General features: G+C 39.2%; 6 protein-coding genes across 8 annotated transcripts; 2 read left to right on the top strand and 4 right to left on the bottom strand.

Annotated features, from left to right (window-relative positions):
• Positions 1 to 1,725: 1,725 nt before the first annotated feature.
• hsd17b12b (hydroxysteroid (17-beta) dehydrogenase 12b) lies at positions 1,726 to 17,748 on the bottom strand. Its single transcript, XM_029459893.1, has 12 exons — positions 17,698 to 17,748; positions 17,382 to 17,561; positions 12,561 to 12,607; positions 11,355 to 11,430; positions 10,463 to 10,570; positions 10,129 to 10,193; positions 9,162 to 9,206; positions 8,272 to 8,306; positions 6,874 to 6,955; positions 5,748 to 5,813; positions 4,955 to 5,104; positions 1,726 to 3,136 (listed from the first exon to the last, which is right to left on the bottom strand). Exons 2-12 carry the CDS (start codon positions 17,557 to 17,559, stop codon positions 3,029 to 3,031), a joined length of 960 nt encoding a protein of 319 aa, XP_029315753.1. The 5' UTR covers positions 17,560 to 17,561; positions 17,698 to 17,748; the 3' UTR covers positions 1,726 to 3,028.
• A 14,195-nt stretch (positions 17,749 to 31,943) lies between these two features.
• ttc17 (tetratricopeptide repeat domain 17) lies at positions 31,944 to 49,497 on the bottom strand. Its single transcript, XM_029458463.1, has 25 exons — positions 49,249 to 49,497; positions 48,514 to 48,603; positions 48,042 to 48,211; positions 47,772 to 47,883; positions 46,293 to 46,424; positions 45,800 to 45,909; positions 45,546 to 45,693; positions 44,543 to 44,682; positions 43,820 to 43,980; positions 43,226 to 43,338; positions 42,903 to 43,055; positions 42,434 to 42,549; positions 42,082 to 42,238; positions 41,801 to 41,872; positions 40,166 to 40,390; positions 39,021 to 39,240; positions 36,921 to 37,040; positions 35,732 to 36,021; positions 35,449 to 35,602; positions 35,217 to 35,337; positions 34,402 to 34,561; positions 34,066 to 34,149; positions 33,303 to 33,422; positions 33,053 to 33,196; positions 31,944 to 32,886 (listed from the first exon to the last, which is right to left on the bottom strand). The coding sequence occupies exons 1-25, from the start codon at positions 49,417 to 49,419 to the stop codon at positions 32,755 to 32,757; spliced, it is 3,615 nt and encodes a 1,204-aa protein (XP_029314323.1). The 5' UTR covers positions 49,420 to 49,497; the 3' UTR covers positions 31,944 to 32,754.
• On the top strand, positions 49,406 to 57,690 carry traf6 (TNF receptor-associated factor 6). Of its 3 annotated transcripts, none has more exons than XM_029458490.1 (8): positions 49,406 to 49,586; positions 51,223 to 51,804; positions 52,147 to 52,297; positions 52,784 to 52,942; positions 53,074 to 53,145; positions 53,943 to 54,020; positions 54,139 to 54,459; positions 55,281 to 57,690. In XM_029458490.1, the coding sequence occupies exons 2-8, from the start codon at positions 51,476 to 51,478 to the stop codon at positions 55,884 to 55,886; spliced, it is 1,716 nt and encodes a 571-aa protein (XP_029314350.1). In that variant the 5' UTR covers positions 49,406 to 49,586; positions 51,223 to 51,475; the 3' UTR covers positions 55,887 to 57,690. The 3 variants fall into 3 exon arrangements, with proteins under 3 accessions (XP_029314350.1, XP_029314339.1, XP_029314360.1); XM_029458479.1 differs by having other exon boundaries at positions 49,407 to 49,586; positions 51,476 to 51,804; XM_029458500.1 differs by lacking the exon at positions 49,406 to 49,586 and adding an exon at positions 49,638 to 49,685 and having other exon boundaries at positions 51,476 to 51,804.
• A 366-nt stretch (positions 57,691 to 58,056) lies between these two features.
• trpm5 (transient receptor potential cation channel, subfamily M, member 5) lies at positions 58,057 to 79,584 on the bottom strand. Its single transcript, XM_029462531.1, has 26 exons — positions 79,558 to 79,584; positions 77,971 to 78,038; positions 75,901 to 76,057; positions 75,607 to 75,787; positions 74,850 to 75,025; positions 74,536 to 74,713; positions 71,889 to 71,953; positions 71,301 to 71,486; positions 70,871 to 70,970; positions 70,578 to 70,696; positions 69,484 to 69,831; positions 68,353 to 68,496; positions 66,017 to 66,140; positions 65,665 to 65,810; positions 64,741 to 64,853; positions 64,548 to 64,646; positions 63,515 to 63,773; positions 60,730 to 60,848; positions 60,417 to 60,549; positions 60,149 to 60,323; positions 59,784 to 59,952; positions 59,488 to 59,666; positions 59,137 to 59,269; positions 58,691 to 58,763; positions 58,462 to 58,552; positions 58,057 to 58,327 (listed from the first exon to the last, which is right to left on the bottom strand). Exons 1-26 carry the CDS (start codon positions 79,582 to 79,584, stop codon positions 58,182 to 58,184), a joined length of 3,708 nt encoding a protein of 1,235 aa, XP_029318391.1. The 3' UTR covers positions 58,057 to 58,181.
• Positions 79,585 to 80,980: 1,396 nt separating this feature from the next.
• Positions 80,981 to 81,913, top strand: cdkn1ca (cyclin dependent kinase inhibitor 1Ca). The gene is made up of 2 exons (XM_029427187.1): positions 80,981 to 81,472; positions 81,590 to 81,913. Exons 1-2 carry the CDS (start codon positions 81,049 to 81,051, stop codon positions 81,688 to 81,690), a joined length of 525 nt encoding a protein of 174 aa, XP_029283047.1. The 5' UTR covers positions 80,981 to 81,048; the 3' UTR covers positions 81,691 to 81,913.
• A 7,985-nt stretch (positions 81,914 to 89,898) lies between these two features.
• On the bottom strand, positions 89,899 to 124,265 carry kcnq1.1 (potassium voltage-gated channel, KQT-like subfamily, member 1.1). Its single transcript, XM_029426131.1, has 17 exons — positions 123,744 to 124,265; positions 116,488 to 116,578; positions 111,130 to 111,256; positions 110,625 to 110,703; positions 109,505 to 109,601; positions 104,834 to 104,974; positions 102,768 to 102,878; positions 101,524 to 101,619; positions 101,264 to 101,380; positions 99,231 to 99,369; positions 96,132 to 96,188; positions 94,587 to 94,716; positions 92,144 to 92,219; positions 91,399 to 91,493; positions 91,216 to 91,262; positions 91,053 to 91,114; positions 89,899 to 90,286 (listed from the first exon to the last, which is right to left on the bottom strand). Exons 1-17 carry the CDS (start codon positions 124,100 to 124,102, stop codon positions 90,032 to 90,034), a joined length of 2,079 nt encoding a protein of 692 aa, XP_029281991.1. The 5' UTR covers positions 124,103 to 124,265; the 3' UTR covers positions 89,899 to 90,031.
• Positions 124,266 to 144,179: the final 19,914 nt, after the last annotated feature.

Here is a 144,179-nt window from a genome sequence, read left to right on the forward strand (position 1 = left end):
GGTTTCTTGTGGAGTACAGTTTGTGCTATTTAGCTCAAAAAAGTGTATCAATAGTGCCACCACATGGAAAGGCCTGAAAGATTCTAATGGCTTTCTGTAAGCCAACATTGCCCCCTTTAATAACCCAGCTTCTAGTGCGAGGCAACATTACAAGCAATGTTAATATAAAACTAGATTTATAAAGTGTGTTTAGGTTTACATCAAATTCATTCTTTCATAAAAGAGAAGACAAACCACCAAATAAAAGTTAGAACATCAGCTTTATTTTCATATATTAAATATTAGCAGCAGGCAATATGAAAATTAAAATAAAGAAATGTGATTGTTGAAAAAATAATCACAACTTTTTATACGGCAAAGCATATTTACTTTGAAAATATAGATCATGTAAAACGCTGCTCTTTTGCCAGCTCGTTTGACGCTCTTGGAAGCCCTCCATCACAGTTCATTACTATCTTGACTCTTCCACTGCCATATATGGAGTACACCACTTTTACTGAAATGTCACCACCAACACAGGTCAGCACAGTCTGCATCCGTAATACTGTGGACATCTGTTGGTCTCCAGACTGGGAAGCCAAATAGGTCAAACATGTCACGATCATGCTCAAAACGTCCTCTGGAGGAGCTCATCGGGTGCTCCTCCTCAGGCTCTCCACGGTCTGCAGGAAAGACCGCAGGGCTTGGTCCTCCTCCAGGGTGGAGCAGTCCTCCTCCTCCTCCTCGATGATGCCACACTGCACACAGCGGAGGCGGGGCTCACGTTGTCCAGCCCTGCAGACACAAGCTGTGTCCAGAGACTGGGGGAATTCCTCCATCACCAAATACAGCAGATGGGCAGGGAGCGTGTCCATGCTGGTCGCCATGGTGAACGGTGGCCCAAACGTGAGGATGATGAGCAGTAGACGGTGAAGCTCTAGAGTAGAGGCGACGTAGGATTTAAAGCCTTTTTGTTAAAAGATTCTGGTGTATCTGATGAGCAGTCTCCACAAGTTTTGATAAAGATGATGCAAAAAAAAAATCACATAAAATATAATATTCAATCAGTCAGAGCTTTTCTTTATGCAGTCCTGAAGGTTCTGCTTGATGTAAGATCCTGTTTTGCTCTTCGCTCTGAAACTCTGCTGTGAAATCACAGAGTGTGTGTGAGTCTGAGCGAGCCGTGGACTCTGAGCACCACCGAGCTCCTCTTTTTATACATCTCTGCAACCCACTCCTTTCTTCCTTTGGGCATCCCTCCACACACACAGCTCCTCTCCCCCCTCCTACATTCGCAGCGATGACACATTTCCGCAGCTTCCATACCAGAGCACCGGAATAATCTCCCAGAAACTGTTGGCATGGGAACCGGACCGTGATGTTTCAGAGGAGGGAAGAGGCACGACGTGAAAAAGCAACACATTTTATATGGCTTGTGAAGATGACGAATAACCGTAGAACCACTCAGGGAAATTAAATGAGCTGATTAATGCTGGCATGTTTTACTATGCGGAGTTTGTGGGCTTGTTACAGTTAACGTTTGGGTGTGATGGTATCTGACAGAGATGCCCCTTGGCTAACAAACAATGTAAACTTTTTACATGCAATATCTGACTCCAAACTCATTCATATTTTATCTAATTAAAAAGCCCAATGAGAAACGTATTTATTCAGGCATGCTCTAAATCTTACAGCCGTGTGACAAGAAAGGTGAAACTGAGAACAAGAGGTCAGAACAGACTGAAGTTATTTGAATTGCTGTTTATTGATGGATTGAAGAAGAAAACATGCAATGTGTTTTTTACATGTTTGATCTGCTTTCGCCCCAAACATCATGCAGGTAATAGGAATACGCCTAATACACAATCCTTGAGAAAAGCTCTTAGAACTGAAGTTGGTCCCCTTCTGCTGCACCGAGAGTTAATATGAGTGAAATGTCAAGAACAAAGTTTCCATGGGGATTAATATAGTATAAATTAGAGCGGATATCTGAGCAAAGACAAGTTTCAACATACATGTAGCTTTCAAAAAGAGAAAGTCAAAGAAATGCATCATAGATTTCGCTCACTGGTTTGTCTCATCTCTACTTTTGGTTTAGTTTAACATTTTAGATGCTACTCTCAAGATGTATAGATCCAGATTAATGTAGATTTAGCACATTTATCGTCACACACACACACACACACACCAACTCATTATACAAGTGGATTTTTCAGAGGATTTTCAGACATTTTAGGTTAAGTTACACCTAGCAGTAACACCAGTTGTAAGAAGTGTTTTCGAAAATTAATTTAGTTTGTAAACAGAAACACATTATAATATTCGACTAAAACTTCTCCCTCTGTGCTTGTTATTCATCTACAGAGCCTCCTCTTAATTCATTCTAATCAATACCGTCGAGAAAATCTTAAAGGTGAAAAAAGCAAACGAGATCTTTAATGATTTTCAGTTGGTGCAGAAGAAGAAATGTAAATCTGAGTGCTTTGAAACTTCTGATATAAAATGGAAAAATTATCCCAAAGACTGAAGAATTAAGGAAGCTATTAATGTCCCACAAAAACCCATTTCCACTTTTAAATCTTAATAACCCATTGTTTAAGTGCTCTAGAAAGTAGGTAAGTACCCCCTCCAGTGTAAAACTAAAGGCTTAAAGCTCGCCCACATAGCTAAAGGCTGGTCCACACACACTCGCAGGAGGCCCAAACATACACACAAATATACAGAGGCCTCCAACCTCAGACGCATCCAAATTATTCCCTCATCATCTAGGCTTAATTTTCGCTTTTAGTTTCCACGTTAGTGTTCCACTCATTAAAGCTGATCACTCGATGGAGAGCACCACTTTGTTCAAAAGAAATTTGTTTGAATAGAATACATGTAACGGCGGCTGTGTGCCTGCCTCACATCATCAATGACTGGGAGTATCAGAGGGAGGGAAACTGGGATAGTGCCCAGAAACTGTCACGTCTTCTCTTCTTGGTCCATGATGGTAGTTGGACGAGTCGTTACCACAGCTGGTCCCCTCTGTCTGCTGCCGCCGCCGATACATCTAGCCCTGCTTCTGCTTCTTAAGGTAACGAGCGCGCTGGGACAAACCCATCCCCATCACGTGGCTGTTGAGGATCTTGGCAGGGAGCAGAGCTGTAGTCACCCAACCCTACAGAGGGAAATGACATGGTCAGCTGGTGGCCTTTACAAATAACAGATTAGCATTCATTAATCATTTCCAACCTACTGGAGCAACAACTGCAGCGAGCAAAGGAACATTCAGGAAACGGTGCCGTTTTGATGCCGAAAATGTGACATAGGCATAGCTGCAACATCTTGAATATAGATCAACTAACTTCTATTTCTGAATTGTTTAAAAACCTTATTTCTCTGATGTTATCAAGACAATCCTCATTGTTACTTGTAAAATATGGCAAATGTATCATGCTGGATAAATTCACCAAATTAGCATCTAACTTGTTTATATTGTGTATATAAGCCGTTTAAATCACAGAAACTAAATATTTTCTGCTTTAGTCATAATGTCAGTTAACTTCAGTATGGCAGTTGACGACAGTCGACTTTGTTCTGAAGAAACCCCTACTGTTATTAATCCCCTTTTTAAGAAGGTAGAAGTCTTTTGAAGCATTATAAAAGGTTGTTTCATTGACTTACCATGTTCAATTAATTACCGATACAAATCTCCTATAAAATGAATTATTTTAATTTCTCATGCTGCTAATTTAAAACTGAAATGTGTTATTCTGCTTAATTTAGACATCACTATAGTTCAGTGGATATGATAAGGGTTAATGAATTATGGATATGGTTGAAAATGATACACTTTGTAAACGCCCTTCACTTCCATTTCCATTTACTAGCATCATTATTATTATTGGTTTTCAACATGACTCCTTAACACTGCCACCATAAAATGTATACACAACATGTGAACGGTTTCAGATTGCAGCCTTACAGCAGTCTAAATGACATACTGGTGAATTGTGGATTATTACTGGGAGGCGGGTAGAGCTGTGCTGCACAATTGAAGTGAGAGGGATTATCAGATAATCAGTGCAGACACTGGTCGTCTGCATCTTGTGGTTTAGTGAAATATAAAGACCGGTGACAGGGAAGATCTGTGCTGAGTTCACGTTATCTGCACAATACCCAGTGAGTGCACAGGATCAACAAAGGATGGATATATTCACCACGTGTATACTGTAGCGGATGGTGTGGTTACTTATATGTATAATCAAAAAAACATGATCGTTGATATTCCGACAACATCGTTCAACAGTGTCCAACGCAACGTGGAGGAAGTGGAAGGATAGCAAATGGCTGCGTCTCTCTGAATGCGCTAAACGTGTGTTTACGTACAATTTCTGATGCTCGTGTTTCTACACAGTCATTTCAGTGCAGACCATATTGCAAGGTATTGAAGCATCGCACTCCATTATTTCAGAGAATATTTATATTGTGATAGAAGCTTGAGCAACTTCATGCCGATTATATAAATGGACAACAATATGCGGAGGAACATTTGGCCTGCAGTGTGATTTTAAGTTCCAACTGGCAGTCTCCTCAGATCTTGAGTCATTCTGAGTGGTGAGTTTAGTGTACACGCAACTAAACAGTGAAGGTCCTCAGTTAGTCTCCAATGCCAGGCTTCACGATGGCTAGTTACTGCAAATAAGAAGCCTGAATTGTATAAGGAACTGTATTTGTTTGTCAAGAAACGGTTAATCAAATCCTTGCTCTTTGGCCGCCTGAAATGAGTTTCACCGAGTTCTACAGAGAGACAGTTTGGCTACTGGTGCATACAATAGATTGTGGTTCCTTTCTAATTATTTCAGTGACTGATTGGCGAATATTGCCTGCTGAAAATCAAGATGAAGCCCCAAGTAAAGATCTGAAAAAATTAAATGCATGGCGTGTCTCGTCATCAGACGCGTTCTTCTTTACTACATTACATACACAGACTTACCATAATGGCATGGGGCAGGTAGCCATTGGTCTGAGTCTGTAGACCAACAGTGTTGAGCTCGGCTGAAACGTAGCGCTCTGGACTGGGCTTGTCCAGCGTAGCTCGTCGGATTTTACTCAGCTTGGTTGCAACAAAAAATGGCAGAACACTCTGGGGGGAGGGGGGGGGGGGGGAGGAGGAAATCACATAAATAAACAATGCGCCTGGTTTCATAGCTTAGTACAGTATCGACAGTGTTAAGACCACACTTCTTTTCCTTAAAAGAAAAAGGGAACTTAAAAGGGAACATGCTAATTGTCAGGTTCATACATGTATTTAGTTTTTTCTACGAGAACATGCGGCACCTTTCGAAAAAACACATTCTTTTTCTCATGCCGTCTGAATATGGCTGTTTTCACTCTCTGTGTGAAACGCTCTGTTTTAGCGATCGTGTCTTTAAGCCCCCCCATCACGTAAAAGCCCAGTCAGCTCTGGTTGGCGGTAAAATATGTTGCGCCTTTGCAAAGGTAGATTGGGGGGGGGGGGCGTATATTCTAATGAGCCTGCATGTGACATAGGAAGAGGACCCAATTCTAAATATCTTGTTGCTCGTTTTCTAACTGAGGCAGCCCACAAAGAACCGACTGGGTTGTCCCATGTCACAGTTTGGGAGTGGGTAGATGCATGTGCATTTCCTAATATGTCCCCTTTAAGGATTTTCCTTCAAATTGCATTTTTAACTCCCATTATGAACCACCAACATTATGAAAAGCATGTAGGCTTATAGCAGAGGAAGTAAGGTTGGTTCATTTACCTGGATGATGATGCCTTTGCTCTTGTATTCAGCTTGCAGTCCTCTGGAAAAGAAGTCCACAAATGCCTAAACAAGATAAAAGGCAGGTCATTTAATCCAAAGCTACACATGCAGTAAGAAGATGCCACCAAATATTAAAAAAAACAACAACATGGGATTTTGATGGGAAATACTGAAGTGCTCGGTCACAGCAGGGGACAGAGGTGTGAACTGTTGCTGAACTCAAGATAAGAAGACCATCCGTCTCTCCTGTAAGCCACCATTTGTGCAAACAAGGAAGAACTGACCCAAACTAGTTCTTTGCTTTGAATTGAGTATAAATACCCCCTGGGGGAGGATTCACTCCTCTGAGCAGCACACGCGTGCGAGTTTGAACATATTTTTGTATGTATAGCTCTGCTCCTTCTTGCAAGAATATTGATTAAAACTCTTATTTGATTTGGATCCTGAATTATATATAATATAATGTTATGTTTCCAAACATATTTCAACTGTCTAAAGAATAAGAACATACTCAATACCAAAGCGTTCATGTGCAATGTGCTTTCACACTGTTAATTGTAGGTGTAATGAGCTGAGACGATCATTAAATTGAGCGTTAAACTAAAGATTCACCTTAGATGAATTTTAGATGAACTGTTATAAACCTGTGTTGCAGATTGCAGGATTTAGTGGATAAACATGACCCAGTATTAAGACACCGGCAAAATGAATCATCCGAAAGTGTGAACAGCAGGCTGTTTTTAAGCTAACAAACACACATGAGACCGTTATAAACCATTATGACGCCATATGCTCCTATAAACATTTTTAATTGGTGCACTACCTCGGGACCTGAGGTAGTCACAGACTTATTTATGCTCAACAATTAAAACAGCAAATATGAAAAAGCACGATCCCTCTCTTCATCCCTGTGTCTAAATAAAAGCTGAACTAACATCCGTAGATACGTTTTGCCTCAAAGTGTGTTGGTGGATTAGAGAGACTCGTTCACAACATGAGAATAAAGATGGATTCCTCCTCATGGACCGCACGATGTAGACCGTTAATGATGCTGGGACGCGTCTATTGATAACACGCCAGTTAATACTTAAAGAAAAGGTCATAAAGCATGTACTGCAATTACCTTGGAGGCAGAGTAGACGGTAAGCAGAGGAACAGGGTACATCCCACTGGCAGACGAGATGTTGAGAATGGCCCCCTTCCTCCTGGAAACACGAATATAAGCAGAGGCTCTTTTGCTCACAACATGGCACCAGGTGTGTGCTTGCAAGCTGAAGTAAAACTGCTCTTGTTGTACATCAAAGAAGAGCTGCTAGATATTGATCAAAGATACTGTAACATTAATACCTTAATGTTAACAATGGGATATTTCCTGCTGCAGCCTGTGGTGAGTTCATACAATATTTAATACAACCTAGAGGTGGATGATATTTAGAGAAATACATCCTTTTGTATGTGTACCACGATGGCCGAGCAAGTGAAGGCTTTCAGACTTCATTTCACTCAACTACAACAAACAATATCAGAAAATGGTATAAATCGGCTGTAGTGCAGACGTTAAGATGTAGCCTTTATAGATGTTCTATCACACAACAATACCCAAAGTTACAGACATTATAATTCCCATAAAGTACTAATCCTGTAAATGAAAACTATTGTACAGAGCTATTGCAAAAACAAACAATTTCAAATATACAGTAACATTAAATGTTCATGCGCACATATTTCAGTGTAGATGTTTTAGGTGCAATATGTTGGTTCAAAGCTTTGCAAGTTTTAGATTCATTTACTAAACTAGTCCGTTAACTATCTCCAGATGCTTTATGTGCTGCTGTGACTGGCGATAAGGTTTCAATCAATGTCACAATACTTGTTTTGTTTTTTTGAAAAACAATGTGGAAAAGGCTAATTGTAGACAATAAATAATCAAAATGATTGACATTTGGGAAATTACCCCGTACACCACCAACGTTTTGTTATTACACTTCAGTTTTTGTTCTGATGAAGGACCCGAGATTTACTGTAACGTGTTGGTTATAGAGTTTTAAAAGGTGCTTCTAGGCAGATTTCTTAAACTTTGGACAGAGGTCGAAAACTCAAGGAAAACTTCCTCTATATAGAACGCGTTGTTCTTACCGTGAAGTCGTTCTATATACGACAAGACTTTTTCCCTTCTCCATGCAACTTGGAAGTAGGTGAAGTTGTGGAATTAAACTCAAACTCAAGCTTAACTTTACACAGAGCCAGGCTAACGCTTTCGCCATTTCCAGTCTTTGTGCTAAGCTAAGCGTCTGTAACTTCATATTTAACAGACAGATATGAGAGCAGTGTCAGAATTGTAAAAACATGACTTGGAGTGACTTCAAATGACTTGGAGTCATTGATTTACACAACGCAACTTTGTGAAACAATATGATGACATGATCACAACACCATTTCAACTCAAAGCCCTGTGTGCTGCTTCATTGTGCCATTTGTGCTGGTGTTAATTACTCAAGATAAACAGACATCACAAACTCACCTCTCCACCATTTGAGGTAAAACAAGACGTGTCATCTGGAAAAACAATGAAAAGGGAAAGAGAGCGCAAGAGAGAGAGAGAGAGAGCACAAGAGAGAGAGAGAGCGCAAGAGAGAGAGAGAGAGAGAGAGAGAGAGAGAGAGAGAGAGAGAGAGAGACAAGTGTGAGAAAAAAAGGTGAACGCATTAGACAGACAGAAAATAGTCTATTAATGTGTGTGGGTTGTGCATACACATTTGTAAACATGGGCGTGTGTGTGTGGGTTTTGTGTAGAGAGGTGGTTGGGGAAGGAAGATAAGAAGAGAAAGGGGATGATAATGATAGCAGAGGGAACAGTTGAAAGAAATATTGATGACATAAATTAGGTGTAAAGAGAGTGGGTGGACTTTAGCTGTTGCTCTGGGAACTGCTCAACAGAAGAGGGACGGAAGTGACTTACTATGCTTTATGTCATTGTGTGTGTGTGTGTGTGTGTGTGTGTGTGTGTGTGTGTGTGTGTGTGTGTGTGTGTGTGTGTGTTTTCATTAGTCTGTGGGACTACCCTGACAGCGGATCTCAAACTATTCCAACCATTTGAATCCACATGGACAAATTCAATAACTCCAAAGGAAACCCAGACGTCAAACTGAGACATACAACAAACATTTAAAAGTCAATATTCACAGAGTCCATGCTGTGCAGCCTGAACCACTTACTTTAGATAAACTCAGCTCTTTAAGGGAAAAAAAACACTACATAGACACTGCCAAAAGGCGGCCATAGTAAATATTAACTTGAAGGGGAAATACTTTTAAGTTTGATTTGTTTCCTCTTTGACATTAAAATGTCCTTTTTTTGTTCAATTAAAAATGCCTCCATGCCACATTAACGTTTTAAATGAATAACACTCACCTGGCACACTGACGTTATGTTAATGTTGACCATGGTGTCGATGAACTGAAACAAGAAGAACAGGAGCGTTGCTTTAACTTGGGTACTGTGCTTGTGCAAAAACATACACATGTTCAGAAATGGAGACAATTGTATGCGTTTAACTATCAACTGCAGGTATTAAAGAAGTTATCTTGTGATTTGTTAAAGCACAAGATGGTAGAAACTATTTGATGAAATGTCAAAGGCCGTTAAAATCGTCACTATGAAACTTCTGAAAGTGGAAATAGCATAATCATCATCTTATAAAGGAGACGTTTAACTCTCTGTGTAGCTGCTGTAACATACGTGGTGGCTAATGTTAGCAAACTGCAGGTAGAGGTTGCTGTGGAATAAATATGACTCTTCTCTACTTATGCTGCTGGTACACTACGCTTTTGTAGATAGATAGATAGATAGATACTTTATTAATCCCGAGGGAAATTTAGGATGCATGTCAGGTGTTTGCCACCTGTGGCCACCTTTCCGCAAAAATAACATAGGCTTGCTTTATGCATGCAAGATAGTATAATTACAATAGGTTATAGATAACAAATTCATTTTCCAGCTCAAATGAAGGTAAATCATTTGATCAGGTCTTAATAAGATGGCCACATTTATGCAGTTTCATTTAGTCTGAAGGTTCTATCGGCACATCAGGGCCCTTTTGTCTGCTCGACGTGAGGCAGAAAACTGATGTGAGTTTAAAAAATGTAAATTATAACTGTCCATAGAGCGAACTGGATCCAGTCTGTAGTGGAGCTAGATTAATTAAAGTTGATTAAAATAAGATTTGTAGAAAAGACAAAATGATATAAATGATATATTATGGGATGTGCTCTTATTACCACTTCTATTCCTTCCAACATTGTATTCTTCATATTCCTGTATGATATAATCATCTACACATTCATGACAAATATAACAATATAATAAACCTTCAACTTACAGTGTCGAGATCGGGGACGTTGAGGAAGAATTCAGGGTAAGAATAAGATATTCCAACATTGTTCACTGTGACATAAAAGAAACGGGACATAACGTTAACAAACTGATGGATGAAAAGAAGATTGTAATGTGGAGTTCACAGTGTTATTCCTCTTTCCCATCTTAGGAGGGCAGCAAAGGGCTGAAGAAGCCAGGATAAAATGATCCTTTATGATTACATTAAAAGCTTGTGGATTGTACAGCGGTCCTGATATATGTCGCTCTGCATTTAGATTTCATTTGCCAACACATATGACCAAATGTATGAAAAGTGACGTGGTCTGCTGCAGTCTTACCCAATACTCCAATCTGCAGTCCTGCAAGTCCAGCTTCAATCTTCGAATAGATATCTACAGCGCTGAAGTCTGCTGCGATCGTCTTGGTCTCCACGCCACATTTGCCCGCTGAGGGCACAAAGCATTTTAATTTTGCATATATTAGAAGCGCCGATATCAGAAATCAGCGCTCGAGTGAGCGCTGATTTCTGATATCGGCGCTTAATGCCTTAAAACGAGTGTTTTAAGGCATTTATGAACGAACCTATTGCTAACAAATAGTCACTTGAAAAAGGAAGACCAGAGCAGAGGCGGGAAAAACATAATGAAACCCTGAAATAATCCTTCTTCATCAATGGGGATATCCCTCCCTTAAGAGGAAGCTTTCATTTAATTGGACAGATTCACTTTCAGCTTCAGTAGGAGGCTTTACTGCCTCATAGCCAAAAGCACAAGAGTCCAGTTGAGTCTCCACTCAATAAAGGATCACTAATGAAAAACACGCAATTCAATGTAATAGCATTTAGTCTTAGTCATTTAGCCCTATTGGACTATAACATGTGCAATATGGATGTAACATTTTAAGGTTCAGAATAAATGAGGCTGAATATCAGCGCGGGTCATTAAGACTAAACTCCACTCAAGCGGCTGTCTTACTTAACATGTGAACTATATTAGTCCTGTGCCTTCGTACTGTGGATTTCCCTCGACCGTAAAATGTGGGATTAGTTTGAGTGATGGAATAAATAAGAGCAATATAGCGCTACATACTGTAGTTCACTGTGATTCATGTGTTTGCCATCTACAGAAATCTTTACTTTGCATTAATTTTCCAAGTCTGGCAACATTTCTGTCTGCATACATTGCATGTTTAAATTATTATCTTCTTTCTTTTTTTCTTCATAGAACTCACAGATCGCCTTGGATACGTCATCCAGCTTCTCCTGAGAGCGGCTGATCAGCACGATATTAAAGCCTCTGCGGGCAAGCTGCAAACAGAAAGAAACACGTCAACAAAAAGGCGCCATGTACCATTTTAATACTCTGTTTTTAGATAATAGAGTGAAAGCAACATTAAGCAAAAAGGTGTGTTTATGGAATAATTAATCAATCAAAATATTTATAATAATTTGTCACTGTAATCCTAATTTTAGATTTCTACCTTTAATTTCTGTTTTAAACACCAAAGAAGTTTTTTTTTTTTTTAGTCTGAAGATTTCGGTTTTGCCTGTAAACTGTGCTTTTCAAGTTTGTGTATTCAGATCCAGATTATTCATGCCTTCAGAAGGAGGTAAGATGGTAAATGGACTGCATTCATAAAGCTCTTTTCCAATCTTTTGCGAGCACTCAAAGCGCTTTACAACACGTGTCAGCATTCATCCATTCACACACATTCATAAAGAGTTAGAGGTTATCATACAAGGTGCACATCAGCTCGTCAGTAGGGATAACCATTCACACACACACAAACACACACACACACACACACACCGTTGGCCATCGGGAGCAATTTGGGCTTCAGTATCTTGCCCAAGGACACTTCGACATGCTGACCGAAGGGGCGGGGGATCAAACCGCAGACCCTCCGACCGCTAGGCGACCGCTGGGCGACCACGCCTCCTCCTGAGCCAAAGGAGCCACAGCCGCCCAGTGGCTGGATCTTCAGCTTCTGACCAGCGTCTTTAGAAATCACTTCAAACACAGTTGGCTAGACAACCTCATCAATCGGCTACCGGTCAGTTCCCGCTCAGGGAGACTCGCTCACCCAGCAACCAAAAGGTTTGCGTTAGGCATGAATGTAAAAAGCAAAAACTTGCGACGCAGTTTACATAAGCATAAATGTTCAGTCTCAAGTAAACGACCTGGAAACACCAACATTCAAAACGTTTGCAGAACTAGGATTCCATCAACAAAACTATTTTCAAAACAAACCCACAAAACCAACGTCACTTTACAAAACTCTATATTCTGGAGCATTCCATGATTTATTTAATATTCCGAATGCGTTTGACAGAGACTGAAAGAAACTCCACTCAACTGCCTCCCCCTCTTGTTTCACTGTGGCCCTCTGTTGTTTAGGTTAGGAGTCTGAAATGTTCCAGAGTCTGGGGAATCTTACCTCCTCCGCGTACGCTTTCCCGATCCCATCTGTGGCTCCTGTCACAACTAAAAGGGAAAAAAATGACAGATAAAGACTGAATTAGCACGACAAAGATCGTATATAATATATAAATATATAATAATGTGCAACTTTAATAAGGCAAGATATGCTCATCCATAGTCAATAGAACATTCACAGTACAAGAACAAGGTATAGATTTCTTTCCATGAGCATAAAAATGGGGCTCAATTGGCTGGTTCATTAAAACTGAGAAAAAGAAGTGACGCTGTCTTTGTATATTTAATACTCCTACATTCATTCACAACTATCCATCGGGATGGTTCCACGTGACAGGAGGAAGAATGAATAAAGATATAAATCAGATGAAAAAAGGACCACAAACACAGCAAACCGTTTGAGAGGCAACACACTGAATATACTGACGTTATTGAACAATAGATATTGTTTAGAACTGGAAAGTAAAAACCCTCTGGTGCGACCAAAAGTACGTTGACACCCAAACATTACATCCATATGTAAGTGTTAGACTATATGATCATATTCCATTCATTTTGCTGCTATAACAGCCTCCACTCTTCCAGGAAGAGAGACTCATTAAGATTGTAGACATATTTGAACAGTGCACAAACAGCTCAGTAAGCACCATATATGAACAGACAAAGAGCGCCACCTCCAGGAATGTTAGCGCCACAGAAATCCGATGATAAAGATGTCAGAGTTATGGACCGTTTGACAGCTAAGTGCACGCTGGAAAGTGCAGTGGGAAAAATACAAATGATGGCCGAGCACAAAGAAGCTTTAGAAAAATTAAATGAATTGACTTTCAAGGGTAAAGGGCTGAATGTTAGTGTAGAAGGATGTACTGCAGGATGGAGGAACACAGAGAGCAGCCAAGGTGAATAAGGAGGAGAGAGAAAGAAAGAAAGAAAGAAAGAAAGAAAGAAAGAAAGAGAGAGAAAGAAAGAAAGAAAGAAAGAAAGAAAGAAAGAAAGAAAGAAAGAGAGAGAGAGAGAGAGAGTCTCTGTCATCAGTGGCAGTCGAGCGAACGGATGCCCTGGAACTGCCTGGCATAAACAGCAGCGGGCTATTTTTAGCAATTCCCATCTTCAGAAGGAACTATTCATCACACCTCTGGCTAAATATAACAAAAAGTGGAAGGGAGTGGGAAAGAGCGTCATGGCGTTACAATATGTCCCTGTATAACCTGTAAAGCCCGGCTCAAAGAGCATCTTATCCCATTTATATATAAACTTACATACTGTTCTGCATGTTATGTTTTAGGTGTACCTGTGTGTAATTATTGTTCGGTTCGTATTTGATGGTGTTTGGTGACATTTTTGGAATTGTGGTTCGGACTTACTTATGAGAGTGAAGTGTACTTAAGGAATATTGTGTGTTTCGGTCAAACCAAATCCGCCTGGCTGTTTGTACTGAGCAGCACATTAAATGCTACACACAAGGTGCAGCAACATAAGTGCAGTCAAAGTCACAGTCAACGAAAGATTAGAACACTATTGGAAAAAATAACTTTACGATGTTATGGTTATATATGGTGTGCTGCCAGACTCAGTAAAATGTACTTATTGTTTTATACTAAAGCTTCATCCATTGTGTTTTTAAATGTTTTTATGTAAAAAAGGAAACACATGCTTCATTTGAAAGAATGCAGGTTTAAGGCACTTCCGCTGCCGCTTGCTGTTGCCGCAATGTCTAATATAAATGTATCTGCAGAGAAGTTTATTTTTGGCAAATATTTTGTTCTTTTGACAATACTATTAATTCCTTGTCTTACTCATCTGTCTATCTACCCTTCGCTGTACCCATATTCCCTTTGTGCGATCTTCCTAAGTACAGATGATGCCGAGGAGCCAAGCATCTTCTAGGGCTGCAGCGGAGACAAACAGAAGTGAGTGGGGGAGGAAGGAGGAGAGAAAATGACAAACACGAACATGGGGGATCCTGGGGGCAACTAAAAATAGCACAGAGAAGAGGAGGGGAGAATGATGGAGAGTCTGCAGGCACAGTGATGAGGGAAACATAGGCTGGGTTATTTTTAGTTGTTTTAAGAATGAACTGTGTTGCAGTTGGAACAGAGAAGAAAAAAAGCTTTTGCAGCTGAGGGCATGTTCCCTTCAGTCAAATAACAACAGAGTCTATTTTAGGAACTGCTGTTTTCTGCAAATGTAGGTTGGACTGACTAGGTGTTCTGATGATGGTGCTACTATGTGTCTGCATGTGGGTGTTGGGTTTGATAGCCAGCATCTTTTTATTGTTGAACATAACTGAACAAAAAAATCATCTTCTGCAACTAAAATATAAGCCAGAGTCCTGCACCGTCTCCAGACTTTCTTTCCACTAGAGGCGACGAGTATTTCATGCAGAAATATTTGTTGGAGGACATGTTTAGTTCATTCTAGTAATAACTGCAATCTATGTGTGACACATACAAGTGACGCAGTTTATTAAACAGTACTATATAAATGGAGGAACGTGGCACTAAATCCTCACAGGTTTTGCATGCGTACACTTTATATTTCTAATACATGTTAGCTTTAAAATGGATTGCAAATTAACAGCTGATGTGGACATAGGATGTCATTACACTGGCATGATTGTGACTAATAAACAAATAGCTGTGACTTTCTACATTATCTTGTTTTACGAACTTAAATAAGGATCCTGCGTCTCATTTATGAATGGCTCTGGCCCTGTTACATAATCATGCCGTCCTTTACAATCAAGTCCACTTCGCTAAGACAAAGTTTGTGAATGAAAGCAGCATCCGAGGCTAACGGGCTCGTTTGCCTCATCGGATATTCTGAATTATTTTGCATGTGTAATCGAAAAGAAAAAAACCCAGTCTGACGCGTTCCCATTTTTAGCTGCACACCAAAAGATCAAAGGCAGCACACATCCTCAAAACATTTTGGTTTCTTTGGCAGACTGATGTGACTGTGCAGGCTGAATAAGTCTGCTCAGATGTTTTAAACACTGAGTGTAAAAAGATAAGTATACACACATAAAGTGATTTAAGATTGAGAACTATACACTGCAAATGCCTAAAAGATTTATCCAAAAACAGACTATTAACAAGCGTTTTATTCTTCATCTTGTGATTTCTACTGACCATGGAGGATGCAATGTAATACAAGTGTCTTAGTGTATCTTGAAAAGCGCTATATAATTAAATGTATTAGTATAACATGTATCTAAAAATACTCTTTGCAAACTACTGTATGATTACATTAATAATTATTCAGAAAACATACATGTGGTCTAACAGCTTTTTGTATTGTGACGTGAACCTTGAACACAAAACATTACGACATTAAAGCAATCCCAGCAGTCTGCTCAAACTCCAAGGTTCAGCCAGCGAGCTGGCTGGACAGATGGACAGTATTCAGTCTGATTTGATAATCCTCTCGAGCCATGATCCCATGACAAGATTTACTACCGTTTACACCAGATGACAAAAGGCTGATCATCCTGCCCATTCTCTATTTCTTGTGACAAGAACCACAGACTAACACTGACTGCAGTCTGCGGTTGCTGGGACAAAGACGCCATAGTGTGTAACAAATGTGTGCTGGAACAATATCAGAGGACTGCAGAGACTTCACAATCACCAGTGTTCAACAGTCAGGGTAAACTGGATGATGCAAGTTGTGACACAGTGCAACAGCACAGTACTGTACAACTGTATTCCCATGTGCCCAAAGACTATAAGTTGAATAACAAAGATAGCACACATATGCAGTGTACGAATATATTTCATATGGAAGATATTAAATAAACACAATGTTAGCATGTTTTTCAAAAATCCTGACAATTCAAATGTCTTATTGTTAGTTACCTGCACAAACATTGTCCGTAGCAGATTTAACAATCAGAACACATACTGTGGTTTTGCTTATCATACTAAATATAGTCTTTTAGTAAATAGGTTAAAGAAAATGTGTCAGCTTGTGAAATACATTCTGTGGCCACATTAGTAGGTACGCATGCACAATCCAATGCAACAACTGTGTCATAAAATCTACTTTTATAAAGTTTATAATGTTCCGTTTTTGTTGTTGGAAATGTGTAAATTCAAATATGTTTATTTTTTTGAGGTCATAGTTAAAAGGTGTTTTTTTTTTTACAGGACTACATTATAAAAGAGCCAAAAAGCTTTGCTGGTGCATCCTAGATCATGGAATTAAAAAACTTAAAAGTGAAATGCTACATTTAAAGGCGATTTAACACAAAGCTGTTGCTACAAATAATTAAACACTAAGTCAAAGTAATATTACCAAATTCAACTTGAGGCATGTTTTAGGTTGTTAAAAGGTTGCATTTATTTTATTGTATTTTTGCAGTTTTGGATTCCTGTTTAGAGAAAGAACGGCTGGTTAATACAACAAGTCAGAGACATTTACAGAGACTTTATTTTCTTCAAGTTCAAGTTAATGGAAAGTAACCTTCATTCACATTTAGGCAAAAATGTAAATGAAGGACTTTTACTTTACTTGTACAGTATTCCTACACTGTGGTATTACTACTTTTATTTAAGTATATTATCTAAATAGCCTAATCTTCCACCTCTGCTCATCATGGGAACCACCAGGAATCAAACCAATGAATCCTGGACCAAAACGCAATTTGTTATGAATACTAATACAAAATAAAATGACGAAGAAGAAATGGACTGACTCTAATAATAACTAGCAATTTCTGCCCAATATGATATTTAATATGTATTGTTATCAGTACCCTCTTTGTTATTGCTTGTACTGTTTAAACATTTTTTTTTTTTTAAATGACATGAACCCTTCTCACCTGCCCATCTCCCCAGTGTGGTGGGTGACACAAGCCGTCCGTTGCCCAGCACCCACACCCTGATCCCGGACAGCAGCCGGTACACGGAGCACACAGACAGCCAGGCCGCGGTCAGAGCACCGAGCCAAAACAGCGGCGTCTCCACGAGCCGTAACACTGCTTCTCCACTGAAGGACATACCTGCACAACACACTCCTATGTCTGTATTATCTGGTAATAGTAACGCCCAAATGTATAATATCTGTATTAATGTAATATGCAGTGCTCTAAGTGCAAATGCATGCGTCCTAACAAGGGATTGGGACTTGTTGCTTACTTCCGCGTTGGACGCTTCCGCATTCGCGCTTGCCTGTCTGTGATTGGCCCCTTTTCTTCTTCTTTTTTAGATTTTAATAACGATTGAAAAGTATATGAGCTTCACTACCACCTAGTGTTATAGCACAGTCCTCCATGTCATCAGTCCCGTATTTTGTAAAAATAAAATATAATAAAAAATATAATATGGTATGGCATTTTCTGAGCTATGTTGTTTTATCATCTATGCTTTTCTTACCACTTTTGTCTTCAAGCTCAATATTTATCTAATAGGCCTAGCTGTGTTTTGTTTATGATAAAATAAAATAAAAACTGCAATACAATAATAACGATAATATCTTGTTTGACAGTTATCCAGTTTCACACTGCAAGGTTTTACAATAAGGTTTAAATACTTATTATTTTTCAGCAGGTTGAAATACCTACAAAAAATCCTATATGAAATTCTAGCTTTATCAGAATCAGTACTCTATTATTGTATATCATTGTATCTCTAAACCTAAAACTCAGTGCCCTGTCTGATTTATTCATACGTGTTATTGGTCTTATGGAAATACTGTATAAATACTGAAATGTGGTAAGGCTTTTGTTTTAGCAATCATGAGCATGAAATATATTTACAGTCACGTGAGAAATCCATTAATCCATTAACACTACAAACTCATGGCATGTACACACCATATTCACCCTCAGAACTATTTTGAGTGTATTTCAACAAAGGGGCCCCAATATGAGTCTACATTGTAAAACCACAATACAGACTCATGCAGGGTCTTTCTTGACAAATGTGTGTTTGCAGTTATAGTTTTCCCAACAACAGATATGATAGATGCTTAGCCTTGAATGCATCTGTTTTTTTCTTTCTTTTTTTCTTGCATTCACAAGACATCACTGAATCTACCTTACAGACACACATAGAGTACACAATTCAGCCAAGTAGAGCAGACAGCAGCGGTCCATAATGTGAGAGCGAGCGTTACATAAGAGCATTGCATCTAAAAATAGAAATGCAGCAATGGTAAACAGGAGTCTAAACTGTTGGCTCTAAGCTTTCAAAGGAACCTGAATGAAATTTAGATTAAAGCGCCATCTCGGACATAAATGGACCAGCTGCTCATCATAACCATGTGAGCCTAACAGGCAAGTACAGCGGGCCTGATGTCCATGTGTGTGTGAGTGTGAATGAGGTGAAGGAAGACAGAGTTAGAGCTGTTGCATTGATGAATCATCAAGAGAAGAGTTGATTGTGGCTTTGAGAAAATGTATTAAAAAACAATTGAATAATATATATGCATATATAAATATATTAAAAGTATATGAAGATATTTTAATCACACAACATGGTGCTCTACGGTTAGATATTCAGCACCACATATTGATGGACAGCTCCGTATCATTGTTTTTATTTGTTATTTTTGAGAATGGACCTTGTTAGACGTAAAGTTTTAACATTGTGTTATTGGACAAAACACACACACACACACATACAAAAAGAAGACCACATTCATACAGCAATTGTTACAAATAAAATACGTTTTAAATTATGTTCTTTGTGGAATGTACAAGACAATACACATTTTATTCTGTATCTTCTTTACCTCTGTCAGATTCACAAGCTTTTATTCATGTTTTCTTGATGTGTTATTTTACAGCGAAACGTCGCATAGGTACACACTGATTACATTTATTTTTTAACATGACACTTCAAATGCTGTAGTGTTATTTACTAAAACTACATGTGCAAAAGCAATAAGGACACATGATTAAAGCTTTTAAACTGCTTTTATTATGAAGCTGCTGTATACAAATGGTATAAAGGATTATTAGTATTGAAACATACAATTTTTAAAAAACAAAACACACACACAGTTAACAGCATACAATTAAATTGTAAATATATTCTAAGAAAATGTGGTGAATGTACAGTAAACATATTCAGTCTTTTTTTTCATTTTAAATCTATTTATTTAAGTTGTTCACATATTCCAATTGACATATTATTATTTGAACAAATAAAATAAATATGACAACATAAGACAGACTGACATAAAATGTAAAGTTTTAATAAAAAAAATGTTTTTAAATATAGGGAGACAAGACAGCACACATTAAGAAAGGTGTAAGAAAACTACAAACAGAGGTGGACGAAGTACGCAGATCTTTTACTTGAGCAAAAGTAGTAATACCACACTGTAGAAATACTCTGTTGCAAAGTAAAAGTCCTGCATTCAAAATTGTATTTAAGTAAAAGTACAAAAGTATCAGCATCAAAATGGACTTAAAGTACAAAAGTAAAAGTAGTTATTCTGCACGGCCCATTACAGAATAATATTATACAACATTATTGAATGATATATATTGATGCATTGCAGTGTTCATCACTTTATTGTTGCAGCCAAAATATGTTAATATGTGCAATGCCAGGTAGCTTGTGAATTTCTCCCAGGGATCAATAAAGTGTATCTTAACCTATAATATACATGATATTTGTTGATTATATTTTGTACGAATAATCTGAATCTTCAAAGTAACATATGTTATGAAATGAATGCAGTGAAGATAAAAGTCCAATATTTATCTCTGAATTGTAGTGGAGTAGAAGTATAAAGTAGCAGGAAATGGAATAACTCAAGTAAAGCACAAGTACCTCAAAATTGTACAGAACTTGAGTAAATGTACAAACAGTAGGATCAACCGGTTTCTATATAATGCTTAATGATTTTAACATTTCTAATACAAATGCAGAACATGTGTGTCTGTGTCTTGTGGGTGATCATATATATTGAACAGTCTGCAGGCTTCTGTAAATGTTTGTACACAGGGACACGAGCATCTTATTTCATGTCAGACTGTATTTTACTAATAATTGTAAAGACTTTCTTTCTGTTGCTCGTTCTCTCTTTTACACACAAAAAAACATCTGCAAAAGTAATACCACAACATGGACATGCATTAACTCCGTATATACATTGCTCTATGTGTCTTGCCTTTTAAATAAAGTAAATGTTTAAATGCGCTCATTGTCGTAGCTAAACAGTGATACTATTGTCACAGCAGAACATTTTTTTTAAAAGGACCTAAGAGATGGCATATCCTAATACATTTAGACATGTCTGCGTAATGTTTCTTTGTTGTTTAATGTAAAGTGTTTGCCCACTTACAGCATATTACAAGCTGTAGGGTTGGTTAACACTCACACATAAAACCCACCTTCCGATTTACAGGACACGGAACAAATATGTATAGAAAAACACACACACTCAACTTTTTGAATTGTATTGTTCAAATACTTTTTTTATCTGTTTCTGTCTTTTCAAGACGTAATTGTCGTCATCCTCAAACTTCACAAAACAAAGAACTATAGTACAGAAACAGACTGTCTGGACCAGTGTCGGTATTTTGTGTAATTGTTATTAATTCTCCTTTAAGCAGGTGAGCTGATTAAAAAGATGGCCTGGAGGGGAATTGCAGGGAGAGGGAAATTTAAACAGATTCTCAATCTCCTGAAACAGGAGCTCCCTACTCTGTGAGCTGCCGGACTGCTCCACTGGAGCTCAGAGGGGTTTGCTTATTGTTAATGGGCGTACGGGACATCCTAGGACCCAGGGGTCTCCTGTATGAAGTGACTCTTAATAAAATCTTTCACAATGCCCATTTAAACAGGCCAGTCTTTCATGCCAGATTACCAAAAAGGACATTTGTAAAACCGAAAGAAAAGCTTAAATATTCACAAGAAAGTTTTATTTATCACCACAGGTATTCTGTGTGTCTGTGACCAAACAGCTGATCTTAACATGGTAGTTTAAGTTAGTTAAGTTGCTGCCACTTGAAATGTTTGCACAGTGAAATATCATGAATGTTTGATAGTCAACAAAATGTTGTGTTGTGACACATTTTGTTAGTTATAATCCTGAACAGGAACAAATTAAATGTCTTTAATGGCTGGTAATTATTGTGATCTGGGCTTAATCTTAGCTTGCAATGATAAGTAAATGCCCTTTTTTTTAATAACAGATAAAACTGCTAAACGAGTCAGTCTACTATAGTGAAATCTTTAGAAGAAGAAGAAGATCTTAGGGGGGGGGGACAACACGTAAATTAAATGCACACCAGCTGCATGAGCATGTTTACAACAGTTGTTGCCGATGATTAAAAACTATCCTTTGCTTCTCTTTTACAGTTTTCCCACTCACTCTGTGGACTGCACTTGCTGACCTCGCTGGGGTTTGGTCACTGCTGACGTCTCCTAGTGTGTGTGATGCGTAGACAACTTGTGAGTTCAAAAGGCACAAACAAACAAACAAAAATACAGATAATGTGAGAAAGCAGAAGCAAATATTTCATCATAGGACAGAGAACAGCTCCTTACTGAGAAGAAAAGACAGATGTGACATTGTATCATTGGTACATGGAGAGTGTAATGTGAAAATGTACCACAAGAAGCAGAAGACAACACTCAAATCATTATGAACATCCATATAATGTATGCTGTGAATGTATAGAAAGGGAATTCTTGTACTTTCCAACTTGCATTTTGTTGACTACAGGTTCACAAAAGAATAAACGAGAAATAGAGAGGTGTATATGAATAAGTGAAATATTTGGATTGCAAGACGTAAGTGCGCCTCAGGTTTCTGCAGTGGTACAATTATTCTTTGTATATCATTGTCTATATAACAACTACTCAGAGGACTCAAAACCAAATAATCCTGATTTAAAGTATATTTAAGAAATGATCTGTTTAATCTGTTTAAGGAACTGCTTTGAACATAATGCCTTAATAAATATTTCTTTAGTTAATAATAAAAGCAAATCCCCACATCTTCTCCCTGAAACAGGAGACATATAAAAATCAAAACAACACACTGCTAAAATAAAAAACTTCCACTAAAGAATATGTCTGAATTTTCATCTGCTCGTAAACAACAAAAAAGCTGCATTTTTGATGATCTGATGATCAGATAAGAAGGCGTTACATGTCCAGAAAACAAATATGATGTCATTCTAAAACAGCATAATCCATCAATCACACCTTTTGTTTATTATAACAATGCATACATGTATATAGTGTTATGAACAATCCTCCACATATGTTGCTCTTTCAAACATATTTATTTATAACACAATAGAAATCAACATTGTGCATAATTAGGCACATCACAAGCATGACACCAAACAATCCAAGGTCTGCTGCATGAGGTTGGAGGTGGTGTAGTGTGTGTAGAGGTGCAAGACAACACTTCTTATTTCTGTATTTTCCCTTTTTGACCTGTGGCCTCACTCACTTCTGCATGTAATGCAACTGGAGATAATAACTATTTAAATCCATTTAAATGTACCATGCTATTACAATTGAGCACTCTGTGTGTGTTGGAAGCATGGGTCACTTTGTGGGTCCAGCCCTCAGTCTGTCTTGACAGCAGCAGTGTGACTTCTCAGTCCCAACAACATGAGCGACGTTCATTATCCTCCACAAATGCTTTTTGGGGTAAGGGCTTCCCAGATTCATGTATGCACAGCAAGCCCAGACCGCAAAAAGATTCGTGACGGACAATTGCTCCAGCTCCCAAAAAGAAATCCACATCCACTCCAGTCCTCGGGGGTCTTCATCCTCAAAGTGTTTCCAGATAATAATAAAAAACACCTTGTGCATGAGGGCGTTTGTGCACAATCGGCTCGGTTATTTTGTTTATAATCCGCTACCAAAAGGTGAACCCACTGGATTGGCATTGCTTTGCAACAACACGCAGCCTTGTTATTAAAAAGAGCGGCGATGAGGAGAGGCGGCATCTCATTGCCGTCATAGACTTTAACACGCAGCAGAGGGATGGCCGCGCTTTCATTGGACAGGGCGACTCGTCATCTACCAATAGCGATGCAAAAGGAAAAGAGCACCTAAGCAGGAGGCCAAAGCACCTGACAGCTTCATTACTCCCCCCCACAACATTCACTATGGACACCAGTGCGACATTAAGCCAAACAATAACCAATAAAAATACAACATCGTGATATTTTGCGCGGTTTCCTATGTGTGCATTATTTGTACACTGAGGGGGGAAAACACTAGTTGAAAACGATCAGCGCCTCCAGTTTCATTAATAGTAAAGTTCCCTTTATTTGCAAAGGGTTAATTTGGCTCCAAACCTCCAGCTGCCGAAACAGGGGCCCCACCCTCGCTCCGTTTTCATTGGGCCGTCCAGCCTTTCATTCGTGGACGCGTCTCCCAGCCGGTCACGATTCCCCCCATCTGTCTCAGACGCACCGGAGCCAGACGCCACTGACGCAGCACGCGCCTTACTCACTTTTAGCAGTCACGACTCGAGACTCATTGTGCACAAAAGGGGAGAAAGAAACTGCAAAACAAGGATTGGATCGTAAAGGTAGCAAGCTGCTCTTGGGATTCTCGCCCTTCAGCTTCTGCATGAAAAGAAACCCAAAACCTGAGGCTTTGCACATTTAAAATAGCAAAAAAAATGAAAGAGTAAGCATCGACAACGAGATATCCTAACAGCCTAAAGCATTTCGGGTGAAACCTGGTGCATGAAACTTATCAGAAATGCCCATAGTGGTATTGTAAGGACACTCCGTGTAAAAGAGCACAGCCAGTATTAAAGCATTCAGCACCACAGCCAGAGGACAGCTCCCCACTCACTCTAAAAATCATCAAAATAATCCAGAAATCTCTTTTAATGGTCGAACAGAGTGCATCCTGAGCGGACAACAAGAGGATAATAATGATGTGATCAAATACATTAAACGGACAGAAGACATATCCACCCTTTTTAATCAGAACTGAGGGTGATTCCCGTGTAGCTGCAAACACAGAATGGTTAGATATCCCTTCAAGCATGATGCAAAAAATAGCAGAAATCCACACAGAACACCCATGCAAAAACACTTCCCGCCTCAGTCAAATATGTCCTATGACCCTATGTTGTGTGAATAAAAAGCATACATACAGCAGAGCCTTGAGGGGAAAAAAGAAACAGGTGCAGCTAGAGAAAGATTCAAACAACTCACCATTGTAACAGCGGAGCCTCCTGTAAAATCACGAAAAGTGCCACAAACAAAAGCCAGTTTCTCCATAAAATATGCTCTGGCTTTTCGCTTCTTCAAACTGTGCACACACTGTACTCTTGAATAGTGTGCCTTTTATAGGAGTGATGCCCCCTATCTATTTCTGGATCACGATCCAACCCCGTTTCTATTTTTAGCTCGCGCGTGATGAAAAAAGAAAAGCTCGCAGAGGTTCCTTGGAGGAATTTCGAGCGTGCAACGTTTGAGAGCTGGCGCGAGCTCCCGCGTTTCTCCTTCCCTGCACTATACATGCGGGTGCATGGTAGCATCTCCCTAATAGTGATGCTGTGGAAAACCCGCACGCCCGGATTTCAACCGAATCAAGGACATTCACAGAAATTGGCTTTTAATGAATTTAAAATTTTCTGCAGAAAGCACGGTGGCTACTGGTAGTGGTACCCCTTCACGCGCTCACATAGGAGCGCGAGCACAGCCGCCCCCACCCTATCAAATAAAATAAAAATGTGACTAAAATAATCACACAAAGCTATAACCCTGTGGCTCAATAGCATGTGATATTATTTGTATTATTATTAATTAGACATATTATTATTTACGCGGCCTGCTTTATATTTAACCCCAAAAGAAATGGAGGAATACTTCCTTCTCCTGGGGGCTGCGTCAGTCACTATTGACGTCAGGTGGAGAATCTCCTACTTTGAAGGTGGAAGCAGGAGCCTCCGTTGTGTGTACGGTGGCTAAAAACCAGCAACGGTCCAATGAAACACCCGCTGAAAATGAAAAATAGCAGAGGATAGGCTAAAGAAGGTGCAGCCCCCTCTTCCTTCAAACTGGAAAGGCCATTGTTTGCTGGCTCTAGTCAAACCTCTCTTTCATGTCATTGGAAGCAAATTAGTAGTGAGTAAATTATGAGCTCCATTGTCCATCATGAGACAACATCAAATGTCACATAAAGGCGTTTATTTGATGCTTTTCCTCATACATCAGGTGTTTTTTATAATCTGTAAAGGTGGTTAAAATGACGTCCGGGTTTGGTTTACCCTCCAGCAGAGCCAGAAGTGGCCCTCAGTGTGATGATGCAGAGCTACACACAAAAAGGTGGAAGGCTCATTACATTACAGGCTGCTGCTGCTGCTGCCGCGCGGGCTCAGTCCTGCAGACTCCCCCTGCACAGGGCAGAATGCTGAAACGCGTAGTAACGGAGCGGCGCTTGGCCGACCGATGATGCTATTTTTAACTCCCATACTCAACATGCCTGGCGCTGCGGGTTTCTCTGCTCAGGGTAGCCTACTACTGTACGGAGAGGCAAAACATAAACACAGGGACAGTTTCCAGGCTGATTTTGGTTTCCCACAACAAGAAAACAATCATCCTCGTCTTCTTCTTTCTTTATCAATGTGTCTCTTTAAGAATGAGACAGTGTCTCATTCATTAAAGCGGCAACCTGTATGATTTATATTGCACTACATTTACAGATGTGTTTTATTTTGATGTTTTATGAAGTATTGTAGTAACAATTGATGCATGATGACAGGAATTATTATTTATATTTTATAAATGCAAATATAATTGATCTTTAAAATGAATAGCCTATTTCTAATACATTATACATATACATCACACATATCATGCACACCAGTGAACCTTGGTGTGGTGTGACAAACTACGAGGGTGTGTGATCATAGAGGGGTGACATCAGACACTCAGAGGTCTTCCATGTGAATACATGAAGTTATTGTTACCTTGCAGCTCCTTCACACGGTTGATAATGCTGGTTTATAGACAAGGAATTGAGGCGATGGTTGCAAAAAAACAAGGTCAACTGAATATGACTTATCCTTACAGATTTCAACCCCAAAAAAAGAGCAACATTGTTCCATGTGTAAATTAACAATGGTGCACACTGCACAGATATTTTTGAATGAAAACCAAAGGCGTATTCTGAAGCAGTCATGAAAGAGACAAAAAGGAGAAGAAACAGAGAAGGCTGAGGAGCTAGACTCGAGGTGTGGACAACACACATGACTCTGAATTTAATGGTTTCAGAGTTATTCAAACAAAACAGAAAAAAATACATGCTATGTAAAGACCCTGTCACACATATCCGTATGACAGAAACGTACGCCTGTCCAAATACGTCCAACCTTTCATCAGATCGGAAAAGTGACGTATACAGATACGCATGTCTAACCTATTGATAGCGCATCACTTACTTATACAAAATGTATCAGACGAATACCCAACAAATGCATAAGATATACAAAAATATGGCGTATACAAAATATCGGCAACACGCTGGTGTACGTAGATATAAGGTAAGGTATAAGTAGTATTCGTTAAGAGCTCACTGTGTTACGCTGGGGTGCGTTGTTGAACACTGATGTTTTGAGCATGTTCAAAATTACCGGACGTAGCCGACGTGTGCTTCATAAGATATGCAGATGTTACGTTACGTTAGACATACGTGAATACGGAATACGTACGTGAATACTTACCTACGTAAATACAGTACGTGAATACCTACCTACGTAAATATAGTACGTAAACATAGTACGTGAATACGTTAGATATAGGCTACGCCGGCTGACGGTGAACCCTACAGCCAATGTATTGATAACGAGTGGATACCCTATTCCTAACCTATGTTAAGATGATCACTGACGACGGAGTAACTTATTAAACGTGTTTCTACAGTACAGCTAGCGTTCAGCTAGCGTTTTGGGAGCTTATTGGGGTTTGAATATAGTATATAGGGTCCCTGTGAGTAGCTCATCCTCCCTTCTTCACAGCACGTCTTGATGAATACATCAACCCATCATCCGAGAGCATGGAGGATGCTGAGAGGCTGCGACAAGAGTACATTCTAGCCGTTCTCCATCATCAGCATGACGTGAACCAGATGGCACTTTTCCAGCTCTGTTGGCCAGGCGCTCTGAAACGTTTTAAATAAGTAAGTGATACGCTATCAATAGGTTTGACATACGTATAATAATTTGTTATGTATTTGTTATGTATACGTCAGCTACAACACCGCTGTAGAAAAGTTGGATGTATTTGGACTCTGACACATTTTGAGCTACTTTTCATATACGCTGGCATGTTTCTGCCATACGGAGCTGTGTGACAGGGCCGTGTGTCTGGCCGTGTTCGGCGTAACGTCTGCGTCCTTCCAAACGATCACAACTTACCCTTAATTTATTTCAAGGTATTGCCGATATTTCGTATACGCCGGCATACGTTTCTGTCATACGGATATGTGTGACAGGGCCTTAAGATGTGCTCTGTAAATAAATATAAAAAATATGATTTTGATCTGATTGTTTTTTCTTTTTTACCTTGTCATCCATCTGTACTGTACGAACAGGTCTGAAACTTCAGAGCTGCAGTACAGCAACATGCTAAGGAGAGTGTGATGGTGTTTCTGAGGAGCTGTCCATGGTACTAAAGCAACAGTGACACTTTCAACACAGTCAGGAGTGAGTTCAGACTAAAGATTTGAAGGTTTCAAGGCATAAGATGGAGACAGCTGTTCTGTAGCTACCCTATGTAAAACACAGAGTAACGTACAGTAATCAACTAAAGAGCCGAACGGATTACGGCTGCAGGAAAAGTAAAAACTAAAGAAGGTGGGGAGATAAGAAGGGACTTTGGTGTTAATGGCAGTAGAAACTATTGTCCCCACAGGGCCAATACATTTTTATTACACTGAACTGGAAATAAATGGCCAGTAAATCCTTTGTGGATACAGCCTAGCAGAAGATAAATTGCTCCTATATGAATGTCCAGTGAACTAGTGCAGTATTTAGTTGAATTCTAGAGAAAACATAAAGGGCAAATGGTGGAGAAAATATATTTTTTCTGCCTCACTAGTATTGTACTTCATGGTATGGACTTTGAGATGTTCAGTTGAATGTTCTTGAATGTTAGGACAGACTATACTGTCTGACTCAGGTATTTAAAAAATGTGTTGTTCTATACTCACACTAAATAACTTACAAGCGCAATTATATTGTAAATGCTGATTATGTTGAAAATCTAATTCACAAAGAAAAAATATTTTTTAATATTTATACATAAAATGAGAACTTAAATGTAGGCCTACTTAACATGCTGAAAAAAACTACTGCAAGTTTATATAATACATATGTTCTATTGATTAGGTATGTTATATTCTGCCTATAATGCGTGATTATATTCTATTTTCTTTGTATTTGTTGAAGCAATACACTTAGAATTTCTTCTGATATCTAGAAAATATTACACATCCTGTCTCAAATCAGGTCTAGTATTAATTTTGCTGCAGCAGCTGAGAAGTCACTGTCCAACATGAGAAGATAATGCAATAATACATGCTAATGTTTTTATGTCTAAACCACAAACGAGAGACATTGAAAGAAACTGACGTGCTTTCCTTGTGTGTTGAAATCTTGCTCCACTCTTAGTCTCTGTGCCTTTAAAATAGTCATCTCCTTTCATGTCCATGTAGGCAATTCACTATCATTATGTAATATCTTGCAGCAACATCCATTCAGTGTTACTATATTTAGCCGTGTTAAGCCAAATATATCTACACACTGCGAGGTGCAATAACAAATTTCAACATGGAGAAAGTTTTGCATCGGAACAAATGAGAACCTCAAAACATAACCCACTTGTTCCAATCTTCCTCAACCCTAGAGGACTTTTCAGCATCGTTTTCAGCAGCAAGTTTGACTGGCACATAAATAGATAGCTGCAAAAATGACCCGTCCAGGGTGTTGCATAAAAATAGATTATTTAACTATTGCTAACACGCAACTGATAAATATAAACGTGCCAGATAAGCGCCACACTGTATTAATAAGGAAATCTGCTTTACCAGTCATGTCACTCAACTACAGCAGTGCATTATATGGACACCATAAGTTAAACAAATGTGGATAGGACTAGTTTGTGAAGATGACAATGTTTACTTTAATATCAAACATGGATGAGCATACTTTACTTCCAATGTATATATGCATAAATGTATGTAAGTGCATGCAAGTTTGTGACATTAATGCAATAATAAAATGTGCTGCCTCAGCTGCAGCAGTCTTAACAAAGGACTCCCAGTGCGTATACTATCACTCTGAAATCACTCAATGGGTACAGAGCACCGCACACACACACACACACACACACATTCAATGCAGTGTCTCTATGGTGTGCCAACTCACATGCCTATTACATAACAGGGCTCCTACTCCCAGGCCTAACGCCCCTGACAAATCCATGCACGCTTTGCTGCACATGAGCTATTTATATACTGCACCCAAGACAGGGCTGGTCAAAAATACCACTCCAGTCAATTATTCATTGAGAAACATTCCAAAACAGAGCGGGGAGTGGGTTCGGCTGCACAGGAATAGACCAACGGGCTATAATAAATAACGTCCATTAGCAATGCAGCAGCCCGTTTGTCCTCAGAGGTACCCAATCGGGAGAAGAAGGGCGGGAAACGAGAAGCTGCAAATTTGCCCTCTCATGTGCTTGTATTTATAGGAGTCTGTGCATACATTTCAGCACCTCTGCAACCATCTTGTTCCTTTACAGGATTCTAAAAATAGCAGGCTGCACTGTGCTTGTGCCATTTTTAGGTATTGCAATTTAAAAGGCAAAAAAAAAAAGTGCTGTTTCACAAGGATACTATGTGGGTGCACTTCTTTGTGGACACAATGTTCCTTCTTTGTTCTCAGATGCACCGCGCTGCATCTGCAACATCAGAATCAAATAAACAGCTTTGAACTGCCGGGTTTTAATTAATTTCTCCTGTATTATTATCCTATATATAAAACAGGGTTATCGTTGCCAAACTACAAAGCTTCTTAGGTTTCTAATTATCACTCATTTGATTGTGACTTCAACTGCAGATGGCAAAATAGCTGCTTGATTAAAACTTGAGGTTAAAAAAGCAGATATAAATCTTAAGGTCCGAAAATAAAAAGACACTGAAAACTTCACTTTATGATTGTGTTGCTGCCATTTTAAAATCTTGTCACTGAACCACATGTGTTTATGTGTGATATAATTCAACATGTTGTGGTTTGCCTTTATTAAACATGAAATCTATTTTGAGCTTGTAAATAGTTCATTCACATCTACTAGGAAGTGCAAGCAAATTGTATTTCACACCTTCAAGTCAAACTTCTCAGGTTTCTCAAATATATTTTTGTTTAGGCTAGGGAGTAAGTCTTTATTAAGCAGTTTCAATCATTTAACAATATACCATTTTTTCTATAAACTGCCATCACAATTGCTTGATTGCTTTAGTAATATGCACTCAAAGTTCCCCCTCAATGCAGTGCAACCTGAAGTGTTTAAGATCTGTTCTACTTTTTATATACAATATTCATTTCAACAAATTGTTGTTGTGTCTATCAATACAATACGCATCACTTCTTGTGAAGGTTCATTAACTACCAGTGTATAGCAGGTAGTTGGGGACTGGTGTAAAGTAGAAAATGTATTCACTCAATTGTTATAAATAGCATTTGTGAGGATCAGTGCAGACAAAGCTGGACTGAAGATGCTCATCAATCTCTGAACTGATGTCAATAGGCCAGCGTTGTGTGAAAGTGAGACAGCAATGAATACATCGGACTCATAACATTTCAACACATTCATCTGATCAGTTATAACCAAGATAAACTGATTTTCAATGTACAATCCAGTGACCTAATCTTGCTGTATTTTACAGTAAAATGATTATACTATAGAAAATACAGGTCTATTTCAGTACAAAGTGTAAACCCTATAATCTCTGATTAAATAACAAAGTGGCATAACTTTTGGACATTTGAATCATGGCCAAGTCATTAGAGTGCTAATGGCGTGGCTGTTTGCTGCCATTACAATATGCACAATTCTACAACCTATGTGGACAGTTTTGTTTTTGATAACAAAATGAACTTTTAAACCGATACAGAATGCATTCTGGGCTACCATACAGAACGGGAGATTGTAGGAGTTGATAGGAGTGCTAAAAGGTCGGACAGTGCCACCATTAGGCCGGTTTTAGAATGTTAACTAGAAAAAGGTTGCAGTTCATGACAGCAGTTTTCGATGAAGGATTAGTGTGTGGCTGTAAAGTGTTAGTGAAATGCTATAATGTTAGTTTAATTGAGGCTTTATGGAGTCCAAAAGAGAAGGACATTTATTTCCCAGAGACAAAGAATTGACGCAGAGAAATGAACTAATAAAATCCACACACTGCCTTTAATACTGTACATTAAATACAGATTCCACTTTTTTTCTTTTATTATAGATGGTCAATGGCAAATCCTTTTTTCTGCCTTATGATTTCCATAAGTTAGGAAGCAAATGTATTAGCATAGTTCAGTTTTTCTCTTTTGTATTTAAATTACCTTGGAGCAAAATCAAAGTTTGTAGGTCCCATATAAATAGGAATGATAAAGAAAATAAGTGCAAAAAAAACGGAGAATTCCCATCCATTTTCTGAAACGGATATATTGAGGGTATATATTGTTCAAATCAAACTCCTTTAACCTCTGAGATTAGAGGCACATTCCATACCATCTCAACAAAGACTGTAATATCTTTTCATTTGAAATTCCCAATGAAGTTACATTTAAACATGGAGCCATCTCCATATGTTATTATCCCTTAGAACCACCTCCTCGTACCAAAATGCCTTCAACAATGACACTTGCACTTTTCTTCCAATTAGCACAGGTTGAAATAAAAACATTGCAGTCTGACAATCATAACTTCTTGATTGTTAGCCAACAAGAGGTCCTGCAATTATAAGTCGTGGGGCAAAATTATCTACAGTTGTACTGTGTGACGTTTCAGACCTGATTCTTTGGGGAGTTCTACCGGATATGACTATTGATACCTCACCTTTAACTAAATTTAAGTTTCTTACACTTGTATTTTGTGCTACTTATGTGTGGTCTTCAGATGAGTGCGTGTCTGTGTGTATGTGAGTGTTCTTTATCATGACTGTGGGTTACTCCTGTGATCCAACTGGTTCAGGGCTTCAGGGCTGACGGCGTTCCCTCTTGGTGAGCAGGTAACACTGAATGGTTCTAAGTCGATCTTTGGCAGGGGCGAACTCTGGCTGCAGCTTCAAAGTGGACTCGTACCAGCGCATAGCTTTCTCAAACTCCTCCTGTCGCCAAGAAAACACAAGAAGCACGTCACCATGAGGACACATGCATCACTGCTTCAGAAATGCCTTGACTATCGGTTGCAGTGGTTAAACTTAAAGAGCTGAGCAGTGGTTCATGTAAGCAAACAAATCATACGGTAACAGAACATTTGACTGAAGCCATTACCATCGCTATGTAGACGTTGGCGAGGGTAAAGTGATTCACAACAAAGTGTGGGGCAATTTCTACGGCCATGCGGGCGACTGTAAGAGCGTCCTCCCATAGCCGAGCGTTCTGGAAGATGTTGGCCAGGCTTATAAGGGGCACATCCTGGTTCACGATTCAGAAGGAAAATAAAGAATATAGATTATTTTCATGTTTAAAACAATTGTTGTAATAATAAGTACGTGTTGAGAACAGTTGATATCCAACTTGCCTTCATGTGATGGGGGGCGTAGTTGAGGGCCTGACGCAGGCAGTCGATGGCTCTCTTGCCTTGACCTTTCACCCTCCAGTACAGCGCAGCCATGCTGGATAACACCCATGATGTCTGATTCTGCAGTCAGGGTGATGAATGTACAATTATAAATCTGCAGTAATTAGTTGAGTGTGTAAGTATGGTGTTACAATGGCTGGAAGTTAGAGCTAAATTATGCACAGCAATGACACTTTCTTAAATAATTGCACCTTTTTTTTTTTGTTCACAACCACAATTTACAGCGTCATTGCACAAATAATATACTCCCTTATATTTCAGAAAATCTACTTTCATTTCTAGTCTTTTCTGAAAAACTTATATTCAGAAAATCCGAATAGTTAGACAAATGTAGCTAAAAGAACCAAATTAGTTTCAGTACAAAGTTTCACAATGGAGTTTGTCAGGATCCGTTTTGGAGGAAAGCGCATAGAGTATTCTGAATAGCTGTAGCAGAGCTTTAAAGAGTTGGCTAATGAGCAAGTGTTTATGCAACTCAATATGTTTTTACACCGCACACAATGTAAAGTACATGATTTTTCCAACATTAGTAACTGAATAGTAGTTAACTATATCAGGGTACTGGGTATTGTAGAAAGGAAGGAAAAACACAGGGAAAACAAAGTATCTGTCATCAGTCCTTTGTGGTTTTACGCTCAGATATTCATGATGTCATAACACGAGTTATTTCAATACAAATGCTAAGAGATGTGAGAGGTTTTACCTTCTCCAGTACTTTAGCAATGCGTGTTCCCACCTGCTCAAAGGACTGAGGGGAGAACTTATCTTTGCCGAGGTTCTGCAGGACCTAGGGGTTAGCACAAGAAGAGACACGTGGAGCATCATCTACACTTGTTGCATGTTCTTCAACCAGCGATTGTCTTGGTTGTTTAGCTTCAGATGTTGAACGTTTTACATCCTACCTATTGATTTGTTTTTCGTACAACCCAGCACAAGTTGTTTGAACTTGTCACATAAGTTTGCACAACACCATCGGAATACCTCCATAATGAGAGAAGAGTATGCATGTTAACTCTTATAATGTATGAACTCAGCCTACCTCGCGCAGTTGGCTCTCTCCGGTGTAGTGGATGGCGGCACGATTGGCCACCCCTGCCAGGTGGTCGAGGGTGTGCATACTGGCAGCGAGATTGGCGTTGCATAAAGGTTCAGCAGCTGGCTCCTGGAGCGGAGTGGCAAAGTCTATATGCTCTGTGATGCTGAGGAAAAAAGAGACAGAAAAGGGAAAATCAAACATAAAACAAAAAACTTTATTTACTGAATTTTGGCAGTTGATACGCTGTGATCCAAGATCAGCAATGTTTGCTTTCTCTGCTTTATTTTCCTGTCCCAGTTTTTTCCTGTCCTAAATACTTAACAGGTGTTTCCTTAAAATAGGCCTGTCATGGTATCAGATTACAAGATTATCGGGGCCAAAAGAAGTTTAAAAACTAAAATATATATATATTCATAGGAAATAAATAAAATACATAATGCTATGTAGGGAGGTGGAGAGTGAGTCTGTGACCATACTGTACAAAAGCGGGATTTAAGAGGCACTGGATTATTTAAACAATATTATCATGTGTGGATTATTAACATGATATCAATACTTTATTTTTTCAATATCACGGTTATCGTCGATACCGGTATATTGCAACGACCCTAACTTAAAACACTCTTCACAGGTATTTTAAAAGCTTTGTGGATATTATTTTTCCAGTTGTTGTGTGAGCATAAAGGGGACACATTGAAGCTGTAACTTACAAAACTAACAGTGTGCACATGGTCAGCGTTTCAGTGCCAATCAAATTCACAGTTATATAACATAAGATGAAAACGTGACCATGGTCAGGAGGACAGTAAGAGTCTTACTCAATGTTCTTGGCAGAAACAGCCAACCAGGTGCTAGCTACAGTGGTAAGGTCTACCCTTCGTGTCCGCTGGCACTCCTCTGGCCCTGGCCAGCCAAGACTTGTGTAGTCCCTCCAGCGGCCTGCACAAAAACACAAAAAGACATCTCTCTCAGTTGGGTGAAGTCCAGCACATCAGTGCTTTTTCTGTGTTCATGACGTTAAAAAAAAACAATAGCCTGTGTATGTGGTACCTGAAGGGCCAGGTGATGGGATAGTTGGCCCACTTATCTCCAAGACAGAATGTCCTCCAGGTAGTGACTCCCCGCTCAGGCCGTCATCAGAGCTGGCAACACTCTCTGCCCCATCCACCTTAGCCTTTCTTACTCGCTTTACCTGGAAGGTGATCTGATGAACAATATTCATATTCAATTATACACAATTCAGTCAAACCATTCCCCCATATCTCACACACTTTGGTGATTATAACTCAAAACATAATTATATGTTGTGAAAAGGATGGGCATGTACACTTACCCACTCAGCTCCCTCGTCATCCTCACAGTTCCCGAAGCAGGGCCCACCACCGGCACGGGCACCCATGACACGGTCATTCTTTAGCACCCGGATACCTCGCAGGTCCCCTCGTTTGCCTCCAACATCCAGTGCTCCCTCAAAGGCTCCCATCAGATCCTCCTTCAGCTGCCACTCCTCCTCCCCTTCTACTCCACCAAATGGGGTGGCCATTTTAGCTGTCCCTGAGGCAGACGGAGAACCCTGCTGCTGTCCAGCTGCTTCGCCTGACCCATTGCTGTCCAAGATAACCTCTGAACAGAGAGGGGTAACAGGTATGAACAGAGAATAAATAAGAGTGCTGTTGAGCTACAGGAGCACTTAGAAAACGGTTTGACACAAACACTTTTCATAGTCGGATAAATGAAACATTTTCAGGGCAGCAAATTAAGCCAACTGACATCTTGTTTCTGTCAACACAAAAACAATTATTTCATAACAGGACATCATTGACTGAATGAAGTTCATTCAACTCCAGAAAACAGAGATGCCCATTTACCAGAGGTTTTCAAAGTGGGAGGCCTCCCAGAGTCAGATTTAACTAATTAATGCCTTTGAACAGACATGTTTTATGCATTTGGTGTAGTCAGCAATATTAGGCTATCTTTGTTCAATTGTTGAGTGTCTATGGCAGGGGTGCCCACAGTATTTGGCTTGTGAGCTACTTTTAAAATGACCAGGTCACAGTGATCTACCTGTATTAAAAAAATGCTGGGGGGGTGCTGGTGCGTAGTTCACTCCTGCCCTTTCCTCCGCTCTGTCTCTGACTGTAGGTGTGTGTGTGTGTGTGTGTGTGTGTGTGGGAGCGAAACAGAGCGGAGGAGGGAATGTGAATGCGCAAGGCAAGAAAATAACAAAAAAACCTTGAATTTCAGTGGGTGCGGAAATATATACATTTAGTTTTAGCGGTGCGCTACACTCGCGATCAACCTTTTGGCACCCCTGGTCTATGGGATCAAATAATAAGCATCCACAAATTTAGGGAAACTAAGCAAGTAAACTAACTTTTTCCAAGCCGTGTCATATGGGAATCCCAGTCTCAGCCTTTGAAAACCCCTGCCTAATATCAAATAGTGACCATGCTTGTGGAGTTGATTAAAACAAATAAGCCTGTTTCTTCTTCACTGAAAGTGTCATTAAATCACATTCTTACTCTCAAAGAGCAAGGAGTCCTCCATGGCAGACATGGCTGGTGCATCCTGCTTCTCTTCGCTGCCCTCCCATTCCTCCAACTGTATAGAGAGGTCCTTCTCAGCCATGCAGGCAGCTCCCTCTGGATCAACACAAGTTAAGTTTAGGCACACTTAGTATCCAAACCTTACTATGACAGTAGATCTGCAGCAGAAACACATTAGCACGCACTTAAACAAACTCATTTATAAATCAAATTGATAAAAAAATTATTGATTAAAAGACAGGTGACAAACAACGATGTTATATATATTGTCTGTATATTCATAGACATTTTAGTAATGCACATTTTGTGCATCAGTAAATTTGGAATAAAATGAATATTCTGCGACATGAACAGTTAGCCCACTCTCCATTTGGGAATGTATGTTATCATAATGTAATTACAGACAAGTTTTGGATATTTAATTTGAATGAAATAATAACCTTCAACTTTTTGAGCATAAATATGACTCTTATTACTACTATGTCACTGACCGATATAGTTTAAACCAAAGCCAAATCATGAAAGCTTTTGCACTAGCTCTTCCTTGGGAACAATTCTCTCCTGGACAGAAAGTGATATATTTCATATTCCGAGACACAGCAACTGCGTATGTTTTTTTGGAACAAACAAATCAGTCCCTTCAGCTTCTCTCCCTCTACACTCTGCTGACTCCATTCACTGTCTCAATTTACTCTAGCAAAGATTTCTTTCAACTTGGAAACTCCGGCTATTGCCAGAAGACATTAAATCTGTGAACTTCATTACTGGATGTCACAATCTTATATGAACCATTCGAGACCCGTTTAAAAAGCTCAATAGGGGCAAGGGATACAATGGATAGCTAGTTCGGAAAACCTAGTAGGACTTTGTTTCAGTCTGGACACATCTTTTACAAGGGATAGTAATGTTGCAAACATGCTCTTCATTAACCCTCCTAACACTGGAGTATGTGAGAATGTTGTTATTGTTGCAGCCCTGTAAGACTCTCTCTGTTGCACTGGTATGTTCTTCTGTTGGTTGTTAGCTTGTCTACAACCAAGAATCTATGGATGATGATAAATTATTTCCATTAGTTTGACAGTAATAATGCCCCTAACAGGATCAAATGTGGCAGAAACGGCAACAACCATAACAAATGTAACATGAGAAAGGTCGGTGTATTTTCTTTGTATATTTAAACCTTTGCCCTGACCTGAGGTGGGTGTGTGTGTTTTATAAGTGCTTGTGTGACCTCATGTACTCAGCGTGCTTTAAGGGAGCAATATTTAGCTTTAGAAAGTAAAATATAGACCCTTCTAAATTTGGCATCAGCTATTTTTTGCGTTCTAAATTATTGAGTGGCAAAATTTCTCCACTTCAAAGCACTTTTCTCTTCACTCCCACTGATATGAATAAAGAAAAAAGGTGCAGTCTCTATTCACATCAGAAGCACAACATACTACTTTCTCACAGCTACTCTTGCAGCTTTAGGGACAACATTGGGGGTGAAGGGAGAAGGAGGGGTCCGATTTTAAGATTACAAAGTGCAAAACCTGTCCGGGCCCACACATGAGTGCATTTTGAGCCCATGGCTAAATTTCTTTTTACCAACTATTTTTTGTAATCAGAACAATAAAATAGGCTCATCAGTCATCTTCATTAAACAGTATTAATATTTTTTAGTAATGTCTTAAACCTACATGATAGTATATACAACTTTAGAGTTGAAGTAATAGGTTGTCAAAGCAATCAGAACATGGGGTACATTATACATTAACTGTTTGCAATATGTGAATTTGTTATTTACCTTTATGAAATTAAGGCAATAATTGGTGTGCCTGGTCAGTTACACACCTATGTTCACGCTACGGCTGTTCATGATAATTAAGCTAATGATGATAATCACTGCTCTGTCCTTGAATGTTTGTTAAATATGTCAGGATTTACTAACAAAAGAGTTTTGCGTTGAGAAGCTTCCAAATGCTTGAGCTTCTCTTGTTCAGCTTAATGATTCATTAAGTGTCCATTATAAGTATTTTTTTTTTAATTTTAATTGAGAGGGAGTAACATAAGTCTATGTGTGTACGAGTCACTTACCTGAGCAGGGCAGTCGATGGGAAAGATTGTAAAGGAAGGGGTAGAACTGCAGACAACGCAGCAGCGGTAGGCTGGTGCGACATTGTTCACAGCCAGCAAAGGATATGGAGGAAGAGGAGGAGGAAAGGGCCGTCACCAGGATGTGGCGAAACAAGGCCAGAGAACCTGTCACATTGCCCTGGGCCAACTGCACGCTCACCAGGCTGATAAGTGTGTGGGGCTGAGGAAGGAAGGAGAACATGGGAACATTAGCTGATGTGTAACATACGTTAAAACTAACAATCACTGTACACTGAAAACAGTTATATATGAGAAATATATGAGAAAAAAAGATCAGTCTTTCAGCTTCTATTTCCAGGTATTTACATCTAGATCTGATAAACAACTTAGAAGATAGCACCTTTTATTTGAACCCACCTATTTTTCAAGTGAGCAAAAGTATAGGAACATGTGACTGACAGGTGTTTTTCGTTGCCCAGGTGTGTCCTGTACATTGATTATTCAAACAATAAATAGCACTGACTGTCTACTCAGTTTCAGCTTTTGCCTGTGCAGACTGCATTTATAGTTTTAAAGGTGTAACCAACATGAAGACCAGAGAGCTGTCTATGGGAGAAAAGCAAGACATTTTGAAACCGAGAGAAGATGGAAAATCAATCGGAGCCATTGGACAAACATTGGCCATAGCCAGTACAACCATTTTAAATGTCCCCATATTGTGCTTTAGGTTCTCTTTTGGGTTGAAATGTGGAGAATCTGCAGTCAGCAAAGTTTGGGAATGATGTTGCTTTCAAATGTTGCTCAACTGGTATTCAGGGCAGAGTATCTGTTGTGACAACTTGTATTGCAGGTAAAGATTTTGGACAATTTATTTGCTGTGATTCTTTAATTCTCTCAAATACTTTGTTCCACTCATAAAAAAACAATAAACATACATAACTTTGTACAGTCCAAAACAAATTATCCAGCAATTTAGTTTTATTAATATTCAAGCCAATAATGCCCTCCTTACTCCCTATGCAGTATTCATCTCATATTCCTGTTAAATTGTCCTCCCACCTATGAGATCCAACTTTAATGTGGATCTCTGCGGGAAACTCTAAGGGGGGTAAAAACCAGCAGGTTATGTACCGATGTGCCTTTACCTCTGATGCATTGAGAGCCAATGCTTCCTCCAGCAGTGTTTGTGCGTGGGTGGTCAAGCCATGGTGTAGCAGCAGGTTAGCAGCGTTGGTGAGGGACACGTGGTGGTGGGAAAGCGGGGCTGAGCTCAACACTTGGCGCAAGCACTGCAAGGCTTGGCTGCCATTGCCTTTGGCCCGCCAGAATAGAGCTGCCTCATTGTGGACCAGCCAGCGGGGTAGAGTGGCCTATGTATGCAAAGAAATTTCGATTAGCTCTGAAAAGGAATTAGTTAAGATTGGTTCAGACTACAACATATCAACCCCAGTTTGAGCGGAGGAGTGAATGTGCAAAGCAACGCTGTAAACACTGAAACATGCACATAAATTAGATAAATAACATAAGCGTTTACTTTATTTAATAGAAGAGCACCTGATCAATGTGAAAAGTGAGTTGTGAATATAAAAAAATCCAAAATCCAAAATATAAAGTTTTCCTTGAATTTCAGGGGGTTCCGATGGGGGGGGGTGCAGCACCCCTCCAAGACAATGGTAGGGGAAACACTGAGCTCCATATGCGGAAATAGATGAACATTTGTTTTTGACAATTTATATTGACTTTTTTCTGACACCTAGGTTGGCAGAATTTGCAAAGATTAAATGTTGTGTTTTGAGTCATACGGAGGGCCCTCGCCACTCTCCACAGACCTCGGTAACACTGGCGGTAGCTGAACAATATTCATTTGCACATACGCCCCACATTACAACGATACAAAGCCAGTACTTGGATAAAGTACGTGGTGAAATATAAGTTCTGTGCCTGACTCTCAGCCATGTTCCGTATCTGTTTTATAATTTGTTTATTGGATGACATTTGAAGTGGCAGAAACAAGAAAACCCCCCGCACCACCTCGCTTCGTCCTCACAGCTGCCAGGAGGCTATTTTGCCGAGTGTATAGCTGTCGGCATCCCCAGGAAACGGTGTAGCTTCAGTTAGCAGTTAGCGCGAGTTCAGCCACAGCACCAGGGAACTACAAACTCCCTGTTGCTGCCGTTACACAGGTCCAGCAGCCCGCTGTGACTGCTGGCGCTGGGGCTTGTTCTGGCTGAGCTCAAGTCTCTTCAGCCGCTGACTGGGGCTCCGTCCGATGGAGGCGGCTGCCGAGTGCCGGCTCTGCCAACCTCCCCTGGTGGGACGCGACCGGAAAGAGGAGACGAATATGCGGGTCCGTTCTAGCTTCTTGTTTAATCTACTTTGGATTTAGTCAACAAAACTAAACTAACGTAATGTTACACGGACTACAGCCCCCGGTTACCATTAGTGCCCCAGTAAACGCAGATGATCAGCGCCACGTGAAGATTATAAGACCGAAGTGTTTTCTGACCGGCTCTCAGAGTTTCAGCAGTTTGGTCAAATGTTGGTATTGTTGCCACCTGACTGACTGACAGTCTGTACACAGGCGTAAATGCAATACACAATATAAAGAAGAAATTAGATTACAATAAACATGTCAAACTACTAGGTGGCTCGGAATTACACATTGAAGCTTTAAAGATAGAAAACGTTCCACTCTCTACAGATTTAGACTTTCAAGCATTCCACACTAGAGAGTGAGATACATTATTGCTATAAAACAGCAGAGTGAGGAGTCCTCTTACTTGTTTCATAGCTTGAGCTATTCGAGAGCCAATCTGCTCCAGAGTCCATCCTCCACTACGTAACTGCAGTATCTGTAATCACACATATTGATATTAATAATTGGACATTCTTCTGCACTGTTCCACATATCATATCACTCATACACAAACATACAGAGTAGTGGCATAGTCATTCTGCAAACCTTCTGCACATGTTATGAATGCATTACTCAATTATACTCCATTATTATTTTCCTATTCAGATCACGCGCACACATACAGATAATCATGCAGACAGATACCTGGGAGGCAGAGGGATCTGGCAGCTTCTTTTCTTCCAGAGGCCAGTCTAGTGAAGCCGGCAGGAGGGCTGGATATGGTTGGGGAACGGGACCACAGTTTGGCAGAGCTACCGTCAGAGGAGGACTGCTGCTCCCATAGAGGAGAGATGCCACTGGGCTGAACATACACAAACAAGTCAGTTTTATGAGGTTTGTTTTGATATGCAACTCTGGAGGCACAAGCTGACCATTTCCTCACTTGAATTCAAATCAGAATTCTTTGCTTTGGTGTGTGAAGATCATTCAGAGGAACTTGAAACTATGCTGTTACTATGTACCCACAAAACACCCCAATGCAGGAGTGTGTACTGACCTGAGGCCTTGTGTTTCAGGTGGAAGGTAGTAGGTTGGCAGCAGGTGAGCAGGGGGAACACTTGGGTACTCGTGAGCACAGTCAGTCCTCTGAGGCCACAACATCCTCTGTATGTCCTAAAGCGAAAACACACTTAGCTCTCATTCTCAAAAACAATTGCGTGGTTGAAAATTCATGCCATAAAATTTAAATCTATTTCAGTCTGTAAATAATGACACAAACAATTTGGGGAAAGACAAACAACTCCCAACAAAACAGTACAGTAGAAAACAATGCCATAAACAAAGATTATTTTCTACAGAACGAAAAGGTGTAGGCTGAAGCGCCAACCCTTTTTACAAAACACTACCTATTTGATGTCAAAAGTAACATCAGACTGATTTTACACTCTGCAGTCCCTAAGCTGACCTGCAAATAATTATTTAAAACATAAATAAAAAAAACAATCAAATGCAGTTCTCGGTCTTACCTTCGTGTAATCCTGATGGCTTCCCCAGAGGGCAGCAGCAGGGTCCTGGTCTCCGGACACGGAAGGATGGAGCTGGGGGCTGGCTGCAGTCTGGTTTGAGTTGCGCTCTGACACAAGCGCCACGCTAGATGCCACTGACACCTCCTCCCCAAACTTTGAATAAAGAGAGAAACGCTTATTTGCTTTCATTAATATATATCCAGAGAAACCGCAATCTTTTCATAACGAAATGGAATTTGAGCATTGTGGCCCCCTTTTACATTTATAAAACAAAAAACCTGGCTAATAAACACAAAATACATTGTAATATCTCAAAGACTCACTTGGACATAGTGAACATGCTCAAACAGATCTCCACGGTGATAACGCACAGGGAGGTCAAAGGGGCAGTCGAGGCTGCGCTGCTGCTGACCCAGCAGACACATCTGATGGTTTCCTGGAGCACATATGACAATATTCAGGTGCTGCTCAGCAATGCCAACTCAAGCCATGAGTATGAAGCAATAAGCATGAATTTCAAAGCTACCACATCCTTTCAAACAACTCACACAGTAAGCTTGCTTACTCTTTCCTCTCATGAGTTCCATACAATCACATTTAGCTTGCCTCTTCAGCAATGCTACTTCTGTTCTGTGACGGCAATGGTAAATCTTTGAATTTCTCCAAATTGATATACATCATTTTACCTTCCTTTTCATCTAATTTATTTTTCAGAATTATCAACAACTGCATTTATCTAGAATAAAACATGCTAAATCGCAGCCAGTACAAGTCGACACATTCTTTCTTGAACAACTAAAGCAAATAACTGTTCCTCAGTTAAGAACTCTACTATACAAAATCCCAAAAGTAACACACGCTTTGCACACCTCATGATTGTGTTAAGTGTTCTCAGTTCTATGGGCATGGCATTTTACCAAGTTGGGCTTCCTTGGCCATCTGGGTCTCGTGGATAATGTTGCGCAGGATCTGCTCCTCCTGAAGCAGCTTGTGTTTGTCCAGTGCCTCCTGCTGGCGAAGGTAGTGGTCATGCTGCTTCTGGTACTCCTTCAATTCATTTAGTGTCCGCTGCAGGGATCTAAAAATATAGTAAAATGAGGAAGGGAAATACAGGACAGGCAGAAACGCACAGAGAACATCACATGATCATCCTACAACCACAAGACCTGTTATAGCATTAGTATCTGCACAGAATTCGGACTCTCTGCCAGCTCCAGGGACTTTTCTTTTACTCACATACTCTTGCAACATAGAGGAGTATATGTGCAAGGAACATTTCCCTACAGGGAAAAGTGATTTGGTTTTATAGAATCTTTGTTCGAACAGAAATGGACAGTCCCAATCACTCCGAACTGCTTACCAGCATAAAAGCCCATGTATAAAGAATAGTTATAATCATAAGAGTTCTACCATTGCAGTTTTCCCAGGATTTCTTTTTAATTAACTTTGAAAAGAAAGAAGACAAAAGAATGCCTTCTTAGATGAAATAACCCAGGATCAAACGTGTGGTATACTGGTGGGCTAAAGTTTGTTATTGTTGGTGCCTCACAGATGAGTGCAATGGGGCATGTTTGAAAATGTCCTAACGATATCATATTGAATATCTTCCTTAGAGTGTGTATGTACGAGTGCTCGCCTACCTGTGCTGGGCTTCCAGGCGCTGCTCCAACTTTTGCTGACAGAGCACAGCATGTTTCCTCCTCAGGGCCTGCTCGAAGCCTGGCTGGGCCTGCAGTGCCTGCTCGTAACACAGCACTGAGTGGTTGTATTCCCCAAGCATCTGGTCAGACAGTGATAGAAGAGGACACAAACAGACCATGGATATAGGATATAGCAGAGGTCAAAGAGTGATTTGTGTTTTGTAGAAATTACACTGTAACAAAATTAAAAGAACTAAGCACAGACTAAATATATGTAGAGTACCACACCCTTGTATAAAGCTTTGGAGACTCAAATAGAAGTGTTATGTAAATATAGGTTAATTAAAATGCAGATGATTTCATTAAGTCCATATACAAATTAAAAAATATTGTTATTTAGGGTTTATAATCATTACCTTTACTGACAAGTACAAAATAAATTGCTGACAGCTGAATTCTGTCTCGTTTGTGTTATGGGAACCCTGTATCTCAGATACAGATGGTTAGATAACAACAATCCGTATCAAGAAAAATGCCACCGTTTTAGGTACACATCACTCTCCTGTGAGCTAATGTAACAATAGTACAGGAATGAAAAATACGCTTACTCAATCAGCTTTGTATATTTCTTAAAAAACATTTTAAAAATCAGCATAGGTAAGGACAGGTGGGCAGCAAAACAAGTTGGGGAACAAAGTATAGCAATTCTCCATGTGTCCAACTTACTTTGCTCTACCAGCATATCTATTTAATGCTATAGTTAACTGAACAGTTTTACTTTCAAATAGCTCTTCATAGTAGACTACAAAAGTCAGTAAACTCTTGTTTTGTAAGCTTTTACTTAGTGTGTACTTAGCTTAAGCAAGAGAGCACTGACAAATTGTGTAAGCAATAGCTGTGATCCTGTTAACACCATACTAACTGGTTAGATACATAGATGGTAAGTCTCTGGCTTAAAAACACAAGTGTCTACTGCAGTGGAATGTTTCTTTCTTCAACTTACAGCATAAATGTTGCCTAAGGTGTAGTGGCTGGTGAAGAGATCTGACGTAAGGTCCAGGGCAGCGTGGGCAAGAATAGCAGCATCGGCTGAGAAATGGGCGCGGTGCAGGATGTTGGCCATGTTGACCAAGGCTACATCTTTGTGCTGCCTACAAGAAAAACACACACGCACACGCACACACACAGTAAGAGAATATGAACACCTGTGAGGAGTCTGATAAAATAAGCAGTTTACAGTTTACTGTATACATTTACCTCGGGGAGAAGTGTAGAGCACGCACCACACAGTCCACTGCCCTCTGAGGCTCGTTCTTCATACGCCAGTAAAATGACGCCATGTTGTACAGCACCCAGGACGATGAGTTCTGGAACACACAATCATAAAGATGTACACACACTTTTTTTAAAAACTACTTCGAAGGACTAACTGCTAACTGTTAGACTTCTATCTATGGAATCTTTGTTGTTTCCAAGTAGTACTACAGACTATCAGTACTATAGAGTATTGCTTCAATACACTGGTGCCATTCAAACATTTAAAAAACCACACAGACTTTCTGATGCTGACTGCGAGGAAGGCCGATAAATACACATGTATACAAAGACGCGCATGTACACAAAATCCTAAAAATACAGGTCTGCTCCCCATTAGCAGATATTATGAATATTCCAGACTTTACCATTTCAATAAAAAAGTCTGTAATATTTGTGTAGTTTAGTGAAGCAACGTTGTACAGGCCGGCCTCACCCTCAGTAACCCTTGATGGATGCGATGGCCCACATCATCAACACTGCGGCCCAGCTTATGAGACAATGAACTAAAAATGGGATCCTCCTTAGAAAGCAGTGGGGAGGTCAAGTTTGCCCTCTCCTGTACACCCTGGAACAGACAAAAGGGAAGAGTCAATTACTAAACAGTCACACAAAGGCTACATCTCTGTTGTGTACATAATAAGCAGAGCACACATGATCTCAGCTGACAGCAGGGATAACTGGAATTTGTTTGTGTTTAACGACTAGATAAACAGCATAGCAACTTCCAAAGTACACATTTTAAATATCTGAAAACTATGTTCAAATAAATATGATTTACTGGTGACCACCCTCTGGACTCTAAACCTGATGAAGCAAGTTAAGACAATAAATGGGTGACTGAATGAAATGTGGCAAAGTGATACTGGTTTTCCACTCTGACTAACAAAATATTAACTTTGTTTATTTTTATTTGCCAATATAAACATCAATACCCTTTAATCTTTAACCAAAGGGCCTCAATTATAAAATTGCTGTTTGACTTGAATGCAACCTCAAGATACAAACAGGTGTTTTCGAGATCTATAGAGAATGATTCACATATCTAAAAATATATAAGATAAAAAATAGGGTCACAGAATACAAATGTCTGGATGAAAGATTTACATATTATTATTATTATACAAACAAACAAACAAACTTGTTGATAAACTGCAACAGATGCGTAGTTTTTTGCGCAGAAACACAGCCAGCTTCCCTCTGAGCTCCTCCTCCTTTTAGTTCTGGATTATTGGGATGTAATTTACCGACATGCAACTCCCTCTACTCTAGGCCTTTAGATTGCATTTTCCATTTTCCAGCTCTTAAGGTCAAAACTGAAGATAATTACAATAATCACCACTGCATGTTATTTGATAAGATTGGTTGAGCTAAACAAAACATCTTATATCTTGTTTTTGTGTGCTCTTGAACTCTGTCCATGCTTAAATTGCTCTAGTGACAAACTGATGCTGCAGTAACCCTGTACCAGACTGCTTTTGCTGGTAGCACTGCACAAAGCCACCACCGGCATAAACCCTTAAATTCACACTTCAAGGCCATCTTTGATAATCATCCCATATCTGCATATGCCTGATTTAACTGTGAGCCCATTTTCTGTTTGGATATTATTCTCTCCTGTATATCTCTGTTCTTACATTATTTAAATAATTTCCCACTGAAACTGTAAACACCCTAAATGTAGGGTTAAAGGCACTCCCAACAGGATGCTTACATTTGATAAATAAAAATGGTCGAAATCTAAAAACATACCTCGAGGGGATCGCCATTCTCAAAAGATGTTTTTATCGGCTTACTAAATCCAACAAAATATTAATTGGGTGATGAAAGCAACTTAGATGGTACTCATCATCATGAGTCGTTCCCATCGTGTTCCATTCTGAGCAAACTATTGACAAGTGCGGCCTTTACTCACCCTGAGATGCTGGAAAGCATGGATACTATAAGGTAGTTCAAACACTTTCGCACATTCAGGCTTTTCTAGATCTGGGGGCAGAGCTGACCGGGAATCCACATAGTCTTCCGGGCTATAGGAGGAGAGCAGAAAAATCTCTGAGAGGACAATTTCATCATAATTATAGAGAGATGCTAAAAACACTTTCAATTATGCCTTGACCTATTTACAGAAACATTGTAGAGATGATAATAATGTTGGAAATTATGTGTTTTATTGAGGAGAGCTTACCTGGTGTCTTTGCTTTCCAGGGAAATATAAGTGCCATCATACAGGTCCAGGTCTCCCAGTGGTACCTTAGCCATGACACAGTCTCCATCCTCTTTGTAGTGTCTCTGTTCCAGCCCTGTGTCTCTGTCCTCGTTCTCCTCAATGTGGATCTTCTGCGCCACAAGTTGCTTCTGCTCAACAATAACCAAGAACAATCAATCAGTGAGGACTATTAAGCAAAGGAAATGGACAGCTGGCAGAATAAGCAACGCTGATCAATGAAAAAAGTAGTGATGGAAGGATATTTATGTTCCAATAGAGAATGCTCTTTTTCTTCCAACATAATTGACATACTGTAAAATATTTAAAGCACAAATTAATCTGAAGGCAAGAAACTATGTTGTTAATGAGAGAGTAATGAGAAGGGGAACCTAAATACAGACACACTGACAACATCTTTGCACATGACACTGACAAAGAGAAACCCACACACCTCCAGCTTCTTGAGGTAGTTAACACGAGTCTCTTGCCTCATGAAGATAACAACGTCATGTGGATGCTTCAGATTCAAAGGCGAGTCAACCTGTAACAAAAAAACAAGACCAGTGCGGTAAGGACTGGAATAGAGTAAACATATTCATATATTCATTCCCAGTGAATGCAAAATAGACCCAACAAGCGTATTAATCCAGGGACATTAATGTCAAGTTCTATTGAGTCATGGTGGAAATAGTCTATCCAACTCTAATTTCAGATGTAACGTTAGAAATTGCAAACTCAGCCTATGAGAGCCCCAAAGCCTGTCACATAAATGTTAACACGGTCTGTCTCTTTGAATGAAGGTAGCGGTTTGCTGGTAGTTGACACCAATCCAAATGAATGTTATCTCTAGCATAATAAATACGCTGTTTCCAACGCGGACGTTGACATGGGCCTGTAATATATTGGTCAGCTTGATCTCAAACACTTATTGATAACGTCAGGTTTGAGGTAGCTAGTGTAAGCTAAACGACTTAGCCAAACAAAATCATTGGTAATGCTTCTTTGTCAGTGTATGTAACACTACCAAAACTGGCATACTAGTATGCCAAGTTTAAATTAACTATTACAATTATGTTGACAAACCACATAACAAAACGTTGCCGTTAATGCTAATGATTATAGCTTTACAAGCTAGCCACCTAACGTTCGCGTTAGCAGGTCAATGAGCTAGCGTTAACTGTCATACTTGTTGTTGAATTTTCCCATCCTCTGTGACAACCCAATGGGTCGTAGCTCCTCCGGAGTCCACTATAAGTATGCAGAGTATGATGAAAAGATTCCCCTGGAATGACGTTTTTCGCGAATAGTTTAGACGACAGGGCAAAGACTCAGGACAGATTTTCCTGAGGTCCGCCATTTTTCTGTCTCATTTTGCTCTGTGGCAACAGTGCGCGGCCTCCGGCCGCGCGGCGGCGCTCTCATCCGCCACGGACAATAACTCAACAGGTTAGTGTTGATGACGTCTGGAAAAGAAAACAGGAAACTCTGTAGAAACGAAAAGTTCGAGACGTTTTCAAGGCAAAGGTGGGTAGTATTATATAAGAATAACATTTACATACATAGTCAATACTTTATTACCGCTGTTGCTGAAAGGACGTGTGTTTGCTGTCCCTGCTGTTTTTGGTCAGTATCGTTTCTCTTAATCGCTCTTTAGCACTGTCAGTTTCAAAGTTGCAGTTCCGCATCCAGGGGCATGGCATCAAGTGACAACATTGCCAGCATTATTCATTGTGTGCAATGAATAGTGATTTAATAGAGTGTACAATGATCTCAGTGTTAGCTTTGGTCCCACTTTAGTAAAGTCCTTGTTGAATAGTGCTAAATATCGAACTTTACTTCACATTATAGGTGTAGCTTTACCTCAGTTCACATCACCAGTGACTTGCTATTAAAATATATAACTAGTGTATGTGTCGAGAAACGTATATATTTTACAGTTTTAAATCACTGGATATCTATCCTATGATAACGGTACGAGTAATAACGTTAGATGTGGTTTCTATGAATACTTAATGAATATAATGTTAGCTGCTATGTAATGGTTTTAAGAAATCCCCAGTATATTTCTTCATGTAAGAAGAATTACGAGAAGAGGAAATAATCAAGTTGAGCATTCAAGATTTGTGTCAGTTGATAATAAATAGCTATGATGAACTAATGTAATAACATTAATTAAAATGTAATAGCTCACCTCACTGACACACCAAATGATGAATCAATTATTTGTAATTAATTATTATTACAGGTAATTTAGCAGACGCTCTTATTCAGAGCGACTTACAATGAACTAACTACAAGGACCAACTCACGACCATTTGGTGTTCTGTTTGGAAGAGGTACCACTAGACCACTAGGCCATCACACCACATTTGTAAATCAAATTGACTCATTATTCTATAATGAAAATCATTCTTAGTTTAGCCTTGAAGCATTCGATAGAGATGCTATTAGCTCCATAAACCTAGGATGTGTACTATTGTGTCCTAGGGTTGTAATGGTATGATATTTTCACGGTACTACTGAACTGTCTCAGAAAATATCCCGGTTTTCCAGTATCACGGTATACTGTACTATTATTTTTATTATTATCATTAATATCAGTTACAATGACCCTTAAAGGAATGAAAATCGCATCTCACTATAAAATGTTATATAACTAAAGCATGTTAGTTTACATGTTAGCAGCACTATATCATGTAACATTTAACTGCTAACAGTAAAATATCCTCATCAATTTACAATGTATTTTAATGCGTAAATAAGGAAATGTACACTATATGATAACCGTCAATTTTAATACTGCTGTATAGCGTGAGACCGGTATACCATTGCAACCCTATTGTGTATATAGCATTAAAGTTTCTTATGGTAGAGAATAAAAACACCTCTTGTGAGTTAAGCAGCCTCTGGTTAAGTGCTGTTACAGAACATGGCTGTTCTAGGTCTAATATTTGTATTTTCATTCTTTTTTGCTTTTTAAAAGAAGCAAGGAAGTTGAAAAGATGGTGAGAAGGGAGGAAGAAAAAGAGGGTTAGTAGGGTGAGATGAGTACTGTAGAATCCTTTGTCCCTTTTTCTGTAGCCTAAGGGTGGTAACTTCTGGCTTGTGATTTTTGATGCAATACACACCACTGTGTCCTGCTGTTTTTGCTTGATCTTAGGTATGGCCGCACCCCACAGTTAAAGGGAGGATGCTCTCGATACCAGCAAGAGAGTTGCATCATACCATCCCTTGATACAAAACCTGTTCAGCTGTGTTGAAAGTGTTTGCTGAGATTTTTTCGAGGAAACTATGGAAATAATTGCTGATGCCAACTTGGAAAAACGATAAATATTAACAGACAATATAAGGCCATATTTCTTTTTGCCATTTTCACCCTTTGATCTCTAAATGTTGTGTCTCACTCTCCACAGATGGCTTGCTTTGAAATCAGTAAGAGGAGTTTGGAGGAGGACAGCTATGAAGAAGGAGCTGTAGGTGGAGAGCTGTCCGTCTGTGCGTTGGCAATGTTGGAAAAGGAGCGGGAATCGCTTCTCAGCCCTTCAGAGAGCCCCAGCACTCTCATCAGCAGCACCTCCGCTAGTCTTCAGGCCACTGCCCCCATCCAGGGCTATGATGTGGAGTTTGACCCACCCTTAGAGAGTAAATATGAGTGCCCTATCTGCCTCATGGCTTTGAGGAATGCCATTCAAACCCCCTGTGGTCACCGTTTCTGCAAGAACTGCATTGAGAAATCCATTCGGTATGCTATTATGCAGCTCTCTGAAAATAAATGTGCTCTAGGTACAGTATGTGTCTAAATGTTGCAACATTTTTACTAAAGGCCCTGTCACACAGGAATACGCTAGGTATGCGATATGCATCTGGTGGGCATTCTTCGAATACGTTGGCCATTCGCTCTGATATGTTTTGTATAAGTACGTGATACGCTATCAATAGGCTCTGTATACATTCATATACATTGTATATGCTTATTTTCATATGCGCCAGCATACGTTTCTACCATACGGAACTGTGTGACAGGGCCTTTACACTAACTTAATGCGTTACCTAAATGATTACTTCTCTTCCTCTTGCAAAACAGTGATGCGGGGCAGAGGTGCCCTGTGGACAATGAAAGGCTGTTAGAAGAGCAGTTGTTTCCGGATAACTTTGCCAAACGGGAGATTCTATCGTTAATCGTTCGCTGTCCAAACTCTGGCTGTGCTGAAAAAATGGAGCTCCGACGTTTAGAGGTGAGCATTTTACGATTGACAGGCATCTCTGATTTTGAATGCAGTTCAACCGAGAACATGAAAACAGATCAGTTAAGTACACAATCCAGAATATCAAATGACATTGGCTTGCATAGTACGTTTTGAATGATATGTCGATAATTGTGATTAGTTAGATATGTTTGTGATTCTGTATAAACCATAAATGATAGCAGGACATGTAATTGTGATCATTTATGGCTGATCCATCGCTACTGTAAGATACTGGTAGCTCAGTTTGCCTCGTCCCCTGTCAACACATCCACAGTCAGCACAGACACTTCCTTCTCACTGTTCCAACATGTCCCCTCATACGTCCTTGTTTTGGCATATTAAAAAAAAGCGTGCCAAATGAAGAACTGCATTTTTCTCTGGTGTGGACAATGCAATTGTTATATGTGAACGACTGCTGTCTTACTACACAATAACATGCACTGCATTGTTTGTAATGTGTTATTTTCCTCCCAGAATCATTTGGCACATTGTCAGTTTGCCACGGTGCCTTGCCCACAGTGCCAACAGTCTGTGAGAAAGAGCCACCTCGAGGAGCACACCACTGTCGAGTGCAAAAGGAGACCTGTGTCATGTCCAGATTGTGTGGCGTCCTTTGTTCACGAGGAGAGAGAGGTAATGTGGACTCACTCATCTACTAGCTCCTCTTGCTTTTTGCAGAATACTTCTCATAGGACAGTCGCACAGCTGCACTGTGTGTCAGTGGGGATTAGTCTCCTTACAATCTGTTTTGGTTGCTCCTTCAGCTTCATGAGCAGCAGTGTCCCTTTGCTAATGTGAAGTGCCAGTACTGTGACATGGATCTGATCAGAGACCAGGTGAGTTATACCAACGGGCCATGAAAAAGGCCTCTGGGAAATCAAAATGTTTTTATATATTTGTGAATTGTTAATCATTTAACACGCTGGTTCCCAACCACCAGGGGTCACCCAAGCTTCACTTTTTAAGGAGCATAAGACGACTTTTTTAGATTATTATTTAACATGTAAACTCACAGCTGATAGAACAATGGTCAAAGGTTGAAGAAAACACTGAATTAGTAAAAAAAAAGAAGCCTATTAAGTATGTGTTATTGTAAATCTTTTATTTTTCAAATAAATAATACAGAAAACTCATCTCTGATGCAATATTCACAGGAAACAATGTGCTTAGAATGCATCACAATTGCTGGTTTTACTCTTAAAATGCATCAAAAGTGCCCATTTTACACAAACTTCCTGCAGTTATTGTGTCTACTATTTGGGTTAAATGTACAGTTTATCAGTTCTTCTGTATTGTTATTTTTATGCATTGAATATAATGTGAAATGTCTATAAAATATGTCTCTTAGTCAGGGGTTGTCAGTTTACTTAATGATTAATGAAAGAAAAGGTGTCCCTTTTTAAGGGAACTTCTGTCAACAGAAACTTCTCTTTTGACAATAAACAATAGGGAACCATTCCACCCCCGTCACTTTGCATGTCACAGTTGATATGGGCGTCCACGATTTCTGCAGCAAGTGCAATTGATGGTTTTCTGGGATAGGAAACTAGTTTCATAATTACATTCTGTCCACAAATGTACAGTAATAACTGACTCCCTAATTTGAGCTAAGCTGATCATGTTTTTGTTTCAGATGGAATCTCATTGTGATACAGATTGCCCGAAAGCACCCATCGCCTGTAACTTTAGCACCTTTGGGTGTAAGGAAAGGGTAGGTGATCAAATACAAATCTTCTACAAACTGTTGAAAGAACAATCCTTGAGTTTGTTATTAGTCCCATCAGCCCTGCAGACCAGATGTCACAAAGACAAATTGTTTGCCTCTGCAGATGCAGCGCCACAACCTGGCTCAGCACATGCAGGAGTTCACACAGATGCACATGCGCTATATGGCTGAGTTCCTGCGTGGCCTCAGCCTCAATGGCACTACACACAAATCACTGTGGACGCCAGGACCTTCTGTTTCCCTTGAGGATCAAGGAGCTGCAGCATCAGCCTGCAGTGGACCCAGAGCAGCTGCAAGCTGCAGCAGCAACAACTGTGCCCCGTGTCAGCCTAGTGAGGAGATACAGAGACTCAGGGAGATGGATGGACGATTGGTAAAGCAGGATCACCAGCTGCGTGAGGTCATCATCTTAAAAGAAACACAGGTAAGTCTAGAGCGTACAAATATGCGCATGTGGTTTGTATGTTGAATCTATTATCACAATTTGTGATAGATCACGCCTGTCTGCATGTTCTGTCATGCCTTCCATCTCATATTTATCAGACAGTGCCGCAATGTAATATGAAGTTTTAGCAGATCAATGACTTTAACTTACAGTCATTAGATTAAAAATTTTCTTGACACAGAACATGTTTAATGTAGAACTAGTTCGTACCTCTCCGCCTCATACTAGTGTGGTGCTCAGTGTCTCAATGGTCGTACATGGTAGAGATACCCCTATGTTTTGTACTTTTTAGTTTTTTTCATTAGACCTTAGACCTGTCGGTGGGAAGGGTGAATAAGGAGGAGAAACGGAGATGTAAAACTGGCTCTGTAGAAGAATATAGCTCTAGTAAAAATCCATCATGTTTTAGCCGTGCATTCATCATCAACCGTCAGATGGTTCAGCTGTTTTGGAAGCACATTGTCTCTACCTGTTTGAGCACATTTAACTATGTGTCTGCAGAGGATTGCGCTTTTCAGTCCCTCTTACGCACGTCCGATGGAGCAAACCCCCCCTTCTATTTGAATCTATACAGCTGTCTACACAGACACTCGCGCTGTACCCTTGTAAAGACGTATTTTTACGGTTCCCATACATGTTTCTTCTTTTTACGTGCGTAATCTAAATGATCGGGTGTCTGAGCGCTGCCAAAACACAGGTGACCTACACTCAACACTGTGCCTAACTTCTCATGCTACGCCTCTTGTGTAGATGCATGTAAGCCTTTGTCAACTGAACTATTGTCCCATCTCTTTCCGCAGTCCGGCCAGCTTGCAGAGATCAGGCGAAGAGTGTCAATGCTGGAGGAGACGGTGAAGGAGCTGGAGTCCCAGCAGTGTCACGGTATCTTCATCTGGCGCCTCAAAGGTTTCTCTGCCCACCTGCGGAACCAGGAAGCAGGAGTGCCAGTGGTTGAGCACAGCCCCGGCTTCTACACAGGACGCCCAGGCTACAAGCTTTGCCTGCGCTTACACCTTCAGGCCCCCAGCGCCCCCCGCTGCTCCAACTACATCTCCCTTTTTGTCCACACCATGCAAGGAGTTTTTGATGGGCAGCTGACCTGGCCGTTCCAGGGCACCATCCGCCTTGCCATTCTAGACCAGGGCCCCGAGGGTCAGAACCACATGGAGGTGATGGAGACTAAACCAGACCTGCAAGCCTTCCAGAAGCCCACCATCCAGCGCAACCCCAAAGGATTTGGATACGTCACCTTTCTGCACCTGCAGCAGCTGAGTCAGAGAGCTTTTGTTAAAGATGACACTCTACTCATCCGCTGTGAGGTGACACCGCGTTTTGACAATATGCTTCACCGTGAGGGACCAACGGTGCAGCCTAGAGGACCGGAGGCCTCGGTTTCGAGGGACTAAAGTCAAAGTCATATCTATAGTATTCTCATCATGCTGAGATCAGCACGGTAGATCTTTCCGTGTTTGAATACGACTCAGTTAGTTTTCATTAACGCATACCAGGAGGAGGAAATTGTACGTTCACACCCATCTGAAATTTGGACACTGCAAGTATTCTAGTATTTATTTGTTTCCCAACTTTTAAATGTCAGTTTGATTTTTGTTTTAATAAACATATACAGTGCAATCTTTTAAAATATATTTGAAATGTATGTACTCACCCACAAGGTACCAACAGTCAGCAACCTTCAGAAGTTAAAAACTTTTAGATAATCACTAATGTTTAATCCGCTCAGAAGCAGCAGTTTAAGACGTGCACTGCTGCTTGCAGACTGAATATTACTGCAAGACTTTGCGCTCTTGTTCTGGTTGTTGGCGACAGCACTGAATGTTAAAGATACCCTGTGGAGTTTTTGACTACTAGTGGCGCTATATTTTTACCTCATCCTCTACTAGGAGGAAAACAAAGATCCACATGTATGCACAGGGGCATGAGGGTGATATAATTACTAGTTCATACAAGCCATTAAAAGCGAAGAAAAAGACGAGCAGGTGGAAGTATCCCACAGGAGCAGCGCTGGGCTTTGTAGCAAATTGGCCACAGTTGGAATTCTGAGTCATGTGACGTGCTTTGGTCCAAAAGGATATCTTCCCATACCAAATCATATAAAAGAAATTGCAAAACTTAAACATCTAGCATCTTATTTTCATGCCATTCATGTGTGCTGATAGTCGGCCAGCTCAGCCAGAGAACAATTCTAATGTGCAATTTCTATGGATTCAAAAACATAGAAACATGAAGAACTTCTTTTCTGTGTATGCGCCAGGTGAACAACTGACATTGGAATGAACGGGCTGCTATCTTGAAATACGGTATCCATTTATTTTTATATATCTATATAGGGGACTGTCCATGTCAACTGGAGAAGGTGAAGCAGCACTCAAAGCAAAGAAACAGGCCTAGACATGTCCATCAAACAAGAGGAGGGTTATGTGACGTTCCATGGTTTCACTGGATATTTGGTGGCGGTAACATGGCAAGCAACTTAGTAATGTTCCAGCAAAGGATGAAGAAGACTATTAGTTGATGTATGGATGTGTGGGCGTTTGGAAACGTAAAACATTCGGAAATTCTGCTTCACAAATGATTTACGAGGCAGGAAATGCATTCAACACATTTGTTGGTCAATGATGCATTCAGTGTATTCTGTCAACTCCACAGGGTACTTTTTGTCAGGTAATTTTAAGGAATAGGAAGAGCAACAGACATGTGCATTCCAAATCCAGCATTTCATGCTTCACCAGTATCAGTAAAAACATGGAGTTTCTGTTTCCCCGGTTTCCTCACACTGCAGATTGTTTCATAATACATGCTATGTGGATTTTTCACGAAGCTGCTCATTTAGCTTTTGACAGAATTTATGGCTCCATATACACAAGTTCCTACCTAATGTTACCACAAACAATATTTCAAGAGTTCACATCGATCCAACATCATTGGTCATTACTTTAAACCGATACGCTGCCTGTTCAGCCTTTACATTCATTAATGTCATTTATAGTTTGTATTTCCTATTTTAGTATTTGTCCTCCCATTTGTAACATTGCATTGTGATGATGCCATTCAAAGAGATTTGACTGTGTAAAAAAGTATTACTGTTGATGTTAATAACTGCATGAGATGTTGTTGGGCATGAACTTTAGCATATGATCAAATACTGACGCAAATAGCCTTGAATTAAAGCAAAGCTTCCTTAAACCCACAGTCACTGTAGTGATATTTGATATTTATTGATTATTTATGTTATTTATATATTTAATGTACTTGGAACATTTCCTTTTTTTTATGTATGTATATTTGTTTCATTTAAACCATTTGCTGCACTGAAGAAACTTGGTAAAACAATATTTCTTATAAGAAAGATGAAGTTAAAGTAGTCTTGTCTTCCAACAACAGCGAGCTTTATAAATATGTGACCTGAAATCTTGACGTAAACATTTTTTTCAGATGATTATGATTTAGTAAATCTTGTAAAAAGAATGAAAATAAATGAAGTGAATTTGTTTCTTAAGAAGTATGACAAACTTCACACTCAAAAATCATGTTGAAAACATCCAACCTCATTTTATTAATTTATAAATAAATCCAACAAAATCCCCTTGACCCCAATTGAAACACCATCATACCTCAAAATATTCAAAGAATTGTACATATAGTATCGTAAATATCTGTCTGCGTGCTACCAGTTATCACTTTTATTCATCAATGTAAGAAAATCTTTTGTTAGCTCCATATCCTGAGTGACCTGGTCTGGCTTTAGCCCCTTCTGGTTTGACTTCTTTCTCTGGTTTACTTTGAGGTGCGTCCGTGGTGCTGCTTGCCTGGTATCCTGTTAGAGTCACTGAAATATCACGACATATTGAGTATTTATAATATTGAATGTGATCAAAAGTATATACAGCAGTGCAAGAGTAATATAGAATAGTATTTTTGTCTATTGCTACTGGTCTTTCCTGTTTTGGATTTTTGACTCACTTGGAGCTTTTGGAGCTTCTTTCCCACACTTCAGAGTGCTTTTAGAAAAGCACTCTGCCATCCAGGACAACACATCTCCACAATATCTGACCTAGAGACAAAGCCAAAGATCAATGAGGGCTATTCAAACTTTCTGTCACATTACTTACAAGCTAAAATTAGATATGTTTAGGGAAATGCAACTTCATTATGTGATCACAACATGATGACGTCACTTTTTAAAGTTTACCTGAGCTTCCATGGATTGCAGTCGTTTCTCTTGGTCCTTGAAGCCACCAACAATCCTCAACAAGCTCTGAACCCTTGGTCACAAACACAAATCCGTTCAAACATTACCACTAGGGGGCAGAAGAGCTTTAAATATAAACCTCCCAACCGGGGATCCCCGCAGACTCCAGAGGTATACTTTTTGTCATGGCTCACAACTTTAGTCTATCATTCCAATTTTTCACGACTTTATCATTCAATTAGTTCCTAATGACTTCATATCACTGTTTGCTGTTTCTGTTTTAATCAGTGCTTTTTGTTTTAATACCAATGTACTGGGGTCCCGGCTAAATTACCTGCAATTTTGGAATAATTAATAATGTTTTGAGGACAAACAAGTTACCATTTTGGTATGATGGTTTGCTATGTTGTTGTTGATTAATGTTACTTGTTTTTAATAACAATTACTTTGAAGAGGTGCTCTTGAGTCTCTCCTCACTGCTCTCCCAATGATGGCGCTCCAGTTTGGCCAGGTAGTTCTCTTTCTGCACCGTCTCCCACGTTATCAGCCTCTGGTCGAGCCCCGGCGGCAGCTCCCTCTCTGGCAAAACGCACATACACAGCGAGGCAGTCCAATAACCAATTAACCAACAGGCAACGTCCATGGATAGAGCAGGTGAAGGACTGAGATAAACACATTAATACTAATTTTCCCATTTAGGCCACAATGAACTATTTCACATCTGTTTGAAATGAACTAGAATGGTTTAATAGTGCCTAATGGAAATATGGTGAAATATGCAGATATAACTTTCATACCAAGATGCTCCTGCTTGGACGCAGGCTGTTTGACCAGGCTGAGGAGGAGTTGAGAGAGGTGGCTGATGATGATGAAGGGTGGGGCCAATGCTGGACGGCTGTGGTATTCCACAATCAGGTTGTATCTCTGGAACTTCCAGAAGATGTCTGCGTTGCCCTGCACCACCTGGAAAGTGTAGCTGTAAAAAAGAACAAAACGTTTTTATGACGTCCAAAGACGCCACTATAGCATGTGGCAAATAATGTCGTCAGACAGACAAACATAAGGAGGGCTTTCTGGATTTCCAGCCTCTGACCTGAACATGGCAATGAGCAGATTTAGCAGCAGGACATTTGTGACAAGAAGGAAGATAACCAGCAGCAGGATGACCAGCCAGTTGGCATAGATGTTGGGACATGGCGGCCGTAGGCCCATGATAATCTCCTCTGAGTCATTGGTGCAGTTAATGTCAGGCATGCGAGCAGCTGTGCTCCGTTTAATGAAAAAACAAGAAAATTAGATTAGAAGACATAACATTCAGGCCACTGAAAGCATCCCTGATTGCATATTAAAATATAACATTCACACAACAGTCATATTTTTCATGGATGAACACACCTTTAAAAGCTACATCTTCTATACACTGATTAAACACAGAAATTAGCATCTACTGTAATTTACCGTCTATTTCCTCCAAGGGGATCTGGCCAAAAATGTGCAGGTAGGGGCGGTACAAGGCTCTGCGAAACACCCAGTCAATCCTTGGGTCATTGGGGTGGAGAAGAGCCTGGGTGGCAACACCGTACGCAATCATCCACACACTCAGGAAAAAAAGGAAGAAGAAAACATCCTTCATCTGTAAAGAGAAATAACAATGTTTTCTTATTGGGCTACATGAACATGAACATCAATTTCAGATCTCATAATTAAAATGTTTTGTTTTGGTCACCATTCTTTCCACAATGATGATCTTGGGACCAAGCTGCTTATGAATGGCAAAGATGTGGATCAGACGTAGCGTGAAAACCATGAAGTCTATCGCCAGAACTGTCCGTCCTGCCTCGTAAGTGTTATCTACCATCCTGCAAAATCATAGAAAGCAGACATTAATAACTGTGTGGTTCATTCGGGTTTTGCCCCTTCTTCAAATTCAGTAATTCATCCACTCTTTTATTTTAATGCTCTAGCATTATAACAACATCATAACAACAAATCTAGGGCCAACGCACTGTTGTGTTATGTTATTAATGTCATTTAATTACCTGCATGAAACTCCAACAACAAAGAGTGAGATGGCAACCATGTCACACTTGTTCCAGTTGTCCTCTACATAAAGTTTGAACTTCTTCAAGATGTTCATCTCTTCATTGGTGAAAAAGCTCTGTGAATGAAAAGTGTGATGTGACATTTATTCCTGTTGACTGAGCCTGGCCTTCATTTCTTCTTTCAACATTTTGTTAGCGTATTTGTTGTGTGCTGTAGTAGCGTTGGAAAGGTGGTAGAAAGTGATGTGTGTGTCAAGTATTATAAGACTTCAGAATTGTTGGTCAATCACTGACATTTTTTCTTTTGCAAGGATCATAGTGTATTGTGACCTTCAGCAGTCAGGCAGGCAGACACCCTCTCCACATTTAAGAGTAGGCTAAAGACTTTCCTTTTTGATAAAGCTTATAGTTAGGGCTGGCTCAAGTTTGCCTTGGATCAGCCCCTAGTTATGCTGCTATAGGCTTAGACTGCCGGGGGACACCTCCCTGCTCTCTTCCTTCTCTTCCTCTCTCCTCCCCTCCCTCTCTTCTTCTCCCTCTCTATCTGTATGCATTTATGTAAATGTATGTTACTAACTCATCATCCGGGGTATCATCCCTGGAGTTTCTGTGTCTCATGTGGCAGGTTGCCTCCGATAAAGTTTATGTCAGGATCATGAATCGTGGCTGCGCCTGCTGCCCTGGTCCTGCTGGACACCGGGAAGCCTTTTTGACATTTTCTTGGATTCATCCAAACTTTCTCTTTTTCAACACATCATTTTCTGTCAAATGTTGTATTTGTACTATGTTGTTTATCCTGTACACACAACATCTATTGCACGTCTGTCCGACCTGGGAGAGGGATCCCTCCTCAGTTGCTCTCCCTGAGGTTTCTTCCATTTTTCCCCCTTTAATTATGGGGTTTCTTTTAGGAAGTTTTTTCTTGTGCGATGCGAGGGTCTAAGGACAGAAGGTGTCGTAACCTGTACAGTCTGTAAAGCACACTGAGACTAATTTGTGATATTGGGCTATACAAATAAATTTGATTTGATTTGATTATACACATGGGCTTACAAAAAAATGTTAGTAAGTGACCAACAATTATAAAGTATTATGATACTTGGCCCTGATAAATCATTCTAAAATGTTATGTTATTATATATATATATATATATATATATATATATATATATATATATATATAAAGGGCTGATTATAACATATTATAAGTATGTTTATAATGCATTATAGACATGGGCGTAGAAAGTGTTACCATTAAAATACACTGTATACAATGCCAAGTCTTATTGCGTATGCTTGATACATTTAAGAAAATACATTGATATGCTAATATAATATTTTGTGCTATGGGACTGAAATATAAAAAACATTACTTTTAAAAAATATGTTTCTAACTTTAAGTTCTGGTTTCCAATTTCTACTTTAAAATGACGCTTTAATAAACCTGTTCAATATTTTTAAACCACTAATATTTTTCTTACTTGAGTCCTATTCAGACACACCCGCGTGGCCAAAAGGGAGTTAGCAGTGTCCCAAATTCTCAATCTTGTAAAATGTTTCTTCCACTGAGAGTGGTCTCCAGTGGTTTCGAATAGTGTAAGTGCATCAAGAACCAGTGTTGGTAGCTGAGGAAAAGTATGCTGCTTTTATAAAGTGATGGTGTGTAAGCCCTGACTGTACTACCACAAAGTACCATGTGTCGTAATCAGCACTAGCAAAACCGCAAAGTCTACTTCTTCCATTTCAGTTCAGATAAAATAAAGGGGAGTCTGAACCTTCTTGGCTATTTATCTTCAGCACTGCTCATAGAGTCTGACATTTTCGGGCATAAATGATTTGCAAATAGAGCTGTAGGTTAACTTGACACAAAGTGTAGACTTAGCGACTGAGGGTAAAGCCATCAAATGTCATAACAGATGTATTGGTGTTGCAGTGATAGATTATGTATAAATATCAATAAAGCTGCCCTGATTATCTAAAGTCTCTCCTAGACTGGATTGTCTGGTATTGGATAGCACTTCAATGATAGAGAATCCTGAACCAGCATGTGAACACAATTGATGTGATGGGACGCCATATATTGCTACCAGCCTGTATAAATTCATGCAACAACATATTGGTTTTTGTGAGAGTGAGCAGCTTTGCAACAACCCATCCATCACATTTAAAAAGCTGTTAAACCTACAGTCTCTCACCTTGTGCTATGACAAGTACGGTGAGAACCGAGGCCCCTGTGGCATTATCTTCCTTCAGGGAGAGGCATGCCCCCCTGGGCTTGGTGAAGCGCCAGGGTCGCTCTGTAGTAGCAGTGTGCTTCTTTATTTAGAAACCTGTGCCATAGTTCTGTTCAGCTCAGGGACTTTTCTGAGATGCATGTTGAAAAAGCGAGCAGAGGGAAAACTGATCTCTCTCATCTGGGCTTTTGTGCCCAAGGGAGGAATGCTCGGAGGGATTAGTGCAATGAGGGCTCATGCTTTTCTGACCTGGTTCACTGGGAGGGAGTCAGGCAGAAAGGTGAAAGGCTCATGAATTCTTAAAACCCCAGAGAAAATGAGCCTATTGTAGCGTCACCTCCTACTCAGATAGGGCTGTCTTATCAGGCCTGAATGCTGTCACGCAATCACATCTAATAACACTGCTTCAAAAATGGCTGTCACACTGCAAAGATGTGGATCCTTAACATACAAAAAAACACTAAATAATGATCTGAGGACTTAAAAGGTTTTTTTGAAACCATGAAATGGGATTGTGATGTGAGAGTTTGGATGCTTTGATCGGTCACCTGTCGAATTTCCTCCAGCACCAAAGTGAAGACCCAGAAGTAGAGCATTATCTCCTGGGGTCCAGGGCCTAAGGGAGGCGGTGGGCGGAAGTCTAGCAGGAGCACGTAGGTGAAGAGGAAGAGGAAGGCAAAGTACATGAGGACATTACCAAGGAACACGGTGACAGGAGCGCTCCAGAAGCGACGCCAGCGGCGAAGCAAGAAGCGCCACCAGACTGAAGCACAGCTCTGAGCTGCTGGACCTCCCGGTGAAGAGTCCCTGGAGGAGGACAAAGAACGGAAAAGACTCAAGTGCTTGTCAAACTCTTTTTACACATAAAACATAACTAACAAGTATATAATGATCTTAAATTGAAGCATGGGCAGATTATTGATGTTGTTTTAATTGACGATTGGTTTTCTTGATGCAGGCTGTATGTACTCCAGATGTTATGTTATGCTGTCGCTGTTGAACATTGTCTTATGTGAGCGCGTATCATGTTTCGTTTTTAGGATGTGTTTTACTAATTTTTATTGTATGTTGTATGTATTTTATTATGTTTTTGTACAAGTCTAGCTAAATTAAGATTTGCCATGTTTTTTGTATGGCCTAAAAGTTCAATCAATATTGTGGAATGTGAGCTACTCTCTCTCTCAAAGACAGAAACCGGAGAAGTACGTCTGAAACTTGTGATGTCATCAAGTATAAAGACTGGATCTGCTGAAACTGATCGAATCTGAATTTTAACACTATAGTTTTGGATTTGGGAGCAAATTGTTCACGTATGACTTTTGAAAATAGCCATACAGGAATAGTTTTCTTTTAAAGTTGAAGTTTGAAGAAAATATGAATCGCTGGAGTGCATCTGACTTTTATACTGTCGCTAAATTTAAGATGAGGTCAAGTACAGCTTTATTGTCAGTATACAATGCAGGGTAATTAATGCTACACATTTTAGAAAACAATTATAAGAATAAGAATAACATCAAATACATTATTAACACAGATAATCTTCAGATTATCTACCAGCAATATGAGTATTATTTCACTCACAAAGGGTCATCGTCGTCAGTTAACAGTAAAGCCTTTTCTGTATCCAGACTGTCCAGCTCCACAAACTCACGGCTATTACGATTGTCAAGTTCCTCTTCACTGAAAAGCACACAGGAGAGTGTCAGTGCACACAACTAAAAGACATATAGTGCTTCAGCATGGCTAAGAAGGCAAAAGGTGTAAGATTGATCACCTGAACTTTATCAGGTTGGTCCAGATGAGCAGTGGACAAAAGAAAGACACCACGAGTTTGGAGATAGCTGTGTCTGTCGTCATCGCCCCCCACCAGATCTTTGTGAGGAGAGCCTGCAGCGAAAGTTTAGTTTTGTATCAATTAGGTAAAAGTCAGACATGTTTTACACCGCAGGGACAAACTAACTCAACATCTGAATGGACCACAAGAGGGCACCATAGGCCTCAGTATTTCTGCCCTTCCCTGTGTGTGACTAAATCCATGGAAGCATCATACAGGGAGGGACCCCAGCTGGTTAACAGAAGAGAAATGCAAATGTGGCCTCCTCATCAAACCATTTCATAGGACGTGTGAACTGTTTCCTTCTCCACAGCTGTCTAGTTGCAGATTGATGAGTTGCATACATGAAAGGACACCTGGTGCTTAGTCATGGGTTTGTCCACCTTTTGTACCACACCAGTAAAATCTACATTCTGTTGAAACATTATGCAGCTCCCCATTTAAAAAAGATATCCCTGTTTTCCAACTGTGTGCTTTAAATGAAAAAAAAATTGCTGTCAGGAGTTGTCTGCCTACTCACTTTCCCTGCTGACATTGAATACCAATTAACTTTCAATGATGACTTTGTGTTAGGGCAAGGAAGTCTATTTAGGTAAAACTATATATTGAATGGAGTCCAATGACAAGCAAAATGATATGACTTTGAATGAAGTGTCTAATGGTATACAATGCCCTGGAAAGTCGTTTTAAAACAACTGCAGGGCAACACAGTATTTCAATACAGAAGGCAGCAAAATAAACTAAATAACTATCTTACATGCAAAATGCTTTGGAACTGCTGGGTGAAAGTTAAATACTTTACAATAGCAGAAAGAATCAGTTGAATTGGAGCTAATTGGGTGCATGGATGTGCCTCTGTGTTACCTGAACTCCATCATGGGCAAAGAAGGCTTTGGCATCTGCCTCAGTGGCCAAGTTGAGGACTGTAGATTTGCTCCAGCAGTGTGTTCTTCTCACTAACAAAGCATACGCCCTGTCTTCACTGTTGGAGTAACACTCTCCGAAGACATCTGCCACAATAAGAAGAGTGGGTACACAGTGTCAACCACTCAGCTACATGTGAAGAATTGGCACATTAAATTTAGATTTCATTCCTTTCCAGCGGAATCTGTTTGTGTGTGTTGTTTAGGTCAGTGGGTGTCCCTCTCGCTATGTTTGACCTTTACCTTTTTAATCTCACTGTCAGCTCTTGTCATTGAATGGTTTATGTACTCACCAAGGGCGAATTGCTCATACTTCGCCTCCTTCATACTACGTGCAGACTCAGCCTCAGATTCAAGTCGTGCCATCTCTTTCAGAATCTTACACCCTGCCAGCGCTGCCGCAACTGCCTCGGGGCCCTGAAGGATTAAAAGAAAGCTGGATCCAAGAATTGGGTCTGAGAGAGGGATCTGAGAAATCTACTTTAAAATTTTAGAGAGCTTCGTGTACCGTGTGCATCAGGCTGCAGTAGATACATTTCTACTTGCGAGTCCACCTACCGTTTCTAAAGGCACAGTCCAATTTTTTTGTTTGACCATGTAACACTTAAAGTCACATGAGGTGTATAATTTAAGATCTATATAAAATGGAAGCAATCCTGTGTTGCTCAACTCATCATATTTGTTGTAGACCTCTTTACCCTGTTTTACCACTGGTGTGAACACACCACAAACATTTATATCTTACATGTAGTTGATGTTATAGCCTGACCGCACCAGTCAATCAGAATAGGTACGATAGCAGGTTCCAACCCTATCATTTGGTACGGGACTCGTCTCACCTTGGAAATGACTAAAGTGATGTTTTTACAGACCAGAGATAAAGAAAAACTTCCTTCATGCTTAAAGGACTTTACCAGTGTTTTTGCCCATTAACTATAATTCATGCATACTTTACTTTCTGCTCACAACTTTTGAAAGCATACCTTTGGTTTTCAAGATGTCTTTGTGTTTCTTCCTTCCTTTCTTTTTTATCATCTTGTGTCTTTATTTACTTTAGTTTAAAGCACATGATACGCTTGAAAGTGCAGATTCATCTGAAAAATATGAATCTGCTTGTTGATTTTAATAACTTATTCAAATGAATGGAAACCAATGACTATCTGGACCTGAAGCTTTGGAAAATATTTGTTAGTTTTGCAAACTATATGCAATTTCTTAGTAAATGGTAAAGATATGTAAGACCACTCTATGGTCCTTTCTTTTCTAACCGTGAGTTAGATGAGAAGATAGATACAGCCGTAATGTCTGCCCATGCAATATGAAGCTGGAGCCAGGAGACAGTTAGCTTAGCTTTGCATAAAGACAGCAAAGCCTCTCTCTCTCTGAATCAATAGTTCTTCAAGAAATAGTCTGCTCCCGACCAAGATGTAGTATGTCATGTTACCCCCTGTAAAACCCCAAGTTGTCCTTTTTACACACTCAAAGAGTGTTACAACAAGTTTATTAGTGTACTTTTGAGGTGAAGGTAGGCGGATTTAGCTACTTTTGGACAAAGGCATGCCAGCTCTCTCTGAGACCTACGTCCAGCTTCATATTAAAATGGTCACATATCAAACTGGATAAAGATCTATTCTTTTTCACAAAGAAAATATTGAGTTAGTCCTGCCTGGTAAGATATTGGTGATGTCTATTATTGCATTTTTAGTAGATTAAGAAGAAACCTTTATAGGACTAACATGACAAATGTGTAAATGAAGAGCAACACATTAAAACAGAGGTCTCTCTCTTTGAAGTTCAACCCTCCTTAATCAAATGATCAATATTGTTATACATCTGGCTATATAATGTTGCTCTTGGGTTCATGGATATATTATATATGAGATGTCCTGCTAGTATTAGCCAGCCTGCAAGGATAATTGTGATGAGGCCTTCAACACAAGAGGTACTTCAAACAATGAAATTATGAATGCAGATATCCCAGGCAGAGTGAGCGTGGGGAAAAGAATTGCAGTGGGGGTTGTACACACACTGAATGCAATTACCATAATTTCCGATAATGTTTGAAATAAGACGCAGGAAAGGAGCACATGAGGGTGACCGCTTGTGAGATTACAATAATTGGTTCTCCTTAGTTCGGGAAGGGCAATAAAGAAATGAAAGGTGCCTTGAAAAGATGTTGAAAACAAAGAGCAATTATCATTGATTTGTGTCTTTTAAACTATTCATAGAGCATCAATCCCATGTAAGGATATATTTCTCATTAACATCATCAGGACAGCTCGTTGAATTTACTGCCCCAATGACGCAGCATGACCTTCATTTGAATAATGTTCTAGGAGATAAGATAGCGTTTTTAGTTCACCTGAGTTCTTAAATATGCCATTTGCTGGGCTCTTTTATCTTGAAGTGACATTTAAATATGGCAGGACTGACCTGCACCTGCACTGTGCTGGCCCACATCACTCTTGTTCACCCTGAATACAGAATACAAACTAGCACAGTATAATTTAACTCAATTCAGTTTTTTTTGCCAATGCTAGGCACATTTTGACTTTCAGTGCTGGGACCACACAAAGTTGAGGTAGTACAAGCTGGAGCTGAAATGACTACAGAAGCTGACAAGATTCACCATAGCCCAAAAGTAGTTAGCCATCTGTTGTCGGTTCTGAAGGACAGCCCAGAGGAAGAGATCCCTCCAAGGATGTTCACAGCGCTCCTCCAACTCGGCCAGGTTCTTCTGGCTGTGGAATAGTCGACCCTTCGCTGGTTTCTCCTGAAGCACATAGGCAGTATTGAATATGCAGTAAATATAGTAGCAGCACACAGAAACCAGCAATTATTACATGAGTCATTATATAAACTAATTACTTTCTCTGTCAATGAGGTTATTTCTGCCTGGTAGTGGGTCGGTAGGCATTTCAAAAATGTATGAAACAGGCTGAACAGACATAACAATAAGATATTTGATTGTGGTCATGATCTGAGCTATAATTCTTCCTTGGGATTATCATTGTTTTAACTGTACAGCATGATACAGTACAAACAACATACATTGCATAACATATTGGTAATTAAGGGTGTAACAATAGGTTTGCTGTGCGATGATCCATAGCTTCCATTATACAACTATGGTGAAATTGGAGGCTAAGTGGTTCCTAACTTGGGGGTCATATATTGACAGGATAGAAAATAGGAAAACTAGTTCTGATACTCAAAAACATATTACATTTTCACTGGGATTATCTAAAAATTGCAACAGCTTTATTGGTTAGATTTTATGTTTTCTACAAGTGCAGGTTGAATTCGCCATTAAAGATTCACTGTTTTCCAGGAAGTGACTTTAACACAAAGTCTGTATATTGTCTATTTCACTGCATCTTTCAGGCCTTTAACACTTTCAAATGAAACAGTCTGAAAGGGAAAATCACTCTCTGCTCACAGCCAAATGTGGCCTGTGACAAGCGAGCACAAATAGACAATGCTTTATTTTCAAGGTGTCACAAGTCAAAAAGGATGAAAGCTGCTGCAAGAACAGGGTGGAACTTAATTTATCAATTGAAAAAATGTCTTATATATATACATACACAATATATATATATATACATATATATATATATATATATATATATATATGTATATATATATATATATATATATATATATATATATATATATATATATATGAAATATACTGTATATATATGAAATATACTGTATATATATTTATATTCATGATTTACTGGAACTTTCAATCACTCACTGTGGGAATCTTTTGGTAAAAGCCTTTGCAGGAGTCATGGAGAAAGTCTTTCAGCACTTTGGCGACCTCGTAGAGGGTGAAGCGGGGCTTCCTGTCCCCTTGCTCAGGTGGATGGTGCCCAGGTGGACCAGGTGTCCTGGCTGCACCAAGCAGAAGCTGCTTCTCCTCGTACTTTTTGAAGAGCAGGTGGTGAAAGAGGCTTTTCTCCGACACAGACCAGTAAAGCTCCTGAAGCCGACCGTAAGTAAGGAACTCGCACAGGTTCACACCGTTGTCGACAAAGAGCCGCACAAAGTCAGGTTTGTCATTGATCAGTGCATCCATCATCACCTCTTCAAGGTCACAAGCCTGTAAAGATCATGTGTCTTTGTTACAATGACAAAGGTTGGTTGGTCAGTTGGTTGGTCTGTTGGTTGATTAGTCAGTTGCTCGGTTGGTTGATCAGTTGGTTGGTCGGTTGGTTGGTTGGTTGGTCAGTTGGTTGTTCGGTTGGTTGGTCTGTTGGTTGGTTAGTCAGTTAGTTGGTCAGTTGGTTGGTCAGTCTGTTGGTTGGTTGGTTGGTCAGTCTGTTGGTCGGTTGGTTGGTCTGTTGGTTGGTTGGTCAGTTGGTTTGTCAGTTGGTTAGTCGGTTGGTTGGTCAGTTGCTCGATTGGTTGGTCAGTTGATCGGTCAACCATTTGGTTCAGACTGAAATAACAAAAAACTATTGGATAGGTTGCCAGTTTAGTACAGACATGCATGGTCCCCAGAGGAATATTCCTAATGACTTTGATAATCCCCTGATTATTCCAATAGTGCCACCATCAGATTGACATTTATGGTTTTCAGCCAAATGTCCTGTCAGCTAATATATTGGATATGTGTTAATTAGCAAAAGGTTAACACATTAAACTAAGTAAAGTATGTTAGAATAGCTTACAGCACCACTGTGCAGACCTCACAGAACTGCTTGTATGGTCGTAGACGCTTCTTCTAATTTTGTTAAATATGCTAAACTTTGACTTGATTGCAGATTGAACTTCACAGTTTTAAACACACTGAAAAGTTTAATTACCTGAGTGTGAGAAATCCCTAATCTAATTACTTTGTCTCACCTTCCACTCCACATCTCCATTAAATATGTCACTCTTGGCAATATCCACCCTGTTCCAGGCCACAGCCAGCTTCAGTTCATCCAGGAAGTCTTGGGCTTCCTGACTTTGACTCTTACAAGCTGATAAACACACACACAATATACAAGATGTCAACAGGTTCACAACCTATGAGGTGCTCAAACTGTCAAGACTCTCTCTTCATGCAACAGGCAAGTCACAAAACCTGTGCTGTAATTGTACAGCATTAGACAATTGCAGTTTTTTGAGAAGATATCTCTCACAGGGTAATTTACCTTTGACTAGAGCTTTGAGGATGACCGTATCCAGCTCAGAGCTCTCCTGTTCAGGGTCGTGGACAGTAAGGAGATGCCCATGATCAAGTATATTCTGGATCTGATTGAAAGGTTGACAATCAGTTATTCCCAATACCTCATTTGAGTGAGCAATGAACACATTTTTTTTAACGCTATTGCATTGTTTTCTAAAATAACATTCCCTTTTTGTCAGCTTGAAAGAATATTCTATTACAAGTGCCTTTCCCATCCTCCTCCATATGCTTAATTAGGTCATCACATACACATTTTGAAGATAAGGATGAAAATCCCACATTAGCTTCCCTCACAATCTTCCCCAGTGTGCCCCATTTTTCTGGCAACGTTTTAAGTCTTGTGATGAGCATATCCGTGTATGTGCCTGCCTCCATGCTGTGCACATCGCTCTCACCAGCTTGACCCAGTTACTGATGTCGGTGCTGTGGTGGGCATTTGGAAAGGTGTCCAGCAGCAGCTCATGAACACTGTCCATATCCCAGCAGCCCTTATTCATCAGCGTGACAAGGATGTCAGCCACGCCTCCTGAGCCTGCCAGGATCAGCCATGGTGTCGAATTGCCAATGCCTTTGTACATCCTCTGCAGACAGACAGGAACACAGTGTCCAGACTCAAACTTACAAACATCGTCATTCTCACTAAATAACTTCTCAACTAAACATCAACAGAGAATGATATTGATCAGTGTGAGCTGCATTTCATAATATTTGTTGTAGCTCTATTCATGCATATGTGTTGGATTTGACAGGCTTTCTAGCCAAAGAGATTAGTTTTGAAAAAAACAGAAATAATTGTTTACTCGGTCTGGCTTTGGCTGGCACGTCTTCAGAAGGTGGCACAACCAAAATTTGAATTGGAGAATAATTCTCAGTTAGCTACTAGTTAGAGTATGCACATTCAAAGATATCTAGCTCTCGAAACGTTTCTTCGGAGTCACATCTTTTTGTGAGAAACAAACACAGCATAATGAAATGAAACTTACCTTTAGGATCCTGGGCTCCCCGTGCACCAAGAGACACAGAACAGGGATCTCAAAGCTGCCTGCGCCTGCAAGCACCAAGAAGCACAATCATTATAATATCTTGTGCATCTCAGAGTGTCACACATTATTACCACTCTGGTATCCCACTGTTGTGTGAATGGTGCATAGGCTTATGCTGTCAACTGTAAAATAACCAAAGTATTGACCAAAGTATTTTTTATACAAATATTGACAAATAACTTTGCCACAGGTGCCCTTTGTCTCCGGATTGTGAGCAGTTAAACCACAGAATGATGCTCCCTTCTCAGATTGTTACATTAGAGACCTGAAGAGGTAAAATGATCAAGACTTATTAAACTTAGACCAATAAAACAACATGGAGTAGATAAACAGTATACCACTTGTGTTAGTTTTGCATTTTCAGAGAAGCTGTATCTTCCCCTGTGTTGTTTATAGTCCGCCATGATGGAGTTGTTAGCAATGCCACATGTTGTTAGAAAGCTTAGAATCTCATCTATTTAGTGAGCAAAACTGTTTCGAGATCAAAATCAGAACATCAAGTACAGTAGGCATCTCACACAAGCAAGCAAACTCACAATCAAATCCATAACTTTGAGCCAACTAAAAAAAAAACACTTCCTGTGTCATTGCAGAGGTCCTATAGATCGTTTCCAGTAAATATATATCCATCTTGAACATCGTCACATTGATAAAAGGCCATGAACAGCTGTTGCAATCTTTGAAATCAGCTGATCGATGTGCTTATTTTTGGATGATACTCGCTAAAAACGGCATATATCAAGCTATTGATATTTTCTCATGGGAACTCTGACCTTTCGATTGACACTTAATTTGAGCCAATCGACGCTTCCATGCGCTATCTACAGCCATCAAGAGCCAATGAATGTCAACTTGATAAGGAAGTGCCAGCCCTCTTCTTTTGTTTACAGACGGAGCCAGCAGCAGCCCAGTCTCCCTTTGACAGCTGGAGCTTTAGACATGTGACAACCATTGTTTTATTTTTTACAAATGTTATTATTTTTCCATAATTGTATTTATTAATTACAAAATAAACACAAAAATATTACAATTTGTTTTGTTTATACTTCACTTACTTTGTGTCATTACTACTGACAAGGAATATTGGGTATATAATATTTATTTATGGCCTTTTTATCAATGAATATTATAATATCTCCAAATGCACAGCTTGTGAACGCCTGGTTAGAAAAACCTGTCTAATAAGTTAAGTTTTTGTCCCTTTTATCTGAAATGTTAACCTGAACTTGGTAATACTTGATTCTATGTTCCGATTGTGTTTTCCAGCTCTTACCTACCAGCTATACCCATCTTCAGGCATCTTTTTCAACAACAAACTTCAGGTGCATTTTCTTCAAATGCAGTATTTTCAGACCACTATTACTCAGTGCCAGAAGCACTTGGAGTTATTATTCAATGTTTTGCAAGAATAATAAGAGAGTTATCGTTTGAATGAGACCAAAATCATGTATCTGGTGCAAATGGTTGAAGAGCAGCTTTCAATTTACTTTGGGTATGTCATTTGTAGGTATTTTCGGGTAAATTCCCCCACCTTTCAAGAGGTTAATAAAAACATGCCATGTGTTAGGACTTCCCAGAAAAAAATATATTATACAACTTTTCACAACGGTGACCTTGAAAGGCAATAAGAGGTAACTGTACAGCTTTAACTGTACATTTTTTTGACCATTTTTGCAGTATGCCTGAGCAATGTTTTTGTGAATGGATCCCTGTTGTGTTTGCCTGAGCATGTGGGCGATGCAATATACATTCCTGATGCTCCTCTGGGTACTCCACTGACTCACAATAAAGCTGTAGCAATGCCCCTGCAAAGGCAGAAAAGAAGAAGGCTGCAAGCTTGCACACAAGGCAGAATTTATATTATATTTATAATTTAAATAATTAAATTAATTGGATTTACAAATGTTTTATGAGGATCCAAATGCACTAAACACATTTTTAGACCCAAAGGGTACACACAATGTATATTGGTGATTGTAAACACAACTTCTGTTTGTTTAGAAGAAAACTCCACAGATTACCTTTGAGTACTCAGACATCTTGTAAATTACCTTTTTTAGCTAATTTGTGGTTTAAAAACAAAGAATCCCAAAGGGACGAGAGTGAGACAACACCTAATGCTGGTGAGTCTGCTCACTAACTCTCTTCTTTAGGAGACAGTGTGTAGTTCAATCTTTGTTTTATATATATATATATATATATATTTAATGAATTCATTTTGTTCTTGCCTCGGGCAGTAAAAAGTACGTACCCCACACATAATTTAAATCTTAGACGTACTCCAAACACATGTTCTGAGCAGATGTGCATTGACTCGTCTACACCACTTGATTTTACAGCAAGCCATTTGAAAATGTCATAACATATGAAGCAGGACTTATTTAAGTTATTATATGAAGCAGCTACCTGTACTACGAACAGCTCGACAGTGCAATAATGCTTAATTTATCATTTAACACCACGAAACGGATCAATGATTACCCCTTCTTTTAATATTTAAGTGCATTCTATATTTTTTATTTATATAAGTAAATGCAGGCATTTTAAATTCAGTTATTAGTTTTGCTGCTTAAGTAAAGGGCTTCACCTCCATAACCAGTGCGCTGAAGAGAGATGTGTTTGAGTAGCTTCACCCTCATTTCACTGGTGGCTCCCGGTCTGTTGGGATCCTCCTCCACCAGCACAAAGTGGGAGTGGTGGCTGTCCAGGGAATACACTGACCCATGAGGCAAGTCCTGTGGCTTGTATGCTGCAGGCTCGTCCACCTGGAGAACATGAATACAGATATAAGGAAAGATAGAGGACAGAGTGAACACATTGATGTGAAAGATGTAAATATATTTTTCACAGACGTTGTGGCTGTTTGTATAAGCTCTATATTGTCCTTGTGTAAACAGAAACCTTGGCGTAGTGGCTAATGAGTAGTGCCTCTCGGTTGTGGATCATGTTCCAGGGTGCGATGCCAATGGCCACTACACGAACTTTAGAGGAGGTGCTGGCCAACGAGTGATCCCTCACCGCCTGGCCCAAGTGCTTGGTGATGCCAAAGCGAAGGCCATTAGTCAAAATCCATGCCCCTGTTGAACAGAGAAGCAGTTGCAGTCTCTACTCTGTGTATGTATCAAACCAGAAAGTTGTATCCTGGATTCCATATAAACAGCTGGCCTATTGATTATGCTAGTTAGGTGATTGCCTTATAGTTAAGACTTTATAATAACCTTCATACAATATATAATGTATAAACTGAGTATTTCATATTACACAAACTAATGAAACAATTACATAAATATTAACATTAATAATAATAAGTCAATATTATTAATGATAATTGTATTGTTTGTTCAAAGAACAATAACTATTGACAACATTTAGGCTAACTATCAATTTACCATTGATTTATGATGGTAATTATAGAGTAGATCTGTGTTAGTCCTCCTTACAAGCATTACAAGTCATTCAAATACTCATCATGCAACTAGAAAACACATGATTTGAAGAAAAAAAAGTTTACACTTATAAATAACTGACAGAATTGCATATTGGTGATGTGTTTCTATAATTCTACTACCGGCCAAAAGAGGGCAACATAGAACCAAATTCTCTATCATTGGGTGTCGACTTCAAAAGCCAAGCCCAGTTTAATCCCCTTGATTCTAACCTGTACTCTGTGCAGCCTTCACAAGTCCTTTTCTCAGAGTGTCCCTGAGCCAGGGCTTCATCTGAGCCAGCTCATCTCCTCCCACCAGTGACACCACCAGGTGTGGGGGAGCAAGGCCCCACTCCTCTGTCAGCATCTGGTAGATCTGCACTGGGTCTGTGTTGCTGCGCACCCTCACAAACTGCATACAAACAGACAAGTCAAAATGTCATTATACAGCTCGAAACATTTATTCAGCAAACTCCTCCTATGATCTATGAAATCTTTGTTTTTTGTTATGTTATCAGGTTTCACCTTTCCTCTTGTCTTAGTAGAGCCAACAAAGTCAATGTCGCCCAATCTTCCAGCTGCCCAGTGACTCTTCTCCCTCTTTATTCTGCTGCCCAGGCCTCTTGCTACATTCTCCAGCGTCTCATCCACTGTAGAGCAGCAGGAACAGCCCAGCAGCACACTGAGAGGAACACACAAGCAATAGATCTGTATCATACAGTCCTCTCTACCAACACACAATAATAAAACAAAAGCTCTGCTGTAAGCACAATATCTACTGCTCACTTGGAACATCCGTCTCATTAGGTTCCTAATAAACATGCACCAACACTATTCTCTCTTCCTGCTCTCCCGTGGTTTAGCAATCATTTAAATAATCCCTGAACATTTCCAAACGAAAAATGAAGACTCACCTCTTAAAATGTACTGATTACTAGTCCCTACATTTTAATCACAAAGGTATAATCAGTCCTATAACAACTAGCTCAGTGCTTAATTTACCCTTCTGCAATAACTCATAGTTTTGTCTAGTAAGCAGGAGGTTTCAAAATCTACTTGCCATTTCTGTCTAAATGACTCTCCAGCAAAGGGCAACCTCCGATCAGAAAAGTGAAGGCAATGCAGAAATGCTTTAACCTTGCTAATGGCTAGCAGGGGTGGACTTCACTGGTTGCAAAATAGGTCTGAAGTATAAAAGTATTGAATAGTATAGAAGTCTATGAGAAAATAAATCTACTTCTCACTTGATTTATTAGCTCAGTATACATTTTCCTTTTGAGTTTTTAGTCTCAATCGCTACTTTCAAGTCTTTTTCAGCACATCATGATGTTGATTTAGTCAATTATAATCCCATTTAGAGTAAAACAGACCATAAAGCAGGGTATGCTACTTTGTGATTGACAATTCGCTATGACGCCATTGTTTAGCATTCGGTTGTACGAAAACACCATGGTTGTATTATAGAACTGGATATGGCGTCCCCGCTCAGCCTTGCGTACAATTTTTTCCAGTGGCCCCCCCTGCTACTGCAATGTAAAATCCCCTGCGAGCCAAAAATAATTTTCCCTGTAGAGCATGAAAGAGACACTTGGAAAACTACTATCACTAAATGACAGATGCTTAAAAGGCGAACAATTTCCATTTGACTAAATAGGTGGAGTCTTGGGGTCCGTCTATAATACATCCATGTAAAATAAATGTTTTCCCATGCAAGCCAAAATCACAGTTAAGCTGAAATACGAATGCACCTTGCTATCCAAGCTAGCTATCTAGCATTATCATTAGCTGATAAATTAGCGTTTGTTATGCTAACAGGACTGCCTCGCCAAGCTTCGCTCTTCTCCAGTTCCTTTCTCATGTCCGAATATTGTCTGGCAACGGCTAAAATGTTAAATTAAAGGCTTCGAAACGGTAGTCCACAAACCAATGGGTGACGTCCATTTATACAGTCTACACTTTCCACAACTAGGTCTATACATTTTTTTCTAAACCTTTTTTTAAAACCACGATTCATACAAATACTATCCAGTATTCCCCATAATAAGGCAATAAACATATTTATTTGTTTTTTGATTGCCATATTATATTTCAAGACTAAAATGTCTACAGTATAATGATGCATATTATGTTAAAGCACATTCAGAGGCATAGGTGGATTACAAATCTATACGCAATGTTCTATCATTAAAAATAGATAATTTTGCATTATTGGAGGTCTTTATGGTTTGGTTGCTTTGTTGCGTTGCTTTGTCCATAATCTGCTGTATCAAGAATGAAGCACTTTGCTTTTGCTCTTAGTATTTAACAGAAGGCATTCCATTCTACAGCTGGGAACTTACGACCAGCTCTCATGAATAATTGAAATAGAAAACTTTACTTGGAATTAATTAAGGCTTTTTTGTCCAGCACAATTGTTTGCTTCGTGTAGCACCTCTTCCACTTATGACCTGCAAACCACAAGTCTGATCTGATTGCTTGCAAATGATCTGATGGTGATTTCTTTATCATGAATACTGAACAGCACTGTAATTTATTTCAGATAAGAGCGTGTGCCAGTTGTCACAAATGTACTAAGTACCACACACACACACACACCTCTGCTCCTCTGACCACTCCAGTACGTCCCCGCATCGCAGACATCGTGTCTGTGGCTTCAGTGTCCCCTATATACAAATGAATACACAGATATTATGTCCATTTTCTTCTGAAATCCATTATGACTCACTCACTACTCTTTTCACAGAGGGGAAGGCTCTTAGAAGTACTTGTGGTCAATGCAAAGTAGGCAGAATTTTCATCCTCGCTTCATATGCAAAGTGCTTCCTGCATCATGTTTAAACTAGAAATTCACAAAACACTGTCACTCAAATACATGAAACCAAGAAAACTGGGCCACAAGACAATGGGTTCCCCCCAGAAACTCTTAACATAAAACATCTCTGATATTATGTCAAATGACAATAATGTATTTAGGTTTTATTAAGCAATCTGGGATGTGTTTTTGACATCATGACTCGGTTTGCATTTAGTTAATGTTTTACAATGAAAACAGTCACAGTTTGTTTGTCGCTGAATGCTAAATTTCATAGAAATAAATGACACTGAGTTCAGAAAGGAAACTCGTGCATTATTGATACGATTATTTATTTGCCTCAGTAAACACAGACTTTTATCAGCCAGCTGTATTTGCGTGGGCTGTTTAAGGAAGATGATTAGAACAAAAATGCAGCACAAGGGCATTTTTCTTCGACAAAAAATCTCTATGGACACTTTGAATAAAGGAAATGTCTTAATAGAATTGTGGTGCAATGGTTAACATACAGACTGAGACTAAATCTTTGTTTAGCCATCTGTTTTAATGTAAGTGAGCAGCTTGTTGTGGAGGCCTTTATTTGACTACAGGTCTGGATCTGGGAGGGAAAAGACTACTGGGTATGCAAACAGGACAATTTTCATGCAAAGGTACGGACACACACACACACACACACACACACACACACACACACACACACACACACACACACACACACACACATACACACATACACACACACACACTTTACATCTTGCTCGAAGTCTGGCATAATGAACTTGTCTTTTCTTCAGCAGAAGAGATGATGATCTGGGATAGCTTAATCTAGGCTAGCAGGCAGCAAAGATTCAACACAATTTAAAAGATGTATTCTTGAGAGAAAAGCAATGCAATGTTTCAAAATCAATATTTGTGCTTACATCTTACAACACTCGAAAATATTATTATGGGAAGAAAAATCGATCTTTCACCATAAACCAAGAGAGATAAACAAAAAAGATAAGATATTGCATATAATAAGTGTTGGTTACTACCGTAATAGTGATTTTGAGAAATATAGGTTGCTACATAAATACATCTCTGTAGGTTGTAATGGCTAAGAAAAACACAAAATCCACATTTGTTTTATCTTCAAGTCAAACTATTCCAATGTGTAATTACATCCTCCTAGTAATACAATCATATACAATTTTTCATTATACATTATTTGCTTCATCACCATTTGATCTACAATGTGATGTGTATGATGAACAGTCACACAGAACATACATAATTTAACTTAACAGAAATAAACTTTTCACTTGGCCAAATGTAAACGTACCTACGGTGATGAACAAAGAAAAGAGAGCTGCTGCTCTGTCCATACTCACCAGACGCGTGCCTTGTCCCTCCTGCATGGCTCAAGTAAATGGTCCTCTCCTACTCCTGCTGAACCACACCTGTAAGGGCGGAGGGGTGTTCCTTCACAGCCCTCAGGTCAGGTGAACTACCTGGGCCATCAGGAAGTGGTACAAAGGTGAGGCTCTCCCTCTTCCCGGCTGTGCACCGTTGCTTTGCATGTTGGTCAGCCGCTACAAATTGCACTAATCAGGACCACATGCTCAACCTAATGAAACATGTTTATATCAAATACATTTATTTAAAGTGCAAAACTTTGTGTTTATTTTCTACATATTTTTGGCACGTTCATGGACAGCTAAAGAATTATAAATAAAAAATGAATTATTCCTATGTAGGTTCTGCATTGATCCTCATTCTGTCAATGTGACATCTTTGCAATATTTATTATGAGTTAAATGGAGACAAATATGTAATATATAACATGATTAGTATTATGCACCATTATAACGTGTTGTTTAAGTGGCTCTATGTATGTTTTATGACTACACACTACTCAGCCATCATGATATCTCAGAGAATACATAGAAGCAGTAGTTTATCAGGGTTGTGGTTCATATTGTGTAATCACACTATTTGCATTGCTATCATAAACGGGCCCTGCAAAGGTGTTTAACTGTGTGAGTGAGAACACTCACTTAAGGTTTAAAAAATGAGTAGAAATTATAATATAATTATCGTACTGTAGGAAAATGTTTTGGGTTTCTAAAGCAAGCAATTGCAAAGAGTAGAACCACTCCAATCTGTGGGGGAAACTTCTTTCAATTGTGAAAAAAAGCTTTTAAAGCAATGACTTTTTAATTACTGTCGTCTCAACCTATATGTAACATGAACTAAATCTCATCTCCGGATTTGAACTACTTTTAGTTTTATACCTTACACTTACTTTCTATCTCATTTTGGCAACAAGACTTTGCTCTCTATGGCATTCAGGCAGAAATGTATGCAGTGGCCACTAATCACTGTCCCCTGGAGGTGCCCTTTCATTCAGAAGAAAAACATGATGTAGCCAACATAAACAGAAGTGTTATGACTACAACACTGAGCTCCTTAGGATAGTTTTGCTCTTGCTAAAATATGTCCAATCCTGCAAATTAAATTAGGATAAACTAGCAATGAGAAGATTTGTCAAACTGTATGTGCACCAAGAATGCATAAACACAATATTAGCCTCCAAAAAGTATCCCAAATGGAACCAGATACTTGTATTGATGATCACAATGGTCTCCATCACACAATGAATGAATTCCGCCCCCTTCCCCTTTTGACCAATTTGGAGAGCTGCAGCCAATCAGCAGCCTCTGCTCATTGTGTACAAACAGAACATCGTGCGCCCTCAGCCTTTAAATAGCCCTGCAGCGAAGTGATGACCACAGCACACCAGAGGAACACAGCAACAGCAGCTTTCCCTGAAACTACACAAAGACTCTTGCTACCAAAACTCCACCAGAACTATCTGAAGGATGGACCCCATCAGGCGCAGAGAGTCAGTTTGCAGGAGTCTGTTCGGCCCAGTGGACCAGGAGCAGCTGCGGCGGGACTTGACGCTGAGGCTGAAGGAGATCACTGAGCAGGACAGCCACCGCTGGAACTTTAACTTCCAGACAGACACGCCGCTGCCTGGCACGTTTCAGTGGGAGGAAATACCCGCAGACTGCTCTGCTGCTGTCTATCAGGAGTCCACACAGCTGAAGGACGATGCCTGCTCTTCACACAGCGAGGAAGAGGAGAGGCTGAGTGACCGTGAAGAAGGCGCAGGGGCCGACCAGGAGAACTGCTCCAGCATCTCCAACACGCACAAGTGTCCCGCTGAAGTGACGCCCGTCCAGAGGAAGAGGACGCTCTCAAAAGCGGTAGCCAAGTCCAGAAACAACGCACGAATTACAGGTGAGGATCAAGTCTTACATATTTAGTGCTTTAGTTCATGCTGTAACCCACGCTTATTCAGCTATAATGATGAATATATTAAGTGAGTAAACATTTATTTTCTTCTTTTCCTGGCAGATTTTTTCGCAAAAAAAAGGAGGACAACAGAAACTAAGAGCGTCCTGAATCCTTTCCACACAAGTTCCAGTGAAGCAGCTCTGTGCAAAACAATAAGGTGAACATGCTGCTGAAAATTGACTATTTATATTTATATTTTATGTTCTGGACCAACGCCTATTCACTGCACCAAAGGATTGTATGTTATGTATGTTATGTTATTTCATTGTATTTTATTTTTATTTTTTTGACAATTTTAGTATTTGTGAACCAAAATTAAATTATACCACTTGCTGCTATTTATTCTATTTATGAACTTTTATTTAACATATTTGCATTTTTTTTTTACGTTGATCATTTCACAAATGTTTGTTTACATATGTTTTTTCTCATTTATATTATTATTATCATTATTATTATTATTATTATCATTATTATTTGAGCAAGAACATTTGAACAACTGAATAACTTTTTGTTTCTCTATGTTTAATTTGTTTTTCAATCTTGTTAGTGGATTTCTGTAATCTAAGATGTTTCTGTTAACTTCATAGAAAAGCACTGTTTTGTCCTTGTCATGTTTGTCTAAATTAACTGAGATTGTGAAGCCTACATATATTGCATTTTGAATAAACTATTTTATCAGTGACACTACTTCTGATTGAGTGATTATCATATTTCATGCTGTCTCTTTGCAGAATATTACCTTTTGAGACAGAGCACATTGAAACATTTCATATACAGACAAAAAGCAGCGCCTCAGACTTGCTTCTTTGTGTTCATTTATTTTTGGATCACTTAAGAGTGCAAATTGTTTCACATTTCTGAGGCTGCTGTGTTTAACACCGATTAAAGTTTGAATCTTCTTACCGTTGCATTTGTTTAACACTCCTGAATAAAATGTCTTTGTTTTCTCCCTGGGTACATGGTGTATCAGGGCAATTGAAGGTAAAAACAACAAAACATTTCTTTAATAATATAATATTTATTATTATTTTGAAATGTTATTATGTAACTTCAATCTCATTGAATTTGAGTTTTTATAATAACATAATATAGCAGCCTTATAATAAGAAACATATTATAAGAATTGAAATACTAAATTAATATAATCAATATGTAATATAAATTATAAATACTAAGAATAATAATTAGAATAATACAAACAGAATAATAATCAACATTAGAATTTAGGGGAGACAATGGATCTGGATAATGGATAGGTGCGCGCTGGCCCAAAAAAACACTGTTCTAGGTCAGTCTTTCTCAAAGAGTGGTCCACTGGTGGTCCGCGAGCGACCCCTAGTGGTCTATAGTATATTGGTAAAATTTCACGTTTTAAATTAATTTATTCAAGGTTCAAATTAAGTTCAAAGTGTTTCTCAAACTGTTTAAAAATGACTAGTATAGAGTGTAGCATAGATGTAGCCTAGTTACGCAGCTATGTGTAGATCTTAGATCGTAAAACAAACCTATGCAGCTGCGTAGCCACGTAGGTTCGTTTTATGTTCTTACGTCATAAATGATCTGCGTGGTCAATTTGAGCGGTCACCTGACAAGATGGATCGATGGCTAAAGACAGGGTCAGTTAAAAGAAAATTAAATGAACAATCTGACGCGACAGGCAAGGTGCATCGTCCTGATGCAGATGATTCAGCAGCTTCAAGTGCTTCAGCCGCAGCAACAAGTAATTTTGTGTCCGTTACTGAGTCCCAGGAGAGCGGTTCGCCATGTAACCACCACCCGGCTGAAAGCTGTGAAACTCGGCTTGAACGTGGAAAGTCCAGCGCTAAAGTGAAAAGAAAATATCACAACGACTACATAAAATTTGTATTTTTTTGGACTGGAGATGAAGAGGATCCCAATCCACACTGTGTTTTGTGCTACGAGTTGTTGGCGAACGAGGCTATGAAACCCACCAAGCTCAAGCGACATTTTCAGAGCAAACACAAAGATTACATTGGGAAACCTTTGAGTGTTTTTGAGAGACAACGTGATGAACTCAAGAAACAAATGACAGTTTTTTTTTCACCGGGGGAAAATGCGAAGGCTACAGAGGCATCATACAGGGTAAGGTGGTGATGGCCTAGTGGTCTAGTGCAGTGGTCGTCACTAATTTTTACATGCGAGCCGCATTACTACTAGGTCGTCCTCAGACGGGCCCTCCATCGGTGCTTCCAGTCATCCCGATCCTCCATGCATCTGGCTAACTCGCCAGTATTTTCTGCTCCTGCATCTTTCCTGAGTACATCCACATATGTTATTGCGGGACACCCTCGTGATCGGTGCCCGCGTGTTGGCTCCCACAGCACAAGTTATGAACTCAGTTTTCTTGGCATTTAGTTGAAGGCCAACCATGGCGCACTCTGTCTCCACTCTGCCCAGGAGTTCCTGTGCTTGCTCTACGCGGTCAGAGAGCAGACTGATCTCATCCGCATAGTCCAGGTCCGTTAGGACTAGAGCGGGGTGTCGTCTCGACCTCCGAGGTGTTATTGTGAGGCCGAGTTCTAGCTCCCGTTCACTGATGGCCTTCTTGAGCGCATAGTCTAGGACTATGATGAAGAGGAAGGGAGCAAGGGTGTCCCCTTGCAACACCCCAGCCATGATGTCAAACTCTTCACTGTTGCCATCTGGGGTTACCACCTTTCCTCTTGTACCCTTATACATGATCCCTATGGCCCGGAGTAAATTGGAAGGGACACCGTAGGCCTTGAGTATCTTCATCATCATGCCTCGAAATCGATGAAGCACAGTACCGCTGTCAGGTAGGATAGGATGGGACAAAGTCAATAGGAGAGCCACTTTTACCACTTTTTAAAGTATGAAAAGCTACATCCAGTCATAAAAAGCACGTCTGCTTATTAATCTGTCATCCCACCCAGAACATACAATATGCAATGCAGCCAACCAATGCATTCATTAAAAACAAGATTATCTTAATACTGGGATGATGTTGTCAAACTCTGCAAACAATATTTCTGCTGAAGCCAAAAAGCAGTGTTTCACAATGTTTGAGTCTGAGAAGGTTTTTTTTGCCGAGCCAAAATCCATGCGATCTCAAAGGATGCCTCAGTTAGTTAATCGTTCAGCTGTATTATTTGTCCTGTGTTTGAGCCTTTGTAGTGCTTATAGACCGCCAAAACTGGCAACTCCGCAGTGAGTCAGTGTAGTGCCGAGCAAGTTTAAATATCTTGTTTCTAGTATATATTTGCATCTTTTATCAATTATTATTATCAATTTTTTTATTATTATTTGTAGGCTAATATAGCAGACATTGTGTTTTAATGGGTTATATGTAATAGCCCTGCTTGTTTTTAGTGTTTTTATGAAATATATGTATTGACTGCAGTCATATCTATCACCCCTTTATTTAGCCCACTGCCATGCGAGCCACCAATTAAAGCTCGCGAGCCGCGCAATGAGTAACACCGGTCTATTGGTACGCCTTCCAAACAAAACACTAGAAGGTCGGGAGGTCAATACCAGGCTGCCACCATTGTACCCCTGAGCAAGGTACTTAACCCTGAGCTGCTCCAGAGAGACTGTCCCTGTACTTAGTTCAATGTAAGTCGCTCTGGATAAGAGCGTCTGCTAAATTACCTGTAATGTAATGTAAAGCCAGTTCTTCACACTGCAACTGGAAGAGTCGACTGATATCGGGAATGAGGCAAATCTGCTGTGTTTTGTAACGTACATTTATGTTACATTTAATAATTAACTTGTGTTTATTGTTAAACCCCTGTTAAACTTGGACCTGCCACCATAGTGTTACTGTATTTTATTTTTGAAAATCCACAGAGGAAGTTTGTGTCGTACTAAATGTGGGGCATTTTGTGTATCTTGCTGAGGGTAAGTTCACTCTGACACTCAGTAATAAATGTAGTCTACGTTTCATTTGATGTGTACAATCTATCAGCATTTACTGTTGTTGGAAAAATATACTTAAATAAACCCACAAAGTCAGGATCAAAATCAAATAAGAGTTTTAATCAATATTCTTGCAAGAAGGTTATACATGTAAGAAGAGTTACAGTACATAAAACAAGATGTACAAACTCTCACACGTAAGCTTGTAAGACTGCCGTGTGCTGCTCAGAGGAGTGAATCCTCTGCTGCGGTATTTATACTAAATTCAAAAGTCAGGAGGTAGTTCAGGTCAGTCCCTCTTTTGTTTACACAACATGGTGCTTTGCAGGGGAGACAGATGGTCTTCTTATCTGGAGTTAAATCGCATATGAACGAAATTCTTGTAGAATCCGTAGTTGTTTTTGTATTGTTGATTTAATGTGTGAAATAGCGATATAGAGAAGGTCACATAAAGCTCATTATTAGGCTGTCATTTGTAATATATTGTTGGAGTGGTAAGCAGGCCTATTGTTTTTGGATATTTGGGGAGTTAGGTGGTCCGTGAGTGTTTTTTTATTGGTTAAGTGGTCCTTGGTCTGAAAAAGTTTGAGAAACATTGTTCTAGGTGAACTGGACCCTGCAGGATTCTGTAGATAGTTCAGGATGCAAAACCACAGATTTTTAATTGACAAAATAATGTACATTTGGGTGCAACAGCATTTCTCTTTTGCATTGTGACAGTTTGCCTGAACATATTTGGAAGAAATCCTTTATACTTTACAGAGTTTAAACTTTCACATCGCACTCTGTCAAACATCTTGGCAGCCTTGTATGATGGACACTGCAACTGTTTTTGTTCTTCACTTTTATAGTTTTATGTGCAGTTTCAGGTTATAAAAGTACAAATAAAACTGACCCTGGAGTTCAAGAATTGCAGCGATTTGTGAACAGAATTTCAAATCATTAGATTTTCAATATAACAGTCTTATGAGAAAATACACATTTGTGCTGACTTTGTGGCTACCACAGACAAGTAGGGTAATAATAAGTGTGCCTCTAAAGTCAAGAAAAATCAATTCAAGTTGCAAATTTGGTAATCGAAAGAAGAAAAAAACCTTTTGGAGTAATTGCATTTTCTGGGCTGTATTATGAGATGTTTCGTAATCAGAAAATTATAAGGACTGTGCTGTCAGCCTTGAAATTATATCCGTTAATAAGAGCTGTAACTGCCGAACCTGCCCATTATAGAGGCCAAATCCCACAGAGGCGTATTCCCTCCCGCAGTGTTGAGGTTTCAGCTCTAAAGAATTTCGAGAGGCCATCTGGCTGCAGAGCAGAACAATGGCCACAAAGCAGAGTGTGCCATCTATTTCACCTGCAAATCAGCCTTTAGAGCTCCTCGACCCCCCCAGGTCTTCCCTCAACTTTCCTTTTTTCCCTCTGTGCCTTTTCATAGTCAAATCAGCTATTATCATTGACATGTGCCCAAACAAATCCTACTAATGTTTATTCTGACTTTGGCTCATGTTTACTTGTATCTGCTACTGCAGCAAAGGGGCATGTGTTCAAGCATAAAAGATAGAGCAAACATCATTTACATTTTTAAATGCCTAAATGCCAAGGACAGCCAATGTTAAGTGTGTTATTTCTGCATTAGTAACAGATGATCTTACACTTTGCTCCAATGGATTCATGTTACCAGTCAAGAAATCAATAATGAAACTATCCCATGGGTGCAAAAGGTCTTACGGGATCCCCATTTCTCCACCCAACACCTTAATTAAATTGCCTTAAAGATGCACACTACGAGCTGCTGAGTACGTTATCAGTGAATGAAGCTTTTCACTAGTATTAGTAGTAAAACCTAAGGTGTAAATGTTTAATACTCACAAATGGAAATCGTATTATCTGCATGACCGTGGCTTCTTCTAATCAAATTGATCAAATTAGAAGAAGCTAAATGAGAAAACTGCAGGGGAGGCAGATGTTTCCTTAATTTGATAAATTAGCCATCTCAGAGATTATTCCAAAATTCCCAAATCTGAATTTTTAAAGTGAACTAAAATACCAAGAATCATTTAAAAAGTATGTATATTTATAGGCCTCTACATTTTATTCATGCTGGTGATTCCGCAAATAGCAACTTTGTAAGCTTAGTAAGTCTTAGATGCGAATATTCTTTTTTTAACCAAAGTGATTTGACCAAAGCAGGGAAACTTAGTTCAGCTGTTGTTTTGATGGATTGATCCTTTATATTGTTTGAGTTTATGACTGTTGTTGACTGTCGTGGTCATTGTCGTGGTCTTTTTAAAACCTCCACACCCTCCCTATATTGAAGCCTTGCCCTCCCTCACCTCCTGACTAGTACAAAGGCCAACCACCCTCCGCACACTTTAGGAGGGTGGGGCCCATTGTCATGGACACCAGAGGCAGATGGTCACTTGGGCCTATTCTCCACATGGCCACTGAAGGAATGCCTGGACACCCCATGGATGGCCAGCAGGGAAAAGGTCACCATCTGGTGCCTAAAGGTCACTTGTGTAAAGAGCATCGTTTGAGCCAAGCTTTTGGCTATTTCTATAAGTCAGCGAGGAACAGACATGGCCACCCCCACCTCACAACCATAAAGGAATATCTGCTGCCTACCAGCACAAGTGATACACGGTTATAAAGGAAACAGGAACTTGCATATTTTAAACTTGAAAATGCAGCATCAATTCAAATCAAGAGGCAAAAAGAAACTGCACAAAAAATAAAAGAAAATCACTTTTTAATATAAAACCAGAACCTTTTTCTTCTATCAAACCACCTCTGGCAAAGGGAAAAGCTCTCACTGTGAACTGAAATATGTAGCTCATTTGTTTTAGTCACAGATTAATTGCCTTAAGGCATCAAACACAACACATAGACACTTGGTAATAATCATTTTTTTTTATTGCTACAGAAAAATATCTCTAAACATTACAAACACAAAAGTGAAAACAGTGAAAACACCACCTGATTAAACTAAAACCTTTCAAGTGAAGTACTGAAATGTGAGGCATTATCCCTTAAAGATGAAATCACCTTAATGTTTCATTTCACAAGAGTACAACATAGTGACTCACAGAACATGATGCCGTGGCAGGGGCAATGTCTTTGGTATAACTGTAACCTGAATATATTTAGAGTAATATTTTTAAAAAGGCAACTAATAATCCTACAGGGAAATCATTTCTAAAATACTTTGCACTTCAAGGTTATGAAACTAATGCTGATGCAATATTTTGGAAAATCAGTGTTGACATAGTCTTTGACATAACATGGTGCCAACATTCAGCAAAGATGCTCGATAGCTAGATAAAGGCAGTGTGAGTAGGATGACATGATGAGAATGGGTGAAATTTGGGACAGGGGAGTTGGAGGTGGGCGTGGTCACGTGGCCTCCACTACATTACATTCAGTGTCAACAAACAGTAGCATCACTCCTCCGGGTACCCGCAGCAGCGTTTTTTGCTTTTTGGCTAGATGTTCGCCGCCATGTGGAGTTATTTATCAATTTGCGGCACTTCTGTACATGGATAAAAAAAAAAACTACAGTAGTCATTGATCATATGAAAAAGAAAATAGAAACTGAAAGAAATATAATAATATAATTATTATAATAAAAACTACAATGATATTCAAACTAAAAATAAGTGTAGGAAAGTATGTTTTTTCAAGTTTAATATTATTTTGATTCAGTTCTTTAATTCTTTGGAATAAATCATTTATTTAAATTTTTCACTTTCATATATATTTTCATGTTTGAGTTCTCCATTATGTTGCTAGACAGAGGTTCTGTGTGAGCACATTTATAAGGATTTTATAAGTCAGTGTCAGTTTTACTGCAAATCACGGGAATATGGAATATAGAAAGTGTTGTATCATACTACCTACGTTTCCAAAAGGCAACATAATTGAGGAAAGTCCTCAGCCTCATAGCCCCTAGCTTCATAAATCATCGTCAGGCGACAGATGAGGGCTTACAAGATTGCATTTCGGCCAATGTATATTTCCTCTTTTTCTCTACACACGGACTGTTTAGTTGCGTACAACCAAAGCCTGGTCAAACAGGATTGGCCAATACTACTCCGACTACAAACGGAAGCCAGAACGCTACTGATACTAAAATGCTCTGTTGTCTTCGCGTTAGAGTTGTCTGTATCTCTGTGGCAGAGAGGGCAATAAGTGCAGTTAGAGTTCAGAGATTACCAGAACAGAGTTTAGCTACTACATTTAAACATTTAGTAAAACAGATGTCAAAAAAAAAAATATTTATATATTTATGTATATATATATATATAGATAGATAGATAGATAGATAGATAGATAGATAGATAGATAGATAGATAGATAGATAGATAGATAGATAGATAGATAGATAGATATAGATAGATATAGATAGATAGATAGATAGATAGATAGATAGATAGATAGATAGATAGATAGATAGATAGATAGATAGATAGATAGATAGATAGATAGATAGATAGATAGATAGATAGATATAGATAGATATAGATAGATAGATTTGATCCAAATACATTTTATGAATCGTACTAAAAAGAGAAAAACTTTGAGGCTGTTTGTTTCCAGGTTTCAGTACTTCTCCTCCTGACTGGTGTTGCTGCTGAGGGCAGGGTTGGGTCCGGCGGGGTTGGAAGAGACGAACGAAGGTGAGGAGGACAGCTGGTCGTAGCTCGGCAAGGTGTCCTGGCTAGGGACGACATTATACGTCCTTCCAAGCCGTACTCTCGTCCTGCCTCCACCTTCACCCTCACTGACGTCCCTCTGGTCGAGCAGGACGGTGAGGGACTCTGCGACGCGGTTTAGCGTCTGGTCCATGTGCGTTATCTATAGAAGTTGAATCAAATATTGATACATTTAAGCAAAATGTACTGGCTCAGAGTCATATGACAGTTCGAAGGAGAATGTTACAATCATGTCCTTTATGTCATTTCATTACCTTGTGTGTTACGAAACACAATTACACAATTATAAGTCGGAATAATACAGCACAGCTTTAAAAGCCAACATTATAAGCTCTATAAGCCACACCTTCACAACCATTTATGTTTTCAACAAAAAAACACCTTGTTATTTACAAAAATCATTTCTCAACCAACATTTCTTATTTAATTTTACATGGTTGAAAAGGCAGGAATGTGAGGAGCATTTATGAAGGGAGTTTTGGGAGGTTGACATTCAACATTTTAGTTTTTCTTTGTTTTGACACATTTAAAAAAAGAAATAAAAGAAAATCAACATCAAGGTTTATCTTTTTGTGCTTCAGAACTGGCACACGCTGTTAAAGTTTAATTTTTGAATCAACAATAACAGGGCCACATGTCTGCACAGATATTTCATATTACAAAGCCAGTTATTCTTCTGTTGCATTATCCACAACTATTCCCAATGTGAGTGTCTTTTGATAAGATGCAACTACCACTGTATGGTCAATAGAGAAGCTTATTTTCTACATTTTCAGAAACATTTAAACGAAATGAATACAAACATGGTCATGTAAATGTTTGAAATTGCTCTTTCACAAACAAAAGAAATGATCTGAAACTGTAAAACTCAAATAGGGAATATTGCTCCAGTTTTCCACAAATCCCACCTTGTCCTCCATCCTGTTGAGTCTGGATCCGATAGAGTTGGTGCCTGTGTCTTTGGCTCGGTCTTCAGAGGGAAGTAAATAATAAGAAAGGAGGATTAGGACTGTGGCTTGTTCCAAAGTTACTGTCATATATTTTCAGAGTACAAGAGGAGTAATTAATTACCGGAACCCGACTGGAACAAAGTTATCTTCCCTACAGAGTGGTCCAGTCTGAGAGAAACAAATGGGAGAGAAATAAAAATGTACACTCTCTGTCTGCATTTTCTCCATCATTCCGACACTCTCTCGTTTTCATGAGCTGTGGGGATCTAATTCATACGAAGCTGTTCTTAGTTAAGCACTTTACCTTCTTTGCAGCTCCTTGATTCGCACCATGAGGTTGAGGTGACCCTGGGAGTATTGCTCAATCACGTCCCGCACATCATATGGCTTACGAGCTTGCTACAAGGGGGGGAATGTATGTTCAGTATACACTTCTGGTTAGGTATAATACCTTTATTAATCGGTTTTAAATATTCAAGCATTGTTTAAGTGTTGGAAAATAATGTTGTATTATATTTTTTAAAAGGTGTTTCATGTTGGTTGTGTTCTTGGTGAATGTTTGCAGAGAATTTATATTACGCCAAATATTAATTCTGTGCATACAGTACATTGTATTCCCTTACTCATATATATATATATATTTGTTCTTAGTAGATTAACAACAAAATGAAGGAACACTGTGAGCCGGTTTAAGTAGACGACTTGCTGCAACAAACCATTTGCAATGAGGCTATACATTAAGCTGTCAAAGCTCTAACAACTTTTCATTTGCAAAGTATAACACTACTCCAAACTCTTGCTAGTATCAACCTGTATCCACCTGTAGGTCTGAATCTACGTTCCCCTGGGCCAAACTTTATTATCCTCACTGCCTAATCTCTGCTGCTGAGCTTAATGTTTGCTTATAGGGAGTGCGAAGTCACAGCGTAGATACTAAATAATAACTCTACCTACTTTGTACTTACTTCAGATAAGTTGGATTGAAATGTAAACATTAGAACACAGCACATGAGAACTAATTACTTGCTATAAAATGGTTTCTTATTTACCTGGAAATTTCTCTTGGATACAAAATAACGCATTCTCTGGATCACCCGGATGGCTTGTCGGTGTGACTCTGTCAATCTGTGTAAAAGAGTTTCATTTTGTTATCAGAGACAATATTAGAAAACAGAATAACCCTGAAAAACTTCTGGCTTCGTCGTCTTTAAACACAACTTAGATTTCCTTTCGACCCCTGCTTTATTTTTCTTGCATGAAACAACCTGTCGACATGACCTTCACACCCAAATTTAGGGGGAAATATTCAGTGCGGCACAGTTTCCTGACTACGGTTCAATTTACTTCAAAAGCCTCTCCCGTATGACTTTCTTTGAAAGTGATCGGTGTTTCTGTGTGTTTCTCTGAAGATCATTAACACAAAGCTCCAAATAATGGTAGTGCAATTAGACTCCATTATTATATTGTGGGAATAATTGAGGAATCATTACTCATCCATGTTCATTATCATTGAAAAGGTGACATACTGTATGTGAGGGGTGAGCAGCTCTTTGTCAAGTCTAGTAAAGTGAGACTAGAAGAACAAAGTATCTGCATGTCTCATAATGGACTTTTCATTGGCAATGCAATGGGTTGATTTTATAGCAGCTTTCGTAACATTTTGTCAAATTATGTATAATTGACATTTACAAATGTGCATCTTTGCTTCACGTTTATAGAGCGTTGGACGAGAGAGTCGACTCAATATGAAACTGAAGCCAGGGGCCATTAGCTTAGCTTAGCACAGAGACTAAAGACAAGGGGAAACAGCTAACTTTGCTAAAAGAAAATCCACCTACGATGACCCATAAAAAATAAAATGCGTTGAACTTTTACGCGGGTTATATTCTGAATTATTGTTGACTGGCAACCTTATAATGATGACAAGAGTCCAGGAAGTCATTAAGTGCAGTACATGCTCAAAATAAATGCTCAGATATGAGACTGGTGTTGAGCTTCTCATCTAACTCTTGGACAGAAAGCAAGTCAGCATAAATGTTGCACTATTTCTTTAAGATTTTCTTTATTAAAACCAAAAGTGTATGCTTTAATGTTCTAAAATTCAATCATGAGATCAGTAATATTGTGTTGGGGATACCTGTAGCTGTTGTTTAATACAAATACACCAGGTGTTAAAAGTGCATCTGCTGTAAAAAATACGGTTATTACTATTTACATTGAGAAGGCACAGACCTTTTCTCCTCCTGACTTAACTTCATGTTTTGTAGAGAACATTTTTATTACCAGTGTTTAATGCTAATCTTTTATTCCTCATTGTTCAAAATGTACTGCCATTCTTTGACAGAACGTTGTTGCATTTCTAAACAGTTATGGTGGTAACACTTCACTGTAGTAAGCTCTAACCTTTATCAGTAATTACTGAAAGGCCTGATGAAAACCAAAATTGTGCTTCAATGTATTTAATTAAAACTTCTGTCACACTTGACTTGACTTGGCTCAACACGCCCTCGGTGCATGAATGGAACAGCATATGCAGCTTTTGTTTCCTCTAGTGAATGGTACAACTGCTTCATGAGATAGAAAGAAACAATACAACATGAGAAACATGACGAATGTGTCTAGGAGGCTGTAAACGTTTACCTCCCACCTACCTAACAGCTACAATCCCAGGTTTTTTTGTTTCACTTTAAAGACTATGTCTGCTGTGTTACGAGAGGAGTCATTTGTGTTTGTTTGTAACGAACGTGTGGCAGTTTTTGTTAAAACTCTCAATACTTCAATCATCTTCAATTTACCAAAACATACAGGCCTGTGTTGTCAATACCAAGGCAGCTGTAGAAATATAACTTCTGTGAACAATCCCATGTGAAGAATCTATGCTGCATCTTGGATGTATTACAATGACTTAATCGAGCTTTCTCCATGACTTGGAATTCAATCTGCAATTCAGCTTAAAATCGAAGCCTTTTCACAGAAATTTCACAAACCTGGTAAAAACAAGCAGATGTTCTCTCGTCATGGATAAAACAAGCAGCGGTATCTCATAAAGGTTCAATTTAGCATGTGATTTGATGTGGCTTTTGCTACGTGAACAGCTGGTTACATATTTTGGAGTCAGCAGAGCACAGAGTGATCTTTGCCAACAAACACTGTTGAATGCAATTCACATTTTGCATTATTACCCCACCGTCTAGAAGAGAAATTCCCATGGGTCCAAACTGTCGGGCTATTTGTTTCACTTACTCTGCACTTTTATTACACTATAGTTACTTAACACTCATTTCCGGTCTCAGTCTCTCACTGTGCAAGTGTCTCAGTGTCTCTATTTCCCTAATGGAGAATAATTTCACAGCAGAGAATTCTGCTCTCGGGTTTGGCAAATTACAAAAGTTTAGTTAGAAAAAAATACAAAAATACATGCAGGCTCGTTATAATACACTCACGCATAAACATGGCATTCACGCATTTGCATTGCAACGGTGGTAAACTCACTGTGACATCGAGCTGACAGGAGCCAGCTCACTGTCTCGCTCTGACTCCTGCTCCAGGTCATCTGCAAAGCTACAGTTCCTCTGGAGGGGGCGGGTAGAGTGGACATCCAAAAGTCCGGGGCTTCTTTTCACTGCACGTTCACACACGTTCACACACACACACACACACACACACACACACACACACACACACACACACTAGACTTTAGTTATCAATATATCTGTGCATCCAGAACATTCAGAGATGCTGCTGATTACGTTTTGCTGCTTTATAGCTTTGGACTCAGGTCAGCTTGAGGTGTGGTGATTTATAATTTAATTGATTTAATTGTTTTATGTTGTTCTCCTGCTGCACCAATGTCTTACAACACCCATCAGGAAAACTGAAATAAATGAGCCTTTATGTTACATTAGCTTGCTGAACTAAAAGCACAGCCAAAGAAAATGGCTGAAATAGAGAACAAAATACATTTTCAAAATCCTGGATGCTTTGGGGGGAACATTATGACCCTGTCTGTGTGATTGCCTGCTCTGCTTAAGAATATGACACAACTGTCATTTTCAGATGGGAAAAAAGATGTGAGTTTACAGCCACGGTTATTTTGTTAATACTGGGAAAGGTGAAGGTGAGTGTTAATAGTGCTTAATTGTTTCATTTGGTTTTTATTTCCACAAAACCCAGGACTTAAAAGGAAAGGTTTATTGACTACTTGTCGTTGTTTGCTGGGCTCATTTTATTGTAATGTAGCAATTACTAAATAATTTTGCTCAACCTTACTGTGAGTACATAAGAGTTCATTTGCAAAAACAGATGAAGGCTGTTCTTAAAATGAATATACCAACACCAGTGTGATTGATATTCCCTGGAGTGCACAACAAAAACCTGATTTAAGAAAATTAACAAAAACTAAGATATCTTATCATAACAACCCAACACTAGATTGATAGATATTCCCTGGAGTACAAATGATTATGATGATGATGATGATGATGATGATGATGATGATGAGGATGATGATGATGATGATGATGATTTAGAAAAAATAAATAAGTTGCAAATGAAGCCATATTCTCTTTCTCTTTGAGGACAGAAAAATACTATGAGGTTGGTTTTAGTTTACGTCTGAAATGTGGTGATATGAGTCGGGGCTCAGTTGGTTCTTTAAAACCCAACAATGTGGAAATAAAAATGTATAAAAAGTATAAATGTGCTTTAACAACTTGATGGGTTTGTGTGATACTCCACCACATACAGTATGTTGATCTATGAATGATGTGTTGTTTTAAAAATAAACAGCTTTAAACTCGCTTCCCATGATTTTCCTAATACATAGTACACATTCTCTATTTTATTCAAATCTATTAAACTGTTCTAAACACAAATCAACTCAGATCAACTCAATCCGTTAGTACTCCTATTTCCAGTGTGTGAGAAATCAACACTTCAGTCTGTAGTTGACTTTACACCTGACCTATGTGATGCAACTATTCACTTCTGCAGAGACAAAGCAACCTAAAAAACAATCATATTAGCACATGTCGTTACCTGGAGGCGGTGAGCTGAACTGAAGGGAGGACAAAGACGTCCAGGACTGCTGGCAATCTGAAGCACAAGTGACAAGAAACACAAATGTGATCAATGTTTACCACAGGACAGAAAAAGGACCACAACAAAGATGTTAGTCACAAACTATGGTGCTAAGCATGCACATTTCTATTAATCAGTCACATAATCACTCAAATGTAACAGGATAAACAACAGGAAGAAAAAAAAAGATGGTGTTAGAGTATTAGAAGAGAAAAAGGACGAGGCTGTTGAAATGGACAGTATGAGAGACGACAGTAAGTGAACTGAGGACAGGTGCAGGATGTGGACACTAACAGCTGCTCACCACATCCTCCCAAAGTGTGGGATCCTGCTCAACCAGGTACAAACAAAACATAGAGAGGAAAAAGGACACAGAAATAGGCAGTTACATAAGATTAAAGGAGAAGATGAAGAGACTACACTGTATATACACACATGTACTGAGAGGCGTTTCTGTCATTTACCCTCATTGGTAAAAGTGGGGCGGCAATGGCCAGACCCATGTTCTTACTCGGCTTTCATGTATATCTCAACTACACACCTCACACCTCATCTTGCACGATTGTGGTTGTGAAGCTATCACAGTGACAAAATCTGTCCACAGACAGACATACATTTATTCACCTCACCACAACCCCTAACTCTCACTACACGCCGGCATCATCGCTCCTCTAAAACAGGCCCAACAAAATTATAAACTTATTCAAGGTAGGAATTACATTAAATGTGTTTAAGTGGTAGTAATACTTGCACATCTGCTCACAATCAACTTGAGATGGATCTATGGATGTATCCAGTCTAATAATTAACTACAAGTCAACATCTCAGTGAGAAGTATAGATAAACCCACAAATTTAAACTATGACCGAAATGACTGAAAGTGAAAGACACAGGTTATGTTTTCTGAAAATCCATTCAGGACAATAATGTTAGCTGACTCTGTAAGCAGCAGATCACTTGTGTATCCAGCCAATATAACCACACACCAGATGGCAATGTGGCAATTTAGATAAATGATTCATAGTTAAAAGCAGCATGCGCTAGATGTTAGAGGTGCAGCACGACCTGCAGAATCTATTTAGCTTCAAATCAAAGACACTGATTTTCATTGAACGTGAAGCAAATAGACAAGCATACATCTTCACAACATGAGAAAATTAAATTCTGCTGTTGTACTGAGGACGAAGTGCAAAGCAAAATCATTTGCAAAGCTACATGTTGGTGGCAGAACTGCAGTCACGTATCCAGGCAGCTTTTCAGGTTACCAGCTGGTGTAAAATAAAGGTTATATAAGCACAACAAAGAGTTAGATCCACTAAGATGTTCACATATTATAGGCATGCTAAAAGTATCCAGATGTATCTCTTTTTGACTGTGCTCTCTAGTATCTCATTTTGTTCATCTATGAACAGAACGTCCATTAATGGCCTCCATGTTGCACAGATTTCAAAAGGTAGGGTTTACAAATACATGGATAATGCAAAATGAGGAGAAAACATTAAGGGACACAATCAAGGATGAAATGAATAAACATAGCAGATTAAATTAGTAACAAAAAATGAATGAGGTGATTTCAAGGATCATTTTGTATTAGCGTGTGTTTGTTGCTCTGGGTTAGTGTTCAGGCTTGATGAAAACAGCACATTTACTTTTATTCCAGAGAAGGACAGTCAGAAGGTCGCTGGCGGAGGATCATTTGTGCTCTAACTCACATTTGTAATGTGCTGTCTGACTGTCTGTCTAAATCTAATCTCTATTTAATACTTAAAATCCTTGTTTCTGCACTTTGTAATGGAAAAAAAGGGATGCAAGTAACTCATGGCTGGCAGGAATATAAAGAGATGCTATAAAGAGAATTTATAAAATGAAATGAAAGATGACTACAATGAGATACGAGGGCCACATAATATTTGAGACATGTGTTGACCGGTAAAAGACTCACTCACTTGTCTGCTGTGCACACACATGTTGTTGCTCTTTGCACCAACAAATGGTTTTTATAAAAGTGTAAAAAGTATTCATATAGTAACACGAATTTGAGTCTACAGCCTCACTAGTGGCTCACTTTTGTTATTTTTTAAGCGTAAATGCACTAGGTAGAAATGACTTCACGTCCAACCAGTAAGCTTCCAACATGTAGATATATTTTGCGACAATCAAGCAAAACTACAATTGGAAAATACTAAAAGAGTTATAATACGATATAGTATAATTATAATACAGTATAGTCTTAGTGGTCCAGCCTTTGTTCCTGTTTCTTCCCAGCTTGTTCTCTGTTCTGCCTGCCTGCCCCTTGTCTTCTTAGCTTGCCCTCGCTGACTGATTGCCTGTTGCCGAACCCATACACAGTTGATTGCTTTGAACTGCTCTCCCTGTAAGTCCAAATCTCTGTGTGCTGAACTGTTACCGCAAGGTATTTGTAATATAAAAGTCAAGAGATTCTGTTAATACATCATCACTAATTTTTCTAAAAAGTACAACCAATTTAAAATGTATTGACGGAGACATGTGGAGAGAGACAGCACGCATGCTGCCTCAGATGGCAGTATATCATTTTATACTATCCGCTCTCTTGTGTGGAGTTTTGTACGTTCAACAGTCTAATACTGGAGTTCATGCTTATTAATGCAACTTCACGTTTTATTACTGCAATGTGCTCATCCATCTTTAATGCCTGGACTTTGTCCTCTTCCCCTCCAGTGGCTACGACTGAGGCTCAAATCATCAAACATTTCCTTTTTTACTGTAACATCACTGAATATGGTTTGCAGCCAGTGTAGCATCAGGCTTTTCTTGTCATGCTTATGTTCACCTTGAGTGACATTGTGAGAGTCTATTTAGATTTGAATTAAACCATGCACAGGAATTAGAAACTCATTAACTCGTATAACATCTACATCTAAAAAAAACTCTTTAGATTTTGGCAAAAATGTGAATTATTCAGTGTCTTCTTCAATGTGTTCTGTTGTAAACAAGGTTTTTTGCACTGACTAAAGCAGTACACAACCTAGTGCATCAGAGATAAGCATATTGTACAGTGTGTCCCATATTGAGTACCTGTGCCCACAGTGCTGTAAACATCTGAACTCAGATCTCGCCCACTATCAAATACAGAGTCGAAGGTGATGCTGGGAATTGTGGGAGAAGTTGGACCGTTGTCCTTGTCACTGCTCTTCAACTTCCTCCTTATCTTCACCTGCCCAAGAAATGCAAACATCTCAGCTCAACAAAGTGTTGCTGTGGATAGAAAAACCATGTTTTTTTACATTACAGGTCATTTAGCAGACACTCTTATCCAGAGGAACTTTCATTAAACTGGAGCAACTCTGGGTTAAGTACATTGCTCAGGGGTGCAATGGTGGTAACCTGGTATTGAACTCACAACCTTCTAGAGTTTTGTTTGGAAGGCGTACTAGACCACTAGGCCATCACCAACCATGTTCACTTTGTGGAAAGATTTGAAAATGTAGACATACACATACTTATCAGCATAATATATGATATCATATGGCCAAAATAAGTCTGCTTTGCAGCGATGTTAAGAGCCTGATTGTCTGTAGTTGCTGACTTTATAGCCAATGACACAATAAAGGTGTCGTCTATGATGTAGTTTTCTATTTTTGGTCAATGAATGTTTAAAGGTTGAGTTCCAATTGGATTGAGGGTCTAAGTGCAGCAGCACATAAATGGCTGTTTCAGTATATGGTTCAGTATGGTCAGTAAATTTCTATTTTATATCTAACATATTGTATATTGCTGTTAAGTTTATTGTAATTTCACAACTTTAAGGGGAGACCCTGCAAAGTCTAGAGGGAACACTTTTGACACATAAACAACATTTTTAAATGAATGCATTAGTGTGGGCATGGTCTGATACCCAAGTACCAGTAATATTGAATAATCAATACTAATATTGAACCTCTGCTGGCTGTCTTAGTTGCATATTCACTTTTTTCTTTTCAGCCTTAGATTCTTATGCTTTTTCCCCACAGAGATTTCATAACAACATTGACACCTGTCACATTAATGGGGATAATTCTTCAAATGTTCTATAAGCAGCATGTAGAGCTTTAATATAGCTATTTGTTATGTAAAGATATAGTAGAGTAATGTTGTCCTGAGCAGGGAATGAAGTCTTCCTCCCTCTGTGTGTGTTGTAATCCAAGTTTCTCTGTTCTTTGTTTACGTAGCCGGTCTGGCAGCATGTGCATGTTAGTGCATGTGAGTGTCTGTGTGTGGCTAGCTAATCACCTTTAGAGGTTCTCAATACAGCATTTGATCATATCTATGATTGAGGGATTGCCTCCACACGGCTCTCAACATGGTAATGGCTGTGCCGGCAGCTAGCAGCTAACGGTGCTAACCGCGCTAACAGTGCAAACAATGGCAACATGGCCGACAGAGCTAACAGTGTTAACCTGAATAGATAGAGTGACCAGACGTCCAAGTTTATAGTGGCCTGTCCTGGAGCTGTCCCCGGAATTTTTTTACTGAGTTGCAAAATGAAATAAGATTTTCCGTAGCAAGACAGACCGGGCAGCAGAGCCTACTGTTGACATCTCAAAGGTGTTGTGCTTGTTTTGGCTTGTTTTTTACTTTGTTTGTTTTTTACTGTTCTTATGCTACTACTCTTCCTTTTCTAATAACTACTTGCTCACGCTAGTTTTTCACAAAAATGCTGTGGAAAACTCAGCCATAAGCTAGCAAGTTTCACAACATTACCACAAACTTATTTTCAAGCAGTGCAATCCTGAAGAAAATACGTTATTCTAAGAAATATACAGATTAGATTGGTTTAAGTATGGTATTTGATTACAAAGTCCATCATCAAGTTATTTTTTTATTATGTTGTTCTGTACTTCACTTGCCTAAACGCAGAGAAACGCGGAATACAACACACACAGAGGGAGCGTCACTTCTGCTGTTTTTTGACTTTGATTTAGTCCAACTGTGGCACTACACTATCAAAAATGTACAACAGTATTGCAGGGCTGTTGCTTCATATTCCATTAGTTTTTGCTTTAGTTTACCTACACTGGAAACTGAGCATGAGAAGCAGTTACAATGAAATCTATAAAATGGTTACAAACCGATTTCTTGGGCTTGGGGGTGGTCAGAGAGGAGGCGGGGATGTGGGATTTCTTTTTCAAAAACTTCTTGAATGTGACTGAATCCAAGTTCTCCACTGCATAACATCTCCATGATGTCTAAAGGGGCATGAAAAAAGCAATATATTGGTTGGACAGGAAATAAAGTAAAGGAGTGTCTCAACAATAAGACTGGGGCTCTGAGACGGTTCACTCCCCCAGTTGTATGGTTGTTCTGTTTGTGTATTTTCTGGTCAGTATACCTGAATGAGACAGGCAGCTGCAGGGATCTGTCTGTTGAAGTGTTTTTGTCTTTGTTTCTGCTGTACCTTTAGGGCGAAGCCTGAGCCTAAGATTCCCTGTGAACAAAAGCACAGCAGAGATCCTGCTTATTAATTCTGTTTTAATGACTCACTTACAGGCAGCAGCGTGATTCAAAAGACAGAAATAAACAGAAAGTTAAACAAAAATTAAGGAATAATCGTCTGTTTCATGCTGAAACATTTCTCTATTATTCACTTTGCTTATTAACAGAATTGAATGGATTGAAATGAATTACGATGTTAATCACTAAAGTCTTTTCTCAAGTAAAGTTACTAGGATACAAGGATGATTTAATGTTGTGCAACGAAATGCAGTTATAGTCCCAAAAGATACACTATAGCCTATAGCAGGGGTCTTCAACGTTGCACTCCCAGCCAAAAAGGTTCCCGACCCCTGCACTATAGGTAGTGTGCAAAAACGTGACAAAACTGTGTGACGTAGGCGTGCGACGCCATGTTGGTTGGAAAACAAATCAACAATGGCGTCTAAAGCGAACAACAACAGCAATACAACTCTGACTTCTTCAAAGTATTCTGACTCTCTGGAGTCCTCTGCAAAGGCAAGATTCAGAGAAAAAGTCCAAATGTGCGGCCTTGACCCGTACACGCTAAAGCCGTCGGATTATATTGAGGATTTAGATTCATTACCGCCGATTCAATATCCGGATATTGTGAACTACCTTGTGCAACAAACGTCGTGGGCAACCAACGCACAAATGAAGGCATACAAGGGCTTAGATGCTTATAATGTCTTTGTTTCTGGCTGGGTTGGTAGTCTTCTTACCAAACCACTGAAAGATGACAGGGTGCTCGTCCGTGCCGTGTAAATCACTCTCACTGTGATTGTATGGCTGGATTAAGCGAAGCATGTTCTCACATTGGGGCTTGTCAAGGTCCTTACAGCACTTACGTCACAATATTATGAAAGGATGTGTAAAGTTCTCAACACTCTGTTAACAGTTATCCTTTTAAATCTTTGCAGCAGCAGGTAAAACAAGTGCGATTCAGATTTGTAAAATGGTTTTGTGGTTTAGCTAAACACTTAAGCCTAAATTACGCACATTGTGTTTTCTTTATACATACTTACATACAAACTAACTACACACTTAGTTCAGTAGGAATTCATCTGAAGACAACAGTAAACTGCAGTTTAGCCTGAATCAGTCATTTCTCTTTCAACTTACTGCAGGCAGAGCAAAGAAAGAAATGGCAAAGACTGAGAAACAGGACGCAATCGTCTTTCCAATCCAGGTTTGTGGCACTTTGTCTCCATACCCAATGGTAGTCACTGTGACCTTTGAAAGAAAAAAAATAATTAAGACAAGAAGCTTCATTCTGGTAGTTTCATTATGTAAAACTAAACTGCTGTTAGGAATGTTCCAACACAGGACATTTAGTTAAAAGCAGGAAACAATAAATAGTATTTACAGCAAAAAAATATCTGTAACATTTTTTATCATTTTTGGAGCAGCCGCAGATTTGTATATTCGACACTTGCTTAGGTTATGCTTCAGTCACTAAAATAAGGATGTTAGAGTTGTAATCCTAAAGACTTTACTTGACTTGAAAGTAAGAGGCACAGGGGTGCTTTGAGGTTAAACACTAACTTCAGCATGCTAACATGCTCACAATGACAATGCTATCATGCTGACGTTTAGCAGGTATAATGTTTAACATCTGAGTGTAGCATCTTAGCATGCTAATATCTACTAATTTAACACAAGGTTTAGGTGAGGCTGATGGGAGTGTCATTTGTTTAGCAGGAATTTAGTCCTAAGCAAAAGTATTACACTAACAAAAAATGTGACCTGATGATGGCTCTACAGGAACATTTAAGACGTCGCCAAAGTTATTACAATTCATCCCGAGTGATGGAAGTCTTTGCCACATTTCAAGGTAATCTATACAATAGCTGTTCAGACATTTCACTCCAAACCTAAATGTGAACGCCATGCCGCTAAAAGGAACATCAGGGGAACACCAAAGCCAGGAGGCTTGATTTTTTTGGAGACCATGAATGTATGTAAAGAATTTCATGGTAATCCATTGGACATTTATTTCAGTCCTGACTAAAGTGGACCCAAGTGGACATTGCCATAGAACTAGCGAGGCTAATAAAAAACATTGGAAATACTTTTTAACTAAATAAAAACACTGCAAGCACAACTTCATAAAGGAATGATCAAAATGCTGATGATTGACATGTAAATGATTTGTGAGAGCTGAGGTTGGTTGTGATTATTTCACTTTGAGCCTTTGCTGTAGTGCATGAGGCTAATTTATTCTCTTACACTCCAAACACAACTCTGACCTGTTCACCCCTCTGACTCTCACTTACATATTAATGCACTGAGAGTACCCATGACAGACTGTGAGTGTGTGAGAGTGGACATAAAACTTAAGGTATATGGGTAAATATTGCAAATACACCTTCATTTATATGAGAGTAGTGGTTTTGTTATGTGTGTCCATTTTTTAATATCAGAGTCTGAAGTTTCCAAGAAGCAGAGTGGGTGGTGACTTATTGTCTGAAAATACACTTATATCCTGTATTCTCTGCACTATTTGTTTTTACTGCTTGTATTAGCAGCCCACTGGATGTGCCCAAGGGTTTTCGCACAACTCCTACAAGTAGTACAGATAAAGCGATTCATGTTTGACCTTTCACTTGCCAAATATTGTTTTCAAACAATTCAGTCAAATCTTACTTTTGGCCAGATGGGAAAGTTGCTAAAACAATATGAAGAAAATAAGTCAATGACATTTTCTTTGAAACATGTCAATGTTAATGTTAGAAAGATACTAGGGATGTGATGTTGTGTGAATGTAACATTAATTACAGGACGATAGCAAATCTTGAATTTAAATAAGTAAAATGTATTTAATCACCAAAGTTGACTTAATTGACTGGTCATTAAAGGACTGGTTTGGCATTTTGGAAATATTCTTGTTTGTCATCTTGCTGAGAGTTACATGAGATGATCAATACCACTCTCATGTCTGTCAGTTAATCATAACGCTACAGCCTGCATGTGGTTAATTTAGCTTAGCTTAGCATCAACACTGGAAGCAGGGGGAAACATCAAATCAATCTTCTCATCTCAAGTGTATTTCCCAAAATGTCACTCCATTCGTTTGATAAATTATCAAAGTTCTGCAATAAAAACGCAGCCAATCAAAGATGATCATATCCTTCATATATCAGACATGTACAATAACAGTGGTGAACAAAACACACAGAGATTCTTACCACTCCCCACCACAGGGCATCAGCATAGTTTTCAAACTCGCCGAAGCCGCTGCCGTCGACTCCATCTTTCTCTGCCAGGTAGACAAAGTACGAGGCGAAGATCAGGCTCAGAAAGCCAATGTATAAGGTAGTGATCAGCTCCTGAAATGCATATGCACAAATGCATGACATATTTCAAACTCAATAAACAAAATGATCATTTCAAAGAACACAATAAGATTATATGATATATCTGTGAACCTTTATATGCTCTCTCACACAATCCCTCCTGATTGCCACAATGTATCAGCTACTTTACCAGTTCACTGCCTGGAGACTAGTGGGGCTGTGTTTGCTATTAATATGACATATGGGTGTGAATATTCATGTAAATGTGCTGTGAATGTGATGATTATAATCTTTTTCTGAATATCCTGCTGTCTCTGTTGGCTTGATCGCAAACTAAAAATGGATTCACACTTTAAGCTCAGTAGCTACTTATCAGTTTAGTACAAAGATCCTATATTTTTTTCTATAGGATTCAAGGATCACTCAGAAGGATCATTCAAGGTCATTATGCAACACAGGACTGCCCAACAAAATGCTGTTGTAGCCTCGTCTATTCTGCTATAGTCAACAAATCCCATGAAAAGACCAAAACCAACAATATGTGATACTATTTCTCAATGCTGGGGCTCTCAGCGATAAGCCCATTTGCTCCTACTGAAGACATAAATCTTTAAAAATGGGTGACAAATATATCATTTACATTTTTTAAACGGCTCTGAAATTTCCCAAAACAGCTTGGCATTACATTTCTTTCACAAATGTTTTTTGCTATTAAGTATCTATGTCAGCAGAACGATGCATGTGGGATTTTCTTTAAAATAAACTGCAGTGTAATAAAGAAACATGTCACCCGGTGCACCGGTGTGGCTCAGTGATGTGTTTTTAAGTATTTTACAACTCGATGGCACAAAGGAATAAGTCACATCAGGCTTTGGCTCCCCAGATAACACTTGTTAGTGCGATCAATTCATTGTTGATTTTGGTCTTTTCATGGGATTTGCTGACATGCAATCCACGCTAAAGTATGCATAAAATAATTGATACAAACATTTAATAGTCAGATATAATCTATTTAGAATTTCTCCATACCTGCATAATGTATGTCTATTTGGTATATATGGAAGTGTACAAACTATTGAACACTTATGAATATTATAGTCTACAACAGAGGCTAGTACAACACAACCCCTGAGGCCTACATTATAGAATTAAATCAGCACCTCTGACTCAATCGGAGAGGTGTCTGTTGTTGTTGTTGTTGTTGTTGTTGTTGTTGTTGTTGTTGTTGACTGCCTTTGGACTTTATTTGAAAGAGATTATGTTCCATTCCCTCGGGAGCCTTATTTGTTGAATTGTGTTTGTTTTAAACGAATATGTAAATCGGAACCTGTTTCATGCCTGGATGTATTGCGTAAATAAACAACAACAGAGCAGACACCCTCTCTGCAAAGCTGCGTTCTTAATCATACAATCCTCCTTTTTTTAGCACCAGTTGTTTTAGCTTAAAATCATCTGGTTGAAATTTTATTTGAAAGCAGTTTTGTGAAGTTGTAATATTCTTGGTCTTGACTTAAATGTTCACAAGATCTTTGTCAACTAATCTTTTGATGACTAACATGTCCAGTGTTTATGTCAACTAAAACTAGAGTGTACTAAATATAAAGAGTAAACTTCAAGAGTAAAATGTCCAGAGTTGTAGGGTGATAAAAAGGATGAACTTTCAACTAACATTACCAAAACTAACACAGCTCAGGACTAAGACTAAAACTAAAAGCTGACAAAATGAACACTGCTTCGTTAAATATAAATGTATTCCTTATCTTACATTAAATAATGTGAAAGTGCAACATGAGTAACAAAACATATCTGTAACATCATGCTTTATGCAGGAACCATAAGTGTAACTCAGTTTAAACTACAAAAGTAATGTATGTTCAGTAATAGTCACTGGGTGGGGGTCGATTGGATTCAGATGGGAACTTACTGGTTAATTAGTTTGAAGCCCAGACAGCTGACTTGCCCCTCCATAAATAAGAATAATTATGAAGCATGTTATTGCCGATTCAATAAGGAGCTGCCTGTGATTTGCTCAGAAGGTCTAATTGGGCTTTTCTCTCATTCTGTCTGACTGTAATTGTACAATTTCTTTGTGAAGGAGCTCTTTAAGTAAATGTTCTCTCTGCACTCACCTACAACATCATTTAAACTGTGTTTAACCGCTCGGAGTGCCGAAGCACTCATTGTACTAAATCGGATTGAATTCCAGATGAGTGAAATTCATATTTGTGTCTCGGCCCAAAACTGTCACTCCCAGATTTTTCAGAGCGCCACGGAGGAGCAGCAGCAGATTATACTAAATAAACCCAGGGAATGGCTGTTTTGCCTCTCTTGAAATTTCATAAATATATTCCTTAAATTACCCTACACAAGTAGTGCGTATAGTCCATTGGTACTCACAATCTGAGTCTGTATTTCTTCATTTGACTAAACATTTTTTTCTGTTTGGGACATTTCTGGGCATCAATCGGTTGGCAGTGAATATGAGAGCCTGTAACACCTTTAACTAACACTTGTTGCAACTTAGAAGTTCAGGTACATCTACCAGATGTTTAGTAGATGCTACAGCTGTGACCTGGCAAACACATTCAGGAAACATTTTGCTTCCAATCTGCCAGCGAGCAAATTATGTTTACAAGCCAAAAGCCCAAGAATGCTACTTGTGTGCATTTAAATGCTGTAATAACAAGAAGACTGGACACTGATTAAAGGGACTGAAAGTCCATTAACTTTAGCTGTTAACACAGAAGGGCTGCAGTTTCATTTGCGTAGGTAAGATAAATATTCAGGTCTCTTGTTGAATTAACAGTCAGAAAATCTCCAAGGAACAAATATTGGAGGTACTGCACAGAAGCATGCAGCTGGCTGATGGCAATTTGACCTCTATTGTAGCCTACTGCTTGTTTTATAATAGCATACTGTATTTCCTTGAGCAGGGCTTTTATCAGGTGGGGGGGGGGCCTTAATGTATAATTATTTTATAGGCAAAAACGTAGTCTAAAGTGAACAAAGACAAAAGAAAACATGAAAGTACCAAGCACTCACGGAGAAGCACCATTTACATAACAAATATAAGCTCCTGATGCATTTAAAACCCAATCAGGACTAATAATAAACTTGCTTATTCCAAGGTCTATTCCACACTTACCGTCGCCAACTGCCTGAATTTGTGTGAAAGGTCCACATTAAGGTCCATCTCAAACCGGCAAATCTAGAGCGCTCACTCGCCACTGTAACCCTCATATTGTCTACACCAGTGCTGACTTGTTATCCTCCACTACCCTGAATGCATCGGAAATACAGGTTTTGGAAAATGGAAGAAACATCATATGAATTTAAATTCCGTCTTGCTAATATTATTTTGGTCATGCACGTTGCCTAAACCACAGGTTCTCAACCTGGGGTTCAATAAATCTGAGGGATTTAAAATATATTTTGTGGAATATTAAAGACGAATGTATTTCTGCTATAAAAATGTGCATTTTTCTGACTTTCTCATTTTTGCTAGTTTCTTCTGAAATATTAGATGTCACCTCCAAAGGCTTCTGAAAAGTAATTCAAATAAACCGATCTGAGAAGGACAAAACAAGAAGGAAGGAGATCCTCACAACTCATGCACACAACCAACGAGTTAACATCGCTTCTGTTTTAATAGGTCACAAGCCAAAAGTGTTGGCAACCTTTGGCCTAAACCTTTGCTACACTTTCCCTCCACAGCCATTTTTTATGGATTCAATATCACACAGTGTACAGTTAGATTACTGTAAACTATCAGCAACCATGACTTTGTCTCCGTCCAAATTTATTTAATATGTTTTATACCCATATGCACTTTTAAATCAGTTAGTATCTACTTTGTTGCACATGGTGATTGCAAGTGGTATTTTATGCATTTGCAGGGAAAGAGAACATAATGACTTTAATGAGCAATCGTAATCTATCAGTATCCATGGTGACAGATGTTTCCTGGTTATGGCAACAACAACAAAAAGTCGCAAAGTTCAACTGTTATGTTATTTTTTATCCTCAATCTCAAGTGCCCTCTATAGCAGCAAGTGTTATTTCATACAAATTGTGTCTTGTAAGAAAGGGCCCCAATATCTCCCTTCTGAGGTCATTGGCTGTTGATGACCAGCCTCAGTCATAAGCCACAGCTAACACACGGAAGCACAGCAGGCGGTACTGGATGACCAACATCCCTGACCCTCACCTCATCCATCACTCTCTGTTTTTAACACAGACATCTAACAACGTCCCTGGCCACTGGGGATAATCCCAGCCACCTCTATCTCTCAGCTGAATGATACTGAGGGGAATACAGTCATCTCTAGCAGAGGAGCTTATGGCCATAACCCACTGCACAGTGGCTCTTTTCTTGTGGCTCTGCTGAATATTAATTTTGCTGTAATCCAAAGTATAAAAAGGAACACTATAGCGTCATAATACATGACGAGAAGAGGCTATAAATCCCCTGACGGAAAGCCTACAGCTTACTAATAACAATCAGAAACCCTCATGGCTTTGGACCTGAAAATGTGAAGTGATTTCAAAGCTGCGACTGTGTACCTGGCGATGAATGTAGACGACAGAGCCGAGGAGACGCCAGGTTCCTCCCTGTCGGTCCACGTGGAGCATTCGCAGGATCTGCAGGAAGCGAATCCCTCTGAAAAAAAACAAAAGTTTTGATGTTGGATTCAGAACAAATGTTTGGATGTATGTAGCCACAAATGTGAACCAAAAGTATGTGGACACGCAAATATTACGGCTTTATGTGATTGTTTAACATCTCATTCCAAAGCCATGGGCATTAATGTGTTACTGTAACCGCTTCCCACATGGAAAATGCGATTTGTTCCATTAGTGAGGTCCCACTGGGCCAATTTCTCCCAAAGGTGTTGGATGGGGTTGAGATCAGGGCGCTGCGCAGGTCAGGCAAGCCCTTTGACACCAAACTGGGAAAAACATTTTTTATGGGACCAGGCTTTGTAAAGTGGAGCATTGTCATGTTGAAATAGGAAAGGGCCTTCCCCAAACTGTTGCCACAACATTAGAGGAACACTACTGCCTTAGATAACATTATATACTGTAGCGTTAAGACTTTTTACCCCCGCCAAGGAGGGTATGTTTTCTGCTCGGTTTGTCTGTCTGTAGTCTTATGTCTCAGCAGGATTACGGAAAAACTCACATGAAACTTGATGGAGGGGTGTAGCATGGGCCAAGGAACCCTTTCAAAGTTTCACTTTCGTTAACATTAGTGTTGGAATAATCGTAAAGATTACAGTTCAGAATTCGTAAACATTTTGTTGCACATTTCATGGCTGACCTGGTTCGTTGTTTTTGCTCTTTGTTGTCATGCAAACACTGCAAACACTCTGAGAAATAAAATTTGCCTACAACACATCTTTGTAGCATCCATGTTGTTTACACATTATAACTTAAAGCTCATGAACATATCGAAGTCGGGAGAACAACTTCCCAACTCGGGAAATGGGACCATCTGAGGAGCAGGTGAATACATCATTGACCTTGGCGGAGGGAGGTCTGCACACTCCAAGTGCCATTTGTGTTCTTAATTTGAACTATGGGGCCTAACCCAACCAATAAAGAGCAACCCACACACCAGAAGTAAAGAAAGTGTCCACATACTTTTATTTTCCTCCTGCATATACAGCACACTGTATCTTACCTTACAGCAGAGGTGGCAAAGACCTGGCCCTTGGAGCCCACTGACAGCACAATTATTGAGGAAACAACTACGATCAGATCTGTATTGATAGAAAATGAGGGGATTTAAGTATAAATATGGCGTAAGCATGCAGATGTTCAATATATACGGAAGTTAAGCATAACAAGAGCAAGCGTTGTCCTCCATATGAGGTTTGGAAAAGAAAGTGGCAGGAAAGTGCTCTATTAAGAAATTATCATTGGTTTATATTACAAAATTATTCTATAAATCAATTGAGGTGAGGGGGGTTACATATAATAGTAATGCTAATATTCATTGCTGCAGAAACAGTGACAGTTTTAATTAAGTTTTCATGCTGAATTTGTCCGAGATATATAATTTTGGGATGAAGCTCAGGATGTATTACAGATATTGTTTAAATACTGTGGGTGGGTGGGTAGCTACGTATATTTGTTTGTGTGCAAGTGCATAGATATTTATGTGTGTATGAGGGTTCTGTTCCCACCTATAATAGATATTGGCTTCCTGGCAAAGCGTAGTCGACCACAAATGCCAACATATTTACTGCGGCAGCCTGCTGACCAGAGGCGGACAAAATATTCCACACCGAAGAACACCACAAGGACGATCTCCTGTCAGAGAAAGGAGGGAAACAGAGGAGGCAAATGAGGGAGAAGGACAGGTAGGGAACAAATATCAGATGTTGTTGCAGGCTATTCAGAGCAAAAACACTTAAACAGCTGCTCAGACATCAGAAAAGTGTGCTTTAGTATAATTAATATTCATTTGAATTTTAGATGCAACGAATGCACAACTGTGCTCTCAACTTCCTCTTTTTTTGTTAAGTGCAGCTACACACACAAACCTGTCACAGCAATTCATTAAGGATTATTGATTGTCAATCAGCAGCTGCACCATTTGTCAGTTTAATTTGTGCATTATAATTTTTAATACGCACAACAATAACTGAAATGAGGCACAACAGCAGGTGTCCAATGCTAAACGTGAAGCTCGTACAATAAAAGATTCTCAATTAAAGCGGCTCAATTTCAATTCCATACAAGTTTCTATCAGTGCTCCTTGAGGACAAATGGATTTAAAAAAATCAATTACAGCACACAATTACATCAACACGTTTAAATTAATGAACTGGTGTGAATGAGAATGCAATGATCTCCACACGTGTCTAGATCATTGACATGCTTTTGGAAATAAAGCTGTCTGAAAGTGACTCAATGCTCTTTCATGGATTTTTAATGGTGACATAATCATTGTGCAGGAAAAGATGGGAGGAACCAACCGGGGGATTCAGGCACAAGATGTGTTTCATGCTGTACAGCAGGAGACGTTTGGCATTATTGGATGTGTTTGTTTTCATCAGAGCCAAAGATTAAAATGTCAGTGAATATAAAACAGCGCGTCTTGTAAAACAAAAATTGGATAAATAATATGTTAAATATGTTCTTGGAAGAAAATATCTACAGTAATGTATTTCGTAATTTATTCACAGAGGATTTCTACTTCAAGGTTGAAAAACAAATGGTCTATCCGACATTAACAAACAAGAAGGGAGCAGAAACAGGCATAGAGGAGAATCAAAACAATTGTTTTTAAATAAGGTGGGCACTTCATTCTGACCTTGGTAACAGAAGTCGACTCTATTGTCCACTTACTCGTTCATTCCCTGTATGACACAAATGTTTAGGCGGTAGATGTTGGCTGAGAATTTGAGTATGACAATTCATTCTTGACCTTGGAGACAAAAGGTTGTGTGATATGGCTGAAACTCCAGAAGTGAACCTTGAGTTTAAATTGTGATATGTTTATTGTGGTGCAGGAGGTAGAAATAGTACTTTTAATTATTTCTATAAATTATTCTCTTTAACATTAAAAGCAATTTTGGGTGGAGTCATTTCTAGGATTTTATATTTGTTCTTTGTACATTATTATTGGACTCTGTTCAGGTACACAGTTAACGCACCCATTTCAAAACGTTATCAGCCGATTAAATATCTGTTATCAGTGGTAATCGCTACTATTCTAAGACATCAGACGGGCAAAAATGCATCTACTGTAAAAGTGAAAGTGAAACTACACGGAACAATAGAGTGTATAAAATACTGACGTGGTCTCCATGACGTCACCCATAGGTTTCTAAAGAGTCTTGGCGGTGCGACTACTCCCGCCTAATCCCAAAATAGGCAAAGAGGTGGATCGTCAGTGGAGCTCAGGTGGGCCCGGGTGATGCAGACAGCTGCTGTGAGGGCACCCACCTGTCACTCGAGTTGAATAAAAATTCACCCTCTGTACATGAACGGGGAAAATAGTTATAGAGACCAGGCTGTAAACTGTTATTTCTGCAGTAAAGTTTGGTATTTTAACACGGGGGCCTATAGACTATTGAAGTTCTGGTCTAGTTCTAGTTTTAAAGTTACAACAGATTCAAAAGAAGTTCACAGGAGAAGAACAAAGTCAGATACAACCGGCTGTAAAACATTAAATTCTAAACACATTTGCCCACACCTCTATGACGATACTGAGGCTAAAAGGTCATTCATTTCCCATCATCTTAGTCTCCTGACAATAAATCACTGTGTTTTTCCCCTTCACTCTTGAATTAACCCCTGTGTCCCTACAGCTGCATATCCCCCCCCCCGCCCACTCTCCTTCGCTGTATGCTGAGGATCTCATAAATCTGTCTTTTATGGGTTAACATGGGGCCTACTTTTTGCCTCTAAGAATGACCTGCTAATTCAGTATTTTCACTGTACAGTGTTCCGTGTCAACACAAAATAGATAGAGTATATTAAATGTTATTATCATATACAAAGTACTTGCTGGATGAATATTTTCTACAACAACGCAAACACTGATCAAACCTACTAGCTGGTGTAGCGATCCCCCTTCTGACCCACAGCTATAAGACTGATAACGCCTATTTAATAGGATAATAATATTCAAACTGGGTGCTTACACCTGGTTAGAATTGTACAAATCACTTAGAAATAATTATAAGTTTAGGAACAAAGACCAATACTGATCCTCGTCCATCTACCTGTACCTAAACCTTTTTTCTCTTCCATGTATCTTCTAATTTCTTAGTTTCAAAAAGGCCCTTCTAGGGATGGATGTTGCAAACCAGCATCCACTAAGCACTATGATCCTTGTATCAGATAGCTGTTTTGAGTTTCAGTTTCAGTTTATGTCCCTATCAAACAAACCATAAATAAATATATAAACTGTAGCTATACTTGCTTTTAAAGTTTACACCCATTTTTGGATCCAAAGCAACAAACACGGCCTTTTGGGATTGTGGATCCTTTAGGCAAACTGCCAAGCATCTGGCCAAACACAATACAACAAACACTGTCAGCCAGCGCTGGATCTCCAAGTCAAGAACAGAGTAGTCTCTGTTAACCTTGAGTGTGAAGGAAGAAAGAAAGAAGATAAAGAAGATGCTTCTGTGGTGGGGGAGGAGAGAATGAAAGAGTGGCAGGGTCACAGCAAATCTCTAAACTAGAAAGCGCAAAGTACAAAACAGTCCCTGTGGGATGGAGGACGGACGAGATGAGGGTTTGAGATTTTGGTAGGTTTAGTAGCATGGCAAATATTAATTATGCACAAGATTAAATATCTCCAGGGTGAACTTAAGGCAGAACAACATTTTGACATAAAATGTATATTTCATGATATTGTGGACACTATTCTTCATAACAACACGTCGGACTCAAGGCTGAATCTCTACGAATCCAATGAACCTGTAGGATTTGAGATTGTGATGCGGTGGCTCATGAAACACTATAACCATTCCATCCCATTATCCTCAGGCCAAGGTGAACTTGTCACATGAGGCACACTCCGAGCCTCCTCAAAGAAAATCCTCAAGTCCTTTTTATCCTTTCTTGGGGTTTTATTTAGTTTGAGCTTGAGTGACTCACCATCACACAAACAGTTCCTGTGCTCAGCAGCTGGTGTCTCAGGGTTAAGTTGATCCCATTTACAATTGACTTTAGAGGAGGAGCCTTCGCCCTCTTTGGCGAGCGGGATGCCCTCAAATTGTTTGCAGGAAAACAAAGCAGACGAAGTTCCAAATAAAGTGTCACTAAATTGTTATTTTGTTAGGTAGCGGTTAGATCAATCAACCCTTGAAATTGCTTTCAAACTACAGGAATTGAGGCTTTACAATATATTGTTTTAGCAACATCTTCACTATCACGTTGTCGAATGCAGCAACACCTTTGAAAGTATGCAAACTGTCGTAGATATTCATTTAACACCTCTGTTTACTCACAAATGTATCCTGCGCTTTATTAAACAAGGTTATGCAACACAAGTGTTATTTCAAAGAACCTTATAATGACTCAATGTCTCCTAACTGCATTGTTTTATGAGACATGGAACGGCACCAAAAACAATCAGAAGATTAGAATCAGGTCTTTTGCAGATGCCAGCCAACAAAAAGAGACAAAACTGAAGTGGCGAGCAAATGGAAGAAGAGCAGATCAGGAGACAAGGCTGCATCTACAATGTAAACAGTGCTGTAATAAGAAAACATGCAGATAAGATAGAGATTGAGATTCTCTCACATATCAATCTCCTTCCTTGTATCTTTTAGACACGTGGTTGTGTCTTGCCCAAAAGCATTCAGCACATCCTCGAGGCCTAAAGAAATATGGGATGTATGCTACCATATAAAATATCTATAAAGCTGATAGTTTGATTTCTATTTTTTTTTTTTAAATCTGCATTATTTACAGGGCCCATATACTGGCGCTGCTACCTTCTTTGGAGCATTGCTACTGTAGAAACAGAAACAGACTGGGTGTGGAATTGCATCTTGCAACTTGAGGGATAAAACTGTTGTCATCACTTTCACTCAGTATATGAGCGGATTTGGCCAGTTATGCACCACAGCATGAGGCAGTTTAACATGCAGGAACACATGTCGTTTAGTCCATGTAAGTGCTGGACTAATCTATATAATCTTTATGGGAGTATGCCACATGCCTTGAAGCTGGAGTTCAAGCAATTCTTCTCTCTTTTCTCAAACTCTCCTTAGTTGTTGCAAAGGATTACTTTCAGATTTCAGTCTTTCAGTCTTTGATTGCTTCACTTCACTACATGACTTGAGAATTCACTTCGCAGACCGTAGAAAAGAATATCGTCTGAGTATCAGAGACCTGGATAGTCCAAAAAGGAGAAAACTATCATAATATATCCCACTTTAAAGAACCATCGTCTGCTAGAGAATAAACTGCCCGACAACAGAGATGCGGCATGGATCTGCAGACTGCAGTTGGGAGAGAGCAGCATACAAAGTGATACAACATATTGTACAAAAGTCAAAATTATTTCATTCTTTCTTGAAAGTTTTACAAGGGCTTGCACGTCCCTCAGTAAGTCAGTTCCTAATGCGGTCCCTTCTGGTTAAATACCAGAGGGGACTGTGTTGTACAATACAGACGTAGCCAGTTTGGGCAAGCAGTCTTCTCAGTCAGAGCCACACACTACTGGAATAAACTTCCTATTGTATTAAAAGAGAGCACTCATTATCTAACCTTTAAACATAAACTAAAAAGAGGCTGAAAGCAGACCAAACCTGCACTCATGGAAGTGAAGAGCCAGAGAATGTGAGAAATGTACATTAATATGCACCGTACCTGGTAAATAAAAATGTCTCATGAATGAACTAAGTTTTAACTCTGAGGGTTAGGGTGGTCCAATTTGCAATAAGCTTTTAAACTAAAGCCTCCGTTTGAGGTAGATCCAATCTGACAATGAGACAAATTAGAGAGAAATAAAAAAGTGCTACTATGATTAATCCCTGGCCTTACTTTTCAATGTAATTGAATTCAACACTCACCACCCAGAAGAGTGTTGTGTGAGCCAGAGCCTGGTACTCGTTGATGGTAGACAGAACGCTGAGGATCAGACAGGCCAGAACTATGAGAAACCTGCAGGAAATAAAGCAGAACATAGATTAGCCATGATTAAAGTGTTGGTGGTCATTCCTGTTTCTAATTGACGTTCTTATATCATTCAATTAGATGTCCGACCGGCTCTTGTTTACTTAAAAACTAAATCTTCCTCAAATCAAAGCTTTACATAACTTGTAACAAGAATCCCCTCGATCCACTTTCCACCTCATAGTCATGTCAATATTTCACACTTTAATTTAAACAGCGAAACTCCAGTCAGCTTTGGTGTCTGGTTAAGTCAACAACTTTCAAAAAATATAACATTTAAAAAGTTTCAAGACAGAATAACATTAGTTAAAATTTTTGTCATGAAAAGCATCTGACTGAACTTTAGCAAACATTCAAGGACAGCACTCTGGAGGAAATACTGTGAACCCTCTGAACTCCATATAAATGCAAAGCACATGATACACTTGTCAAATAATGAGCACACACACACACACACACACACACAAACACACACACGCACACACTGTATAAACAAACACTAAATTGCTCCTTAACATTCCCCTTATTCCCCCTCAAGGTCACAAGAGTTTCAACTGCAACAGCAATCATCTGTAAATCTTCAAACTATTTAATAGGAAGATATTATATTTCTTTGAGAAAAGGCTTCGAAAACATATCCGTCTCTTGGCCTTGGGTTTTTGACTCCATAAATCTTCAACAAAAACATTTCCGGAATCTTTTTTGGTATTTGGAAAAGGAGCAGCTTATATTACAAAGTAACTCAAACCCCGTTTTTGTAGTAATTGTTCACACGTAAAAGTCATAGGGAGGGATCCTGTTAGTGGAGGAAGAAGGGAACGCAGGACTGATATATGATATATAGGTGATGAGCCATTCTAAAACTCATAACCTTGTTCTCACGTGTTTCAGTCCGCAGAGCCAGAATGGCCTAAATTCCTGTTTTTATATTTGTTACTGCAGTATTGTCTACGCTATCAGAGTTGAAGTTGGGGTTACGTTTCACCCCGTTTCATTATGTTTCTCTGTTCGCAGGGTATCTTAGAAAATGAATAATGAATGTGCATTAGGCTTTGTGAAACTCTTGGCATTGTGGCAAGGACAAACTGATTAACTTTTCATTTCCGTTGGCAGGAGACGTAGCCGCAAAACTTCTGAACGGATTCACATGACATCATCTGCATTCATCAGCTGACAAAACAACCTATTCATGATTGGCCCAATCAAAATACATGGAGGCACTGGAAAGTTGGCTTTCTGTTTAGATATAGCTGAGCTGCAAGTTGATTAAATACAATTAATGTTCCATAATAATGTGCAATAAAACATACATTGACAGACATTGTTTGTTCTTCATAAACTGTTACGTAAAGATCAATGAGAAACGTTTGGACTTTAAAATGGTGCTAGAATGCTTTGAATTGGCTTTTTTTCTTCACAGGAGAGACCAAGGACATTGCAGTAACACAGCAAGTGTTCCTGTGTAAGTGCTACTGAGGCATGGAAGAAAGGAACTGGTATATCTAGGCAACACTGCATAGTGTTAGAAGTATTTGCTCACTGTTGATACTTTTTCAAACTATAACGAATCCCTAAACAATCACTGTCTTCTTGTTCCTATATGAGCACACTTGATGGAAACTATGTGTAGAGGGAGTTATAGTTTCCAGTGAGTGTTTGCACCATGGAGGCTCTTATCACCACACGCTACAGTCTGAGTTTATTGAAGACAGGCCAGGAATCCAAAAACCCCCCTTTTAACACACACACACACACACACACACACACACACACACACACACACACACACACACACACACACACACAAACACACACATGGGTTTGAATGCAGGCCACACGTCAACACAAATGAAAGACCGTGGAGAGACCTGCTCAGGGAAGATGGACTGCTGTGTAACAAAGCTAACAAAGCAGCTGGTTCTGTCTGAAAGAACAGAAGAAGTAGACAACACAACACAGAAAAATGACTCTGTAGTTCTTATAGTTTCTTAAAAATAATACACATTATCAATATCACCTTTGAGACAGGAATGGCATTGAGAGTACAACGCACCTGGATTTGTTTTTGTTTTTGTTTGTATTGAATTTGGAGTTGCTGTGTTGCTGCTGTCTTTTTTTTTTACATGTGTGTGTTGTTGTCATCCATTCGCTTCTTGTTAGTATTACGTAATTTTTAGTGTAATGTTTTGTTATTGTGTTTTTATGAAGGGTCTGGGGAAGTGCCGTGCAAGGAGGGGGAACACTGTTTGTCCTTGTCATTTGTTCTTAATGTTGGGATTCTCACAGTATGGAAATGAAGCTATTGGACTCACTTCCTGCAACCTGACGTCGCTCTTTATCTGCTGATAAAACCAAAACATATCCATGTGTTATTTCTCTTTCCTCCATGTCTCTTCCCTCGACAGACCTTCCCGGTGCCACTGCAGCTCTGATCACTGGACTTTCTCTTTTATTGGCAGAGGAAGCGAGCCTTCTCCGCAGCTGGCTAGCCTTCACAATAGGAGCAACAAGTAGTTAGCAAGGAGCTAACTGCATTTTGCAAGACAACAAACAGAAGGACCGGTTTCCTCCGTCCTGCACACAGCTGATTAGCTGTAAACAGCACAAAGACACAACGACTCTGCCGGCAACACGTTGCTTTCCTTCATCTCAAAGGATTCACCAGCTGAGCTAGGTTCTAAGTAGCCTTTCCATTCATAAACTGAACCTCCACTGGGCATAGTATATTATTTAGTATACATTAACTTTACACGGCTAAGTAAACATAGAACTGCTATACTGTTGTAAATGTATTTACATGTGTTGAAGTGGTTTTTATTCACTGAGCTGTAATGTGTCATCTGTTGTGTTGAGCTAATGAGTAACATAATTTGTTTTCCGCATGTGTTAGTATTGTACACACAGACAAAGTCGCATGCACACTAACCATCTTCTTAACCCGGCAACAATATCATACACGTTAAGATCTCACAATATTTTGTGATTGTGTCTTTTTAACACAGCAACACACAGAGATAAGGACTCAAAGCTCCCGCTTAATGGAGACGGTCACAGCACCGCGCACACATTCTTTCCAGGGCGCCCCCGACAGGCGCACGCACGCACACCCTCTGTCTGTCTCTCTTGTCCACATACACACTCTCACATTTGTGTACACATTCCCTTTTGATTGTTTAGTATTAGATATTGTGTGTATTGTGTGTGTTTATTATCTTCTTAGTAAATGCTTTTTGGAATATACATGCTGGTTTGTTTAGTGTTGGACAAGAGTGAGTATTTCCAACCTCTACTATCAAATAATTCTTAAATTGTTCAACCTAGCTATTGATATGGTCACTTTATTTCGAGTTATTAAATGAATTATTAATCAGATTTCCTAATTCAATATCTAGTATATTTTATGAGATCACATTAACTGACTATCATTTTCCTCTGATTTTATGAATAGTAATAGTTTTATTAATATACATTATCATTCATATGTGTTGATAACCAGACTTGCTCATACCAGAACCCCAACTTAATTGTGACCCTGCGTGAGGCCTAGCAGTGTTCTAACATTAATAAATATTGTTTACCAAAAAAAAGACTCCCAGAGCCCATTTAGCATAATCAAAATAAAATGCTGAAAAATTAGGATGCAGTGTAATTTATGACATCTTATGTTCAATTGTCAAAGGAAATCAAAACGAGCATCAAAAGAAACAGAAATGAAAATCTAATTTTCCAAGCCAATATTATGCTATGCTAATGACGGCAATTTGTCAGTGGAGCTTTGCTTGAATTATTTCCCACAGTCACTGCTGCTTCCCTTTGAATTCATCTGAGATCATCTGACTCGTCTTTCTCTACTAACTGCACCATGATATTTCCCGTCCTTTGCCTCCAGTGGCCTTTATGGAGCAATAGACACAAAACAATACATTGGCTCAGCTACATAGGCACCACTGAGCTCTAGACAAAAAGCTCAAAGCATTGCTCCTATCTATTATTGATGGACAGATTCACTTGCAGTCAAAGCAGGGGACAGGATAAGAGTTAGTCGTGAGGCTGCTGACCATGTCACCGGCTGTTACCATCAAACATCCTGTTTGGAACAACAATCATACTTTATTTGTATCACTGTGCTTTAGTGTGATAAAAAATAAAAGATAAATGCATCGAAAGCAATGCAACACAACACAGAGGTTTGCATGAATACTGTGATAAAAAGACAAAATAAATCAAATGTATTAAAGGGAGGTTTTTAAGGGCTTGTATTGTATTGTATGTTTTGTACAGCCAATAGAAGCCTTTGTCAGGGAAACTTTGGCGAGTATGGGGTTAACAGCTCAGCGATATAAGGCAGTCACCAACAAGTGACCTTGTCTGTATGCTCCATTAAGAATCTGAGCTCCTGTGTTTTGTAAAAGACAGCAAAAGATAAAAGTGTGGAAGCCTTTTCCCCAGTTACTAAAACATAGGATGGAATACAAAACAGCTCAAGTCAAAAATGTTTCTCAAATTGAAAAGAATAACAAGAACCTCTTACACATTTTGCCAAATCATTTAACATCATGTAAGGATAGATTTCCTCTAGCTTGATACTGTTTGACAGAATATCTGGATCACGTTTAATGGAGCCGAGGTTGAAAAACACTTTCTGATTTGGGTTTTCTCTTAACTCTCCTGATCAACTCATCTATAACCAGCATGGGGGATGGATCCATGCTGCTTCAAACCAATATACATTGCATTCACTGCTAGACTGTAGCACGCCGCAGACAGACACCCAGCGAGAGCATGGGATATACTTTTTTTAATTGCATAAAGCTAAATATATACCATGTTCCTTTCAAGTGATGATAACTCTTGCTTTCTTTTTTACCTCAATAAAAAAGACCTGAGTCTCTGTGAGCACTGTATCACCACACATTCATAAACCGACAAATTATGCATGTGCGCACACACTCACACACACACACAAGGGTACCTCTGATAAGGACTCTGGTCCCTCTGACGTTCAAGTTCTGGGTTAGTGATAAGGCCAAGCTTGTTCTTAACTGCTTTTCTCCCACTCAAACATTTGCAAAACAAGGTACTGAAGTGACCCCAAAAACCTGCTGGATGCTTAGACAACCCAATAACATGCTCTTACAACAAACATCTGCTTGTATTATAGAATTGAAAGAGTTTTGTCTAAATTAAAGTATGATATACTATCAAATTCTTGCAAAGCTTTGCCACTAAAGGTACTGTCACATTACACTTCTCTCCTGCAAATATTGTCTCCCATTCAAGTCAATTGAAGCCCACACAGCGGACATATTCAAGGACGCGCTTCCTTATTTGGTGCAATCTCCTTGCTGGCTCAAGTGGACTTAAATTTTGATGATCACCTTAGTTCAACTTTGATCATGTGCACGGCCAGCCAATAGAAACACAGTTGGAAATGTCAAAGTCATTATTCTCGTATATGCCAACATGTTTTCTACAATTTGCAATAAAAGAAAAAGTGCAGCATCGTGTCCTTTTCAGAGGCAGAGTGCAGGGCAGTTCTATTCAACGGTACAACAGGTCTGGTGTCTGGATGGACTTGAGTTGCAGCTAACAAACAACTATGTGTGTGACGGACTGAAAGACTTGTCAGCCTCAAAACACACTTGTTTCATCCTTAACATCTTAATGAAAATCCAAATCATCACCAGCATACTCAGCCAAAAAGAAAGTTCCTTAAACTTGCATTATATCAAATAGCCAGAAAGGGGCTACTCAACTGGTTGCAAAAAGAAGTCCCACTGTATAGAAATCTATAAGAAAATGACCCTACTTCTGATGTATTACCTCAGCATGGTCTTAAACAGACACCTGAAAATGTCTTGTTCAGCGTGTGGTTGTACTTAGCTCCATCCTCTTGTGCAGTCTGAGCCTTCTTGAAAATCAGCATGTACTGTAGTGGCCGTTACAGGAAGGTTAAGGCACCTCGTCTTGCTGGTTTGCAACGCATGTACACTCTAAAAATACAACATTTGAATTGTTGATGCTTAAACAAAGCAGCCACTAGTTTCCCTGTTATTGTGCATTATGCAGTTATTCTTGGTAATTTTCTGTCAACTCTGAGTTGCACTATGTTGGCTCATGCTCCCTTTGAGTCACTGAGACTCTAACCTGCTCCGACAGGCTGCATCCCCTCCGGGTCACAGGGTGGCAGCGCCAGACAGGGCCGCTACCTCCTCCACAGCACACACTCGCTGCCAAGTTTAGCTGCCTGCTATCAGTGCCAGCAAGCAAGTCAGCACACATGCGGGTGAGCTGGTAGATCATATCCCACATTCCTAAACCTCTGCCTGAACACTCCAGACTGGATCTATTGGACTGTCAGTTTCCCCAGCGTGGGTGATACCAAAAAAGAAAAGCAGTGAAATGTATGCTTTGGCATTACATCAGTGGTGTATAGAAAGGTCCTTATCATGAGTAACATTTCATATGTCAAAAAAAGACAAATTTTCAGGCTACCTGACAAAACTGTCACATCAATTTTGAGTGGTGGACCATAATGTGACAACTTCATGATATTGGAGCTTTAGCAGATAAAATCCATTCCACACTGGATTACTCCAAGATTTATGTTCATTACTAGCTGTATTATTTATGTTTCATTTTCATTAAACCAGGTAGTTTCACATACCTGTCATACTGTCAGGAAGTACAAAAGTAGCTACTAAAACATCCTGTCAGGTTGAAAAGCTCTGTTATTATAGACTTACTGAATGCAAACCAGACACCCCTTCTGTGTTGTTCTAAAATTAAATGTTCAATGTTGCTGAGGAGATTACTTTCCCAAATGAAAGATATGTTTAATATGATTTTAGTACTCCTGTGAGAGCCTATTTTCTCTGAGTTTCTCTTGTCTGTGATTAATTATATGGTATTTTTTAATCTGCTATGGCTAGACTTAAATATCCTTATAATATTTCTAGAGGGACCTACAGTTGAGCTGTGATATCTGTGCAGCATCTTTCTAAAATTCACAGGATTAACAGTTCTTTGTAGTGAGGGCTTCCAAGGCTCTACATGCGCAATTAACTCCCTGTTTAATCAGGTTCTTAGAGTTGCAATTATACCCTTGAATACCCCATGGATCTGGATGATTATGAAAATAAAAAACACTCACACTGTGAAGTGATACACGAAGCATTTCCAGCCAGACGGCCTTTCCAGAAAGTTATACACACGTCCTTGGATGTATGCGCGGGTGAGGACTGGACGGACCCCGGTGCTGTACACCGACATCCGTACAGACATCCGTGGATGAGATAAGTACGGGTGGAGATGAACATTTGGTACATTGTTGGCAGAGTTACCGTCCTCTGGCGTTTTGTCTCTTTCGGAAAACTTGTCGTTGCCCCCAGGTGTCCCTGGTTCAGGCGCGGAAAAAGTGGTTTCCGACCACTCCAAATCTGCTGGTCTCTTTCCACATGCAACACCAGAACCCCTCCGTGTTTTGGCAGCATAGGAGGCAGAATAAGACATTGTAGCTTCCCGATATTCTTCTGTCGCCAGGTCAACTTTTTCAATGTTATTTTTCGGTCACTGATTCAAACGCACAAATGTTCGCCCATGTGCGCTTACCTTCTGTTGAGCGCCTGATGTCACCACAAAGCATAAAGCTGCAACATAAACTGTGTTATTAATGCTCTAGATCACCAGGGCGGTGTTTCTTTAATTTAACTTTACAGCTCTCTGGGTTGTTGAAGTTATGGCCAGTCTCAGCCCTGAATGAACACCCCCTACCTCTTTCAGAGCACTTATCAGCCTGGAGAGCTGTGGGCGCCAGGCGGTGCGCTGTGAGTCGCCAGCTGTTCAGATTTTTTACTGTTTTCATAAACTGCTCCAAAGCAATCTGCAGCTGATGAACTGCTTCCTCGGATCTGTGTGAAAAATAAACCACACACCATTAACTTTTATTCCCCTTAAATTCCTTTCACACAAAATGCAAATTCAAATGTTTTTGCTAACCTGTTACACAGATGTCACGTGATTGACCTTCTACCTTCTCGATCAAAGTCTTACTAGTCAAATTGATTTGGTGATGCATTATGGTGAGGCACTACTAAATGAGCAGCAAACAATGCATTGATTTACCTCAATGCTACCAGTGAATTGTGCAATACTGGAAAAGTCTCTTGCATCACTTGGGTAATCATACATTTAAAAGTAACTAAAGGCACAGGCCTATGTAAACAAAAGGGTGACCCCGCCACCAAAGTATGAAGCACATGATAAGAACCTACTATCATTCCTAAATGGATTAACAGGTCTTTTAATAGCGGTTGATAAAAACAAAATATGTCTGTAGCTTCTTATAGCAAGTTAGAAACACAAAATGTTGATTTTATTTATTTGTAATTCAAACTTTACAATTATGTATGTAAGTAGCCTTTGTGTGTTTGTGGTTAATGGGATTTAATGTTAAATCTGAATATATTTGAGTTGTTTGTATGTGAAGAATATCTTGTGTACAGTGTAGAGCTGCAACGATTAGATGACTAATCGATAAGTCGATCGACAGATAAGAAATTGGCAAGTATTTTGATAATAGATAAATCGTTAAAGTAGACTTTTTTGCAAAACAATTCCAATCAAATATGGAGATTTCCTGCTTCTCTGTTTCTTGACTGACAAAACACGACATTTAAAGATATCACCTCGGACTTTGAGTAACTGATGGGCATTTCTCTCTATCTCTCTAAAAGATTCATCTCTAAGGAAGAAGTGTTGATTGGCTGAGTTCATTTCTGAAGAAGTGTATAGAACAGCCTGGTATTGTTTGAGATGACATACAGACTCTGTCTCATTAGATTGTCAGTTGAAAGTATGTTAGACGTGACTCATTGTGGGAAAATGTCTTGCATGAATGGAAGCTGAACCCTCTCCCTTATATTCTTGAACTACAGTACTCAGATCTGTTACTGCTGAGACTATAAATACTATTAGATAGAGCAACTTCCTCACAGCAGCTCTACATTGTGTGCATTAAGGTTTTAACTTTCCATTCAGTTTTTTTACTTAAAATCGTTTCCTATCTCTTACTTTCCTCCAGTGAGCTGTTCAAAATAAGAAAGAAAACAAACGACTACATATTAAGGATCAAATATAGATCATATTACCAATATTACATACTTGAGCTGGAGTAATACAACATGTTACTGCTTGAAAAGCATGCATGTTCCCTAACCTATGTGTGTTTTATAACAGTTTCACAGTAACTTTGTCAACCCTAGTGTTGGTGTAATCCAAGGACTCTGGGGACACATGCAGCTTAGTTTCACAAGGTTACCCTGCAATTTTCTTTTTTTTTTGCATTGACCTTGTCTATGCTAGTCCAAGGAGGAGGAAACAATTTCGCTGCAGCGGATTTCAATAGGAGTCGAGTGGCATCCATGTGATGACAGGATCTGTTGGCAAGTAGACATTAAACACAACTCTAACGGGTTCTTGCTGTTAGATGCCACCCTCTACATTTGAGTTTTTGTTAATCATACAGAAAGGGCAGTTCTCTTGAAGGTCACCCACGCTCCTATATTTGATTGTGTGAGGGAAATACAATATTTGATATAATTAATATTTAATGAGCAAACATCTTGATAATTTTTTCATAGTTTGAGTCTTTTTGTAATGCATAAATGTCAGAGATTGACTGCTACAAGCTTTTTAAATGTCAACATTTGTTGGTTTTCTAAATCTACTATGATATTAAAATGAACACCTTCCGGTTTTGGACTGTTGGTTAAACAAAACAAGCAATCTGAATAGTGTCTCTTTCATATGAAAACCATGTATCTCCAGAATAACAACATTTCAATTGCCCTGTTTTCAGTTTTGTGAAAATGCATCGTTCAGCTAATCCAATGGGTTTTAAAGGGTTTCTTTAGCTTAATAAGTAGCAGAGTAAGTTTGCTGAAGAAACTAAATCATCACATTTGGAGATATATGGTTTTCTTTGGATAGCAATGATATGTGAATTTAAGCTCTAATAAATGGTGGTGGGCATTGCATTTTCCACTATTTTCTGATATTTCAAAGCTCAGATGATTAATTGTTCAATCAAGAAAATAAATATTAATTTTACACACACAGATTACATAGGTTTTTTTAGTAATATTTCTCAAACGTAGATCAAACCAAAGATGTGCTCTATTTCACAATTGTTTTAATCAGTCAGGACAGGTATAATAAGTCTATTTTACAATTCTATAGTTACTGTATAACATTCATATCGTATTATCCTTTACTCATTCCCCCATGAGCAAATAATATTATGTCTTTTAACCAATGTCCAACAAGTAATTTGAAATTGACTTCCCCTAAAGAGGAAACTGTTGGACACCAGAGGGCAGTCAGAAAGCTGTTGGAGTCTAGAGTCATTCATTGCATTAAAGAAATGTAGAAGCTCATCTTCCTACACATTACATTTACATTACAGGTCATTTAGCAGATGCTATTATCCAAAGTGATTTACAGTGAACTAACTACAGTCTCCCTGGAGCAGCTCAGGGTTAAGTGCCTTGCTCAGGGGCACAATGGTAGCAGCCCTGGTATTGAACTCACAACCATCTTTTTGGAAGTCGAATCACTAGACGACTTGATCCATCACTACCCCTAACCCTACATAGGGGCATATGAAGCAAGCAGTTTTAGTTTTTTTGTTATTTACCCAGGCTGATCCAGCTGACACAGCAGCACAAGGTTAAACAAACAATAATGCTCCATAGTAATTAATTGATGCTCTCGAACAAAATAAAATGAAAGCCAATGAAGGAAAAGATGCAGTGAGAAGGAAACACGATACAGAGAAAGCATCCAAAAAATGACAACTGGAATATCAACGGTTTCCTTGCAATAAATGCTTTCAACTCATAAGCAGTTACATAAGGTTGAAATGTTTCTGCAGGGTAGCACAGACAGCCTTTCCAAACAGGCTCTGTCCAAGCATTCCTCTGTCAGTTGAAATTTGTCATGGGATCTCAGACTGTATTGTGCTCCATATTTATGAGTAATACATCATCACATAAAGGGACTGGGAACTAGCCTTCGATGGCCGTACAAACAAATAATCAATGACTAAGCCTATTCATGTAAAAGCATGGCTAATCAAGCCATGACATATAATGTGAAAAGATTGGTGAGGGTTTTGCATTTTGTGGTATAACCCAATTAGTAATAATGAAGAGTCTCCTGCATGCGCATCACTGAGTTGAGGCTGTTGTACACATATTCACTGTGGCCCAATTCAGGGACTGCATCCTTTGAAGTCTGCATTTCTAGACCAAATATGACAAGGCTGTCCCCTTCCAAATGCTCCTCTGAATGCAGCCTGAGGAGTTGGTCCCGCTTTTGCCTGAATTTGAGGGACACAATTGGCGTATTCTTTGTGACCCCCAATCTACGTGCAGACACTTGAGGCTAAAACGCGCTGGAGACTGCCAAACACAGAGTCGACTGTCATCGACTTCCATCTGAAAACCCTCTTTGTGCACAACTTCGTCTTCCTTTGAATTGGGTTGGCTGGAAAATAGAACAAAATGTTCTTGCGTTTTTTTTATGCAATTGCAAATGTCTGCACAGATGGCTATTATCCCAAAATCTATTGGACACAAGTCACTTGCACTATCTAGTTGTTCTGGGCGATTCATGAAGTCGGGACAAATCATGTGACCACAGCTTCAAGATCTTCCATGTTGAAAAAAATCCACTGAAATGTGCAAAATGACACATATATGCCACAGCTTGTTTGCACCCTGGAAACATTATAAAGGAGAAATACAGTCAAACAAATGTGTCATTATACTGGAAAAATTAGTTGACAGTGTGATGTTATCTCTTGAGGGAAGCCAATTTTTCTAATTTTACTGTAATTGAAATTTTAATGTAATTTGAAGTTTCCCCTACCTCATCTTTGATTTGTCCAGCAGATATACAGTAGGTCTAGTGTTGTGGCCATTGATGGCTGTTTCCACCGTTTGGAGAAACAACCCGAGCTTTGTAGGTGGATAGAATGGGAACATCATGTCCTTTTACCACGAACACCTGGGTAGTTAATTGACACTGTAACAGCGGTAGAGGTTGTTGTAAGTCGACTTACAAAAATAAATCTCTTAAATTTGACAATTTTCTTGAACTTTGTGAAACACATTAACTTACTCTAGCAACAGCTACCACATCTTTGTAACATTGCAACTTGGTAATAGAACAGTTACATTACACTTTGATTGTAAAACGCAATCCCTCCCTTCAAACAAGAAATAGGCTGCTATCATGAACACGATGTACCGATGAATGAATGAACTGAAACACATATTTTATATTTACCATCGCTGTGGTCTGCCAATTGTCCATCATGTTAATATGACACATTATTACTCATCCCCCCCTTGATTTATAGCAGATACTTCAAACACCAGATTCAACAAAGAGCTTTAAATATAACACGAGAATCTTGGTCCATCATTGTACCTGATGGCACCACATTGCAGATTCTTCAATCTGTTGTCACTTAGCTCTATGGTTCTCTGTTGGGTTGAAATCCAAGGGGAGGCCATTGAAGTAAACATAAGTCACTGTCGGGTTGCATTTTCCTCTCAGAAGTATTCATTTGGAAAAGGGTAAACTGTGTCCAGGAGGGGAAGCTCCTGGTTAGCAACACTCTTAAGTTATGCTGTTGTATTCGGAACATGCAGCACTGATATAGCACCAAGAAAACCTTTACTATCTGTCAAGATCCAGCTATAGATTATCGTCTCATCTTGTCCCTGTGCTCACTTTACTGTTATTGTTCAGCATGTAACAACATACACCTTAGCCTTCTCTGAATCAAATTCAGGATTGGACAACATGAAGGAACCATGGTTTAATATCTACCTCCTATTATATCCCCATAGATAACATGGCCACAGAAAACACTTGGTTATGACAGCTAAAAATACATCTTTCTTTAACCAGTGTCATCCACCACATACTGAGAATTAGTGTATAATTTGCGATTGAGACACAGCAGAGGAGAAGATCACCAGCTGTGCAGGAAGTCAGACTCAAGAGAAAACACAGCGAGGGTAGCTGGTGGACAGGTGGGAAATGTCAGCATTTGAAAAAGAGACATAAACACACACACACACACACACACACACACACACACACACACACACACACACACACACACACACACACACACACACACACACACACACACACAGGGGGAGGCAGGGGATGAGGCTGACGCAGGAGCAGCTGTGACAGACACATAACTTGTAACTGTTGTGGGAACCAAAGAAATTATTGCGACCTCAGGCATTATGTGTACGGATAAACATTTGCCTTGTCTGCTTGTGGGCAGCTTTTGGCATTTGTTTTCTTTATGCCAATGCTTTAGTGCTTACAGTAACCTTTTACAATATTTCAATACTTTGAAATTACAGATTTACTTTCTTCAAGTGATTTCCAATTCAAAGACGTGGACATCAGTAGCAATGCAGTACTTGTTAATGTATGGCTCCAGGCAATATGTTTTTTATTGCATCACTTACCTGTGCAGTACTTCTGCATGTTTTGCATATGTAAATCTTAAATGTTCATTGAAAACCACTCCAAAGTATGTTTAGTCTCTAGAGACTCTCAGACCATCCCAGTGAAATAAAGCTTTTAAAAAGTAAAAATGTAATATTTGTCGCTCTCACCAAGTTTGTGTGCATGCATTTTGGACATTAATTCAAACCACGTACAAAGTGTTAACATAGGGTGTGTAGTACATATACGTTTCTCTGACTTTCAAAACATCTGAATATGTTTTAGATGCAAGAAATTGCATCACAGGTACAATACATATTCATTTACAGGCCTTCCAGTCCATTATATGACTATTTCAGCTCACAAATAGCCATTATAGAAACGAATGCTACCTTTTATGTTTCCTTTAACTTTACCTTTAAGTGTCAATAAAGAACACAACCATCTATGAAATCCGGGACACCACACACAGAGCCCATCTGTGTCTGATTTAGCTGTTATAGAGAGTACAATTCAAAAGAGATGATTTAAACATTCTGCCGTTGAAATTAAACCAGAAGAACTGCCTGTATCTATTCCACAGCTGGAGATTTGATTTTGTGTAGGACTGCATGTACATATTGAACGTGGTATAATAATATAGTCAACATGCAGGGATAATTTGGTCATCTTAAAGGATAAGGCTGGGGATATTCTATATTAGTTCATTGGTATTGTCTGTGTAACTAAAGCATGTTATAGATTAACTCTCTCTCTCCATAAAAAACTATGGAATAATAAATAAATGAGCCACACCGTCGCACTAGATGTAATCTCCCTTCATTACAATGAACATGAGCACTGTAGTTTATCTTGATTCAGTCCCTCTTACATCGTCCTGCTGTTAAAGTCCCCTGACTAATGCACTATTTACTCCAGTCTGAGTAACATCTGGAAAACATATACAGTGGCCAGCTGCTGATGGGATTGTTCATGGGATATTATAAATAATGTTATACAACTCTCTACAATCTCATTCAACTGAATGAGAAAGTGTGTCCAAACTTTTGACTGGTACTGTATATAAGAAAAAAAGCTATATGTATATATATATATATATATATATATATATATATATATATCGGTTACCAATTTTTCCTCGGTGTCATTTGTACGAGGAATGTTTAAAAAATGCAATATACAGTCAATCAGTGTGACGTCTACAGAGAAAAGGAATACTTGAAAAGGCAATGCAGTAAATCCTAATCAGGTAGTATATACATCAAACAATTGTTACAGATTACTTTGTTTGTTTCCCCTCAGCTTTAACTACATTCACTCTTTATATCATTACTTCCTCTTTAAAATTGCACAACTTGGTTTTCCCTGGAAAAAAGAAGAAGATAAATACAGATAAATGGATAAGTGTCTCATCCCTTCAAGCTTAGGTAAGCCAACGAGCGATAGCCCTTGAGAGGTTCTTGTTTGTTGTCATTGATCAACTGTATTGTAAAACTGGCACCCTGTGGTAATGATGATAGCTCACAGCTGCAGTAGAGAATACTGTCAATGCCTTTTTTCAAACAAGTTCTATATTTAGCTTATGCTTTGTGTTCTCAAATACAGTTGTAATGCAATCTGAATCCCATAGAAATGTTGTAGAAAACAATACGTAGGGTTATTTGGCAGAACTTAGCCATATCTATTTCCATAATCGAACCTTATGTACAGCTAACCCATCCAAGGGAACAATATGCTCCCATTTACTGCTGGTTTTTATTCTGGTCATCCAGATCTAGGAGCCTGTCTACCTGACGATGCCACTATCTTGTGCCATGTATTATATTTGTGTCTTTTGTATTTATCAAGATAACAAACAAAACAAGCCTTTATGCAATACTCACAATACCACAGTGACTGACTAACATTGTGCTATCTGACACAGTCTGGGTAATTCAGTTCATGTTCACAAGTAGAGAAAATTAAACTGTATGGAAGATATAGGAGCCACATCAGTTCAAGCATCAAAAGTGATCAGTCAAATATTAAAATCAAATCTAAACCTAACAAGCAGTTATTATCAGTAATAATACCAGTGTCACATTACCTACTTACTGCAGAGCAGTCAAGATTAATCAGATCAGAATGACATATCAGCATTAGTCTGTGCCTTTAAAAGACACAACTGATCTAATTATTGCCTGTTTTCCAGGATGATAGAACGATCTGCAAATAATTTAGCCTTTCAGTGGTTATAGGCCAAAGCTTAAATGTGAACAAGTGCCCTACTAAGGCTATAAGGGAAGAAATATGAAGTTAAAACTGCAATAAGCACACAAGACATGAATCGTGCTATTGCTCAACGTTATGCAGGGTAACCGTGGTTCTGCAGCAATATTAAAGTTCTGATGAATAGAAAATATGTCTCACTGTCTAGAGTGTCAAGAGGTGTGTCATCAACCTAGAAGAGGCAAAGTGATGAATTTGTGATAGTTTAATACACTTGAAGGATGCTTTTTGTGCTGTGTCATTAATATACATCCTCTGGCGACCACAAATGTAATTTCCATGGAAATAGTTGGGGAGACATCCCGCTCTGGATGAAGGTCCTGGACCCAAGGATTGAGAGATGTATGGATGGATTGTGTAACATTGCCGTCCTGATGCCGTGACACTAGCATGGCTAAAAAGCAACTGGAAAATAACCTAAATATCAGGCTGAAAAGCTGAAAAGTGAGTTTCACCTGTGACCACACTGTCAACCCCGAAATATACTTATAAATCCCTGCAGCATAGTGAGAAAGTTGAACTACTGGAAGTCAGCAAAGACACGATTTTTAGCTGGTGTTGAGTTGCTCTTTAATCAGGATGAGTTGAGAACCAGTTGCATCAGCTTGGCAATTATGTAATAATATGAAATGACTGTTTTAATGTGGCCTAATGCACGTCTTTGCCTGGTCAGAGAAGCAGAAGAAAAGACAAAAGTGACTGAAACGAGAGAGTTGGTCCAGGAAATCCCAAAGATAAAAGAAATTACTTGGCCAATTGAATGCAGTTTACCCTGCTGAGTTCAATACGAGGGGCAATCCTATGATGAGCTTGATTCTGGTAACATCGCCAGAGTTTCCAGCACTCATCGGTGGTTAGAATGATTTAGATAAGAATCATTTTGGCTTGCAATTATATGTAATTTCCTGGAAATGTTTGCACTTGAATTTTTTGAGCACAGATGACTGAGGTCAACAAAAATATCAAACCAATATTCTGAAGGATGTAAGAAATGCAAGATATGCCTCAATAATTTATATATTTCTCTTTAAAAATGTATTCACAATTCATGCCCACTCGCAATGTGGCATATATTTCATTATACTGGGCTGTTTGCAGGATGACAATGAGGGAAACAATTGCTTGGCAGATAAATTTGTAAGACTCTGGACCTCGGCCCTGTGTAAGCCTAGTCAACATGCTCAGCACTCTGAGATGAGCATTGTGTGGGCTTTTGTCTTGTCTTGTGCGATGGAGCAGAAGTAGTCCCTTCCTATTCTGACATCACACAGCATTGTCCTGTCTGGGATGGGAGATGAGAAACTGCAGGAAGGAAAGTGAGAGCCAGAGAGAAAAAGAGCAGGGTGACAACAAAGAAATGGGGGAGGGATGTATAATAAATAGTGTAAAATAGGACACAAAATGAACCGAGGATTTTCTAAAGGGAGAAGACGGGGAGAAGGCGAGAACAGCGATTGTTTGTATAAGATGGCTACAGAGGGAAATTGCAGTAACAGCTCCAAACACAGAGATGTCACAAGCAGGACTCAGAGGCAGAGCAGTTGAAAGCAATCAATTGTTTACTTGGTAAGAGTTCAAAGCAGAGAGGCAACAGGTAATCAGTCAGTGAGGGCAAACTTAAAAGAGGCAGGCAGGCGATACTGGAAACAGGTTGTGGTCAGAAAGATTGCAGGCAGCAAACAAGAGTGACAAATTGTGTTTTCCTTGAGACCCCTTTATTCCAAACTAATTAGATCAAGCCTAAAAAAGCCAAACCTTGATGAAATCTCCGATAATCCGAGGTGCTTCTAGAACTGTCTTGAATATTTTCAAGCCTCTGGGATTCCAGAGTTCAATGCTGGTACCATTCATTCCTCATAACAGTGTTTGGTTTTGATGCCGCCTGTAAACGTGACCAACAATCTGAAAACAAAAATCAGTCCAACTCATCAGGCCTAAAGGCACCAATGCCCCAAGAGGATTTTGAGGATGTGATACATTTAATAAAAAGCAGCTGAGTAGGTGTGTGTGTGTGTATGTGTGTGTGTGTGTGTGTGTGTGTGGGGGGGGGGGGGGGGTGAGTGGATACAGACTCATTTGCTTTAGTGAAGTGAGAGCCCTATATTTATAATTTGAAAGTAGTTTTGTAAATTTTACTTTTTGAAAGCAAGCACATGGCAAGTGGGGATAAGCAACATGGCTGAGAAGGTTCAGCTGAGGCTTAGAGTCAGCAGAGTTATCTGAGGCTCCAGAACTGGAGAACTTCACTCTATAAACACATACTGCACACATAAGTGAACCAAATAACATGAACACCTGTACAGTATAATGTAATGTAATGTTCAATTTGCAGACCGCCTTATAGCACTACCATCTGTAAATAATAAAATATAGTTATATTTTAGCACTCAAAGAAAGAATGATACCACATTGTCCACCTATAATTCACTATTCAAAAAACACATTGTATATATGACTGTATCTCATAATTCAATTGTTTGTGCTTTTGATTGAATAATTTGTACAATTAGGCTCTCAATGAAATATCATAATATATTTTGTCTTATGCCCTCTTAGAGAGCGAAGCAAACACCTTTGGCATGGTGCATTCAATCAGCCGTACGTTTGAAGAAGATGTTAGACGAAGACATTTATGAAACGCTCTACAACCCTAAAGCTGAGTTTTTTATCAAATGGATGATATCTGCAGTCATTTTTGTATGGCAGAAAACAGTCCATTATCCTGTAAAATATATTTAAGGGATGTCAAAGATAGCACACAGCCAAAACCTAAAGTATAACCACAAGACAAATGGAATGAAGATGATAAGTTATACTAAATAGGGAGCATGAACTATTAAATTATACGCAGCATTTCATTTTTTTATTCTCCCTGACACCTTCCTGGCTCTGCAGAACATATATAACATGCGAGAACATAAATAATTCAACAAATAAAACCAAGTATGTGCTCAACCGGCTCTGACATAGCACAAAATCCTTTTTGGTGAATCTTTATTTGAAACTACTCTGCACCACTGACTAGAAGATGTCCCCAATTTGCAGACTTGCAGTGCCCTTAAAAATATGCCATTATGTCCACATAATGAAGGGTCATGAGTTAACCTTTACATATCCCCCTAATATGCAGGATTTTGTGAGGATTAAAGGCAGTCATTGTTTTGTCAGCTGTCACTGGCTGTTTAAGAAACTATTCACTGTTCCTTTTGAAAGCGGCTTGCCTTAGAGTTGAAAAGGTCAGTCAATGTAAATTACAATTTGTGCTCAAATTTCTTCATCCGTTCTGTCTTTTCTGCGACTGCATTATATGATAAAACATGACTTAGCAAGAAGAGATTTCCTTTTGTGGTTAAAATGTACTCATTTTACTTGAATATGTTCTAATTTTTGTCCATGATTAGTACAGCAACAAATAGATGTAATCTATGAAATGGTTTAGTCCCGCGTTTTACCATTACAGTCGTGTTCCAGTGCTTTCAAGTGCTTTTTTAAAAATGATTTTCTTTAAAGTTAGTTGTGTTACATAACTTAGAAAATTACTTTTCAGTCAATTAAGTAGGCTACACCTAGCTAAAACTAGTGCAACAACCCTGGAAGATATCCCACTGTCACATATATGTTATATATATGTTATACCGTTTTTAAATGTTTTAAATTGATGGTATTTTGGAGCCTGTAGCTAATTTAAAGTGCTGTTAAATTGTAGGCTTTTGTTTTATATTAAGACGGATGTCTACTACACGTCGGACCAAAACACCTGCTGCTGCTCATTAGGAGTTTCCTAGACAAGCAGGTTGATTTGAGGAGGAATATTATGTTTGCGGCTTGCTCCCCGCTGCTACTGCCGGACTTCTGTTTTCTTTGCCGACCTCAAAGACCATTTCAAGTTTTCCTGTCCTGCTTTCGGTAGTTTTGGTCGACTTTTCCCAGAGACTTTATTCTGTACTGAGAAGCTGGTAGTCCCTGCTTCACAACACCAAGGTAAGGAGGCTATTTGGTGCTTTTTACTAGCATGTATAGTGTGTGTGTGTTTGGTAGTTAGCCTATGATGCTACAAAGGCTACTCGCTGTTTGAATGCTGTTTTACAATGGGTGCTAATTACTGTTATGCTAGCTCTGCAGTGACATTAATTCTGAATTCATGTTTTTTGTTTTTGTGTTTTGATTCATTGTTTAAATTAATATTGTAGTAAAAATATTTGCCTTTGTAATATTGTGTAAATATGTTTTTCTCCGTAATAACCAATTGTATACGCTAGTAATTCACATTTTCTCCACACACTTCATATTCAGCTTAAAATGTTACAACTCAAAGAAATGTTTTTATGAGACAGCTTGCTTTACTGTTCTTCTTATCATAATTGCATCGACACAGCTGAGCTCCTGCTCTTCGCTCAGCTGCACGCTTTGTCAACCTGCAGCTTACAGCAGGCTATATGCACGTGCTGATGGTCATCTGCTGTTTATCAACACTCCACACCATTTCATATTAACAAGAGGCTGTCTGCTCTGACTTGTAATTTTGATATGCTTAAGTGAATAATTATCTGCTGCAGAGCTGGTGTGCTTCAGCCTGCTGCTGCATATCAGGTGAATTTGAGGCTGTAGATATATTCATCTCACTTCACTACAAAGTACATTCCCAGCAATGGTTGTTGGACGTTGTTTGTTTAATATTCTTTTATTCTTTTCGTTTATTATTGCCACTTCCCAGTCTCTGCTGTGCTGCTGAGCTTGGCATTTGCTTGTGGGTTGTGACAACTTCAGACTAAATGCCAAATATCAACTCAATTTATTTTGTATAGACACAGAAAATCCGTTCTGTGGGTTGTCTGTCTGAACTAGATATGACCATTCAGAGTTTCCCCCAGAAAAGTGTGTGGCTAGTGGAGGCTGTGAATATTTAACGGTATTTTTTATTTATTTAGCCTTTATTTATACAGGTATAAAATGTCATTGAGACACAGGGTCTTATTCTCAAGAGAGACCTGGCCAAATAGCAACAGCACCATACAAGTTACAGACTTACAGGACACTAAACACAGAGGCAACAGTCAAATAAAACATCATAAGAAAATCAGTGCATTTTCAATGACAGGAACAAACACCGACAGCTGATTTCTCTATATTTTTTAAAATGTCCCAGGGGTATCAAGCTGCACAGCTTAATTCCTGCAGAGTATGATAAAAGAGTATTTCACCTGTACTGTAATTATTGCAATCAGTGTTCAGAAAGTCAATTGTGGCCAGATGATGATGAAGATGATGATGAAGAAATGTGTTTACCAGCACTAAATGTTCATAATATTTCTAAAGAAAGAGTTATGAATCAGTAGCAGTGACTCAAACATTACCGGCCTCACAGATGGGGTCAATCAGTAAATGACAAGGTATTGAGAGCTGCAATGGTTGTTTCATGTAAATGTTAAAAAAGCCCTACATTTCTCTAACTCTTTGGAAATGGTCAGCCATGTCAGATCATTATGACATCGGCTATTCTGTCTTTTGCTGAGGAGAATGAATAAATGAGTCCGACTGAAACAGTTGTTGGTTGTTTTAGCTGCTTTGAAATGGCTGAGTGTCTGTGGCAGTGGCCATGTACTGTATCTAAACGTATAGAATTCTTTGTTGATTTGCTTGCTGAGGTTTCAATGAAACAAATTGGTCAAATGGCAATTCATCACTGCAGTTATTACAGCAGTCACAATTGGGTGCAGACATGCATCTGTGAATTGTGCATGCTGTATTGATTGAGCTCACTTTGCTATGGCGTGCAAATAGGGCTCGGCGATATGGCCAAAATCCTCTATTACTATATAGCATGTTTTCTGGTTATTCAATACATAAATAGTCAATATGAAATAACCACAGGCCTATTTTTGTATACTTCTTCGTGATTTAATACATATCTGTGAAAAGTACTTTGTATTTTCTCATTTAAAAAAGAACTTTAGTGCAAAATGCATGTAGCAGTTTCAAGTGAAATTATAGAGAAACCTCTTTTTCCAGCTATACACTGATTATGTTAACATGCCTGCACACACATGCAGAGTATTCAGATTAAGACAATGTTTGAATTAACTGGTGTCCAGTTTATTAATTACATTAAACTGAGTGGTAATGTAAAGTGTGATATAAAAACAAAACCTGAGTTGAGTTGGTATGTGCTTGTATTTATCAATTCAGACGATGTAATTGTATATCACAATATATGATTTCATCACAACATGATTCCATTGAAAGGGGATGATTTGTCATATTGAATAATCGTCCAGCCCTTGGTGTAAACACATCAAATTCAAACAAAATGTATTGGCATGAAAGTTTTAAGAACAATATTGCCAAGGCTTCAAAACTTCAATTTGTCCAAAAGTGTAGACGGTGCACAATAACAGTAATAATCATTATGTCCTTACTTGAGCAATTCTCCTCTTTCTCTTACATTCTCATACGCCCGGAAAATTGAGATTGTTGTTCATAAAAGAAACTTCTGTTTTTGCATCATATTGTAGCAGACAGTGTGTTTACTTGAGGCTAGAACTATTTTTGACGTCCATGTCCTGCCTAATCTCTCCATATCTACAATTCTGTTAGAAGAATGTTCTGGCGGCACACACATTCAATAATCCAATAAGACACTCATGATTGTGAAGTTACCTATTACAAAGAAAAATGTCAGCAGTTTTTCTTGTTTATTCCCCAACAGTATTTGATAATCACATTTTCACAACTGACCCGCTTGAATAAAAATCTAAATAAATCTTGCTTTTGGGAAAAGAACACTGTCTCTTGCCTCTCATTGAAAATGACCTTGGAAAATAATTCTCTGCAGACACTTCTGTGACTACCTTTAGCTCTGTTGTGCTTTTCTACTGCTAAATCTGATGTGACAACGTCATATGACTGTACCTACATCTGGGAATTTCTCTACACACTTGAGGATTGCACTCCTGCTCCTTTTGAGTTGACTTCAGTTTTCAGAGTGCCATGAAATGAGATGTGAAGATGACATAGCCTACCGTATGAGGTGAAATCCCTGACAGGGACATGGAAAGGGCCAAAGTAACGACAGACATTCCCTCTGCCTGACAGCCAGGCAGTGGCATAATGTGGCTTGTAATACAGTACAGCCTACTTTATTTTCAGGAGGCTCGGCTCATGACCTTATTTTATTTTCACCTGGAAATTATGAAACCTCAGAAACTCCAGTAGCATTGTGATGCTTTGTGAGTGCTGAGTGTTGTTACAGAGAGATTGGAAATTAAATCATAGAGGGGGCATCACAATGATTAATTTCATCAGCAAGAATTTGAGTAAAGTTTTGATTTAAATAACGACAGGAAAAGATCCCTGTGTCGAAGTCTCATGTTCAGCCTTGAAAACATATTTTCATAGAATAACTAAATGAGATTAAAGGGTTGCTGTGAAGTGGAGCTGAATATAATTAGTTGCTTAATTGATTTGTCAATCAACTGCAAAATAATAAACTGTTTTGATAATTGATAAATCATTTAGGTAATCTAAGAAAAAAACGTCAATTATTCCCTTGTTTATACTTCTCAATTGTGAAGATGTGCTGCTTTAATTTTGTGTTAAAGATTACAGGATTATTATTCACAGACACAAAGACTGTGACGGATAAACCGTTTTTAGGAATTTTATTAGAGCGGCCCCCTCGGTTAGTCCACTAACGAGTCGAATCGTTTTGGTCTTAGTCGATTTCTTTAGTCATTTTCCAAGAAGCATATATGATACATCATTCCTTGAATTGTACAAGATTGATTTGTTACCATCAATCTTCATCATCATCTCTCTCTTCCTGTCTCCTGTATGTGTGTCTGTGTGTGTATATATAACTCATCTCCATGTTGTGCAGTCAAGTGTAACATCTTAAACTGCAGCTCTGCTCCCTCCGACAGATTATGATCTACTGTTATGTTGTGATGAAAGGAGCAATGCTTAGATTTCAAGTTGATGACATGCTGGAGGGCTTACACAGTGGCTGTTCGGCATTTTCCCTGCAGTGATTTCCTCTTTTATCTCAGCAGAAACGGAATCAATTCATTAGGGCTGTTGGTTTCTACATTTTCTACACCCCCCCCCCCACAGCGCAGCTAATGAGTGTGAACAAAAGAAGTGTTATAGGACTGTAAGGGAGAGGGAGTGTGGCCCGAGTGCTACTCAAGGAAAGGTCACTTAACACAGTGATTCTTTTTGAGCATAAATATGCCTATTGAATATATTTTGAATTGTTCTTTTATTAGAGTGAGTACAGATGTAGTGGCTGGGACAGGACACCACATACAACATCAGTGCAAAAAGAAAAAAACATGGTCTACACAACAATCAATATACAGTTAAAATTACGCTATTTTGTGGGTGTTTAACAACTGCACGGCTTTGGGGAAGAAGGCAGTCCTGCATATTGGTGATAATTCTGTTCATTTTCTTTGTTATGATGTGTGGGAATGTGTAAAACAAATGTAAAGTTATCACATTTTTGTATTTAGAATCATGGAATTTTACTGGTATTGGTATTAACTACTACATTTCTGACATCAATGTCTTTTTTTCAAAAAACATACCCACTGTAGCACAATCGGCGCACTCCAAGTTGTCTGGACTGTAACTCAGCATGTTCTCTCCTGCTGCAGCCCAACACCTGCTGCAGCCCCTCTGCTTCAAGGTTCAATGAGTTGTCATTTCAAAGAGTCCAACAATTGTGTGCCCTTCTGTACACAATTGTTGTCATGAGCTGTTATTTGTGTACTCTGGGCCTCCGTGTGTCCATCTTGAAATAGTCTGCGCATTCTTCTGTGACGTTTGTCATTTACAAGTCATTCTTGGTCACAGAGCTGCCCAATGACGACACGTTTTGCTTATTTTGTCATTCTTTGTATAAACTCGTATTGCAAAATAAATTCCAAGAGCGTGAACGTAGCCAGGGGAAACAAAGACAAATTCTTTGTGAAAAAAACAAACAGAATTATTTGTATTATTAATGAATTTATGAAACAATGTTTATTATAAACATATTTCATTTTGTTTTTAAATATCTGCTTGAACAGCCTTTTTAACCTGCTATACAACTTACTTACTTAATGAGAAGAATGTTCCAGTACTTACATAGCCCAAATCTTTTTTTTGATTAGTGAAACGAAGCGATTTTAGAAACATGCAGTGTCTCCCACACACTTTACCTGGACGGTATGTTTGGTGACCCATTTTAGCAATTATTCATAAAACTTTTTTTATCTGTTCACAACACAGTGGCAATGAGGCGCAGTGTTCAGCTGACGGCACACGTTTGTGTACTGACTCTGGACAAAGGGAAGGCTGAAGAACATGAAGAGGACGGACGTGCCGGTTTATGTTTAATAATTTGTCCTCCCTTGTTGTTGTTCGCTACTTGTTTACGTCTTTTTGGCATTTCTCCACTGTGATTGAACAGACTTTTTAGTTCATATTTATTTAAACAAACCACAAGTGCGCACAGCACGTCATGCCAGAGTCATGTCCAGCCCGTGGCTTCTTCTCTGAATAAACAGTCGGTTGCTGTTGACCGCAGATAACCAACACAAAATTTAGCCCGTGCAAAATTGAGGCAACACGACAGATAAACGTCGGCCACTACCATCTGCGAATGCCATCTTATTTGCTGATGGCAGTCAACAAGTCAAATTCGTTCGGTCGATAATACCATGTTAACTGCTGAAGTTTGAACTGACCAGCACATCTCACTTCCTCAGCTCTGAATGTAAAGACGGCATCAAATTGAAGAAGCCTGATAGATCTTCTTTAGCTAGAGAATTAGTCAGTAAACTTCCACAGGAGACGAGGAATGTTAAGAGTGATGCCCAGATGACAGTTGTGAAAAATAAAAAAGATGGGGCTTCATACATTCGGTGAATTGGCTGCCAGTCTGTCCCGCAGCATTCTTGCTACAGCTGCTGAGTGCACGAGAATAGACATTATTTTTGATGTATATCAAGAATCGTCAATCAAACAAATGGAACGGGCACAGAGGAGTTCATCAGAACAAATCACTATACACATAATGTCTTACAATCAGAAACTCCCTGTCGACTTTGATATGTTCTGGGGCTCAATGTTGAACAAAACACGGTTGCAGGAGTATGTTTACAAGTGGATGGTGCGGAATGTTGAATCAGACAAGGAAATCTTCTTTGGAGGTGAATGCAGGAAACTGTTGGCCGGTAATGAAACAAAGATAACAGAGCTCTCAAGCAACCAAGAAGAAACGGATGACAGGATCATGTTCCATATAAATGATGGTGCATTGAAACACGGTGTTCAATCAGTCTTGGTTTACTCGCCAGACACCGACGAGTTTGTCAACCTCATCTTCCACTTCAACAAAACTTGGAAACTACAAAAGCTGTATGTGAAGCTTGGTAGTGGAAAAACAAAGAAAACAGTACCGGTCCACATGTTGGTTGATCAAATAGACAACAGTTTGATTTCATGTCTCCCAGCCATTCATGCCCTCAGTGGTTGCGACAGTACCAGCAAAGTGGGTCCGAAGTTGGCTGGCCTGAAGACATCTATGGATCTATTGCTACTGAAAGGCTTTGGTGTAGATGAACTGTCACTACTAATGATAAGCAATGCTGAAAAGTTCCTTGTGTCTGGATTAAAGAGTATGGACTGCTCCACTTTTGATGAGTATCGTTGGGAACAGTACCACAACTCGAAGAAAGAACTGGACTTTAATCAGCTTGTCTGCTGTTCCTCGACGATACAACAACACATCAAACGAGCTTATCTACAGTGTAAGATGTGGTTGCAGGCCCCAACTCCAGCGGTTATTAAACCAGATCCAGTCCAGTATGTGTATGAAGCAACGAATGTTGGCTTAACACCAGTGATACTGCCAGGACCCTGTAGGCCAGACGATTTACCTCCTCCATGTAAATGCCCAACATCATGCAGGAGTATAAAAACATGCACTTGCAGAGAGAGGAACATAAAATGTGTGACATTTTGTGGCTGTAGTAATGGCGTAAAGTGTAGAAATCCAAATAATTAGTTCAAACTTTGACAATGCAAGGTACAAACGGAAGTATAGTGTTATTGTGTATGTAGTTTGTAAGCTCGTAACATGCTAAATACAGTTTTTTGTAAATATCTTAAAAACTATTGTTTTGGGTAATCAAAATGTATTACTGACCCCCCATAATTTGTCCATTGCACAAATTTTGAGTGGTCAAGCTACCTCCTAGGTCAAACGGTCACAGAGATACAGCTTTGGCAATATAGTGGACCGTGCCCAAAATGGGCAATTTCGCCCTGTCTGTGAAATATGTCACCAACCAAATAATGTTCCCAGACCTTCAATAAGTACATTCCTGAAGAGTTTAGCTCTGGATATAGAAATGCATACAAAACCACCATGAGCTACTAGATCAGAGGTCGGGAACCTATGGCTTGCGAGCCATATATGGCTCTTTCGATAACGCGATATGGCTCGCAGACAATTTTGAGCTGACATTTTTTAACTTAACAAGTAATAAATAATTATACTGTGTCATTTTAAAGTAAAACATTTAGCGGCGGATTTGTTTTTAGTTCTCCCCTCTCCTTTCCTCCACTGTGTGTGTGTGTGTGTGTGTGTGTGTGTGTGTGTAGGGAACTCATTCATAGAGGGCCAACATTAAAAACTGGGACTACGTCGAGGGCCAAACACGGTCCACATGTATTGAACAGGGTACACATAAAGTGCAAAAAGATATGGAACATATTTAAGTCAACTGCAAAC

Source organism: Cottoperca gobio, chromosome 3 (genome assembly GCF_900634415.1).
Source record: "Cottoperca gobio chromosome 3, fCotGob3.1, whole genome shotgun sequence".
In the NCBI taxonomy this organism is placed as follows: Eukaryota; Metazoa; Chordata; class Actinopteri; order Perciformes; family Bovichtidae; genus Cottoperca; species Cottoperca gobio.

Excerpts from the sequence above, each read along its gene's own strand:
- cdkn1ca (XM_029427187.1), top strand. The coding sequence starts at position 81,049 with ATGGACCCCATCAGGCGCAGAGAGTCAGTTTGCAGGAGTCTGTTCGGC. Across the intron at positions 81,473-81,589 it reads AAACAACGCACGAATTACAG|ATTTTTTCGCAAAAAAAAGG; the intron begins GTGAGGATCAAG and ends TTTTCCTGGCAG.
- hsd17b12b (XM_029459893.1), bottom strand. The coding sequence starts at position 17,559 with ATGTCCTTCAGTGGAGAAGCAGTGTTACGGCTCGTGGAGACGCCGCTG. Across the intron at positions 12,608-17,381 it reads CACACTGGGGAGATGGGCAG|TTGTGACAGGAGCCACAGAT; the intron begins GTGAGAAGGGTT and ends TTTCCCTTTTAG. Across the intron at positions 8,307-9,161 it reads ACATAACGTCAGTGTGCCAG|ATGACACGTCTTGTTTTACC; the intron begins GTGAGTGTTATT and ends TTGTTTTTCCAG.
- ttc17 (XM_029458463.1), bottom strand. The coding sequence starts at position 49,419 with ATGGCGGACCTCAGGAAAATCTGTCCTGAGTCTTTGCCCTGTCGTCTA. Across the intron at positions 43,981-44,542 it reads CGCCTGGAAGCCCAGCACAG|ATCCCTGCAGCGGACACTAA; the intron begins GTAGGCGAGCAC and ends CTATATTTTTAG. Across the intron at positions 39,241-40,165 it reads TGGCTCTCAATGCATCAGAG|CCCCACACACTTATCAGCCT; the intron begins GTAAAGGCACAT and ends TTCCTTCCTCAG.
- trpm5 (XM_029462531.1), bottom strand. The coding sequence starts at position 79,584 with ATGCAGGAGGGACAAGGCACGCGTCTG. Across the intron at positions 59,953-60,148 it reads CCCCTTGGAGGAAATAGACG|CTGCTCGCATGCCTGACATT; the intron begins GTAAATTACAGT and ends AACGGAGCACAG. Across the intron at positions 58,328-58,461 it reads AGAAGCTCCAAAAGCTCCAA|TGACTCTAACAGGATACCAG; the intron begins GTGAGTCAAAAA and ends GTGATATTTCAG.
- traf6 (XM_029458490.1), top strand. The coding sequence starts at position 51,476 with ATGGCTTGCTTTGAAATCAGTAAGAGGAGTTTGGAGGAGGACAGCTAT. Across the intron at positions 52,298-52,783 it reads TGGAGCTCCGACGTTTAGAG|AATCATTTGGCACATTGTCA; the intron begins GTGAGCATTTTA and ends TTTTCCTCCCAG. Across the intron at positions 52,943-53,073 it reads TTGTTCACGAGGAGAGAGAG|CTTCATGAGCAGCAGTGTCC; the intron begins GTAATGTGGACT and ends TTGCTCCTTCAG.
- kcnq1.1 (XM_029426131.1), bottom strand. The coding sequence starts at position 124,102 with ATGTCTTATTCTGCCTCCTATGCTGCCAAAACACGGAGGGGTTCTGGT. Across the intron at positions 96,189-99,230 it reads TTACAGCACTGTGGGCACAG|ATTGCCAGCAGTCCTGGACG; the intron begins GTACTCAATATG and ends CTTGTGCTTCAG. Across the intron at positions 91,263-91,398 it reads ATCAAGGAGCTGCAAAGAAG|ACTGGACCACTCTGTAGGGA; the intron begins GTAAAGTGCTTA and ends TGTTTCTCTCAG.